Source organism: Apodemus sylvaticus, chromosome 11 (assembly GCF_947179515.1).
Source record: "Apodemus sylvaticus chromosome 11, mApoSyl1.1, whole genome shotgun sequence".
NCBI lineage: Eukaryota > Metazoa > Chordata > Mammalia > Rodentia > Muridae > Apodemus > Apodemus sylvaticus.
This window is the reverse complement of record NC_067482.1, coordinates 36,852,326-36,990,495: the sequence shown is the minus strand read 5'-3', so window position 1 is coordinate 36,990,495 and position 138,170 is coordinate 36,852,326. Positions and strand designations below refer to the sequence as shown.

General features: G+C 44.6%; 2 protein-coding genes and 1 pseudogene across 3 annotated transcripts; 1 reads left to right on the top strand and 2 right to left on the bottom strand.

Moving 5' to 3' along the window:
- Positions 1–5,117: 5,117 nt before the first annotated feature.
- Positions 5,118–17,824, bottom strand: Ociad2 (OCIA domain containing 2). Of its 2 annotated transcripts, none has more exons than XM_052198993.1 (7): positions 17,576–17,824; positions 15,637–15,751; positions 12,955–13,051; positions 10,683–10,736; positions 8,995–9,042; positions 7,600–7,717; positions 5,118–5,299 (listed from the first exon to the last, which is right to left on the bottom strand). In XM_052198993.1, exons 2-7 carry the CDS (start codon positions 15,700–15,702, stop codon positions 5,218–5,220), a joined length of 465 nt encoding a protein of 154 aa, XP_052054953.1. In that variant the 5' UTR covers positions 15,703–15,751; positions 17,576–17,824; the 3' UTR covers positions 5,118–5,217. The 2 variants fall into 2 exon arrangements, with proteins under 2 accessions (XP_052054953.1, XP_052054954.1); XM_052198994.1 differs by lacking the exon at positions 17,576–17,824 and adding an exon at positions 15,858–16,040.
- Positions 17,825–78,264: 60,440 nt separating this feature from the next.
- LOC127696743 (eukaryotic translation initiation factor 5-like) lies at positions 78,265–82,408 on the bottom strand (annotated as a pseudogene).
- Positions 82,409–86,816: 4,408 nt separating this feature from the next.
- On the top strand, positions 86,817–137,867 carry Cwh43 (cell wall biogenesis 43 C-terminal homolog). Its single transcript, XM_052199003.1, has 16 exons — positions 86,817–86,859; positions 88,369–88,560; positions 92,210–92,330; positions 93,169–93,323; positions 95,058–95,259; positions 96,595–96,683; positions 97,686–97,943; positions 101,242–101,367; positions 103,464–103,543; positions 108,518–108,623; positions 110,329–110,464; positions 111,693–111,842; positions 113,956–114,100; positions 118,351–118,412; positions 120,988–121,143; positions 137,531–137,867. The coding sequence occupies exons 1-16, from the start codon at positions 86,817–86,819 to the stop codon at positions 137,607–137,609; spliced, it is 2,100 nt and encodes a 699-aa protein (XP_052054963.1). The 3' UTR covers positions 137,610–137,867.
- The last annotated feature ends 303 nt before the right edge of the window (positions 137,868–138,170 follow it).

Here is a 138,170-nt window from a genome sequence, read left to right as displayed (position 1 = left end):
TTGGGAGGCAGAGGCAGATGGATTTCTGAGTTGTAGGCCAGCCTGGTCTATGGAGTGAGTTCCAGGACAGCCAGAGCTACACAGAGAAACCCTGTCACAAAAACAAAAAAAACAAAACAAACAAACAAACAAACAAAAAACAGTCTTTCTATGGAGGGAGAGAAGCAAAGACCACTCCTGTAGTTAACACACCCCTTGGCTCTCTTCACTCAGCTGTATAATCTCGCTGGTCCTGGACTTTGCAGCCTCTGGATCAGTCTTTGAAATCCCTGCCAATTCTAAATGTACAAAATTACATTTTCTGCTTGAAACTTGGAGAAGTTTTTGCTGATTAGTAGTTTGAACTGAGTATTAAAGGCAGGGCAGGACATTTGCTCTCCGGTAAGCCACTTCCTGTTGCTTTTGTAATGCTAATAGAAAATGGATAGGATCTACTGGGACAGCATGGGAACAGTATCCTTGTTTAAATGCATTACACACATACACGTCATGTATAAATAATGTGTATATAATGAATAGGTGTATATAAAATCCCTCAGAAGTTATGTTTGGAGGAAGGAAACATTTATACCATGTTGACCTCAAACTCACAGAGATCAATCACCTTGGCTCTGCCTCCCAAGTGCTGGGGTTAAAGGTGCACAACGACATGCCTGCTCCAAAAATGTAAATACCTTTTCTATTTCTAGCCATCTCCTTGTGTATAACCCAAGAAATAAATATACTTTACCCCCACATAGAACAAGTCTTTATTCTTACTACTTTAAAAAACTTTTTTTTTTTTTTTGGTTTTGTTTTTTTCAAGACAGGGTTTCTCTGTATAGCCCTAGCTGTCCTGGAACTCACTCTGTAGACCAGGCTGGCCTCGAACTCAAAAATCTGCCTGCCTCTGCCTCCCAAGTGCTGGGATTACAGGCGTGCGCCACCACTGCCTGGCTAAAAAACTTAATATTTACTCATGCTTTGGCTCTGTGATTCTCTTCAGTAAGGAAAACATGCTGGATCCTGGCACAAAGGTAAGCAAGCCTATTACCAGGGCTTCAAGAGAGCGTGGTTTTGTTAGAGCCTATGATGGTATATAAATGCTGGGCATCCTGGCTACCTCTAAGCTTGTTCCTGAAAGATATAAATGACTCTTAAGACATCCCTGGAGTGCTCCAAGGATGTGTCACGTTATTTTTGAGTTTTCTTCCTGAGTAAGGCTGTTCCCTCAGTCATTCTCTGCTAAGAACATTAAATTATGTTGTCTAGACAAAGTCCAAATCTGTGAGATAGGCCTGTCAATTCAGATGGCAAATTTGTCTCTTCCTTAGGTACATCCGGGGGTAACGTAAATTAATATCACAGTTTAATTTCCACTAATTCTCTTTAATATGCATGTGGTCTCCAAGCTGGGATGATTTGACCTATTTTCTATGAGAAGGGTAAGAATGTAAGGGTAACCCATACGGCGTGTTGTTTCTCAATCCATTATGGAGTTCAACAAATCTTACGAGAAAATCAACACTATTGTAAAACATTTAGGGTTGGCAAGGGTAAGGCACACTGCTATGCACGCTTGGTCTACTAAATGTAGTTTTGACTCAAGATAGTTTCATCATTCACTAGTTTAATCAGGACACTGACCTGAGCAGCATCAATAGTGGGTTACATCCTGGGCTCGCTCTCATAGGGAAAGGCTCTGGATGAGGCTGGCTAGGGACAACTTTTACCACTCTGTTCTGTTTGCTTTCTTGCAAGCGTATCTGCAGATTTAACCTGTGGTCCTTTGACAAGCTTTTTGTCATCCCTTCAGCCCACCCCCACTCCTGTCATGAAAGTTCTTTCACAGATTTATGGCCCACTTGATGGTGAGTGCTGGTGATCGCTAAGCTAATAGAGACACTCCACTGCTCCTGACATCAGGGCAGACTCCTCCAGAGATCTGCTTCCTAGCAGGTACTGAGGACCCACAGCCGAATGATCAAGACCTACTGAGGGACCTGCCAGGTTTCTCCCTGTGACTGCTTCACACACCAATGTAAATGTAGCTTTTATTTACCAGGTGTAATTGCAGACACTCACTGCTGAACAAGCTCTACTTTTCTAGTTCTTTCTGAACTCTGGCTGGCTGGTTCAACTTAGATGTTCTGGCTCAAACTCTTCTCTAAGCTGGCTGAATCAACCTGGCCTCTCTTGGCTTCTCACTGAATTGTCCTGCTTGTCCTCAAACTAACTCTGGCAATATGTTCTAATCTTCTGGCTCTTTGTGGCTTCAACTGCCTTTGCTGACCTGCACTGCCTTCAAATTCTCTCTCTCTCTCTCTCTCTCTCTCTCTCTCTCTCTCTCTCTCTCTCTCTCGCTCTCCCTCTCCCTCTCCCTCTCTCTCCCTCTCCCTCTCCCTCCCTCTCCTTCTCCTTCTCCCTCTCCCTCTTCCTCTCTCCCTCTCTCCCGCCTTAAGACACCTCTCTTTCCTGTCTTTATGAGAATTGGGCATTTCTCTAATGCATTTTGTGGAATATTTCTCTGATTTGTCACTTCATCTGCCTCTCAATTAGATGCCACTTTCAAGCATGGCTGTGTCTTTCTACCAACTAACTTTACCTTTATAGTTAGGGAATAAAAGTGTGTGCTAAGTATGTGTCTATATTCTAGCCAGAAGGATTAAAGGTGTGTTATTCCAGCCAGATCACACAGACCTAGAACATCTTTGGATATGATCCCCATCCCAGAGTAGTCATATTGCTGGATTAAAATTCCTCTACAAGACAGATCATTGTTAAGCATTTCAAAGAATAAATTATTACTTAACAAAAATTAGACAACCCAAACAATAAACTCAGTTTAAATGAGAAATATAAAGATGTCAGCAATTTTTAAAAGTTTCTATTTGATGGCGGTGACACATCTTTCCTCAGGAGTCAGAGACTGATTTGTAACTGACTTGCTGTTTCCTGAGAGATATCTTTTTGTCATGGAGGAAGTGATTGTGCTGAGTTCTAAATTGATATGAAGACCTAAGTGATCTTAATCACTTCTACTTGTCAAAGTCAAAAGTGAAACTACATTCAAGAGGCTAGAGTAGGGTCTGGGATGTAGTTCAGAGCACTTGTCTGCAGTGTGTGTGGGGAAGAGGTCTCTGTGACTACCACAGCAGTCAGAGTAACATTTACAGGAAGGAAGAAGGTAGTTTGGTTCAACACAACAAAGTTCAGTGTTGGGTCAAAATTTGGGAGTCTGGCCTTGCATAGTTTACCTTAGACATATTTAAGTACAGTGCAATTTGGTGAAAACTGTCCTGGTGATAGCTCAATCGCTTGTGCACATACATCTCCTTGAGGAACAAAAGAAGCCAAAGAAAGATCAGAAGTGACTACACTGAAGTTCTTTGTAAAGTACACATGACACCTTCCCTAAAGATGGGTTCTATGGATTGACTACATGTGACACCTTACATACAGATGGGTTCTATATATAGACTGCAAAAATAAATAACTTCATGATAAGGGTCTGGGGGAGGATCCATTGTGGTCTTGGCCTCATAGTGCAAATGTCACTAGACTATTATTAACCACGTCAATTCCCAGCCTTCTGGGTAAATAATGCTATTTGTTCTTCTGGTACCCCCCCCCTCCTTTGAAGGAACAGCCCTGTGTGTTTAACATTCCATGTTACCTGTGAGCACCAGAACCTCTGTGCCTTCTAAACTTGTCTAATATTTACCATGTCCTGAACTCCACTCCCAACACAACAAAAGAAGAAAAAGCTAGCATACTGGCTCTGCCTTTTGATTTTCAGAAATAGAATTTTATTGACTGTCAAACAGGGTATGTCATATAAAAATCAATGTAGGCAAATCCATTTCATTCATTCAATGTTCACACAAAAATAGTTTTGATGTTTAAAATGAAATGTTTCACATCAAACATTATCCTTTAATGAAATGTCCCTTTTTACCTCCATGATTTAGGATTGCAGATGTGCGTGTGTGCACACACACACACACACACACTCACACACTCACACACACACACACCCCACATACCCCATATTTAAATGGCGATGTGTAGACAAAGCATTTTCCTGAGAAGCTGCAGAGATGCAAGGACAGCTTTCACACAGTGCTCCGCTAATTTGAATTAAGCAAAAGGTTCCAAAAAGGAAGGACCAAACTTCCCCTGAACAGACTGGCTGGAGAAGGAGTTCAACTTACACCATTGTATCAGCTGCCTCAGAACCCAAAAGTTCCTAGAGTTTCTCTTTTTTATTTTTATTTTATTTTATTTTTAGATTTATTTATTTTATGTGAGTACACTGTAGTTGTCTTCAGACACACCAGAAGAGGGCATCGGATCCCATTACAGATGGTTATGAACCACCATGCGGTTGCTGGGATTTGAACTCAGAACTCAGAACCTTTGGAAGAGCAGTCAGTGCTCTTAACTGCTGAGCCATCTCTCCAAACCCAGAGTTTCTCATTTTCAGAATTAATTCAGTCCTCCAGTGGTCCTTCCAGGAAGCTGTTCCCTGGGACCAGGTTAAGAAGTTGTCTTTTTTATTTGAGGCCACTGATGATGGAAAAAGTACCCACTGTCAAGTGCTGAACATGAGAATGGACTCATCTACCTACGGGTAGATGACCTCCTTGGACCTCCTTACAGCTCCACCATTGGGATGAACCACCAAGTCACATTGATCATATTATTGATCACATTGATTTGAATGGTGACCCTTTCACAGGAAATGTTTTCCACTGAGTTACAGACCTCAGCTCTAGACCTCAGAATGGACTTCTAATACTAAAACACAACTTTTCTTGAATTTCTAGTTCCATATACGTGAGTTTTCTTTGGGTCTTGACTTCCTAACCAACTTCCACATCATTCGTTTCTGTTCTCTACCAGAAAACTAAAAGCACTGAAAATGAAAATTAAATCAGAGTGAGCAAACTCGGGGGAGGATGACCTAGAAGCTAATCAGAGATCTCTCAGGAAGCTCTAAGCAAGGCGGGGTGTAACCTCTTTCCTATGTAGTGTGTGATAGCTCCCAATGTGTTCTTAAAGAAGAGTATGGCACGCTCAGGTCAATCAAGAGCCTTCCACAGCAAGCATTTCAAAGGGGTGAGAGGATTACAAGGTTTCTGATTCAATAGAAGTATATTATTTTAAGGTACACTTGAAATTTTAAATGTGTACAAAGTCAGAGGTTTAAAAATGATTGGAAACCACAGACTCGGTTTAGGAAGCAGATGGCTGTGACCCTGCCTTCTCGCTTAATCCACGCCTGGTTTTACAATCCTCACAGGTGAGCAGGCAGTGCCTAAAAGAGAAGCAGAAACAGGTGGTGACTTTGAAGATAGGAACTCTTCCTGTGAGTGTGTGTGTGTGTGTGTGTGTCTTTCTGTGTGTGTGTCTTCCATCTCCCAACTTCCCAAGCACTCATCTTACCACAGTAAGCAATGCATAGAGACATGTTTGTTTTATAGTTCACTAGCTTACCTTTTTTTAAAAAATGGCATAATAGTTTCTTAGGTTACAATTATCCAAATATCATTCAATAATGATGTTTATGTTGAAACAGATGGTTGTATTTGTGTTCAGAGTCACACAAAAGCTAAACACCATGACTCTTTAACCTTGAATCACTGAAGCGATTTCTACCACCGCAACAGCAACAACAAAATAATCACAGTTTTCCAGGTGGAGTGGCTCACTCCTGTAGTCCTAGAGCTTGGGACCTAGGCTGTGGAGAGGCCTATGGGGTAATATAGTGATATTTTTGCCTAAAAAGTAACAATAAATACACATTGCCCCTTGGACTGCAACATTGTTAGGAGCTGGTTATACTTTTACTTCTTTATAAAAGCAAATGGCCTTGGGTATACTGAGGTGAGAGGGTAGTGGCCTTTCACACAGAGCTAAGCCTCCGGTTGCCTCCCATCAGTGCCAGCCCAGAGTGGGGCTTTTGATTCCAGAAGCGGGCAGGCAAAACAGCTACAGAATGCAAAGCAGAGACATGAAGTATAGCTGCTGGGAAAATGTAGATTTCATCTTTGTTCCAGAACCCAATGTTGTGCTAACAGCAAGAAAAATTCCCAAAATGGAAAAGGAAGAGACGAGATGACCACGCCTCCTTTATGACAATGCCTTTCTCTATTTTCCCCTACACACATCAAAATCCTGGGCCACCTGCCCTGGAAGGTGACTCCAAAACACAGCTTTGCCAGGATGGAGCCACACTGGTGTTGTCTGTAAACACAGAGCTAATGCTTCCCCACTGGCCTTGCAACCCGTAAAGGGAAATGTTAGGGTTTGCAAACAAATTGGATGTTGAAGTCTCTTCTTCCTAGAACCACAAATGTCTTCTCAGAGAGTCTCTGCCTAGCTCTGGACTGTGTGTAACTCAGGGTATAAATGATGGTTAAAGACCATCCACGTCTACCAGACCAGGGACTCTAGCATTCTAAAATCAGGCAACCGGGAGGCAACTTGACCTTGACATCTAGCCCTACGTTGTTTCTGCTGCTGTCCCTCAAGTAGAACATACTGGGACAGGCTCAGTAGGTGCTTTCTGGAGTACACAAGGCCCTATTGTCCATCCCCAGCACTACATATAATGTGCTGTGGTGGTGTATATCTGTCATGGTAGCACTCAGGAGAGAGGGAGAAGGATATGAAGATCGAGGTCATCATTGAGCTACAGAGCAAGTTTGGGGCCAGCCTGGGCTACATGAGATGGTCTCTAAAATAAGAGATGCAGCCCACTGTGACAAGTGAGAGGTCTTCAGAGGACTGTGTCCCCAACTAGTTCTGTGGCAGAACAATAGAAATAGTACTTGTTTGAATGTCATGAAAAATTATTTTCCTTCTTCACAACACCCCAGGGAAGTTATTCTGATCATCATTTTTAGACAGGCAAAGAACCTAGAGACGAGAGTCAGTTGGTAGAACTGACTTTCAACCCTAGTCCCCAGGAGCAGAGGCCCTGCTGTACACTCTAGCCTGACTGTGTATGTCTCCATAGAGAATATGTTTATCAGGACATGTAGTGTCATGTGTGTGTGTGTGTGTGTGTGTGTATGTATGTGTGTGTGGGGAGGAGTAGAGAGAGAAAGAGAAAGAGAGAGTCAGAGACAGAGAAATTACAGGCTCTGAAAAGCTCTGTAGTTAGGAAGACTGTTTAAATGTTGAGTAAGTATGCAATGAATTCCTCAAAGATTTATACAAGGCCTAGAATGTAGTAGGTATTCATTAATACATGTTAAGTAGCACAAGTAGTAGTAATTAAGTTAAATGATAAATAATTATTGAAGTTGAATAGTAATAAATTAAAGTTTGAGGGTTAAAGAGTTTTTTCTTAAGAAATAAAATTATTAACATGCTTCATAGTATAGTAAGTAAAGTCTCACTTCATTTTTTTTTTGTTTGTTTTTAAGACAAGGTCTCACTATGTAGCCCTAGCTCTCCTAGGACTCACTGTGTAGACCAGGATGGCCTTGAGCTCACAGAGATCCTCCTGCTTCTGCCTCCTGAGTGATGGGACTAAAGGCCTTTGACACTAAACTCAGCTATTTCACTTCTCCATTATCTTGATTATAATCCCTCCACCAGGTCACAAACCTGTTATGCTCAGGACCAAAGCCAGCACCACGGAGCTGATCTTCAAAGGAGTGGAATTTACTCTGGCAAACTCTTATATAGGAAGCCTTCCCAAGGCCAAACCCCAAGAGACCAGCCACTGTAAAACAGACAATTGAGATGCTCAGAATCCTGTCCATCAACCACTGCTATACCTTCTTAACACTGGTCCTTTTTATATTAAACCAAGCATCCAGTAAGGGCAGGTCTAATCTCTAGAGACTTTCTGATCTCTGCTTTGAACTGACATCCGGAGGGCTAGGACAGAGCACACACTGAGGCTGTCCCAGAGTGGGTGTCTAGGACATGACCGACCGAGCTAAGGTTGGAAGGGGAGGGAGGGCAGGTCTGGGTTGTGGCTACAGGGAGCCTCTATGTTACTGAGTAGTGAAACCTCTTGGAATTGTTGAGTTCCCCCCCCCAACACCCTTGCCTTTGGAGTCAATAGGGAGGGGGACCTCCTATAAAAGAAATCTTCTCTAGCTGGAAATGAGACTCAATTAACTGGAGAATTCTTCTACCACAAACCATATATGTGTATCAAGGAGATGAAACCCAGAATTTGCAGTAAATTTCATATTAAAACATCTCTGATTTAAAAAAAAATTACTCACTTTTTAATATGCACTCCAAATAATTGTAAAAGACTGGCCAGGCCAAGAGAACAAACCATAATTCCCTAGTGAATCCGCCACGAAAGGCTCTGCTGTCAACAGTTAACTAACTTACAGCCACCGGCTCCACTCTCACAGGTTCCATAGCTCTCACGGGTTCCATAGCTACGTGTTTAACCAACAGCAGGCAAAACAAGTATTCAAGAAAAAGAAATCCATTTCCAACATGTACAGGCTGTTTATCCATCAGTCCCCAAGCGTGTTGGACAACAGTCACACGCATGCTGTTGGCATTGCATCACATGCTAAAGGTAACAGGAGAGGCTTTAAAACAGACAGGAGGGTGGACACCATTAGAGGTAAGCGCCACATCACTTGTAAGAGGGACTGAAGCCCCTCGAGATCTGGGTACCCGAGGGTCCTGGAGCCTGTCTCTCACAGATACAGAGGAAGCTGTATATATGTTACCAGTCTCTGCTCATGCTTTAAAGAAGACAGAGGCCCAAGTCCCTGCTGTTGACCAGCAGATCAGAAAGTGTTGGGGTGAACCAGGAGGCTGTAGGCCATCGGTGAAACAAAGAAAATGCTTTGTAAGGATCTGTCCAGGCAACGCGCTCAAGCCAGGCAATCATAGCCTTGATCATAGAAACTTTATCAAAATGAATCTACATTTTCACTTGTTTTAATGCTGGAAATGAACTTGAGGCCTGGCGCTTCCGCCATTTATCAATGTCCCCATCCCAAATTTGCATTTATGACTTACATGCTACTTTAGGCAATGATCCAAATCTTGGATTAGCAGCTAAATAACCTGAAATGTAATATAGAAATGTATTATTTCATTTAGTAATTTATTTAATTGTGTAAGGAAAATATCAAGGCCAAAGAAGGATGATGGTTTTAGGAGAGATATGATTTGATCTGTGCTTGAAGTTAACTCTCAGGAGCTATCTTAGGCAAATGGTAAATACTGGCTTTAACATGTGGGAAACCCACAATTAATGGCTGATTTAAATTGATTCAAAAAGACTAGTCACCGTGCTCTGAGTTCAACAGGGAGGTTCATAGTATATACATTGCAATTTAATTCTTAATGATCTATCTATCTATCTATCTATCTATCTATCTATCTATCTATCTATCCATCTATCTATCTTCTACATATCATCATCATATCAATCTATCTTTTATCTATGTATCTATGTATCTATGTATTTATGTCTATCTATCTATCTATCTAAGTATCTAAGACAAGGTTTATCTATGTAGTCCTGGCTCACTTGGAACTTGCTATATAGACCAAACTGGTCTCCAATTAACAATCTACATGCCTCTGCTCCTGAGTGTTAGGACTGAAGGCAGGTGTCACCATGCCTAGCTCATTACAATTTTTAAATGAAAACATCACAGCTTATGCTAGGCACTAGGTAGAATAGTAGGCTTTTAAATATGTCTGCACCATAATCTTTGGCGAGTCTGGGCACATTATATACAACAGAAAGAGAAATTTAAGGTATAAAATGAATTAAGCTGCCTAGTCAGATCACCTTAAAACAGGGAGATGGTTCTGAATGGATTAAACATAATCACAATGATCGATGGATGGGACTGGAGAGATCAGAGGTAGGAAAGCTTAGCTCAGCCCGGCTGGTTTTAGAGACATAGGAAGAACCACCAGTCAAGAAGAGTAGGTGGCCTCTGGAAGTTGGACAGGGGAAATAAGATGAACTTCCAGGAGAAACACGACTGTCTTCATATGTTGATTTTAACCCAGTGAGAGCCAGCTGGGGGATGCTGCTTTGGAAGGTGGTAGAAACTTCAGGAGCCTCACTAAAGGAAATGGTCTCTGGGCGTGGGTGTTGAGGAGTCATTGCCTGGCTGCACTTCCTTTCCACTTCCTGCTTCCTGATTTTAGTTACAGTGTGACCAGCTGCCTCCTGAGCCTGCTACCTCCCTTCCCCCACCAGGGCAGACTACCTCCTTCCTTCAACAATGAGCCAAGAGGAACCCCTCCTTCCTTAAGCTGCCTTTGTTGTCATGGCAACAGGAACCCATAGCCTCTACTTTCATGGCCCTTTCTCTGGTCTATCAGTCCTGTGGCATCTAAACCTCACACTGCCCTCTGACGTCTCTCTAGTTACGCCCCCTGGTCTCCTTCTCCATCCAAAGTCCCTCTTTAGATGAGAAATAAACCAGTGATAATCTATATAAAGTCAGCCAGTGACCTTAATGACACCCATAACTCGAATTTTTCTTTATCAAGGAATTAAATACACTCAGTCTTTCCAAAGGCCAGGGGCTCTTTTGCAGAGAAGGCACTTCAGCTAAAACCAGGCAAAAACCTGCATGAAGCAAAAATCAATCAGTAAAAATAAACATCTAAAGGTTTCAGGGAAGGTTCCAGAAACGGGGCTCTCTGAAGTTCAAGCCCGAGTGAATGCCGACTCTTACCTTGGTGAACGAGTCCCTGGGTGACAAGCATGCTTATAAGAGAAAAAGGCAGGGCTGTAAAACAAACAAACAAACGGCCCTCAATATCAGTGTATTAACACATGGTCCCTCCGGGCAGGGGAGATTGCTCAGTGGGTACAAACTCATCTCCAAGCATGGGAACCCCCAGGGCACACAAGGTGAAAGGAGTGAATCTAAGCTGTCGTCTGACTATGTGTGCACATGTGCATGTGTGAGTGCACCGAATACAATTTTAAAAAATCAATTTAAAGACAAACGACTCAGTCTCTCCCCTAGATATTAGGGATAATTACTCTAAGCTTTCTTTTCTTACCTAACTCGGCAGAGAGTTTTATTCACTTTTATTTGTCAAGATAGGGTCTCACTATGTAGCCTTGGCTATTCTGGAACTCATTATGTAGACCAGGCTGACCTTGAGCCCAAAGGGATCCACCTGCCCCTGCTTCCAAGAGCTGGGATTAATGGCGTGGCCGCCGCTCTCAGTTTCATCCTAACGTATATGTTACTATTCAACAAGTATTTCTTTAAAACAACATGGAGAATTTTCTTGGGATTCATCCCAATAGCTCAGCCTGATGCACAGCATTAATCTAAACCCACAACTCATCCCCGACACCCATGTTTATTGAACACTCTATATGCATGTGACTCCAATGTAGAGCCTTCTTTTAGGTTCATTATAGATTCATCTCTGGATGCATCTCTCTATTTTGCTTTGTATCTCTGTTATTATTATTTTTTTCTGAGACATTTGGGATTTGCAAAGACCACGAGTCTTTATAACTGAATATTTTAAACAGGGAGTCTCTACAATCAAGTTGATTTCTTCTGAACAGATCACAATATCACTGGCATAGTCAAGGAATTTCTGTTGGAATTCTGAGGCTCAAGAGGAATGATATTTTCTAATACGAAATCTATGTTCAAATCTCTCCACCTACTCCAAGAATGTCCTTCACAGCTGCAGGTTTTTTCCCATTGTGGAAGATCAAGGATTGTGCATTGTGTTGACTGTCCAATCTGTTTCAATCTAGGGCAGTTTCCTGTTGTTTCTGTTCTGATTTTTGTCTTTCATAACATTTTGTCCCACTGTTGGATGTCTGCCTGAAGAGGCACATTGAAGGTTATAAACAGACTCCATCCCTGCTAAGCACACGCAGTGTTTAGTTAAGGTTTTTAGTATAAGCAATTGGGTCTGACGTAAAGGGTTTCTAGCTCTCCCGCAGATGGCCTCTTCAAAAACAAAGAGCTTCATTAAGCTTTTAACCTTTCCTAGCAACCAAGATGAGTCTGCTAGCCGCCAGCTTTCCCATCAAGGCCAGGAACCAGATGGCGGCCTAATGGGCCACACTGCAGTGGGAATCTACCAGGTCAGTTAATCTACTGGTTCAGAGGTTATCAGAAAAAGACATGGGATTCTAGGAAACCACTCAATAAGCATTGTGATGCAGGATGAATATCACCTTGTAAAATGGTCGATACAGACTCCGGATGGTTTATGATATCAAGAAGAATCAGTCAGGCCTCTATCAGCAATAAACACACAGCATGGGGATGGATGACTAGGTGCCACTTTCAAATGTCAAATTATGAGTTTTTTAAACCCGAAAGGATTTTAATACAGCCTGAACTCACAGCCTTGTCTTACGACGTAAGGCAATCCTGGGGTGAGGAAGCGAGCACCTCAGCAGAAAACACTAAGTAGAGAGAGACACTGACGGGGCGCTGCCAGCTCCGGACCCTCAGTGGTCCTTCCTGAACGATTCCCTAGGTGCGAGGCCGTGGGCTGAAGTCCAGATGAACCTGACACCACTTCTGAGCGGAGATGCCAGTGGAATTTACAAAGGTCTACTTTGTGGACGTAATACACGCTATATAATATTTCTGCCCTTGTTCTTGCTTGCGTGAAGAGTCACATGTGTATCTGTATTTACCGGGTGAGGTAAAGTGCTGGGTAAACTGTATATTATCTCTGCCTGAAGAGAAGAGCATAGATTCAAGCTCTAAATATCCTAAAATAAACACCCACATTCTTTAGACATACTCCTTGTGACTTACATAAAACTCCTGCTCAGAATTAATCAGTCATCATGGTTCTATTCTAAGGGGACACGAAGGCAGTCTATTGTTACAACATTAATTATTAAATTGATTAGTAACTTATTTATTTAGTAATTTTATTACATCAAACGATTCATTATTAAATTGATGATTATTAAACTATTAATCAAGATCCAGAATGCAGGAGTACCTCTCTTCCAGAAACTTTCTTCTTGACATTCTCGGATAATCTTGGCAATCTCTCCTCTGTGGATGTGCAGTTTTGATTTGGGGCAAAACAACATGCTCTGTAGAGAAAGACACTGTGGGTTAGTTGGACAGGTGCGTGCTGCACCTGGATTTGTATGTCAATGTTGAGGATCTAAACTCAGGGCTGCACGCCCGTATAGCAGACATTTTAAAAAACCTCTCTGGGCATTCTGCCATCTCCCCAGCCCAGTGGCCCAGAGTTTTATTCTATGTCAGCATGTTGACACCTGCTAAAGTCATCTGAGATGGGGAACCATTAAGAGAATGCCTCCAGCCAGGCAGGGGTGGCGCACACCTTTGATGTTCCCACTCGGAGGCAGAAGTGGGCAGATCTCTGTGAGTTCGAGGACAGCATGGTATGCAGAGCACGTTCCAGTACAGCCAGGACTACATAGAGGATCTCTGGAGAGGGGAGGTGGGAAGGGAGGGAGGGAGAGGGAGGGAGGGGGAGAGAAGGGAGAGAAAGGGGAGGGGAGGGAAGGAGAGGGGAGGGGAGGGGAGGGAAGAGGAGAGAGACCATGCCTCCGTAGGAGAAGAATCCAGCCCATTGTTGATGGTGACATCTCTTGATGGTGACATCCCTGGGCTGGTGGGTCTGGATTCTATAAGTAAACAGGCTAAACAAACCAGGGAGAGCAATCTGGTAAGCAGCACCCCTCCATGACTCCTGCCTCCGGGTTTCAGCCATGCCTGAGTTCCTGTCCTGACTCCCTTTGATGATGAACTGTGATGTAGAAGCATAAGCCAAATAAACCCCTCCCTCCCCAAGTTTCTTTTGGTCAGAAGTCCTAGCTAAGACACGTGTTCTCAAAGTGATACTAGTTCTGCGGATACTACTAAACACTTTGAAGCTTAACCTTGGCCTAGGCTAATGCTCTGCCGTGTGGTATTTACTCATGATGCTGGTCAGCAGCATGGAGGGCCAGCCTCAGGTTAGCTGCGAGATTACAAGGGACATCTGTACAAGGGGCACTGCCGCCTCCACCCGGCTGGAGGCTGTGGGCCATAGTGCTGAGCTAGGGTTCCCAGGAGCATTTTAAACCAATAACAGTTTTAACTTACCGCAGGTTTATTGAGACAAAATTCCATCATAAATTAAGCTGTATCTGTGTTTGTTTCTCGGACTGTCTGTAGCCATGGCAGAAATAAAGGAGACCTCTCAACATGTACAAGGTAACACACACACACACACACACACAAACATGGGGGAGAGAAGGGAGAGGGAGGGGGAGGAAAGGGGAGAGGGGGAAGGGGAGAGGAAAGGAAGGGGGAGGGGGATCTGACCACCATAACTTCTGAGAGTCCAGCCTTCACGATCAGAGAGCAGTCTCCATGTGGGGCTTGGGAGATCTTTTTCAGAAGCCATGAATGTTTTAGGATGTCTCTAGTTTATAGGGCAGCTCGAGTGTCCAAACCTAGCTGCTGTCACTTGTCTGTTTGTTTCTCCCATACTTTGTTGCCTAAATGCCCTCTCCACCCAGAAACTTGAAAAGCTGACTCCAGAGAGCTGCAGTGACCCATCAAACACTCGCTCTCCCTTTCATCCACACTCCTGAGCCATGACACCCCTTCCTAACAAGCCGACATTTGTGCTCTCGATCTGACCGCTGATTAGTAATTATGAACCCGGTTATACATGCAGCAGCCTGTGTTCAGGGTAATCACCCTGGGAGGCAAGAATGGGGCGACACGGCTCTGTGCCAGCCCGTTAGAGACAAACCACAGCTCCGCTCTGCCTCAGAACGCCTGCTCAGTCACTGACTGCCAGGCTGAGCGAGTTAGGCGGAGTTCTAAAGGGGAAAGAGTAAAGAAAAGAGTTTGCAAACAAAAGTTTTAACAGGCTTTTCAAGGCCGCCCAGACACATCTTCCTTCCTCCCTCCTGTGCCCAACTGACAAAGCGCCTGGCTGAGAAAGAGTCAGGAGATGTCTTAGCTGGTTAAGTGCCGGGTCACATGAGCATGATGACCAGAGTTTGGTGTGATCCCCAGGACCACTTGAAAAGCAGGATATGGTGGCGTGTGGCTGGAATTTTAGGACTGAAGACGCTGAGACAGAGGGGCACCTGTCACTTACTGGCCGGCTGGTCTGGCTGGACCACTGAGCTTCGGGTTCAGTGGAAGACCCTGCCTCAAAACATAAAGTGGAGAGCCTGCGAGTTGGCTGGGCAGGCTAAGGCCCTGGCGACCAAGCCGGGTGACCTGAGCTCAATCCATTGAGCCCACGTGGCACATGGACAGACATGACTCCTGAAAGTTGTCCCCTCACCTCACACACTTGCCATGGCATGTGTGGGTGTGACCCACACATACTAAATCAATAAATCAATTAACCAATCAATCAAATAAATAACAAATAAACAAACACAAATATTTTTGGAAATGATGTGGACCAAGGAAGATGATGAACCTCAATTCCCGACCTCCTCGTACAGGAACACACATACACACCTGCACACACACACACACACACACACACACACACACACACACAGAGAGAGAGAGAGAGAGAGAGAGAGAGAGAGAGAGAGAGACGTGGGCGATTGACCAAGGAAAGGCAAAGACTCTAGTGACAGTCTTGTGTGACAGTTTTCTTCAGACGGCAGAATCTCAAGCTAAAACCCACCTGCTTGCTCAATGGCGGCAAGTGGGGACTTTTCTCTTGGTTCCCGTGAGTAGACACTGAGGCCATGCTGGTGATCTTCTGTGGCTGTCGAATGCTCTGAATCCTCCCTGTCCCGCTGACGAGGAGAAGCAGGAGAGGCTCACTGTACACACAGGTCTGAATGTTTATGCTTCAGGCTTCAAATCACCCCCCACACCAGTGCCACAGACGGAAAAACTTACTGTTTTCAGTTTGTGATTGGCTTGAACCTGCTGCTATCTAGAAACTCAAGTTTTTAAACAACAGTTTATTATCGGGAGGCGTAGTGGGGGTGTGTTGCGTCATGTACACATGGAGGGCAGAGGAGACCTTGCAGGAGGCAGTCCTCTCCTGTCAGGGGGGGTCCCTGGAATCAAACTTAAGTTATCAGGCTCGGTGGCAAACTCCCTTCCCCACTGAGCTGTCCTACCAGCCACACAATCTCAGTTTCTTTCTCAAAAACAAAACAAAACAAAGAACCAAGACTTAAAATTTTTAATAATGGAAGTATCAGTGCTAATGGAGGCCAGAGTCAATCCCCCTGGGGCTGGGGTGACATACACATAGCTATAGACCACCTAACGTATAAACACACGAACCTATGTTTTCCCATAGTGACAGGTTTTATTACTCGCATGTTTTATTGCCTGTAAATTATGCCTATAAAATGTCTCAAAGTGTTATTAAAAGTTAATAAGTATTCAAATGTTTGCTGAGTGTATATGATAAGCCAAGGATGAGGCATTAGAGACTCCGTGGCAGGAAATACAAGCCCAGGCCCTTCCCTGTATATTTCATTAGGTGCCTAGTATTGCTGGGCAGTGACATGATGCCCGACAGTGTTCGATGCTGGAGGTGGTAACAGCCTGACTGTGTGCACCCCTACCCTTGAGACAGAGTCTCACGATGCCACCCTCGCTGTCCACAGAGACCTGTCTGCCACCCGAGTGCTTTGTTAAAAGTCTGGAACAATGTCCTGCAACACACCAGTTTTAATTCTGACTTTCTTCGAGGGTCCTGAGAATTGGAATAAGGGAAATAAAGTGGCTGGGCCTCACTTTGTCACCTGAGACTTGGGCACAGCAATCTTGAGCTCTGCCAGGATAGAGATGAGGGCAGGACCAGGGCACAGTGGTGGGTGTCTCAACAGCAGGGGAGCGATTGTCAGAGTGGCCCTGGGCATCTTATTTTCTAGGAATTAAAACCCTAGGAAATCTTTGCCACCTATAGTCAAATTAGATTTTGTTTTTTGTTTTTTGTTTTTTTCCACAGTCAGACCCAGAGCCATCTCAAGAATCAGGAAGCAAGTGACCACATACCTCAATGTTGGTGGGCTGGGCCTTCCGGAACCCAGATGCTTCCTTTGAGCAAGCTTTACCTTCTGGGCACACGCAAGTGCACACACACACACACACACACACACCCTCAGGTCTGGACTAGGGGTGCCTGACCCAATTTGTGGCGGAGGAGGGGAGTTTGGCCCAGAATCAGCTAGCTAGATTTCAAGGCTAGGCCCCTTCAAGAAGCCTGCCTGCAAAACTCCAAGCCAGCATCCCAGCTTGGGGTCGCTGGAGTTGGTGGCACCTGGAGAGGAGCCAGGCACGCAAGGGTTGGAGACCAGCTGCCGCAGAGCAGCGGCGCAGCCTGTGAAGGGCCTGCCCTGAGGCTACCCAAGTCCCCACGACCCCAGAAGGAAAGCCAGCAGGGAAAGACACTGTCCTAGGCCACCTCTCCGGCCCGCACCCCACCCTCTGTGTGCTCGCCCGTGCGGGTGGGTGAGCAGGTGGACGCTACCGCGGAGGTGCTGCCCCCCCCCGCCCCCTTCCGCCGCACACACTGCGACTGCTGACACCCCTCCTCCGCGTCGCACACGCCCACCACCCCAACCTGAGTCCCAGGGCCCCGGCTCCTCTCCCCTCACCTTTCTTCGCGATCTCTCCTTTCTTCCCTCCTTCCTCTTCCTTCCTGCGCTCGCTTGCTCCTCCCCACACCTCTGTGCGTCCTAGCTCAAGACTCAGCGAGTGCAGCCCGCCCCCACTTGCAATCTCGGTCTGTGTGGGTGACACTGGGAGAATCCAGCACTTTTCAGAAGCCCCCACTTCCCTGTCTCTTCCTGGTACCCGGAACAGTTTACGTCGTTGTCTTTCGCGTGACTCCGTCCTCCCGACAAAAACACAGGCGACTGCAACTGGCTGTAGTTCCCCCCTCCACCCCGCCTCTCCCAGACTCAAGCATTTGCCTAGGACCTTACTATGCTGTGGATGGCTTGGTAGGGTCTCCAACCCCGAGGGAGTCATTGCAGCTAACCTTTGTTCCTTAGCCTTATTTTGCGAAACTTTCCTCCTCCCAATGGCTAACCTGTGAGGGGAAGGCACTGAATGTAGTGTGTGTGTGTGTGTGTGTGTGTGTGTGTGTGTGTATCTGTGTGTATCCTAGTATGTGTGAATATAAATGAGTGTCTATGTATGTGAGACTGTGTAAGTATATATGTGAACACATATGAGTGTATATGTATGTCTCTGTGTGTGTATGTATGTAAGTGTATGCTAGTATGTGTTAGTATAAACCTGTGCCTATATATATGTGTGTGTGTGTAAGTGTATATATGAGCATGTATGTGTATGTGTGTCTACGTAATTGCGTATGGCTGAGTGTAAGTATATATGTGTGTTAATGTGTGTGATGTTGTATAGGAATAAGAGAGAGTGTATGCATGTGAGTGGTGGTGTGTGAATGTGTGTATACATGTGTAAAAGTGTATCTGTGTGTGTGTTGTGAACAAGAATTTCTGGAAAGATGCTGTGTCTGCAGAGCCTGACTGACTGACCCGTATTGCAGTGCTGAGGTCTGGGATTTGGATGTTGCAAGTCCAGAGGTGATTTACATTATCTAGTTTTAACCCCCAGAACAGGGGTGGGGATGGGGTTCCTTACCCACCTCCCAGTCAAAACTAACGTTTTTGTGACTAACATATTCTTGCCTGCTGCCCACAGAGATCCGAAGAGGCCATTGGATCCCCTGGAACTGAAGTTACAGATGCTTGCGAGCTGCCAAGTGGGTGCTTGGAACCTAACCCGGTCCTCTCAAGAGCAACAGGTGCTCTTAGCCACTGAGCCATCTCTCCAGCCCCTGCCTTAGCCTTTTCTACCCTGGCCTCCAGCCTGGCTGAAAAAGACCTTCTTCTTTTTCATGCTCAGGACAAAGCCGTTTCCTCTCAGGGTACTTGTCACAGTGACAATCCACTGGGAAAATGTATAGCAGAGAGGGCATCACCCCTGCTTGCTTTTAGTGACTTTAAAAAATACCCAGTTTGGGAGGTCACAACGCTTAGTAATGTGTCCTTTGGCCTTCCAGATAAGATTTCCTCTCAACTCTACACGCAGGCCTGTTAATCATTTATAGATTGTTTCTCTGAAATTGGCAATACAAAATTGATTACGCCTCCACCTTCCCTCCCCTGCTCTCCAGAGCTGGGTGCTTAAGAGTACTTCTGCTCTTCCAGAGGACCAGAGTTAGGCTTGAAAGAGTCTGCAACTCCACACCCAGAGATAAGACTCCTTCCTCTGGTCTCTGTGGGCGGATGTGTGCATTTGCAAACACATACACATGACTAAAAAAAAAAAAAAATATATATATATATATATATATATATATTTAAAGATACTGTTGTCTAAAATGACTCTCCTTCCCCAGTAGACAGTGGCAGACCTACCCTCTCAAAACCCACTGCATTCTCTCCCTGTGGTGCTTCATTTTCCCTTGACCCAATTTTCCTCTCAAAATAAAGGTAATAAAGGCCTGCTAATTTTATATTCTGTTACCAGAAGTCAGAAATTAGCCTCTGTGGTTCTGTGGTTTTCAGAGCTGAGCTCTGAGGTTTTCTAAGGGTTCTCGCGAAGTAGCCGAGCTGTCTCCCTTTACACCTCACACAAACCCTAAGTGGCATTTACCCGACACCATCTTGCCACAATGAAGGCTGGAGTATGTATGCCTCATTTGCATCGCTGCTTCCCACCAGAATGTTCCAGCAAAATGCTTTAAATAGCTAGAAATTACACTCTGTAACGCGCACAGCACGAACTCCTTAAATAATACTTGTTTGACTACTCTGGTACATCCGTGTGCAGGCATGCTCCGAGTGACAAGGCAGGAGGCAGTTCCACAAAGGAGTGACCTTTGACGAAAAGTTAGACTAAAACAACCCAGACTCGGCCTTTACGCATGGCGGAATGAAGTCTGTTTCAGTCCTTACTCCAGCGTCACGCAGGGCCTGAGGATCACGACTACCACACTGATTCTCACTGGTCAGTTTAGAGTGTGCCAAGCTGCTCACGGCAGGCTCCAGGGTGAACTGTTTCTGCAGTCCATGTTGTTCCCAGGCAACATCCAGAGTCATTAGCTGGGCTTAGGATTCAGCCCTCAGGCCCTCTGAGGGAGAGGCGGAAATGACTGATACTCCCGCCTTTCTGCGCTTTGCTCAGTCTGGTCCAACCTTCATCTGCTGCTTTTTTTTTTGGGGGGGGGGGGATTTGGTTTTTTTCGAGACAGGGTTTCTCTATATAGCCCTGGGTCCTGGAACTCACTCTGTAGACCAGGCTGGCCTCGAACTCAGAAATCCGCCTGCCTCTGCCTCCCAGAGTGCTGGGATTACAGGCGTGCGCCACCACCGCCCTGCTCATCTGCTGCTTTATTCTCCTTGCAACTCGTTAAAGACTCAGCCTTGAGGCCAGCTCTGGGAAACCTATCTACAGTTTAGGACGCATAGGGATGTGGTGACCAACATTCCTAACGTCAGCTCCTAAGATATTCTGTGCTACACTACCCTCAGTTGTACCTAGAGTTCTTCAGTCATCAGTCCCTTTAAACTACGCCCCCTCCCCACCCAAGCCCCTCTCCCCAACCTAAGCCCCGCTCCCCAGGACAAGTATTCTGCTGTGGATGCCTTCCAGGCCATTCCCCAAATGTACCATGTATGTCATTTCTAGTAGATATAACACACATCATATTTTCAAACACCACATGCCAAGTACTTGGATTCTTGTCTTTTATGTTTCTGTAACAAATTACCCAGAACTGAATACTTTATAAAGAAAAGAGCCAGGTGTGGTGGTGCACATCTTTAATTCCAGCACTCAGCAGGCAGAGGCAAGTGGATCTATGTGAGTTTGAGGCCAGCCTGGGTCTACACAGAGTTCTATGATAACCAGAGCTGCATAATAGACATTGCCTCAGAGAGAGAGAGAGAGAGAGAGAGAGAGAGAGAGAGAGAGAGAGAGAGAGAGAGAGAGAGAGAGAGAGTTGTTTTGGAAACATAAGTTTCCAAATAATGTTTGGAAATCAACATAATTTCACTTTGGAAAACTTAAGCCAGGGGAGCTCCACAGCTTCTGGAAGGATTTAATGGATGGTGGCGGGGGTGGGGGATGGGAGTGGGGGTAGGGGGCGGCATCATGATGGTAAGGCACAAAGCCAGAGATGAGCTTGGGAGCCAGGCTTGGTATTTTATGACAATTCACTCACAGGAACTAAACACGGTACCGTGAATACGACCTTAATGCTGTCTGAGAGTGGCCTGCACTGCCACTCTGAGGAAAGAAGCAACACACAAACCCTTGGCATGTGTGTGTGTGTGTGTGTGTGTGTGTGTATTTTCCTCAAGTCATTTCCAAGTCATGGCAGTATCTACAGGTCTCATGTTATCTTTCACAGAATCCCACTGCAGTCCAGTGGGAAGGGACGATGCCTCAGTTACACTGCCCGGAAGTGGCATTGCTGCAAACCCATAATCCCTTGCTTCTGCAAACCCATAATCCCTTGCTTCTGCAAACCCATAACCCCTTGCTTCTGCAAACCCATAATCCCTTGCTTCTTGCCACCACATGCTCTCCCTCTGCTGTCCTCACAGGCAGAATCAGCAATGTCACTCACTGTGACTCTCTCCCTCTTCTAAGCCCCTCGAGGGCTGATCTGTCAGGCCAACAGCCTATGCATGAGCTCATGGAAGATTCAGGCGACACAGAATTTAACGCCGAACATGTGCTTGGCTCTAGGGTGGCATGCGGGCATCCATGAAGTAGCAGAGGCAGTCTTTATCCTGCCATAGTTTTCCCTGTCCCAACTCGCCATCTGCCCAGCTATGCAAGAAGTTCTGTGAATCACAGGGTCTTATGAGTCACTCGTTGCTTCTCTGAGGAGTAAGTACTTAAGGTCAAGTTTCACACACTCAGATCAGCTCATGTCTGTGTGGTGTTGTCGCACGGAGATGGTCTCGGATTAGCTCTTCCCCAAAGGACTGAACCTGGCTGCCAGCCCAGGCTGGTTGCCAGCACCAAGCCTAGCTTTGGAGCCATCCACCCAGGCCTCTGGGTGTGTGGACAACATCTGGATTTGATGTGCTAACAACTTTCAGCAAGAGACAAAGCAGGCCCCCAGAGAGCATAGCTTCGGACCAAGTGGGGCGTATCTGCAATCCGAAGATGAGTGTCCACCTCCTTACTCGTGTGCCACGTCACCGGCTCCTTCTACTCACTTCCAAAAGCTGAAATGGACATCCTAACAGCAATCGGCTTTAATATTTCAAAGCTGATTTTCTTGGTCTGTGGTATGCATCAGCCAAAGTGGTCCTGGGATAGCAGCAGAGAGAGAACATTTCCAGCAGAGGAAATGCCTGGCAGGTTTCTACCTCAGCTTGCCTGTACACTGTCATCTTTGTGTCCTGCTGTCTGTCCCAAGTCTTGTCCTAGAGCTGACTCCCCCACCCCACCCTGCTCCCACCCCCCCTTAGGTTTGAACAGGAAGGAGGAATTTGATTTTCTGGTGATGATTTCTTACAGTAGAGTATAAAGGTGAGCCTGGGCCATAAGTCTGTTTTAAAAGACATCTTTAGTAACCTCACTAAGCAGAGGTTGGGGAGGAAGACTTGCCTTTTTTTTTTTTTTTTAAAGATTCATTTATTTATTATATGTAAGTACACTGTAGTTGTCTTCAGACACTCCAGAAGAGGGCATCAGATCTCATTACGGATGGTTGTGAGCCACCAGGTGGTTGCTGGGATTTGAACTCAGGACCTTCGGAAGAGCAGTCAATGCCCTTAACTGCTGAGCCATCTCTCCAGCCTGACTTGCCTTTATTTTAAAAGATTAAAAACAATTTTAGCCGGGCGGTGGTGGCGCACACCTGTAATCCCAGAACTCTGGGAGGCAAAGGCAGGCGGATTTCTGAGTTCGAGACCAGCCTGGTCTACAAAGTGAGTTCCAGGACAGCTAGGGCTATACAGAGAAACCCTGTCTCGAAAAAACCAAATCCAAAAGCCAAAAAAAAAAAAAAATAATAATAATAATAAAATAAAATAAAATAAAATAAAATAAAATTATCATTATTTTATTGTGGTGTGCCAAAGAATGGGTGAGGAGGTCAGAGGACTTTACAAGTTAGTTTTCCCCTCCCATCTGGTTTCCAGGTTGGTTGGCCATCAAAGCTTCTAGCAGACTGACCTCCCATATCCCTGTAGGAGTGAGGGGATCAGAAGCCCATCACCACACCCGGCCTTTTTACATGGGTTCAGGGGACTTAACTCAGGTAGTGACCCTTACCGCAGTGTCTTTTGTCTGCTGAGTCATGTGCCTGGTCCCAAAATTTGCTTTTAGAAATTCTAGAATTTTCTAGAATCCTTTGTCACCCTATTCAATCCCCTGTGACCCCATCATGACCCCCTCTCTCTAGGTACTATGGAAAATGTCCGTCATTCCTCCATCAAATGTTTGAGATTGAATTTCTGGGTGGGGCCTCTGAACATGATGTCTTCTTCAAAATCCCAGTGAACAGAAATTCCTCTGCCATAATGTGCCCACGGTCCTAGCAAAGTTGGAGATGGAGACTACTTAACACCTCGGGTACCAACAGGGCCTTTTGGTTATCGAGTCTACTTCAATAACGCTATCGGAACATTTTGTATTTGGTCCTGTTGAATAAGATGTTCTCTGCAGGACCGTCTCCCGAGCATCCGCAGCGAGCACGCTCAGGGTCATGGTCTTTGAAGATTCAAACATCTTTTATGACTGCAAGTTAGGAACAAGTTGGGCTGATGATTCAGGGATCTTTGTATTGCTGGTTGCCAGAGCAACTAAGCCCTGCTTTGATATGCCTCCTCTGTGGCCAGGCAGGGTTCTCCAATCAGAGCGCCCGCCATAAAGTCCCACCTTATGTCACAAAGCCTTGAAGACAAAAACAGAAATTCTGCTTTGCATGGTGGAGTCTGCTTCACAAAGCTGTCTCCCGCCGCGGCCCCCAGTTCTCCAGGCTGCGATTCATCGCAGCTGTTATTTTTGGTCTAGTCTCAGATACTTGTTATTCATAGAGGAGTTACTTACTCAGATGAATCGGCTCCAGAGATGATTGAGGAAGGTTCCTTAGTCATCAGCTGCTGCTCGTTCTCCTTTCTAACCTTCACGGTTTTTTTTTTTTTTCCTTCTAGGCTGCTTTTCTACTTTGCGGGTTTGACTGACCGATCTTTCCCAGAATCCCCCAGGAATTTATCCTTGATTTCTCTCATTCTTTGATCTGAATGCTAAAGGCAGATCGCTGACTGATGTCCATCACTAAATCTGGCCACTTTACACGGGTTCTGGCGACTGACAAATAGGTCGTTCACAGTAGACCTTCCATCTTTGTGTGTTTATGTATTCATGTGTATACATTCATGGGGGTGGGTGGGCACATGTATGCATGTACATGCGGAGGGGGTCAGAGATCAATGTCAAGTGTCTTACTAATAACTCACACAGGCACACAGATGACACACACACATACACACACACACACACACACACACACACACAGAGTCATCACTTATCTAGATGTCCCCAGTTTACCTATCTATCACCTGCCTGTTGAAAAACCTCGTAATTGCTTCTAACTTGGGGGTAATAGTAAGTAAAGTTGCTATGAACATCTGTGTAGTTCTGATATGGATATAAGTTTCCACTTTGGGTAAAGTCAAAGGAACAGAACTGCTGGGTCTGTTTGAGAGAAATCCAGAGCGGCTGAACTGGTGTTACATTTCCACTCAGGAGGCATGGAGTTCTTTTGGAGACATGTCTTTGGCAGAATTTGATGTTGTCAGTGCTTTGAGTTTTGGCTTTCCCACTGTGTTCATTAGCATCTCATTGTTTGGGTTTTTGACTCCCTGAGGCCCCAAGAGATGGAGTGCTGCTTCATATTTCTCATTTCCCATCTGTGTGTGTTGTGAGCTGTCTATTCAAGTCTGTGGTCCTTTGGACCTTTTTAAAGGATGTGAGAGATGAACCCCGGGGCCTCAGATGCGTTGACCAAGCACCTAACTACCAAGTAGTTAGGTGCTTGGTCAATTTGCTCCCTTTTGCCCCAATTTGCTCCCTTTTATTTTCTGATTGCTAAGGTTTTTTTTAAATTAATTAATTTGTTTAATGTATGTGAGTTCACTGTTGCTGTCTTCAGACACACCAAAAGAGGGCATCCAACAGTTGTGAGCCACCATGTGGTTGCTGGGAATTGAACTCAGGACCTCTGGGAGAGCAGTAGGTACTCTTAACCACTGAGCCATCTCTCCAGCCTGAGCTCTTAAAAACAATTTTTCTCTTGAGACATTGTCTCATTGTATAGCCCTGGCTGGCCTGGAACTCGCTGTAGTCCAGGCTTGTCCCAGATCACAGAGCTCTGTGATCTGAGTTTGCCTCCTGAGTACTAGAGTGAAAGCATACATCATCATGTCTGGCTCTTGGTAAACTTTTTAAAAATAATGTTCCTTTATCAGATTTGCCTTGAAAATATGTTACTTCCTTATTTATATCCCATCAGTTCATTCCCATGACAGTATCACTGTAGAGAAGGCATTTCTAGTTTTAACAAAGTCCACCCTACCAATTCTTTTATAGATTAGTTGTGCCCTGTAGATGTAGCGTTATCTTTTTCTATTAGGTATAAAAAGGCTACCTGCACGGTGGATAACAAAGTGCAGACCAGCTCATGGCGAAGCTGAAGAGGCAAGCTTTCCACGGGACAACTCTTGGACTCTCAGCAAATTAACATCGTAGAAACAGTGACCTTTTCATAGGAAAAGAATTAAGGAGTGGAGTTGGAGAGGTGGCTCAGTGGTTGAAAGCAATTCCTGCTTTCCCAGAAGATGTCCTGACTTCAGCATCCACAATGGTGGCTTACAACTCCCTGTAACTCCAGGTCCGGGGCATGAGGAGGCATCCCTGGAGACTTGCATGTGTATGCATGTGTGCACCCATGCCCAACACACACACACACACACATACACACAAACACACACACACACACACAAACAAACAAATCTTTAAAAAAGAATTAAAGATATTCAACTACCTGATGCAAGCCACTGCTTCCTTAGACCCAGATTTCTCTGGCTGAAGTAGCTGTGATGTGAAAGGCAGTGGGATACAAATGCCATAAAAGTCATTAAAATGATCATGGCTCCTTGGGCGTGGTAGGATTTCTTTTCATTATGTAGGCTGTGCCTTTTCTGCCTTTAATTGCATACTTAAGTATTTAGGAATGAATGTCATGACATTTGCAATTCCCAAGCACATCAGCATCGAAAACAAAGAGAATGTTAAAAGAATAAGGTCTGGCATCTCAGCACGCAAGAGACCATGGTGGAATTGTCATGGGCAGCTTTGACTACACACCGAGACTCTATCTCAAGAAAAAAAAATGGAAGATCTGAATTTCAGATCACATTAGATACTTATTGATTAGCCCAGTTAATTAACTCCAAAGAGTGCTTTTTTTAGAGGCTGAGAGATGGCTCGGAGGTTAAGAGCACATACTGTTCTTTCTGAAGATCTAAGTTCTGTTTCCGGCACACAGGTCAGGTAGCTCACAGCTACTTGTAATTCTAGCTCCAGGGGAATCTAGTGCCCTCTTCTGGACTCCAAGGACATCTGCTTTCATGTGCACACATACACTCACACAGAGTCACACGCACATACACATAACTAAAAGTAGAAGAAAATTCTGTCTCTATCTCTCTGTCTCTGTCTCTCTCCCTCTCTCTGCTGGGACTCATTTTCTACAAGTCAGAGGTGAAGACTGGGACATAGAAAGTGCATGAAATCTTGATTATGCCATTCATTTTCCCATGGCTCTTAGACTAAGTATTTGCCCTGGTTTCTTCATCGGTAAGACAGACATAATACCAGGGAGCCCATTGAATAGGATAATTGTTAGGATACAGGCATTAATACTATAAGGTCATTGAAACTATCCTAGGCAGGTTGTAATAACTGTCTCAGTTGGAATCATTGTTAAGGTTTTTGTTACTAAAATGTGTAATTCTAGGGTGTGCTCAGCTGACAGAAATAGATACAGAGTGGTCTCCTGGCTTTTCTTGTGAGTTGATAGTAGCCGTGGGAATGCCCTGTGCCCTGTGCCCTGTGCCTTTGGTTTTAGGTTTTTCATGCACCACGTTGAGACCTGACCCATAGGTTTTAGGGCTTGGTGAACATAGGTGAAGCCCAATAACATTTCTCTGATTGGTCTAGCTTTTGGGCTAGTGTCCCATTAAAAACCAAGTAATCAAAGATAATCCTAAATTTAGAATCCTCAGATGTAACTTCATTATTCTGACTACTGGGCTAGAACACTCCTCCTTAGAAGTTTTACACATAGACCCTTAAATCTGACAAATGGTGATTTTGGGCCAGGGTTTATCATTGTAACCAACAGAATAGAAAGTAGATACAATTTTGTGACTGCAGCTCTGGAGTTCAGTGGGAACATTGCAGTTCATGGTACAAATGGTGTTCTTTCATTTTGTATCAGATATAAGTGTGCATTGTCCTGTGCTGCATGTTCACACAGGTGGGGACACTTTACAAACTTAATCTACCCTTCATTCTCCTTCCTCCCTTTCATCAGTCTTCTTTGTTCTCTTAGATAGCTTTTCTTGTATTTTCATGGTGTGTGTGTGTGTGTGTGTGTGTGGTGCAAGTGTGTATGATTCCATGTGTCTATTAATACATATATAGAGAAAGCATAAACGAATGAAACCATATGTCTGTCTTTCTGACACTGGCTTTGTTCACATATCAGGTCCAGTTGTATTTATTGTTCTACAAATGACATAACTTTGTTCTTTATGTCCCCCCAAAAATCCATTGTACGTATATATACAACATCTGTTTTGTTGTGTTTTGGCAGGGTCTGTAGCTCAGGCTGGCCTTCAATTCACTTTAGCCAAGGATGACCCTGAACTCATGATCCCTCTACCTTATCTTCCTAAGTTCTGGGGCTACAGGCATGTACTGCCGTCCCCAGTATACATGTACCACATTTTCTCTGTTGGTTCCTTTGTTGATGGACACTTAGTTGTTCCATGAGTTAATTTATTGTGCATAGAGCTATAATAAGTACTGTAGGCTCTCTGGACTGTGTTGAAGTCCAAGTTTATATATCTTGGTTATGTGGTAAATATGTGTTTAATTTTTTTTGTTTGTTTTTTGCTTTTGTTTTTTTTTTGAGAAACTTCTGTACTGATTTCCATTAAGACTGGAGTAGCTTACATAGCGGGAGTAGCTTATATGGCTGGAGTAGCTTACATGGCTGGAATAGCCCCACCATGTACAAAGACTTGTCACTATCTCCACTAGTACTTTAGTTACTTGTTTACCTTACTGACCCAGATGGGTTTATTGTTAATGTTTCATAATGGGATAAGGTGGGATCAGAATGTGGATCTGTGATTGATTCTTTGGCCGCCAGCACTTCCTGGGCACATACAGGATGCTGGGCGCAGGTCTGGACATGGGGCTGGGAGAATAAGCAAAGCAGTGAACTGTGCTGTGGATTTCAGAACCAGCCAGAACACGAAGGTGAGCAGTCAGACTGAAGCCTTCCCCCAAGCTTAGCCACCGTGCAGCCCATTGGCTTAGAAGGTCACTCGACACAGACTGGTTTTCCTACAGAGAAAAAGGTTTCCAAACATCGTAAGATACCCCAGGAGTGGAAACTTCTGCTCTTAGTCTGGGATTTTCCAGGAAAAAGAAAAAGCACTGTCGCTGGGTGGTGGTGGCACATGCCTGTAATCCCAGCACTCTGGGAGGCAGAGGCAGGCGGATTTCTGAGTTCGAGGCCAGCCTGGTCTACAGAGTGAGTTCCAGGACAGCCAGGGCTACACAGAGAAACCCTGTCTCAAAAAAAAACCAAATTCAAAAACTCAAAAAAAAAAAAAAAGAAAGAAAGAAAGAAAGAAAAAAAGAAAAGAAAAAGAAAAAGCACTGTCTTTGAAGAAACTATTTACTTAAAACAAACAACAACACAGAGAGAGACAGAGAATCCTCCTGCCCCATATTTTCTTTTCTTTTTTTTCTTTTCTAAAAGATTTATTTATTGTTATATCTAAGTACACGGTAGCTGTCTTCATACACACCAGAAGAGGGTGTCAGATCTCATTACAGATGTTTGTAAACCACCATGTGGTTGCTGGGATTTGAACTCAGGACCTTCGGAAGAACAGTCAGTGCTGAGTCATCTCTCCAGCCCCCGCCCCATCTTTTCAAAGCTTCATCTGTTCTAGGTAAAAATTCACAAAGAGAGCATACCTTGTGAATGCATATTTCAGTTCAGCTTGTTCAGCCTGCTGAACTGAAATTCTTTTTGCTACTACAGATACTCTCAACAAACTTAATACATCCCTACGAAAAGAACACCTGGAACAACTTCATAATAAAATGAGCAGAACACTGCTGTTGCCCACAGTTTACAGGTTTGACTCTCGGGCCTTAGCAACCAATTTGCCCTTTTCTGCCCACTGCATCTCTACCATGGTCTGACCTACCTGGGGAGCCCGAGGGAGCACACAGAAGCATATTGGGTAATAATGCAGGATTTAAAAAAAAAGTCAGTGCTCAGGAGGTTTGAACTATGTACAAATAACAGGATGCTGTAGTTTGTATTTATATGGAAATTTAGAAGGCTGGCATTGTAGTATATGCCTCTAATCCTAGCATCCAGGAGACCAAGGCAGGAGGATCACAAGTTAATTATAGTTCAGGCTTCATAGGAATATCTTGTTGAAACAAAACAAGACAAGACAAGATGGGAGCCAACTCACAATTCATGGTTCAGGATTGTTTCTTGTTATTCACACAAGGAAGTAGTTCTCAATGAGGAATGTTGAGGGTTAACATTTTCCTATAGACAGTGTTCATACCCACCCAAACTTCCTGTAGTTTAAGATATAGTACTTGCTTTTCACAATTCAAAACCATCAAGATAAACACCAAATAGAATGCCTTCAGCAGTAATCATGGCCATGGAAAATAAAAATAATTTTCATGACTGTGCTATACATTTATACTGAGTAAAATCTTTATCTTAATTTCCAAATCAAATGATTCTGTGTGTGGAGTCCTATTTTTAAAACCTTTAGCCCACATCTTGCATGAGGGGAAGTGAAGCGAACTTGAAGTCAGATTTCTCTTCTCTGAGGTTCTGGGGTGCATTCATGACTTTAATCGTGAATTACAAAAAAAGGTTGTAATTTAGAGTCATGAAAAGTTAGTGCTAGGATGGTTAGCTATATATATATTATGTGAACATCATTAGGACACCACAGTTCCTATTTATATAGAAAACCGTCAAGTGGGATGTCGCAGTGGTTTGAATCAAAATGGCCTCCATAGGTTTGTAGGGAGTGGCTCTGCAAGGAGGTGTGGCCTTGTTGGAGGAAGTGGCCACTGGGAGCTGTCTGTGAGGTATCAGGTGCTCACATCACTTCCAGAGTGGCATTCTCTTCCTGTTCCCTGCTGATCTGGATGCAGAGCTCTCAATTCCTTCTCCAGCACCATGTCTGCGTGCACATATTCATGCTTCTTGACATGATGGTAATGGATTAAACCTCTGAAGCTGTAAGCTGGCCCCAATTATAAGACTTGCATGGTCTCGGTGTCTCTTCACAGCAATAAAACCCTAAGACAGAAGTGGTGGTTTGCATGTGTAATAAGTACTTGAGTGACAGGAGGAACCTGGGTTCAATGAGAGTTAGTCTGTGCTATATAAGGGAGAGCATGTCTTAAAGAATGTAGAAAAGAAATGGAAAAGAGGGAGAGTTATTGAGATTTACAAGAAAAAGAGCTAATTCTTCTTGACTAAGGTCAGCTAGCACAACACCATAGACTTGTGTGGGGGTCTCTGCAACCACTTTGGCCGACAGAGTAATGATTCCCATGAGGCAAGAAAGAAGTCTCATTTGGCGTGACTCAGTAGTCAGTGTTGGTTCACACTTCTAGAGTCTGACACTGGGCAGTTTATTTTAGGCATATTTAAGTGCAGTACAGCTTGGAAAAATGTCTTCTGGTACAACATAAGCTCTTGAGCACAAAGAGGCATAATTATACTGAAATTCTTCTCAAAGTGCCTGTCACTTCTTCCGTGAAGATGGCTACTGGAGGTAGGCCGCATGCCTTACTTTTAAGGCCTAGGGGAGGATCTGGTGTGATCTAGCATACAGACACCTCGTAGATCTTCTGGGTTATTAGCTACCTCTGGTCCTGGTTGTGGGAGGTTAGTGGAGCGCCAGGCTATACAGATAGTGCAAAGGTCACCTAGACTATCGGCTCTCTCCTGACCTGCTATGGGAACTTGATACGGCCTGGCCTACAGATAGCACAAGGATCATCTAGGCCCTGAGCTACCTCCATTTCCAGCCTTCTGGGTATAAAATAGGCTGTATACCTTTTCTTTTGAACAGACAACCTGGTGTGTTTAACACTCCTGGTTTCTGTAGTGCTGTTAGGGCAAGGACCTTTGTGCTCCCAAGAGACTTAACTGATAGGACATTCCTAAGGCAGCAAACTGTGAAGGGCATGCAATGGTGATGGAGCCTTCATTAGATGTCATCAAGAGACAGCTTGTTTTCTTCCTCCCCTTGCATCCTTGGCGTGCTTTTTACTTACTGTTGCTGTCAATGAGGGTTTAGTTGCCGTCCTGTCCTGTCCGGAAGCCAGAGGCAGCTTGACACAAGCTGGAAAAACAACAGGACTAGTGAAGGTCTGCGGTGAGAAAAGAATCAAATGTTTCCAAGTCTGGTGCTCGCCTGGGTCCTAGAAATAGCAGCAGAGCAGTGTAGCTGGAGAGGAGACTCCACAGTTGGTGGAGCCGGGTTTTAGACTTGGGCTTCCTTAGAGACAGTGTCCAAGGCGGGACTTGAGAGGCTCGAGGAGGCTCGTTGACGGTGTGCTCCCAAGTGAAAGGGTAACAAAGACAGAAGAGAGTCACAGGAGGGGCAAAATAAGGCCATGGCTTGAGTTGACACTGGCTGGTTCCCAGGGACCTCTGGAGACTTTTCCTGTAACCTACTCCTACATATACTAGCTGATGGTTTGCGGTGAGATACAGGAGAAGGTAGCACTCATTTGTTCACACAATTCCCAAGAAACAGGGCAGCTTAAGTTGCTGGCAAGAGCTGGAGCTGGCACACCAGAATCCAGGCAGGTCACAAGTGTCCACTACAGGAGAGGAACAGGGGATGGGTAGCTTCTTTTTAGGAACTCTTAGGTTTATTTCGTGTCATGGGTGCAGAAGATGGGAAGCTGAAGGCAGTAGGAGTGCATCTGCAGCACTCCAGGTCAGAATCCCAGCCATCTTCATCGACTCTCTTATACTTGTGAAAATGGGGCAGAAAAAATAACCCCATGGGCTGGCTTGGACATTGTTGTGCCTGGACAGATTCCCGGCATTATGTGATGGTCACGAGTCTAGGGACAAACTTGGTCTTTGAGCATGAAATGACACCCATAAGCTGATGTGTTTGAACACTTGCTCTCCAGCTGGGTGTACTGTTCTGGGAGGTTGTGGAGTCTTTAGGAAGCAGGGTCTACCTCAGATAGTGGACCCGGGAGTCAGCCTTGATGTTTACAGCCCTGGCCCATTTCTGTTTACTGATGTATCCAGATGTGGGCTGGCTCTGCTGCCACAGACCCCCTCCTGCTCTTCTGCCCTCCCACCATGGTGGACTGTAGCCCTTCAACTGGAAACCAAAAAGAGTTTACTCCTGTAAGTTATTTGAGTCAGAGGGATGAGAAGAATAGCTAATGCAGTCACTAATCTAATACTTCTCCAAATCTATCTTTTCTTCCTGCCGTCCTTCCTTCCATTCTTTATTGGTGTTAATGATGGTAGTGAGCGAAGGGTCTTTCGCCATGGCCCAGGCTGTCCTTGAACTCATAATTAAATTGCCTCAGCTTCATGGGTGCTAATATTATAGACACACACCACATCTGACCTCCTTTTCTTCATCTGCTTAAATGTAAGCAGAATTTGTTTTTTAAAAAATTAAATCTTCAGCTGGGCGGTGGTGGCACACGCCTGTAATCCCAGCACTCTGGGAGGCAGAGGCAGGCAGAATTCTGAGTTCGAGGCCAGCCTGGTCTACAGAGTGAGTTCCAGGACAGCTAGGGCTACACAGAGAAACTCTGTCTCGAAAGAATCAAATCCAAAAAAAAACCCCAACAACAACAACAACAAAAAACAAACAAAAAAATTAAATCTTCCCTTGATTGCATTTTACTTATTTCTTTGTATGTTTTTGTGTGTGCATTTGTGCATGTACACATATGTGCCATGGGGCACATGGAGAAGTCAGGGGACATCTACTAGGAGTTGGTTCTGTCCTTTACCATGGGAGTGCGGATACCATTCAGGCTGGCAGGCTTGGTGGTGTCTTCATCTAATAAGACATTTTTTTTTTCAGACCTAATTTTTTTTATTTATTTATTTTGGGAAGGTACTAGATTGATCTGGCATTGTCCATTCCCAATTTTACCCACCACATTTCTGTCAGTTTCCCCTATATCTTAGTTTCTGTTCTATTTCTGTGGAAAGACATCTTCCGCAACACATCTTCTAAAAGAAAACTTTTGATTGGGGGCTTGCTTACAGTGTCAGAGGGTGAGCCCACGGCTATCTCAGGGAGCACGGATGCAGGCAGAGAGGCACGGCACTGGAGCAGCAGCTGAGAGGTCACATCCTGACCCACAGAGAGAGAGGGGCCCAGCCCGATGCAGGCTTTGAATCCCAAGGCCCAAACCCAGGAACATGTCTCCTCCCATAAGGACATATCCTAATCCTTCCTTAACAGTCTACCACCTGGGGGCCAAACATTCATAGACAGGTGCATAAGGAGGTTTATTCAAACAACCAAACCCCATATTGTCTTCTTGTTTATGGTCAAAGTTTACTGTCATCTGAGAAAAATGAAAATATATGTAGTGATGTCCCTTCTTGTCTTGTATGAAGCCTAGCAAACTGTGACTACTGTTCTGCCTCCTTCTCTCCCTCCTTCCCTCCCTCCCTCCCTCTCTCCCTCCCTCTCTCTCCCTCCATCTCTCCCCTCCTTGCTCTTCTTCCCTTCCCTTTCTCTTTCCTTTCTTTCCTTCTTCTGCTCCTGCTTGTCTTAACTCTCCCCATGCCACCAACTTTCTCTCTTGTACAGCCAGGGGTACATTTCTGCTTCCCAATTCCACTGTTCTCTACAATGGAGAGACCTCTACAGGTCTAGTCAATGTAGCCACCTCTCCACACAGAGTGGATGTCCTGAAAAAAGCAGTCATATACCATGAGAAGAAGCACAGCTATCACCGACTGTACCTGGACCCCGAGCCTTGAGTGTCCACACTCTAGTCTACAGTTCCTAACAAAGAATAATATTCAGTTACACACTGTCTCTGTAGTACGCTTTGAGGACTCCATACAATGCCCACTCAGCTAATTTGGAAGTTGGCTGCAGTCACCAGCATAGAACATTTTCTGTCACTGAAACGAATGCCACACTCTGGGGAAATTGTAAAGAGTAGACGCTGATTAGACTCACAATTCTAGAGTCCAGGAGGTCTAAGAGCAAGGGCCTACATCATTCCAAGGGAATCCAGGCAAATTCACTTTTTATTTTAGAATATGGCTGATTCCTATAAACTGTGATAATGACCCCATTCTCACAATAACGGCCTTACCATTCATCATGTAGGTGCTATTCATGATCCAAATCTTCTTAAAATTCCCACCTTCAATATTGACATGAACACAATTTAATTTCAACATGGGTTTTAGAAGATTCATTTAAAGTATCAGGGAGGAACCATTTGATCTGGGATATGGTTACTGCAAGAACACCCTCAGGGGGCGGAGTGGTTGAGAGGCAGAATGAAGCAGTAGCCAGGACACACCAGCACTGGCTTGGGTGTCAGCGAAGGACTCTGGCAGCTCCACTTTGCTCTTCCCTGCCTCACAGATCACATGACCAAGCTGTCATGGGAGAGAGTACTTTATGGTGAGCTCATACAGGTGGATGCAACAAAAAGCTGTCAGCCTTCCAGAACGTTCGACACTACCCTCATTGTAGATCCCTTTTTCTTGTTTGTGACAGGGTCTTGGGAAGTCCTAGATGGCCTCAAACTCACTACGTAATGGAGGCTGTCTCTGAGCGTCTCATCCCCCTGCCTCCACCTCATCAAAATGGGAATTGCAGGCGATGTCACCATGTCCAGTTTCTACAGCGATGGAATTGAACCCGAGGCTTTGTCCATGCTTGACAAGCCTTCAACCACTCGAGCTGCTGTCTCAGTTGCTGTAGCTCCTCTTTCCCTAACATTCAACCGCAGCTCTGACAGCTTATGTCCATCAGGGAGGCCCAGGACTCTTCTCCAGTGCTTCTGGAACCTTTTCTGCAGCAACGCTAAGTCATCTAAAGCATAACTCCATGATTTATAAGTCTATAATACTCACAGTGTGCTCACTTTCCTGATTAAACTGTGCTGGTGCAGAAAGGAACTATAATTCCATTTATCTTATCACATTTCCAGAGACATTTTATCATTCCCAGCAGATTGTCCCACCAGACATCCTTCTGAATGGCTGTCCTTGAATATAATCTATGTGTATCAGCATAATTCTGTCACAATGAATAAAATACCCTTGGATGTCAGGCAGAGAAAGTCTAGAGGGATCCTTCTAGGGGACGCTCAATGAATCAACCTAACAACCCTTTCCATCAGGGTGGACTGCTAGAAGAAACGCTGTGGGAAGGCAGATTCCCATGGTGTGTGTAGAAACCTAGAAATCCTTTGCTGTGGTCAGGGTTGAGTCTGCCGCCTTCTAACTGATCTTGGATTGAGTCTTTCCCCGCATCACAGTGCTGCCCAGGAGGGAAGACATCAGGGCTCAATCCTGTCTTGAAATTGTCACATCTACTCATGGTGTCATGGAAGGCATGCTGTCCCTGATGCTCAGACTGTCTGGTTTCTGGTCCTCGTGACTGAGGATCTTCTGGGTGATTGGGGCAAGTCATTTGCTCTCTGTGCTGTGGATGCTTTGTGATTGTGTCACAGTTGTGATGTGATGGAGCAGATAGGTCGTTGACCCCACGCCTGAATTTGCTGTTCTCCTGAAAGCCTCTGAGACACGAGATGCTAGGGTGCAGCTCAGGGCTGCAGCCCCTGCTTCCCAAGCTCAAAGCTCTGGGTTCAGTCTTCAGCACTCAAACAGCAATACCAGGAAGGGCTTCATATTTCTAAATAAAAAGCGAACCTGCTTGGATTAGATGCAGGCGCCGCATAGTTTGTGCATGTCAGGAGAAACATGATGGCAAACACAGGACCAACACGGGAACCTCACTGGATCTTCAGCCTTTCTTACCACTGGGTGGAGTGTCCTGAGAATAGAGATGTTTCCAGAACACAGAAAGATTGGTGATGGCTTCTTTAGTCTTGTTTTGTGCTTTTTGCACAGTGCTCAGAGATATTAGCATAATTCTTTTTCCATAATATCCTCTGGTTTTAATTAATTTAATTCCCATAAAATAAACGACCTCAGAAGATTTCCTATAAAGAAACCATGAAGCAAAAATGATAACATGTGTGCGAACAGACAATAAAATCACAGAGTAGGCCGGGTATGCGTGATCCAGTTCCTTACTCACCACATTAAAAAGTAAAAATAGTAAGGATTAAATCAGATTTGATAAGAGGTCTGGCAAAATGTTTTAAATTATCCAGAAGACTCCTGCCTTGCAGCTGCCTTTGTATCCCCCACCCTTAGTGAAGAGAGTCCCCTTCAGGGTGAATTTTGCCTTGAATATAACCCAAGGTAGCTCTACACAATCGTGATTAGTATGGCAGTAAAGCTAGCAGTTATCTTAAAGTTGCTTTCTTGAGGTAGGGAGTAGTATCTTTTTTTTTTTTTTTTTAAACCAGGAAGCAGAAAGGGTGTGGAGAGGCTGGGTGGAGCCGGTACAGAGTACAGTTACACTGAAATAGGCCTTTGTTGTTGTTTAAATGCAATGCTGCAGATAGAACCCAGGGGCCGTGTGCGTGCATGTGTGTGTGTGTGTGTGTATGTGCATCTGTGTGTGTTTGTGTGTGTGCAAGTGCGAGAGCATGTGCATGTGTGTGTGTGGGGGCAAGCACTCCCCCAGGGAGTTACATCCAGTTGACTTCTAATGGTTACACAAATTTACTGTATTTTAAAATAAAACAAACAAAAAAAAATAGCTGGGCAGTAGTGGTGCATGCCTTTAATCCCAGCACTTGGGAGGGAGAGGCAGGCAGATTTCTGAGTTTGAGGCCAGCCTGGTCTACAGAGTGAGTTCCAGGACAGCCAGGGCTACACAGAGAAACCCTGTCTCGAAAACAAACAAACAGACAAACAAACAAACAATAAAAAAAGAAAAGGAAAAATAAACAAACAACAACAACAAAAACCCACCTCACGACTCTGAGAGAGGCTGATGAGAGGACCCAGCAGCTAAGAGCACTTTCCACACTTTCCTGATCCTCTGGAACCCCCATGAAAGTCTGGACCCAGCAGTCCATCTCCGAGCCCAGCATTCCTCCAGGGAGATAGGCAGCAGAGACGGATCTGCCGAAAGCTCTCAGGCCAACTGGCTTGGATATATATGCCTCCATATATGCCTCCTGGCACACAGGTACCTGCACTTCACACACACACACACACACACACCCCATATATACACATACCCACACAATAATGGTGAGTAAGTTTTAAATTTGAATAAAAGAGTATTAGAAGAGAAGAGTTTGGGGCTGGAGAGATGGCTCAGTGGTTAAGAGCACTGACTGCTCTTTCTGAGTTCAATTCCCAGCAACCATATGGTGGCTCACAGCCGTCTGTAATGGGATCCAATGCCCTCTTCTGGTATGTCTGAAGACAGCTACAGTGTGCTCATATAATTAAAATAAATAAAGTAGAGAGAGAGAGAGAGAGAGAGAGAGAGAGAGAGAGGGAGAGAGAGGAGTTTGAAACTTTCTAATACAAAGAAATGATAAATGTTTAAAGAGAGAAATGCTAATTTCCAATTTAAGCACTGGAGTCATACATTAAGGTATCACACCGTCCCCTCAAATATGCACAATTATTGTTTGTCAATACAAATGCAAAAATGTCATCTATCTCATCTTAATATCTTTTTAGTGTCTTCTTATGCCTGTGTCTTGAAGACTTAGAATACATTGGTAAATAAGAATTAGAAACTTTGGGTTGCTATCAAAAAGCAGGTGAGTACTGGTTTGGACTATCAAGGCCAGCGGTCCACTCCACCCATTGAAGAGAACATCTGTAGGGCTAGAGAGATGGCCCAACACTTAAAATCTCTGCTCTTGCAGGGGACGTGAGTTTGATTCTCAGAACCCATGTAGTGACTTAACTACTGTCTAGAACTCTGGGTTCAAGCCCACTTTGGGGACCTTTGAGGAAGCACACAAACATACATGGAGGCAAATCACCCATATACACAAAATAACATTAATAAATCTAAACGATGATGGGTAAGTGCGGGTGGCACAACATGGACTCTGGAATTCAAGGGTTCAAATGTTTATCATTAGTTTTTATGACCGGCGGCGTGAGCACACAAGGACAGGACTGTGCTTTGCAATCCTAGGTAGCCATTTTCCTTCCTACTGTCAGGAAAACTGCCCCACCCCTCATCCCCACAGTCTCCGGAAAAGCAAGTCCAGGTCAGCAACTGTGCATTGAGTTACTTTTAACACCAGCTAAGCAAGCCCAGTGGAAACTTACTAAATTTTTTGAAACAAAGGGAAGCTGAAAGATTTTTAGATTAAGGAAAAAAAAAAAAGAATTTGGCCAGGGGTTGAATATATAAAATATTTATATTTCAGATACCTTATAAATCTAAAATTACTTTTGTTCAGCAACAAAAATCACCTTCGGGCTGCTCAGAGCCAATCATTCCTTGGAATGTGTACTTTAAGTAGAAATGATCTACGTTTAATGCTTTAGTTCTTTGTGTTCCTGGTTGGACTCTGGCTGAAACACTGATAAACACAGAATCTGACCAGTTCTGCCCACAGAAACAACTCTGGACAAGGGCGTATCTATGTTTTAAGGACTCTATGGGAAAGAATTCTAGCAAAATTCAAACCATCAGAACTTAAGGCAGAGTAGACTCAGAGTTAGGAGTCAAAAGATAGAGCGTATCCCACAATATATGGCCTGTAGGATTTTGTTGTTGTTTTGTTGTTGTTGTTGTTTCTATGTGTGTCTTGTTGTTATTGAATGTTTAGAAACATTTTGGGCATGGTAAATGATATTTGTGTTTACTGGAAATTCAGATTTAGCTGAATTCCCATGTTTTTATTTGATAAATCTCTCGATCCAAAGAAGATGATCTCATTCTGAAAGCTTCGTTGCCGGACGGCAGACAGACATGGGAGCAGGCAAGACAGGTCTGGGGGAGAGATGGCCATTGGATCACATCTTGATTGATGCCTTTGTTCTATTGATTATGATTGAGGCAATTACAAAATGCAGAATAGTCTAATCAGACCCTCTTTCTCTGCATGTGTGTACAAAAATATAAATTATTAAAGCTTATCTAACATAGCACCTCAACTTCAGCGGTTATCAATTATAAATATGGAGAAATAGTAAGTGCTTTTTGAGGACACTGGGTAGAGCCCAAAGAAACCTCAACCTATTTTCAAGCTCAGTGATTGGTGTAGAATTGTGGATTTCCACAGAAGGCAATGTATCCTCTAGGGACCGTTTAGCAATGACAGGAAGCCTTTTGGATAGTCACCAACAAAGAGAGGTGCTACTGGCATGTAACAGGTGGAGGCCAACCAGCATAGCCTTACTAAAGCATGACGCCCACAGTACCATTCTGGAGGACTCTGTGTGAGCACCTCTGTAGAATAAGCACTCAGCTCATGTTCTATAAATGCAAGGGCAAATAGATGTTGTCGTTAATGAGACCAGGCAATGAGGTAAAACCCAGGGAGGATATTTCATAGGCTACCATTTAAATGTGGGATATACCTAGGCTAGAAGCTAGAACTTAGCACATGCTAGTCAAGCACCTAGGGCTTAGCACATGCTAGCCAAGCACTTCACTACTGGACTACATCCAAGACTGCCAGTGTATGTTTAATCACTATCTCTAAAAGTCTTTATCAGAACATTGTTCTCCAGGGTGCTTTATTTCTTTATGAATCAATAGATGGCTGATGGGTGGTAATATGGGTCAAGTTCAAGCAGCTCATTACGGGAAGCTGTAAACTAAATCAGGCAAGGAGTTACTGGAGACTCGGTTGAAACCTAAGGAATTCTCAGTTCCTGGCAGCCATAATCAACAATGCTTATCAAAGTCTTGTGGATGCCAAGAGATAGAAAGCCAAGTTGCTTAAAACCAAAGGCAAATGTTTAGGATCTTGCTCCTGAGACTTCCTAGGACAGCTCACAGGAGTGGGAGTGGGGCCCCTGATAGCCTGAGCCTGTGACTGGTACCAATGTCACCAGCTAGTTCTCCAGACCAATCTTCACTTCTGGCTTTATTTTGCAGACAGGCTTGTTCCAGAGAGATGGCAGCAGGCAACTTACACGACATATCCTCCCAACTTAGAATTTCTTCCATTAACCATGCATTAGGCTCTAGAATAGACTTCTGCTTGGCTCCAAGGATCATGCACTGTGGGGGGGGGGGAGGGGGAAGGTCCTATGGTTGACCACACCCCGTTGACCACACCCGTGTCACAGCTCCGTGCTTGTAATCAGTGAGTTATATTTTCAAACTGTACAAAGGGAATTGGAATCACTTGTATGGGAACACATCCCTGGGGGGGTGGGGGGTGGTGGTGGCATCTTGACACTTCCCGCGTGTCACACCTACACAGAGCTGTGCTCATGAGGGCTTTCACTCCTACTTAGGAGAGCTACAGTGCAGATGCCACTCCATGCTGCTCAGCCAATGAGCCAGACCCTCTTTAGGTTGAGGGACTGCCCTTTCCTTGAGAACTCCTCCCCTCAAACCCCAGCCCGCTGGAGAACCCCAGAAATAGAACAGCACACCAAGAACTCAGGATGTGTTGACTGCTCAGGGACACTTCGGCACTCCAGATGACGTGTGTGGGCAGCAGAGAAAGACGCTCTTCTGCAGCTCCATTCAGCTGGTGGTTTCGCAGTTGTCTAAATGACAGAAGACTGCCGTCTTTGGAGTCCGATAGGCTCCCACACTTGCTCTACCACTTCCCATTTGACTGACTTACCAGACTCCTCTTGGGCCCATTTTCCTCACCTGCAGGGAGTCAAGCATCCCCACCCATCAGGGACTCTGCAAAGATTAATGAGATGAGTTGCACCCAGGATCTGCGTACAGTAGACATGCTGAGGTGCTCATCCCCAGATTTCTCTAATGGATTCCATTAGAAACCCTGCACTGGGGAACACTTTTGGACACTGACAACACCCAGATGACATATTTGTAAATATGCAAATAATTTAAATTAGGAGATGTAAGATATCACATGTTAATTTGGTCAGCTAGTTAAGCCCCTGCCCCCCACCCCCCGAAAATGACTTTAGATCTGAAAGTGTGCTAAAAGTAAAGACTGGGTGTGTTTCCATCCACCCCAGCCTTCCAAAAGTCAAGCTCCATTTTGCCTGGAATCTTTCCTCTCTTTGGTGGTTCATACACTGCTGGTATAGAGGTCACATCAAATACTAACCTATGGGAACCCATTCCCCCCATGACGACAACATACTCTCTTAAAATTAAGACGTACAGATTGACGTCCGTGAAGCCCGGCTAAGCAGTGGTGTCCACAGCTGCAATCTGGGAACGGTGTGAAAAGGCTGAGAAGGAAGAGGGTTCCTGAAGATTTCCTCAGTCAGGACCACATCTCTCTCTGTAAGCAAGGATGAAGCTTTGTCCTTCAGAATAAATGCGCAGTATGTCCAAAAAGCCCAGATTTCGAAACATGCTAATTAAAAAAATTTTTAAGATAATATTTATTTTTATTTTTTGATGATGTAACGTGTGCACAGTGTGCTTTTTAAAAAATCATACACATTCCTCACCTCTAAATCCTTCTTATTATCTCTCCTTGATTTCCTGTCTCTCTCTCTCTCTCTCTCTCTCTCTCTCTCTCTCTCTCTCTCTCAAATAAAATAACCCACTGAATCCAGTCAGTGCTACTTACAAATGCATGAGTGTAAGGCCATTCACTGGAGCATAAACAACTTACTAGGGATCATGCCTCTAAAACAAACAAACAAACAAACAAACAAACAAACCCCTGCCTCTCTCTCATCTGGCCGTCATCAACTATTAATTCTTCAACTCGTGAGCACAGAGTCTCATGCCACCCTCCGCTATCCATGCTGGAATATTGACTAGCTTGATCTTGGGCAGGTCTTACGTAGTCAACCACAGCTGCTATTGAGCTCAAGATGTCTTTCCTTGGGGGCTGGAGAGATGACTTAGTGATCAAGAGTACTGAGCACTCTTCCAGAGGACCTGGGTTGGATCTAGCATCTTTATGGCGGCTCACAACATCTGAAACTCCAGTCCCAGAGGACCCAATGCCCTGAGGCATGCACACAATACATACATACACATGCACACAAAACACTCATACACAGAGACTAAAATAACAATTACAAATGTAAACAGAAAAAAATTTCCTTGCATTTGGCAAAGCAACAGTAGAAGACTGAAAACACCATTTAAGTAAGAGCTTATTTATAAAAGAAAGAGCTTCTAATTTCCTTTTGTATAGGTAGAGTCTCATTTGTCATGGTGGCTGACATGTATAAAGTAAAGTGTAGAATTAGGTCTGGATGCATTCTCATTTACTAATGGATAATACTAATTAACATTGATGTTTTTCGGGTTCTATTATCTTACATATATGTAGATGTATATGTAAGGTATATGTAAGGTATGTGTAGATGTACGTGTGGATGTATATGATGTATGTGTATGTTTATGCATATGTAATGTACATGATGTATATGTATCATGTATATGTATATGTGATGTATATGTGTATGTGTATATGTATACATATGCCTATATACTATGCTTACATAATTGAATTTATGGAATTTATTTATCCTTTTTTGTTGTTGTTGTTTTGTTTTTTCAAGACAGGGTCTCTCCGTGTAGCCCTGGCTGTACTGGAACTCACTCTGTAGACCAGGCTGGCCTCGAACTCAGAAATCCACCTGTCTCTGCCTCCCAAGTGCTGGGATTAAAGGCGTGAGCCACCACTGCCCTGCTTATTTATCCTTTTATCAATCACCCTACTTCAATAGTTTCCCCAATAAAGATATGATCATTTGCATGATAACTGTACTACAAGGACATCAGTTTAAAGCTAATGAATATTTCTTATGAGAACCACCCAAGAAGAAAATAATCTACAAAAACAATGGACACAATTATTTTTGGGGCACATGGACTGTGACATCAGAGCAACTGGTGAGGTGGAGCATGTTTAAACCCTGAAAAATCTCAAAACTTGAGATTTCGCAAATCTCAACCTGGGAACAGCAGGAGTGGAACTAGCTTCCTCCCCATCTCTGTGTCTGCTGTGGAGAACAGAAACCCCCTGCAGCCCAGCGCCTCGCCCACCTCCCCATGCAAGCAAGGCATCTCAGCTCCTTAGCTTCCAGCCAATGACCTTTTCCTTCCACAGATCTTCTCATGCCCTCTCCTCAAACGATATAAACCTTAGCTCACTCCAAATAAAGTGTATGTGCTCAACAACCCGTCCCCCCACCCAGGACCTTAACATTCCAGACTTTGCCCAGTCCTCTCTGAGCCCGTGTGCTGACCTTGAGAGGAGCATATACACTCCAAATAAAGTGTATATGCTCAACAACCCATCCCCCCACAGGACCTTACCATTCCAGACTTCGCCCAGTCCTCTCTAAGCCGGTGTGCTGATCCTGAGAGGAGAGGCAGAAGCCAGAACTACAATTATTTATTTTAGCTGGGTGAGAATCAGTGAAGGACATTAATTTACAAGACAATGCACAGATCTTTAAAGTTACACAATTTTTTTACACTTTATTTTGTGTGTGATGTGTGAGTTTGTGGGTGGGTATGTGAATGACGTGGCATGCATGTAAAATACAGAGGACTTGTGGGACTTGTCTCTCCTTCTATCCCGTGGGTTGTGGGGACCAAAATTAGGCCATCGTGCTTGTGTGACAAGTGTTTTTATTCACTGAACCATCTCTTGGGCTCTGCTGCTCTTTTCCATCCTTCCTAAAAGCTGGTCATCATTCCAGATGTCTGTGGTCCCTGTCAGAACAGAACTATAGCATCAGAATCAGTGGTCCTGAGGGAGGGACCTGTGCATCAGTAACAAGTTCTCATGCGTGTCACAAGCTTTGTTCAAGGCAAAGCCTATCATTTTGTTTGATTTTTGTTATTGTTGTTGTTCCCAAGAGGTGAGTAAATACTGCACCTGTTATAAGGAGAAGCTGGAGCTAGAAACTTAGGAAGTATCTATTCAGAATTCCAGAGAGGTGAGAGAACTTCATGGGTCCCGCTCAGGCGTTTCCTGGGAGCTACCCCCTCCCATTCCCCCATCCCCCCATTCCCCCCCCACACACACACACCAACCAGTGCTGGGTCTGAGCAAGCATTCTCCTGGACCTCCACTCTGGGAATAAATTTTCTCTCTCTGCTGCCTGCTCACGAGTGGCCTGAATATGTCACCCAGATCCTGTAGTTTGAGGTTACAGAAATAGCTTCCCGGGTCTAATGACTGGCTATTTCTTGCCTTTATTGCCAGATATAATTACCTGTCTCCCATTCTGCACAGACAGATGATTCGTGACCTGTTCTTAACAGTTGGCCAGAATCAGCCATGGAAGGAGTATTGTAAGCAAAGACCACTGATCAAGTCCAGACAGTGCCCTTGACTGTTGTCGTGTCTTGAGAACACAAGATGGCAGAGAGATTCTCGTGGAGAGGCTGTTTTCTATTTATAGCACTAGCTGTTGTGGGGATTGACTTACTCTACTTTTCAAATATGGGAGCAGAATTGTTAATCCTTGCCACACCTCCACATTTTAGAATCATACGAGCTGAGCCTTGCCTGGAAGATGGCCATGAGAGTGACAGTGGTGTTCTCCGAAGCTGAATTGTTGAAGTTAACTGAGTAGCTGAGACTGGAGATGCCTTCTTTCCATTGTCCCTGCCTGCCAACATTAGATGTAACTTGTCCCCCAAGGACACCTGGCTCCTAGCTGTCTCTGTCCTCAGAATAAATTAAGGTAGTTATCCTGGGACCCTTTGTGTTCCTGTGAGAGTGAGTTGTTAGACAAGAAGGCACTAGACTGGTACATTGCTCTCTGACTCCTTTTGCCATGTGACCTCCTCCTCCTTCTCCTCCTCCTCCTCCTCCTCCTCCTCCTCCTCCTCCTCCTCCTCCTCCTCCTCCTCCTCCTCCTCCTCCTCCTCCTCCTCTTCTTCTTCTTCTTCTTCTTCTTCTTCTTCTTCTTCTTCTTCTTCTTCTTCTTCTTCTTCTTCTTCTTCTTCTTCTTCTTCTTCTTCTTCTTTTAAAAAGATTTGTGTATTTATTTCATGTATGTGAGTACATTGTCTTCAGTCGCTGTCTTCAGAAACACCAGAAGAGGGCATCAGATCTCATTATGTATTGTTATGAGTTACCATGTGGCTGCTGGGATTTGAACTCGGGACTTTCAGAAGAGCAATCAGTGCTCTTAACTGCTGAGCCATCTAACCACCAAGCCATCTCTCCAGTCTATGACCTCTTCCTCTTACAGCGGCCCAAACCACGATGCCATCTACCACGAGAACCTCCACATAGGCTGAAAACCTAGGGTTGACTGACATTGGATTTCCTGCCTCAAATGCTGTGTGCTAAATAAACCTGTTTTCTTTATACAGTATCCAGCCTTGGTTTATTTAGTATAGCAACAGAAATGGACACATATGCAGTCGTTGACTGAAACTATCATTACTAGAAATTAATCTCTTTCAGAATGTTACTTAGTGGTTTCTAAATGATCCCCAGGTGCTTTGTGGGACTCTGACCTGGATCTCTGGCTATCTTGTCACTGACAAGCCCTTTGGAATCCTTCGCTGTTGTGTCCCCTATTGCTAATTGATCCCATTGCTTCCACTGTACTTGGATGGTAGAGTTGTAGCTTCAACTCTGGATTCTTAATCCACAATGCATGGGTATATACTTGTGTAACACTTGCCAAGGGTGGACATGGCAGCACTGCCACAATGGATCCATCCCAGGGCCCCTCTGTGACATGACTGATGTGTGGGCATTATCTGGCCTCCCATCCTCTGCATTCTTTCCAAAGCTGAAGACTTGCTTAGACAAGGGTGTGTCCTGGGGTGGTCCCCAGGGTCAGCTTCCTGGGACATAGAACAGAAGCAGAGTCAGAGTGGATTTGCTGGGATAAGAGGCAGCAGTATCTATGGAGTTGGTTCCAGTCTGGGAACCCGGGGAGAGCAGCATCTCTCAGCCAGAACCCGGATTTCCATGAGCACCGATTTCCTCCTTGACTCTGGGTGTTCTCTGCAGCTGGGGCCGTGGCAGAGATGGAGAACAGAAGGACCTTCAGGGGCTGAGGCATGAAAGTTCCCACATGATGGCTCTGAGTCCTTGACGTAGTGAAAACCCAAGCCTGTGCTTCCTGGGAATTTTATGTCATGAATGGCTTCTGGGGAAACAATCTTAGGGAAACGGATGACTTTCATTTTGATTACAGGAGGGCAGTTGGGGAATGGCACAATGGAAAGAATTGTTTTGTTTTTCCCCAGAATAACCATTAGCGCAGAGCTGCCCAGCGTGGAGGGCCACTCCAGACATAAATACAAATGGAAGGTCCACACATTTTATGTCTAAGACTGGGAATTATTATCAGCTATTGGTTAACAACGTCTGGGAAGAAGGAAACTCAACTGCAAAAATGTTTTCATTAGAATGGCCTGCCTGTAGGCAAGCCTGTAGGGTGGGGTTCTCAATATTTCAGCTTCCACAGGGGTCACCTAAGACCATCAGAAACCACAGGTATTTACATTACAATTCATAAGAGTAGCAAAATTGCAGCCATGAAGTAGGAGAGAAAATTATTTTATGGTTGGGGGTCACCACAACATGAGGAACTGTATTCAAGGATCACAACATTAGGAAGGCTGAGAATCATTGCTCTAGGCCATTTTCTTGATTAATGATTGATGTGGAAAGCCCAGCTCACTGTGGGCAGTGCCACCCCTGGGCAGGTCATCTTGGATTCTATAAGAAAGTAGGGCCAACAAGTCATGGGGAGCAAACCCAAAAGCAGCATTCCTCTATGGCGTCTGCTTAAGTTCCTGCCTTGAGGTTTCTGCCTTGCGTTTCTGGCCTGGGTTTCCTCAGTTGACTGTGACTTGGGATATGTTGTTTTGACGTGAACCCATGGGAATAAGGGTCCCACAGGGCATGCTGAGGTGGAGTACCTGGGATGAGAAAATAAGAAAGATGGAGAGCTGGGGCCAGGAGATCTTGCACAAGCTTCTGACTTATGCTAAGCAAGTTGGTCAAGACGTGCAGCGTCTTCTAGACCATTTGCAGGGGGCAAATGCCTAAGCTCAGCAGAAGTCTGAATCAGACGATGCTGACAATGAGATCACAAGATACCTCAGACCCAACTGCTGTAGGACTGGTAACCACAACCCTCCAGAGGAGAAAGCTGCATTCCTACGTCGCAAAAACTTAACTCCTTTGAGTCTCTGTCCCCAGTCCCAGACTGGACCTTGCCAAGTCTGCTTCTGGACAAGCACACACAACTCTAGTCATCTTTGTTCTTCCATGAGGGCCTCTGGAAAGTCTTGGGTTGGTCTGGCTCCCAACATCAGCCAAATACACAAGGGGATTTTCTTCCCCCATATCCTCTTGCTCATGGTGTTTTATCACCTCAATAAAAACCTAACTAAGACGGGGTCGTACAAAAAGTAACCCAATGTCTTTTAAGTCCTTAGTAAAAGTGTGCTTTCAGATTAAAGATGTTTACTCCATAAAATTAATATACTTAAATGTTTCAAGAATTTGTTTTTGTTATTGTCGTTGTTTTGAGGTAAGTTCATAGGTCGTTCACATTGGTTTGAACACTGTATGCAGCCAAGGATAACCCTGAACTGCTGATCTCCATGGTTCTCCTCGACAAGTACTGGGACCACTGGTGTTTCACACTGCTGTGAGTGTGCACCAGAGAGGACCACTAGGATATGGGTTCAAGCCGATAGAAAGTCGTTATTAGCTGGCCGGTGACTGCAACGGGTGTTCAGGACTCTAATACAGTCCGAGCCATTTTCGTGTTGGGCCTTTCAGGACAAAAGCCACACCCTGGGTTGACCCCCTCAGTTAGCAAAACCAGCAAGCCAGAGGCAGAACTATTGAAGCCAAAAAGCAAGTTGCCAGAGCTATGGCCTCTGATGGATCTTTGTTCTCATTCTGGCAAATGTTGCTGTGTGTTGCTATGTGCTGGGTTCCAAGGCTGGGAGGTCCTTCCATCAGGGTATCAGCTATGCAGAAGTCTGGGAAGCCTGCTAAGATCTGGGGGCCCATCCTACCACCACACCTGGCAAAGATGCTTTGCCATGATGAAAGGACCTACAAAAGCAAGGGTCCCGATGCTGCAGCTGTTGAAGTAATTTGTTTTCTTAGTCCTCTAGCCTACTCTCAGTGCTCTGTGGTGGCTTGAATAGGAATACACCTCCACCACCACCCCCTCAGTCCCCATAGACATATTCGAATGCTTAGCCATCAGGGAGTGACACTATTTGAGAAGAAGGTGTAGCTTGATTGGGGAAAGTGTGTCACTGGGGTTGGGCTTTGAGGTTTCAAAAGTCCGTCCTGGATTGAGGTCTCTGTTCTCCTGTGGTCTTTGGATCTGGATGTGTCTTTCAGCTACCGCTCCAGTGCCACGCATGCTCCCATGACCCCTGCCATGATGATAATGGACTACACCCCTTAAGCCATAAGCAAACCTTAGTTAAATAATTTCCTTTGTAACAGTTGCCTGGATCATGGTGTCTCTTTCCAGCAGTGGCACACTGACAAAGAAATGCTCCCAATCACAAACTTTTGTAACGTATGTGGTTATTGATATTTGTCTGTTTTTGAAAAATATAGCCTATTGGTTTGAGTAATGTATTATTTTTTTACTTAAGGGTACTGTGCTTCATGTTCATGTGTGTTAACTTTCCGTTACTGTAACACATGCCTGCGGTAATCACCTTACGAAGACAAGGAGTTAATCTAGGTTCCTCGCTTTGGAAGCTTCAGTCTCAAGCTTTTCTGGCTATGGGGCACATGATGGCAAGTGGAGTGAGTGGGTCACTTTATAGTTCAGATGCCAAAGCGAGGAGGAAGAAGGCACTGGGTTCCCACTCTCCCCTTCACGTCTGAGTCCCCTGTGACCTGAGTCCTTCCACATGTCCCTACCTCTTCAAGGTTGCTACCATCTTTCAACAGTGTCCAGCTGGGAGCCAACCTTTCAAAACAGAAGCCTCTGAAACCTCACTTCAGCTGAGCTAAATATAGTATAGCAATATTTATATATATATATTTCTTGTTTTCTTATTAAGAACACATTTGCGGGCTGGAGAGACAGCTCAGTGGTTAAGAGCACTGACTGCTCTTCCAGAGGTCCTGAGTTCAAGTCCCAGCAACCACATGATGGCTCACAACCATCTGTAATGGGATCTGATGCCCTCTTCTGGTGTGTCTGAAGACAGCTGCAATGTACTCATAAAATAAATAAACAATTTTTTTAAAAAAAAAGAAGCACTAGGCTTTAAAAAAGAGATATTTAAAAAAAAAACAAAAAGAACACATTTGAAAATATATGTTGTGTGTCCGACCTGTGACTTCTACCTGCTACAAAATGCTGTGTCTGGGCAAATGATAGGTGCTTGTACTTTCAGCTACAGAGGGCGTTCCCCTCCTGGGACTGTGTGGAAATGTCCCCAAGGGTTTGTGCTTCACACGGAAGAGCTGAGTCAGAGGGCACCTGCGTGTTTAATCTGGCTAAGTTGTGCCAAGACATTCTCCTGAGAAAACTCCCTATTCCTGTTCTCTCCTCTTGTTCTGGCTGTGTCAGGGTGAGCAATCAGTCACGTTAGTTCCATAAAGCAAACTGGAGAGTTCCTCTCTGCACGCTAGAACATTTTGTATTATACCGGAAATAGTTGCTCCCCGAAAGGCGGCAGCACTGGCTGCTTTGCGCCAAAGTCCATTTGCGGAAGCTGTTTCTCTCAGGCATTTCTTTCTAGGCTACTGTACCCAACGACTTCTATAGCTTTCAAACTGATATTGGCCCCCAGTGGGAAGAAGTGGGTTCTTCAGACAGAGATGTGAGCCTTTGTTGCTTGTTGCTTTGTGGTTTGCATCTGTATGGAAGACTGTATAGGAGGCTGTGTGTTCATGTGTGTTCATGCATGTTCTGTGTGTTCATGTGTGTTCTGTGTGTACATGCATGTTTTGTGTGTTCATGTGTGTTTTGTGTGTTCATGCATGTTCTGTAACACATGCTTGAGGTTGATATGTTCACATGCAGGCTGCAGGAGTTCCCTCTGGCCACCCCATTGGCCAAAAATAGTTATTTTCAATAATCTATCTCTCCCTCCCTCTCTCTCTTGTAAGCATACATTCTGGTCTACTTTAGTGGGTTCTTATATCTACCACCCTTCCAACCCTTATTCTACCCAAATCTCTCCCACCCTACAACACTAGGTAGGAGAGAAAGAAGGCTGGAGAGGAAAGGAGATATGATCTTTAGACTACTTTCTGCTGATTCCCTGGGGCCAATCTTTATTGTCAGAATATCTCCAACTAGCAATCCAGCAATCCAGCAATCCAGCAATCCGGCCATCCGGCAATCCAGCAATCCGGCTATCCGGCAATCCAGCAATCTAGCAATCCAGCAATCTAGCAATCCAGCAATAGCAAACGCAGCGCAGAAGTGAGCACCGGTAGCGGGAAACAGCAGTAGCCACAAGCCCTCTCTGCACTCTTCCATTTATACCCTCTCCAGAGTCCCCAGAATCCCAAACAGAAACTCTGCAGCTGGCAAAAATTATGCCCCTTCTAGAGCCTGAGACAATCATAGTTAGTGGCTGTGGACAAACTGAAGCAGCCCCATATCCCACACTGGGGATTAAAACAAAAACATAGTCACATACTATAACTGAGTTTTTAAGGGAACCAAAATTCTCACCCCTCCCTTTGTCCCTTTCCTTCTTCCTTCCCACACTTTTAAATTGATGGTGAATGTAGTCAGTTTACGTTAGGGGCAATCATCATGTGTGTATATATTATATCAATTCTGGTATTTTTTTTTCCATAAGAAGTTTACTGTGGCTGACAAATGACTGCTCTTGGAAATTATGTGATCTGGTTGGAGTCTGAAGCATTCTGACTACACAAGTAACAGGTTGGTTTTTTCAGTTTTGTTTTTTGTTTTGTTTTTCCTTCTTTATTGAGGTTTAATCCCAGCACTGGGGAGGCAAGAGTCAAGCTATCGGTGACTTCGTGGCCAGCCTCCTCTACACGGGAAGTTCCGTGCCAGTTGGAGCTACACAGCGAGACACTGTACATATTATAAAAAGTCACTCTAAAGTTGTATTCGTATCATGTCTTAGTTACTGTTCTATTGCTGTGAAGAGACACTTGCAACCAAAGCAACTCTTATAAAAGAAAGCATTTAACTGGGGGCTTGTTTATAGTTTCACAGAGTTAGTCTACTGTCATCACGGCAGAAAGCAGACGGCAGACAGGCATGGTGCTAGAACAGTAGCGGAGAGCTTTACATCCTGATCGAAAGGCAGTGGGAGGAGGGAGGGGGAGGGGATGAGCAGGGGGAGGAGAGAGAGGGGGGGGCACTAGGCCTGTCAAGGGTTTTTGAAGTCGCAAACCCTGCCCTCATGGACACACCTCCAACAAGGCCTTATCTCCTAGTCCTTCCAAACAGTTCATGAACCAGGAACTAAGCATGCAGATATATTAGCCTGTGTGGGCCGTTCTCATTCAAACCACCATCTATTGTAAAGCTCCTGTTCTTGGAATTCTGTTTCATTAGACAGAAGCTGGTGAGATATCTGGGGCTGGAGAGATGGCTGAGCTGATAAAGTCACCTGGTGGTCTCACAGGGGACCCAGGAATCAGTTTTCAGCATCCACACAATGTCCCAATCTCCGGTAACTCCAGCCCCCACCCCACCCAGGGATCTGATGCCCTTTCCTGGCCTCTGCAGGCACCAGACGCGCAACGTGGTGTACACACAATCATACAAGCTGCAGTGGTTTGAATGAGAACGGCCCACACAGGCTTATATACTTGAGTACTTGGGACTGTTTGGTAAGGACTAGGAGGTGTGCCCTTGTTGGAGGAGGTGTGTCACTGAGGACAGGGACTGAGGATTCAAAGGCCCATAACCTGTTCTATTTAGCTTTCCCTGCGAACATCTCAGGCCCTCAGCTGTAAGCACCTGCCTGCTGCCCCGCTCCTGCCCTGAGAGTCACAAACACTAACTGTCTGCAGCCATGAGCCCCAAATTAAAGGCTTTCGTATATAAGTTGCCTTGGTCACAGTGTTTTATTACTGCATTAGAAAAGTAACTGAGACACAGGCAAAACACCTCCATACGTAAAATAAAAATAGAATCTTAAGAAAGAAAATAACGTGAAGAGAGATTGGAAAGACGTCCAGCACTGACACCTGCCACACACACACACACACACACACACACACACACACACACACACACACACTCTGGGAAGCTTTCTTGTCACATGTTCTGTCACCAGACGCTTTGAAGCTTGAGGGGGGAGTCCTTTTCATTTGTAATTTGCCTACTTATTCTGCTGTATTTAAAGTTATGAATATTTGATTTTTGAATACAAGAACTGATTTTTCAGGCTGTTACTCTAAATTTAGAACTCTTGCTAGACTTTTTTATAAAGCAGAGGGGCTAAGAGCCTTCGTTCTCACGGTCTGTAGAGATGCGTTAAGTAATCCTGTCTGGACAGAGGATGTTCCCTTGAATATTGACCCCACTCACAAATTTAATTAAAGTCCCTTAACCATTTTCAACTTCATTTATGCATAAAATAGACTTAATTTTCTTAAGTGCTTCTAATGCTTGACAATCAACTTCGTGGCCTTTCTGAATGTTCAGACAGTGCTTGTAGACAAGCCAAGTTTATAAATGCAGCCACCTTTGTGTTCTCACAAAAATTTTTAGCAATGGTTAAATGTTTGTTCAATGTCTCTTATGCTTTGTACCTTAAAAATCACAGGTCAGGTGGCAATGACACCTTTCAAACTGAAGTGACAGGTTTAATCTGCCTGATTTTCTAAGCTGCCATCTTCTCTACATTGTCTATTAAATGCAGAGCTGGCCCTGGAGAGTCCATGCCTGGATGGAAAGACATTAGCTCTTGATCTTTGCTTTACCCCTTGGTCTCTGTTCACTTTGAATCTCTCAGACTTGGAGAGGCTCGGCCATCCCAGGGGGCCCTCCCATCATGCCTGGCGGCTTCCCAGGGCAGGGGCAAGCTCTTGTGACCACAGGGTCATCAGGATTTAGTGCTGAGCCCAGACTTGTGGGTCTCATGTGACTGTATCTCAGATGAGCATATTGCCCCACTCTTGTAGCTTTGGTGTGTGTGTGTGTGTGTGTGTGTGTGTCACGGTGCCCAACTTTGGAGGTCAAAGTTGGCCCTCTCACACCACGTGAGTCCTGGGAATGGAATGAAGATCATTGGACTTGGTGGCAATCGCCTTTTTCCTCTGAGCTGTCCCTTCTGCTTTCTACCTTTTTGAAACCTTGCTGGAACTTGACATTTGTAGCCAGCCAATGAACCCCTGGGAGCCTCCAGTTGCTGCCTCTCAGGGATGACAGGCCTGTGCCCTACCTTTCTGCATGGATTTGGGGCCTAAAATCCAGTTCCTTTCGCTTGTACAGCAAGCACTTAGCTGGCAGCCATCTTCTCGTCCTATTTTTGCAACATTCGTAAGTTTTTTTTTTTTTTTCTAATCTCTCCCGGGCTGCGTCTAGCATATATTTGATAGCAGATTCATTTCTATAGTCTGTCATTTCCTCCTCTGGTCTGGCATTTGAAATGCCTTCTGTTGTCTGTGACCCGGCTTAGTTTAGGGGCATTTACATCTTTATCTTCTAATCTCCCAGCCTCGTGTCACAGCCCTTTGCTGGCAGTCGGACAGCAGATGTGAGTCCACGTGGGGAGGAGGCCTCCCACTCCTCCCTGGAGATGTAATCTTGGATGCCTAAAGGAAGTCTGTACCCGTGCAGAAGAATGTCTGCCTTTGCTGGAGAAGCCCAGGGGGGCGTGAGTCAGCGTGCTCTCCCCTCCCTCTCCTTCCTGCCCTTGCCCTTGATGGAATGTGGGATTTGTGTTAGCCAGATGGGGGCAGAAGAGACACCGGGGTCTGAAGTTGAGAAACGCCTCTGGTCATTCCCAAGAGGGAAAGCCAGATTTAAATTTGAGTCTTGCCATTGCAACCTAAGGCAGCCATGGCAGTGGGAACATTTTCTGACATTGCTGTTCTTAGTTCCGCAATATTCAGCACTTAATTCTAAAAGCCATAGCAATTATAGTTCACTGTAACTGCTCTTTTGCCCCCTCCCTCCCCTTCTCCCTCCCCTCCCCCTCTCTGTGGTGTGTGTGTGTGTGTGTGTGTGTATTGTTCCTCTCTGCCTTTTTTCCAAGTGGTATCTCCTGCACAGAGTCAGACCTGGCTTCAGAATTTGCTGAAAGGTTTACTGTCCTTTATGGTGACAATCCTTGGGTCTGTTCCTCATCCGTTAGAATTATTGGTACAAGGTGCTCCTTGCAACTGAACGACTTTCTCGTGCAGTGTATGTTCTGGGGTGTAATAGAAGGAGTTTTGTATGAGGTACATTTATGCCATTGGAGACAAAAATAGAACCGCAGATCCATGCGTGACCTGGTCTTTCCAGAAGTATGGGAGACCATAGTATGCCAAAGATCCTGATTAGAATTTTGTGACTATAGACAGTCAAAATGATGCTTATCCACAGCCAAATTGTCTGGGCTGGCTCTGGACTTTGCACTGGCCGTCTGTGCATCAAACTCATTGTCCCTTTTATTTTTAGGTGAGGCCTATCAAGATGTATTAATTAGTCACTAACAGCCGCCAGGGGAAAAGTAAGACTGACATCAGACAACATCTAAAGACCACGGCAGAATCGCTCACTTTTATGTGTCCTGTAATCTGCCTCGCTGATGTCTTCCCCACATTTGAGAAGCGCCGTGATCGACGGTATCCTCCTGTTCTGAAACTATACAAGTTTCGCTACACAGTTCCCACGTGGGAACATCTTACTTGGAACTACCTGAATGTGTGTTCCTGGGCCACAGTCACTCATATTGGGCTGCAGAATAAACTTGATCTTATTCCCCATCGAGGTGAGGTGTGCTTTGTGTAGATACACCTGAGGAATGTGTCCCACATGGGGATGGTGACTTGTTTCTGCAACCAGGCAAAATATCCCTGTTTCTGCATCATGTAGAGAAAGGGTAGGTGTTGAGGTTTGGTCTGTGGCTAGGTATTGTAATGTTAAATTCTATACCTGAAGGTCTAGACCTATGGGTGACTTCTTATGGTTACAAGCTTTTGTTGTGCAAACCTTGTTCCTTGATTTAAAAGTATTGGTTAAATAAAATTGGCTACAGCCAATTACTGGAGGGATTAGAAGTAGATGAGTTTGGAGTGACCTGATTGGAGGAGAAGGAGGAAGGGCTGAAGAGAGGAGGAAGCTGCCCCGAAGGGAGATGGACCATGATCACGTAGCCAGGAGAATTAGTAAGTATCTGGGGGCACACTGCTGGAGGGGTAGCCAGGCCAACAATTAGAGTAATTAGGAGTTAGCCCCTAGTCATGGTCAAAGCCAAATAAAATAACCATAGTCGGAGTCTCATCTATTCGTAAGCTAGTCAGGAATAAGCTCAAAGTGGTTGTATTACAGGGAGGAGGCTACCATATTGGCCTTCCTTTCTCTTGGACTCCATCACAGAGGAGGGAGGTCTTCACACATCACTCTCCATGTGGGTACAGATTAAGGGTCAAGAAAGAGGATGTCCCACCTAACCCCTTGGAACCAGAGTGTAGTGATCTCAGCAATTAGAATAACCTAGGATTGGGACTCAGAGCAAGAAACCAAACAAACTGACCAGGGATTCCGAGTCCATCACCTTGTAATAATTGGTTAGTTAATAATACACAGTTCTTGCAGTAGGGGGCATTCAGGAGGCAGGAAGGCCAGTAGCCCAGGAGCCTCAGCAGAGGGAATAGGGTTCTCCACCCAATGCCTCTCCATAGCCCCCCACCCCCAGTGTGTCAGAGATGCCCCCGGACACTGCCAAATGCTTCCTAGAAGGGCCAGAGTAAAGGAATGCTGAGCAAAATTGGTTTTCTACTTGCTCTGTTTCCCATCCACTGTGTGTCCTTCCGTGTTTTATATTCTTTTAAAAAATCCTATTGTGTTTCACCCATGCCAAGAAGGAAGGAAAAGGTTCCTAGCTAGGCATGAACGGCATCTTGATGGAAGGAGTGCGCTTAGGTGGTGGGAGGAATTAGAGGCACAGAATCCTGAAGGAAAATGAGACTTGGTGGCTGGTCACCCAGGGTTTCCCTTTTAGGAGTTTGTCATTTAATAAGGATGAGGACATTGGTGGGCCACAGTGGCGCAAAACTGTGATCTCAACACTGGGGAGGATGATGCAGGGGGATTGTAACTATGAGGCTAGCCTGGGCTTCTAGAGAGTGGGTCCAAGCTATAGAGTACATAGTGAGAACTTTGTTCAAGAAAGAAGAAGGAGGAGACATTAAGATGAGAGGAGGGAGGAAATGAGGGAGGGAGAGAGGGAGGACTGGAAGAAGGGAAGAAGGGGAGAAGGATTGAGTGTATGACGTTGCTTTACCTTCTTCTATCCATGAGTTCTGGGATGTTTTCCCCAAGAGGCAGTTGCACATGTAGGAAGCACTGGGTAAATGTGATGTCCCTTTTCAGAGGGCCAGAGATGAGTTATAGTGACAGTGTCCTCCAAGATCAATTCTGATTGGTTTTCTTCATGTGTGTGTGTGATCAGACCATCAGAGATCAGAAGAGGGCATTGGGTTCCCTGGAACTAAAGCTGGAGCTCCAGGGTGGTTGTGAGCCACTAATGTGGCTACAGGGAACCCAACCAGCCCTCTGGGAGAGCGAGCAGGAAATGCTCTTCTGCTGAACCATCTCTCCTGGTAGAGTCTTTAAACTGAGTAGAAGAATAAAAGTCCAAGAAGTTAAGTACAAAAAGCTCACTGAGGCCTCTCTGTCACGGGCTAAGGATAGCGTCATCTGGCCAGGGGCATCTGAAAATGCTTCTCTTGTTCTCACCACCACTGTGTTAACTCACACGGGACACTCCCGCTTGGCATCGTTGACACCAAATGTGAGTTTTAACTAGTTGGCACAGATATATGCACTTTCAATTCTCCGTGTCTTTGGATACAATCCTCCCTGGTGCCCCATGTGACTGGACGGACTAACACAGCAGGGGGAGCGTGGAGGTGGACCAACGTGGGTGACTTCCCCTCACAGGTACTCCTGGCTGAGGGCCAGCCAGCCCAGCACACGCATGCTCCTGGAGCTAACTTGTGTTTTTAAAATACGAGCTCTTGGGAACCGGGTAGGCTGTTGCTAGGATACGTACCTAGTTTACTTACCAAGCTCAAGAAACATGAAATGATGGGAAAGATTGAGCTGGTCCTTGGGTGGGGTTGGGGAATCTGGTCAGGCAAGATCACTTTCAGGAGCACACTCATTCTGTAAACGTGCGGAGGCAGGCATGGGCATAACCGTTATACCCACTAATGCTCTGTTAGGTTTCCAAAGGCTACACGTGGGTCTAAGATGGGAACCTCTTGTCTGGTCCAAAGGATGTGGGATGGCTTTGTGGAAGGCAGGGTCTTTGAACTGAAGTACACGGAGCACGTTGACTGATTGGGTGACTGGAGAGGAACTGTGCTGTCGAAGGGAGGGGTAGAGGAGTGTGCTCAGAGGCACAGAGCTAGGAAGGTGGTCAGCTGTTTCTGGGGTCGAGGCTGGATGGGGATTAAGATGTGTTCCAGGCAAAGATTGAAAACCAACACATAATAGATGCTCGATAGATCCATAATTGATCAAGTAAAGACAGGATGAGGTCAGGTCACAAAAGCATGAGCGCCAAATTAAAGGTGTTTGGATGTCTTTCTGAGAGTAGATATGGGGCAGTACGCAGGGAGCAGGGGCGTTACCAGGAGAATAATAGACTAGATTTGTGTTTTAGGGGGATTCATTTAGCAATAAAAAGTTGGGTGGATTCCAGGAGACTCCTAGAAAATGGCAAGTGCACCAGCGGGCGGGCACACAGGGTGAGCGAGGTGGCAGTGTGTACTTGGTGCTTAGGGACGGAGTCAGTGGACTCAGCTGTCACTCGCCGCCCCACCGCCTTGTTTATTCAGTGTTGTTCAGTGTTTTAATCGGTCCCGAGGGACAAGGACATATCTTTAAACATTAAATGCTATATTCAAATCTTAAAAAAACAATGGCGACAACAACAACAACAACCCAAGGGCTGAGACTGTACATCAGTGGGAGAGTGCTCGCCTGGTGTTCACAAGGCTCTGGGCACCAGATTTGCTTTCCAGCATCACAAACACAATAACGACAAAGTGAAACAAAATTGCCAGGCAATAATCAGAGGCCCTTTCCTCTCAACATATATTTACCAAGACACAGGGTAGTTCATTGAGAGGGAGACCTCAACAGGTGGATAAGCACAGACCCCCAAGGTCAGCCTGGCAGTGGCAGTTCAGGGCCGGTTTTGCCTTAGTGTGCTAAATTTTCCATGTCCTGTTCCCCCGGCGCTGCCATCTGCAGCCCTTTATCTTCAGCGATGCATGAAAAGTTCCAGTTAAAGCGATTTTAGGATTAGGGAGAAAAGTGGAAGAAAAAAAAAACCCTTACAGGATCAAAGGAGCCCCAGCATACTGGGGTGGACCTCGTGCTAGGGAAGGCATGCTCTGTGATCCTTTAGGGTGAACTGCTTGGGAAAAGAGGTAACTAGAAACATCATCCCCCGCCCCCCTTCTGTCCTGGGATAGTTGCGCCCCCTAGAGGCCGTCCTACCCATTGGCTGCTGGAGGTCTCCTGTCCTGGCGTGCTTGTTCACCTGCCGGGCACATGCCTGGGTGCCTCTGGGACAGCAGAGCCAAGAACTAAAGGGCAATCACGGGGACAAGACTATTTTACCGTGTACCTTTTATTTATTTTAATTTTGAGACAGGGTCTCATGTCATCCAGACTGCCCTCTAACCCCCTCTATGGCCACGGATGACCGTGGCCTCGCCCTCCCCCTCCCCTCCCAAGACTGAGGCTCGAACCTAGGACTTCGAAGCACATAAGCCCACAAGCGCTCTACCACGGAGCTATCGTTCCAATCTGACCTTGAAGTTCTGATTCACTTGCATTCACTTCCTGAGTTCTGGGTTACAGACGGGTGTGACTGTGCTGGTGTGTTCACCGCTGGGGATGGAACCCAGGGCTGTGTTCCTGCGAGGCAAGCACTCCACACTCCACGCTCTGAACCACGTAGTCCTTAGCTGCCATTTCTACTTCTCAAAGACCTGCTCAGCCTGGAGTGCCACCTAACTCTAGTAATAGTCTGAGCATTCTGAGCTTGCGCATAGACATGCCTGATGATGTTGGGGCCAGACTAGGTAACCCCGTTTTCTCTCTTCTTGGACCATTTACAAAAAATTTACTATGATTTCCCCATGTTTCCCCATTCTCACCAACACCTTTCCACAGAGGGATTGTCATATTTAACCCCTTTTTATATTGGACTTTTAAGTTGCGCCTAGTGCTTTTATATGATATTAAAAATGTTAGGAATAGTTTCCTCATGGATGGAGATATTCTCTTGGTGTAATTTATCTTCTTGCACATGGGCTAACTTGCGTATTCTTTAGCATTGCATACAGATTATTCTTTATCTCATCAGTTCTGTGTCCCTTGAGAAAATAAGCCGTGCTTTTACAAATTCCTAGTTTTATAAAGATCCTTTCACTTTGTACCAATTCAGAATGGTAACACAAAAGAAACACAGCTCTATTGAGATGCAATTTACACAGTATAAAATGTACCTTAAAGTATACAACTCTGCTTTGTGTGTGTGTGTGTGTGTGTGTGTGTGTGAGAGAGAGAGAGAGAGAGAAGTTCTCTCTGTGTAGCCCAGACTGACCTCAGATTCATTAAGCAGCCCAGGCTAGCCTTGATCTCTTTGTGTTCATGTGCCTGCATGTGTGCATGTGTGTGTGTGTGTTCATGTTGTGAACTAATGCCCATTTTGCATGGCAATCCAAGTCTATTTTTTTCTCTCTATCTATTTCATTGACTGTAAATAGAATTTCAAGATAAAGGTAACTGTGACTGGCTTTTTTTGTGTAGTGAGAAGTTTAAAGGTGTGCCCACACTGAGGTCCAAGGGACTAGATAGATTAGAAAACAACTGCTCATTCCCTTCACTAAAAACTAAGATTGTTTTGTGGTGACTCTGGCAGGTGCAGTAACGACAGATTCTTTTGGAAGTCCCCTCCCTAGCCTTGAGGAAAATGACCACCACCCTGCTCTGCCTTCTCCAGGTTTCAGTACATTATAACTCTCTCAGCCTTCACCTCTTTCTCCCCGCTCCTGCGGGGCTAACTTAAAAAAAAAACAAAACTCTTTTTTTAGCACAGAGCTTTCATGTCTGCATCTGCTGACTGGTCACAGGGAAACTGACCTTTTTCTGGGAATGAAGGTGGAAGGCTTCCTTGGGGGAAATGCTTTGTGACAGAAAAGTAAGTGGTGTGTGTGTGTGTGTGTGTGTGTGTGCAAGCAAGTGCAGAAAAACAGAATATTCTTAAATAACCCTGAAACATAATTTTCTTGGCCACAGAACTGCAAGATGGCCCATGGGCTACAAAGGTGAGAAAGGCGGCTCCTTGAGCCGTTTATGGTCTGGGACAGGACGGTACCACTCTGAAGCAGCACTTCTTTACAATTGAGCAGACTGACATTCCTTCACGATAGCAAACTCACCATTAACCCTGTCCTTCATGCTTTGCACAGGGTCTGCTTTGTCTTAGGACCCCCTACAAAAAAAAAAGTGCATCTAAGAGGTCAAGGAAAGTCGTATGAGGGACAGAGTCAAGAAGGCTTCATGAGAAATGTTATCTGTGCCACGTCTCAGGCGCTGGCTGGAAGAGAATTCTAGAAAGGAGAGCGTGAGAGATGGGGTAGCAACTTTGAGAATAATGAACACGCAAACAGGAAAGGTGGCGTTGAGAAGGGCTGTGTCAGGTTCTTGCTTTTCCTCAGTAGGAAGTGGCGATGTCTTCCAGAGAGGTGGACTCTGGGTCCAGGAGGCTGCAGAAGTGTAGACTAAGACTCAGAGGCTGAAGCAGACATGTGACATGAGAACTTGGCTCATACGAGTGGGCTATGAGTAAGCGTTAGAACATCTAGTATTTCCAATAATTTCTTAAACATCTTGGTAAGCACAATGTTTTCGTGACTAACGGTCTACTAAACATTAGAAGACAGCATATATAAATCCATTTAGTCAACATATATTCACCATTACTATATTTCATGGGTTTGGGTGTTTTGTCCACATGTATGTTTGTGTACTGTGTGAGTGCATGGTGCCCACAGAGAAGAGGGCATTAGTTTCCCTGGAACTGGAATTATAGATAGTTGCAAGACACCATGTAGGTACTGGAAGTTAAACTCAGGTTATCTTGAAGAGTGACCACCGCTCTTAACCACTGGGCCATCTCTCCAAGCCCTAGTCAACAAGTATTAAATGTTGCTTTAGGTTTTGATAACACAGCAGTAAGTTAGGCATGATGTCAGACTTTTGGACATTCTCATTGTAGTAAAGGGAGACAGATAGGAAAAACACAGCAGGAATGAATGCTTCAGGAGAATCTAGCAGGACTAACCACCTTAGTTTGAAACTTTGTTAAAATAATGAACAAATGAACAAGCTAAGACAATGGTCACCTCCTAGTGGACTTCTTCACCAACTGGTCACATGTTACAAAATATAAGAATGGGCTTCAAAGCTATCTTCTCTACAAGAGAATGGGATTTAAAAGGTTTTATTGTATCAAGGTAAGCAATTATTTGGAACAATGTGAAAATGCCCAGGATACTTCAACACAATGCATAATAGCATAACACTTAATTTCCAGGGATCACACTCAAGAGTCAGAGCGTCTTGGTAACAGTAGGTAAACACAGCTGTTGTTTTTCTCTTCAATGGATTTATGCACAGAATGAGATGCCTATGATGCAAAAATACAAAAGACACGGTCATCCCGTCGTCCCGTTCTTTCTTCCTTTGCCAAAATCTCTCTGTGTGTAGCCCAGGCTAGCAGGAAGCTCATGCTCCCACTGCCTCAGTCTCCGAACTAGTCTACTTTGACAATGTTCCACTCCACACGAGGAAACAGATCCAGCGGGAAGGTAAGAAAATGATAGTTCTGGTTCTGGGTACCGAGTACCGAGTACCGAGTAGTGAGTACTGAGTACTGAGTACTGAGTGTGTTACTTTGCTAAAGATGAGGGGCCACATTTAAACAGCGAGGGGAAATAGCTGCGGAGAAGCCAGCACAGAAGGAACTGATATTTATTGAGTCCTGGGAGCAATGCTGCACGCGTTGGCAGACGCTCCGTAAATATCTGTTTGACAACTAACCATCCTTCAGGAAAGGACGCTGTAGCTAGTTCACAGGTCAAGGAAGCAAGGCACAAGGAGATTAAAGAATTTCTGGCAGAGTAAGATACAGATCACAGGGCCAGTCACTAAGAGGCTTAGGATCTCGCCACTGTCTAACTGGGAACAAAAGCGCCCCCGTGTGGACAAATTATTCAGAGTCCGAGCAAAGGGACAGAGAGTAGGCATGCTGGCAGAGCCGATCACTGGAGCAATAAGGGCTTGGCAGTCCTTAAATGACATCATTGCCAGAACATGCTACACACCCAGAGAAGCCGCCTAAGATCCTGGAGTCCGGACTGACAGCTCTGTCCTGGTTTTAAGAAGAAAAGTGTGATGGGGAGGAGGTTGGGGGTCGATGGGGTAGTGGGGAGGAAAGGCTAGACGACATGAAAAAGTATCGTGGTGCGCTAACGCTAACGTAGAGGAACGTGGGGCTGACCTAGGAGACTAGCGGTGAATCCAAGCTAACAGGGTGAGATTGGGGGCAGTGGAGGAAATGTCCCCACCCCTTGCTGATCACACGGTTTCCGGGGAAGGGACGGGTATAGGTGGTGCAGTGCTTTTCAGCTTTGGGGCATGACACTGCCACCACCGAAATAGGCAAATCCAAAAGGGAATGCGGTGAGTGGGTAGGAGGGACTTTGGACTGAGCAGGCGAGGACTTCCAAGAGAGCAAGGTGCATAACGAGGTGCAGGGAAGATGAGCCAGAGACTTGAACAACAGTGGTGCTGGAATTTCCAGACTCGGGGGACAGCTGAGGCTAAAATGATGAGAGAGAGAGAGAGAGAGAGAGAGAGAGAGAGAGAGAGAGAGAGAGAGAGAGAGAGAGAGGCGGGGGTGAGCCAGAGGAGGAGAGAGACAAGGGGAAGGGATGTCTGAAGAGGGAGGAGGAAGACTTGGGAGAGGGAAGCGTAGTTGGGAAGGAGAAGCGCTGTAAAACCCAGGTAAGACAGAGGAGGCCTAGAGGGGAGGTGGTTAGTGGGCAGTTCCAGGGAGCATCTCTGAGGCAGGCTTCCTAAAGGACTGAAGCTGCAGGAATATCCTGAGATGGGTGACTAGTGGGTGGGAATGAAGGCGTTCTCTGTCCTCAGAGAGCTGGACAAGTAGAGGCTAACACAAGAGAACCAAGGGGCAAGACGTCTCAGTGTTCCAACACCAGCTGCTGTCCTGATCGAGCTCTAGAACCAGGGAAACAGAGTTCTTTCGCTTTTCTCTGGGGCAGTGTAGCATTCTCAATGGGCGGGGACAGTGAAAACAGTCCCCTCTTCTCCCACTGCTTAAAGGCTAGACTGTTGCAAAGCTTGTATTCTTGGGGATGGCCTATGGATTGTTTTAGAGTGATGCCCTCTAAAACGGGAGCAAAGCAGACTGGGCTTGTAGCAGAAGGCAGAATAGCTCGGTGACAGACAGGCTGGCTATGTCACTGACACTGTGACTTCAGGTTTCCAGCCCTGTGACAGACATCTAAAGTAACCAACATGCAGAGAGAAAAGATCTGTTTTTGGCTCATAGGTTTGTTTTGTTTTGTTTTGTTTGTTTCAGTCCATGATTGGTTTGTTTAGTCTTGTGTATGTGTCTGTCTGTCTGACTGTGTCTGTGTGTCTGTACCTTCCTTAATTGCTTTCCACCTTATTTTTGGAGACAAGGTTTTTCGGTGCCTCAGAAGCCTCAGGATCTTTCCAGTACTAGGATTATAAGCATTCAGTATTCTGCCCAGCTTTCTTTTTGAAAGTGAATTCTGGTCCTCACACTTCCATCAATCCCTTTACTGACTGATCTCACCAGCCCAAGCCTGTTGATTCTGAGCTTCTGATGAGGCAGCAAACTCTGGCAGAAGAGATGGGAGCAGAGGGAAGGGGGACCAAAACTGCTTACCTCACTGTCAGGCCAGAGAGAGGAGGCTGGGGAAAGGAGGGAGGGAGGGAGAAAGGGAGGGAGGGAGAGAGAGAGACCCCCATCATGCCTTTAAAAGGCACACACCAATAACCTAATTTCCTCCCATCAGACTCCAATTTTCCATCTCCCAACAGTGCGGTGAGTGGCTTTTTCCCACGCTGACCTTTGAGGGACATTTAGGATCTAAACAATACCAGTAAGTTACATAAGAGCTGTGACCCAGTTTCTTTATCTGCACACAAGAAGAGAAATAGCATCATTTGACATCATAACTGGTGAGCATTATTCAAGTCAATAGAACTGCAAGGAATGGAGGAACCCAGGCCGGGCACAAAGTCAGCCCCGTGGACACATTGCCCCTCATTACTGATCCTGTGCTCTTTCTGTATCCTTGGGCGTTCAGGTTGGGGACCTGGGAGTGTTACCTTTGCATTGCCATCACACATGTTACACTTGTAGTGGCTTTGGGTGTTCATAAACAGGACATGCTTTTAGTTTTGTGTGTGTGTCAGAGCCTGCCAATGAGTGTTTGCTTTTGAGGTTTAGAAGCGATCCTTAGATGCAAGCACCATGACCTCTCTGGAAGAGTAACAGGGAAGAGAATTCACTTTAGAATCCTTTCTAATGCCATACAACTCCAAAGCAAAGCACACACGCTGGTGGCAGGTTGCTGCTTACACACGGGCGAGGATTGGAGTGCTATTTCTTGAACACAGAAACTTAACTGTACGAAATAGTTACAGACATGGTTGGCAGCTTTTCCAAAGCCAAAATGAAACATTTGGTACATGGCAGTATTAAAAATGACATTTCACTTGGCGTATGCCTTTCATCTTAGCACTTGGGAGGCACAGGCAGGAAGATCTTTGTGAATTCCAGACCAGCCTGCTCTACATAGTGAGTTCTACAACAGCTAGATTGACATAGAAGAAACCCTGTCTCAAAAATACACACACACACACACACACACACACACACACACATCTTTCATCCATCTTTCATCTTGATGTCTTCCATTACAAATGCTGTTTTTTGGAATTGCTATACAACACTGCCACCTGCTGGCAAGCATCCAGTACAGCTTAGACCCCAGAGACCACAGGAGTCTCATTAAGGAGGTACAAGGCTATTGACTGATATATGTCAGGGCAGGCTTTGTGGAACCTGTGGCTTACTCAGTTATAAGGACTCTCTTTAAAATTAAACACACGCATGCACACACACACACACTCACACACACACACACAATGCAGGCATTCACACACTTGAAAATACAAAACCGGTGTGGACAAAACATTTTAGCATAAGAAAAGGAACTCCTGTAAGTTCCGCATTTCCAAAGACTGATAAAAATAGCTCACAGCACAGAGACCATTTAACAAGTAGTTAGCTGCCTCGCCCACCTCTTCTAGCACCCCTCCATATTAAAAGTTCTTTCTCGCTATTTAAAAACTGCTATGGGAGATGGAGAGATGGCTCACTTCTCAGAATTCGAGTTGGGCAGCTTCTAATGCCTGTGACTGCAGCTCCAGGAGATCCGATGACGCCCTCTGCTGGCACTCACACATAGGCACATGATTAAAAATCAGGTAAACCTTCAAAAAATCGATTTGGCAGTATTTTTTTTTTATAGCAAGAACAAGAAGTCAGTCAATTTAGACTTTCTTCTGTCCTGGTTCATCAACACTTCTTTGCCATTTAGAGTTGAAAAGAATGTCTTCTCCCAGAGTAATAGTTCATTGACAGCATGTCTATTTGGAGGTTTGAGGTCACATGGCAATCATTTATGTAAGACCCCAGGATGTTACCTGGTCTCCTTGTGCAGTAACTAATCCAGAACACTGAGCGGCTGAACTTACCAGCCAGCCCATGCCAATGTGTATCTTGTGGTAAAAGTTATGTAGTATTATTTTTAAAAATAGATTTATTTATTTATTTTAACTCTGGGGTGGGGACATGTGTGTGTGTGTGTGTGTGTGTGTGTGTGTCTGTAGAGCCTGCAGAGGTCAAAGGACAGCTAGTGGGAGTCAACTCTCTCCTTCAACCCTGTTGGCCCTGGGTTGTCAGGCTGACGGCCCACTGAGTCATGTAAAATTAACATGAAATTTAAATATCCCCTCATTGTTCTGATGATTCATGATTCAGCACTAATGGGATTATCAACAGTCAAAAAAAAAATCTATGTGATACTTCTACTTGAAATTTATTTTCCTCTTGGTTAATTATTGCCTTTGGGCAATATCTGAAATCTTTCATTTACAATCTGCTCCTTAATGTCAGGCAAATTTCTCCTGACTCTCTTGCCTTAATTCATAGTAATCATTTGCCTCATGTCCCACTGTGTTTTTTGTTTTTTAAATCTTAATAAAAACCTCAGCTCTTAAAATGGAGAGAAGGAATGTTTGTGGCTTCTAACCTGACTTATGCCCCTCCTGCAAGATTTCCAAGTTGCAGTTAGAACATTCCTCAACCAATTTCTTCTTCTCAGAATCCCAGAACTGTCTGCAGTTCCTCCACGGACCTTGCCCTGAGAGCATGTAAAGAGCAGTTGCTGTCTGAACCATTTGTGGTTAAATGATCTCATTTTTGAAAACTCCGTGTGAATATGTGGCCATGTGAACACATTGCTGGGCCCCCTGGAAGGGTCTTTCACACCACAGGTGATCTGCCGCAGCTCACTACCATTTTTCTCTGTTCTCCAGGAGGTACAGCTAGTACCCTGTTCTTTCTGTCTGCATGGAAAACTCTTTAGTGGACACTCAGCAACGGGAAGGCAGCTTAACACACAGAGAGAACTCAGGATTAAAAACATTTTATTTTCTCTGAATGTACATTCCAAAGCGTGAACTAGAAAATAAGAAGCTGGTGCACTTTTGCTCCCATAATGATTTGTCCTTGGTGCATCAGGAAGCCTGGGGCATCTTATGGATGAAACAACTAGTGCATTTCTAAGATGTGATTTAAGCCCAACACTATGGACCTTCTATATGGTGCATTCTCTATACCAGCAGTTCTCAACCTGTGGGTAACAACCCTTTGGGGGGTTGAAGGACCCTTTCACAGTGGTCACCCAGGACTATCAAAAATATATTTACATTACGATTCATAACACTAGCAAAATCACCCTCACGAAGTGGCAACAAAAATAATTTTGTGGTTGAGGGTCACCCCAACAGGAGGAACTGTATTAAAGAGTCAAGCGTTAGGAAGGTTGAGAGCCAGTGCTCTAAATGGAAGCCGGGAGAGGTCACACCAGAGCTCTAAAATCCAAGCTTGTTATAATTATTTGTAACTGATGTGATCATTTCAATTATGTCTACTACTGCCTTGGGAAGTCTGGGAACTTTAGGTCTTAGCTGAATGGCGTAAGTGCTTGCTAGCCCCACCATGATCACTACTTTCATTCACATTTAGTTTAGTTTTGAGAGTGAGTCTTACTATGTAGCCCAGGCTAGCTTTGAACTTCCAGGCTTCCAGACGCTGGCTTACAGGAGCCCGCCGCTGCATCCAGTTTCTTGTATGGCACTAACTGACCTAGAACCTTACACACTTCGGTTTGGCTTACTGTGTCCTCACAGCCCGATCCGTGGCCACTATCACTGACTTAGGACTGTTAAATTAATATCGAGTGCATATCTTCGTGGACACAAATATCAGGGCATCCTGGGATTTATTGTCGAAAACTTGCCACCTTCTATTTATTTTTTTAAATAAGAAGGCTTTCTTCTGTTATGCTCTGCTCCGTATTCCCAAATGTCATCGTCTCGGAAAATACTACATTTCCACCAGCCAGTTGAGTCTCCAGCTCTCTAAAAACAGGCCTTGTTCTCCACCCTCCTCCTCTCAAAGAAAACCGTGGGCTCTTATGCAATTCCACTCCTGCCCCATGGAGCCTGCTTTGCATCTTAGAGCTTCCTGGAGAAAAGTGTGCCTGGATTCCCTCTGCCACTACCTTCTGTCTGCGTTCCTCCAGCATCTCCAGGATAACACACTTAGGACTGGGGGAGCAGAACGAAGGAGTTGGCTGGGATGAGAAGTCCCACCCCCCACACTGGACAAGTCGGGATAGTCAGAGCTCCTCCCTTTCAATCAGCCTCATGTCGCAGCTGGCCCTAGTACCCAGCCACGTGGTGCACGCCTAGTTTACTGATGTCACAGGACGCTCAGTACCCACTGACTGTCGAATGCTTCTGGCATTGACCTTGCTTAACTCTTCCCCAGGATGAGCTGATGGCTGGGGAAGGATTTGCTGCTCTGCTTTATCAAGAAGACACTTTCCCCTTCTAGTTCTGTCCACAGTATCCATGTGCAAGAGCTCTGTGGATGCAGACAGCAGCTGGGACCTGCGGTTTTCTAGGACCGGGAAGGGGGGAGGCTAATGGTGGTGTTGGCTTAGGGTTGCATTCAGACACCCTTAATTGTTTATCTAAGCCTACATGTCCCAGTCAATCTTTAGATGTCATTAAGGACCTAGTTTGTGTGCATGTGCATGCATGTGTATGTGTGTGCATTGTATGCGGTGTCCCTGCATGTGCATGTAGAGGTCAAAGGTCAATGACACATATCTTTTTTCACTTTTCCAAACTTTATTTTTATTATCTTATGTTTTTGTATGAATGCAGTGTGTGTGTGTGTGTGTGTGTGTGTGTGTGTGTGTGAGATGTCCCACGGAGCTTGTGTGGAGGATAGTTTTGTGGAGTTGGTTCTCCCCTGTTACCTTCATGTGGGTCCCAGGTATCAAACTGAGGTTGTCAGGTTTGCACAGTAAACACCTTCTTAGCGGATGAGTCATCTTGTCACCCCATCTCTCCCTCAACTCACTGAACCTGGAGTTCTCTTATTCAGCCAGCCTGCTCGGCCAGCAAACCATGGACTCTCTTGTCTCTGCCCCCCCAACACTTAGGATTTCGGTGCAGGGCAGCTGTATTTGGCTTTTTACTCGGGTGTTGGGCTTTATGATTTGGATGACTCCTGTCCATTCATTTGAATGTTTGGCCAGCAGCTGGTGGAACCATTTTGGGAGGAGGAATTTTGTGTCACGAGGAATGGGCCCAGTCCGGCCATGTCTCTCACTCTCTGCCTAGGGCTTGAGGAACAAAGGATCAGAAGCCCTCAGCTGCCCCTCCAGTGCCAGGCCTGCCTGTCTGCTGCTGCCTTCCTGACATAATGACATGGACTCGCCCTTTGAAACCGTAAGCCAGCTCCCAATTGAAATATTCATTCATTCATTCATTCATTCATTTTTATAATTTGCCTAGGTCATGGTGTCTCTTCACAGCAATAGAAACGTAACTCATACAGAGATCCAAACTCACTCACCTGTCCCTGGTGACCTTCCTCTTCATGATGTCACCAGCCACCTGGAAGAGCCTTCTGTCAGCCCCTCTCTAACCCTCCACATCCTCCGCCTCCATTACGAACTCTCTGAGCTTAAGAAGGATCCTACCTTTGATTCCTCCACTGTTTTAGATTTTGTTTCCTGGCCGATCAAGGAGATTTCATTTTCTTTCCCAGATGCCCTCTGCATGGTCTTTCCACGACTCTGTCACGGCAGGCACCTCATCCAAACCTCACAGGGTCACATTGTAACCTCACCCTCTCAAAAGACTCACTTAAGCATAGCTTTTCCTCACATTATCTGCTCGTGCTCAAAGGGCTGCGTGTTCTGTATCTCTTAAAAATGCTCACTGAACCCTGGAGCGTCAATTGTTGTAGAAAAGAATGAACTAGGTTTTTCCAACATCTGAGAGACCGGTGTCAGAGAAGAGCTGAGTTCAGACATCTTACCCTAAAATTTCACAAGCACTTTGTGCTCAGCCCATAGTAGGCTCACGATATCTTTTTTTAGATTCTGTTTTACATGTGAGTGTGTATATCTGTGTGTAGTTATTTGCATATGAGAGTGCAGGCACTCAGAGTCCAGAAGACGGTGTCAGATCCCTGCGAGCTGGAATTACACTTAGCCAAACCTGGCAATGAATAATTCTGATAAGGGCTTTCCTAGTCCACTAATTTATCAATCGGAATGGACTGTACTTAAAGCCATATGGCAAGATGCGACATTTGCAGACTCATAAAGTTAAAACAAGCCAGCAAGCACACTTGACCACATGCACCTTCTTTTTCAGAATATTGAGATAAGAGAGTCAAGACCCAAAATGTCAAGAACTATAATTCATCTCGGCATCACAGGGAGGTGTGTTTAATGCAATGACATACCACTGATTTTAATTTCAAGATGTCATAAGACATTTTTGTGCGGTAACTGAGCAACCTATACTAAATGTAAAAAGTAGATACTATGTATGCACATGTATGTAAGTAGAAACTGTATGCATGTGCATCTAGATACTGTGTATGCATATTATCTAAGAAGATACTGTGTATGTACATGTATATAAGTAGATAATATGTATGTGTGTGCATCTAAATAGATACTGTATATGCACATGTATCTAAGAAGATACTGTGTATGCACGTGTGTGTGTGTGTGTGTGTGTGTGAGTGTGTGTGTGTGTGTGTATAAGTAGATTCTGTGTATGCCAGTGTATCTAAGTAGATACTGTATATACATGTGTATATAAGTAGATACTGTATATGCACATGTATCTAAGTAGATATTGTATATGCATGTGTATATAAGCAGCTACTGTGTATGCATGTGGATATGAGGGCACCTAGGATGAGAGTGGGGATTTTAAATCTCATATCATAAAAAATTAATAATCTATAAAAATTTAAAAATAAATAAAAGGTTAGTATGGAATTAAACATTGCAGAAACAACCCGGGGCCTGGCTGTTTCTCAAGAGTGTGGGCAAAGATGAGAAAGGGCTGGCCAGGGAAAGGGGCTTCGTCCTCACTGGGTGACACCGGAACTGGACACGACAGGCAGGAACCAGTCCTGGGCAGGTCCTCAAAGGAAGGTTTGAAATCTGTTTAACTACAAATATATCTTAAGGATTTATTTTTAAAATTATGTTTGTATATGTGTGTCTATATATGGGTATGTGCATGCGTGAGTGCAGGTCCATCAGAATCCAGCAGAGGGCGTCAGATCACCTGAGCCTCTTGACATGGGTGCTGGAACTGAACTTGGGTTCTCTGCAACTGTTGCAAGAAAAAAAAATTAAATGATTTATTTATTTTATGAGTGTTGATGGTTTGCCTGCATGCTTATCTGATATATATATATATATACATACATACATATATATATATATATATATATATAGCCTGGCAGTGGAGGCACATGTCTTTAATCCCAGTACTTGGGAGGCAGAGGCAGGTGGATTTCTGAGTTCAAGGCCAGCCTGGTCTACAGAGTGAGTTCCAGAACAGTCAGGGCTACACAGAGAAACCCTGTCTCAAAAACTAAAAAAAAGTACACACACACACACACACACACATTTATTTTGGAGAAAAGTTCTTACTATGTAACCCAGGGAAGCCTGGAACTCACTATGCACGCCAGGCTGACTTTGAGCTCATCATCCTCCTGCCTCAGCATCTTGAATACTATGACTGAAGATGTGCATTATAAAGTTTCACCTCTTTCAGCTGATTTTCAGGAGGCACTCGTAATGAGTTTCACGACGAGTATAGGCTGCATATACAGTGCTGTTGTCTGTTAAATCTTGATGATCAAATAAAGCACATAACTCAGCACTAGAAAGATTACAGGCCGGCATTTGAAATGTCTTGTTTGTTCTTTTGCTTGCTTTTGTTTTTACGTAGATCTGTGATTAAAACTAGAAGAGGAAGTGAATGCTGATGGAAAACTTGACTCAGAGTTTCACTGAGCTGCTACGGTGAGTTCAGAGAGTAGATATTGTCTGCGCTCTGGCCATGTTTGTGCAGTCACTGTAGAATGACTGTACAACCTGAACAATGCTCACAGAGAAACAGTTCTGAGAGGTTTCTTTAGGAGTTCCTGAATCAGACATCTATATCCCAATAGCAGTCCTTTAGCCCCTGTGCCTTGGTGCTGGGGATGAAGAGAGCTGTTCATTTCAGGACCCCTGCTTTTGAACTGCATCACCCCCGGTCTGAAGATGAACTCAGAAGGTACTGCATTTGACATTAAATGGAGCCAAGAGTCTACTACTGCCTCTAAACTGTGGCTGGCTATACAAAATCTTTACTTCCATCTTAACTGCTCCAGTAATGTTCTCATGGTTCTAAGTCGCAGGATCTCCATTGTGTGAGATATCAGGTATTTCCTGATACTGACTTGACGATAAATGTGGCATTCACTGTAATGTTCTTTTAGTTGGATCTCCTCCAACTTAGTGCCAAAGAATATTTGAGAGTTGCTTGGCTGCATTTTTAAAGGTTTCGGCTGGGCCTGCGATTTGTATCAGAAATAATTTATATTGAAGACGGAAAAACACAGAAACTAAAGACACTTTTGATATGGATTCGAGAGAAAGGCGTTTTGCAATGCCCCATGTCCTGAATCTTCATTTAGTACACATACACTGTGCTGTGCCATGCAGCCGTGCACTAGGGAGGTCTCTGGGTATCCATCATCCATCACTCAGCATTGGACATCCCGCATCCAGCGAGGCCAGCATCACAGTGTACCCTGATGTGCCTTCAAGCCATGCACAGGACTCAGATTCACCCCAGCCTCTGGCTCCCACTTGAGGCTCACAATAGGGTCTCCCTTCTGCTTGGAAAGTGTCACTCTGAAAGGGCGGAAGGAGTTCTTCCTAGAGCGAAGTCACTCCTCTCTTGCTCTGCCTTGCAGAGAACGGTCAGAGGTCCTGACGGTCAGAGGCTCTTCCTTCCTTCAGTCTGTTCAGGTGTTCAGTGTTCTGGCTGAAGCGCCCAGCCCCCTCCTGCCCTCACCTTTGCCACACATCTCTCCTGGATATTTGCCTTAAAAATCTGGACCACTTCTTATTTTGTCTTGGGTTCTTTTTCCCAGGGGCCTGCATTTGACCGACCCTCTCTGGAGGAGATGGTAGAAATAGTTGCTGAAGTCAGATGTATGGTGTGGTGACATATGCCCATAATCCAGTGTTTGGTGGGGCGCTGAGGCAGGTGGATTGCAAGTTTAAGGCTAGCCAGGGTTACATGAGGAGTTCTAGGCCAGACAGTATGTACTGAGACCCTGTCTCACAACACAGGGAGAGGGGAGGGGGAGGAGAGGAAGGGGGGAAGGAGGAAGGGAGACTGCAAGGTGCCGGTAAGGGGCAGAGTGCAGGGACAATGGCTTTGGTGCTGGCACAGAAGTATGTCCCCAGCGGAGGCATGGCAACAGTGTGAACACGGCCTCTGGCGCCCCATGCAGAGAACATTTCTGCTCTGGTTGGTTACACACAGCTACGGCTTTCGGAAATGTGGCCCTAAGCCAATCGCTGGTCAAGCCAGGTTCCAAACACGGTTTGCTCTAAGGCTCCAACCTTAATAGCACATCACGTTCCCAGTGTTTCCAGAATGCAGTGATGTCACAAGCAATCTCAGGTGGAAATCTGGCAGCAGACTCTGAGAGGGGAGACTGGATCCTGCCTGGATGAATCTCCCTGGTCAGCTCTTGCGGAGCCAACACTGGGACCCTCCCAACTTCCAGGGAAGGGAGTAGCTCTGACACATGCTGGGGCCTGATGCCCTTTCTTTAAAAACACTCTTATACTTACATTTGTTTATTTATGTGATAAGGTCAGAGGGCAGCTTCTTTCTTCTGCCTAAAGGAACGCAAGAGAAAGGCTCATTGGCACTGTGTATGAGTGAGTGAATGTGTGAGTGCGTGTGAGTGCATGTGTGTGCACACTTGCACACACTCACACATGGTAGAGCCAGAGGTGGCTGTTGGATATAATCCTCAGTTCCCCACATTAACTGTTCTTTTGCTTTGTTTTGATTTTTTGTTTGTTTTTTGTTTGTTTGTTTTTTGTTTTTTCGAGATAGGGTTTCTCTGTGTAGCCCTGGCTGTCCTGGAACTCACTCTGTAGACCAGGCTAGCCTCGAACTCAGAAATCCACCTGCCTCTGCCTCCCGAGTGCTGGGATTAAAGGCGTGCATCACCACTGCCCGGCCGTTGATTTGATTTTCAAGACAGGCTTTCTCTGTGTAGTCCTGGCTATCCTGTAATTCCATCTGTAGATCAGGCTGGCCTCGAACTCACACATATCTGCCTGCCATTACCTCCCAAGTGCTGGGATTAAAGGTGTGCACTACCACCACCTGGCTACCCCATGTTAGTTTTTCCTACAGCCTTTCACTAGATCATTGAGTTCATGCGCAAGACCATGGGTGGCCACTGGACCCTGGGCTCCTGTCTCTGTACCTTCTTCTATTCAGTACCGGGATTACAGACACATGCTACTGCTCCCAGCTTTTAAATGGATACCAGGGATTCAAACTCCAGTCCTCGTGCTTTTGCCGCAAGCCCCTTACTGACTGTGTCCTATCCTCAGCACTGTCTTTGAACTTTTATGCCTTCCACCTCAGAAGAGAACCAGCTATGGTTGTATCAGGAAGGGCCTTGCTGGCGTGGAATGAATGAACCCGATTTTCTCAGTGGCTTCACTGCTGTCCATCCAGTCCTGGACCAGAGCCCTGAAGTAGGCTCACTTCCTTCCTGTGCTGGCTCAAGGATGTGCGCATCCTTCCCCTTGGGCCTCAGCCGCTCCCTGGCACCATCTCTTATCCGGAAGAGGAGCAGGAGGAGAAAAGCTGAGCTTCTGAAGCAGTAACAGGTCCACTCTGGTCCCTCCCGCTGGGAGAAGATCCCAGGGAGACACTGGGTGTGGTAATTACTTCCCAGTGATTAGGGGCCAAGATCTAACAGAAGCAACCTGAGGAAGGAAGGAAGGAAGGAAGGAAGGAAGGAAGGAAGGAAGGAAGGAAGGAAGGAAGGAAGAAGAGAAGAGAAGAGAAGGAAGGAAGGAAAGAAGGAAGGGAGAAGAGAAGAGAAGAGAAGAGAAGAGAAGAGAAGAGAAGAGAAGAGAAGAGAAGAGAAGGAAGAAAGGACAGAAGGATGAGTAGCTTGTTTTGGCTCACAGCTTAAGGGTGTAGTTCATCATGGCAGGAAAGGCACGGCCACAGGAGCCTTAGGTACCATTGCATCTGCAGTCACAGAAGAGGGAAAGATGAAAGCTATTAAGTTTCTCCATTTTATTCGGTCTAGCATCCCCACCCATAGGCTGTCACAGCCCCCAAGTCACCCCACCCTAGTGAACCCATTCAAAACTTACTCATTCAAGCTCACAGGAAATGCAGGGACAAAGAGTGGAGCAGAGTCTGAAGGAAAGGCCATCTAGAGACTGCCCCACCTAGGGATCCATCCCATCTACAGACACCAAGCCCAGACACTACTGCTGATGCCAAGACACACTTGCTGACAGGAGCCTGGTATGGCTGTCTGTGGAGGAAAAAAGGTGGCGCGGGGGTGGGGGGGAGAAAACTGGCGGGCAAGGCCCGCGTAGGGGAACACTGGCTAGGCCCACACACCACACGTGGATGGGGTCAGCAGGCGACCTGTGCAGCAAGACAGGCTGCCTGGCTAGCGGGGAGGCGGGTCCTAGCTCAGAAGGCGGTGCTGTTCTGGCATGGGCCTCCCTGGGTCCTGTTGAGGAAGCTTGACTGAGAAGAGGTTGGGTCCTTTCTTGGTGACTGGAAATGCTGAGGCCTGCTCCATGTTCTTACACGGCGTGTTTTGATAAGAAGAGACAGCTCATAGTTTCAATGCTTTATTATAGAAAAGTAGGAAGAGAGAAAGAGCTAGAGAAGAGAGAAAGAGAAGAGAGAGGGGTGGCTGTGACCACGTGAAAAGGGGAAAGAATGGAGAGAGTCAAGAGAGGGTCAAGAGAGAGCGGGGGGGGGGGGGGGGGCAAGAAGCCTCCTTTAATAGTGGGCTGGGTTACCTGGAAACAGCAAGGAAAGCCTGGCTGTAGCCAGGTGACTGTATGGGTGGAGTCCACCCAGGCTAGGGGCCTGGGGCGTGGCCATACGTGACTGATGGCCACAGGATTATGGAGTTGAGGAGTCAGCAGTCTGGGAGCATGGCTCACTCGTTCCATCCCTTGTAGAATGTTCTACTGGCTCAACCAGGCCAAAGACTGCCTTTCAAGGTCCCACAGCTGTCTCCTGAGAGACTCTGCCAGAGCCTGGCCAATACAGATGCTGCTGCTCTCAGCTACACCTCAGACTGAGCACAGGGACCCCAATGGAGGAGTTAGGGGAAGGACTGAAGGAGCTGAAGGGGTTTGCAACTCCATAGGAAGAGCAATAGTATCAACCAACCAGAGCTCCCAGGGACTAAACCACCAACCAAAGAGTACTCCAGCTGCATATGTAGCAGAGGATGGCCTTATCTGGCATCAATGGGAGGTGAGGTCCTTGGTCCTGTGGAGACTGAATGCCCCAACGTAGGGGAATGCTAGGGTGATGAGGCAGGGGTAGGTGGGTGGGTGGGGGAGCTCCTTCATAGAAGCTGGGGGGATAGGGCATGGGGTAGGGGGTCCGTGGAGGGGAAACTGGGAAGGGGGATAACATTTGAAATGTAAATAAATGAAATAAACAATAAAAAATTTAAAAAATTAAAACTTCCTCATAGATATGCCTCAAAGTTTGTCTCTGTGGTGATTTTAGATCTGGTCAAGTTGACTGTCAGCATTAACCTGGTCATCTAACAAGGGTAGTCCCCAGTCTGAAGCTTCTTTCTAGCAGCAACTCTATTCGATGGACAGAGGAGGACAATCTGGATGTTTGGTAACTAGGTAATTGTGATGGTTTGTATATGCTTGGCACATGAAGTGGCATTATTAGGGGGTGTGGCTTTGTTGAAGACCCTCACCCTACCTGCCTGGAAGTCAGTCTTCCACTAGCAGCCTTCAGATGAAGATGTAGAATTCTCAGCTCTGCCTGCACCATGCCTGCCTGGAGGCTGCCATGTTTCCCCCTTTATGATAATGGACTGAACCTCTGAACCTGTAAGTCAGCCCCAAATGAAATCTTGTCCATATAAGAGTTGCCTTGGTCATGGTGTCTGTTCCCAGCAGTAAAACTCTAACTAAGACAGTAACCTTGTCTTCCATGGCAAGTTTCTCCTGTCTTCCCATGGCAGGACCGAAACTGACCTAACAACACTGAAGGGTCTGCAAAAAGCACATCCCACTCTCTGGAGCCACGAACGGAAGGGAATCCTTTAAGCAGAACTAATGACACCATGGTGACTTTAGCTGAAAACCGAGTCAGGAACCATCCATCTTCTTTGAGAAGTTCCACATTCTTGTCTGAGATACATGGAAAAACATTTTGACCAAAATCAAATCCTTATTTTTTTTAATAACTGTATAAATGTGATCCAAATGTGTCCACCAAACTACAGCTGTTCACTGATATGTATGGACTCTCTAGATGTCTCATTGGGCTTAATTATAGGTCACTCACAGTAATGGCTTTTTAGTAGCAAGGGTGGCATCATGGTCAGTCATTTTCACCCTTGTGCATACACGTTGTATTTCTGGCCGAGAATGTAACTTTGTAACATTACGCTGTTAAAGCTACCTTGCATCCATCCTTTTAAACGGCATCAACAGCAATGCCATCGTCTGTGCTGGCAGACTTCTCAGTTTCCACTGTTGGCACACTGGCAGTCTTCAAATATACCACCGCAGTATTTTCATCTTCACCTTCTTCCTCACCACCCGAAGATTCTTCCTCTGCTTCCTCCGACCATTGAATAAGTGGCTCTGTGTTGACAGGAATCTCTGTGGGAACTTCCTTTGAGACATATCTCTTTAAGGTCTTTCCTGATGGGCTGATGATGACCACTCCTAAAAGGTGTGCCTCTCACATCTCCTTTAAGACACACGGAATCTTGGCCATGGGCTGAGCTTGACGCAACACTGCCACACATTCCAGACTACAAAGCGGCACCGCTGACCTTCCTGTTGTTATGACAACGTCTTAGGAAATGGTACCTTTGTTTCCTGCTTTGCTCTCTTATCTTCTCATTAAAGAGAACTTCAGTCAAAAGAGGATCCATAGTTTTTACATCTGGTCTTTCTGCCTCAGTGATGGCTTCTTTATCAGATGAATCAATGATGCCCGGTTTCATTCATTCACTCTTTCTTTCTTCTTTCCTTCTTTCCTTCTTTCTTTCTTTCTTTCTTTCTTTCTTTCTTTCTTTCTTTCTTTCTTTCTTTCTTTCTTTCTTTCTTTCTTTCTTTCTTCCTTCCTTCCTTCCTTCCTTCCTTCCTTCCTTCCTTCCTTCTTTCCTTCCTTCCTTCCTTTCTCTTTTTTTCTCTTTTCTTCTCTTTGTTAACAAAATCAAACAGGATATTGAAATGCTCTTCTACAGTCCTTTCCAAATCCTGGCTGAGTGTCAGAGCATCTGCATGAACACTGATTTCATCTATTCAGTGCCTCTGAGCTGGGTCACTTGTGTCCTCCCCCCACTCTCAGTCCTCCTCCTCTTCCATAGCATGAGGAGGAAGACTGCTTTCATTTGGTGGTGGAGGTGGGAGATGTGAATTTTAATTTGAGCAATCTGCACACTGACAAGAAGTTAGGAGGCCCGTTTATTTGAGAGTCACCATGAATAAAACCATGTAAACAGATTTCAAAGTGGATGGGTAACTGAGTAAATTATAAATTACTATGCCATGGCATCATTACACCATTAAAGATCATATGGAGGGCTGGAGAGAGGGCTCAGCGGTTAAGAGCACTGACTGTTCTTCGGAAGGTCCTGAGTTCAAATCCCAGCAACCACATGGTGGCTCACAACCATCTGTAACGAGATCTGATGCCCTTTTCTGGAGTGTCTGAAGACAGCTACAGTGTACTTACATATAATAAGTAAATAAATCTTAAAAAAAAAAAAAGAGGACACACTAGAACCACAAGGCTGCCTGGCTTGGGAAGACTAGAGTGTGGGTTTGCCTGCTTTCTTTTCTAGTCTTTTCTCTTCTTTTTTTCTCTTCTCCTCTTTTCTTTTTTTCTTTTTCCTTTCTTTCATCTTCTGCCTCTCCCAAATCTGTCCTCAGCAGGGATGAAGATAAAACCCAAGTCTTAATGTGTGCTGGATCAGTGAGTGCTGTGTACCGGTAACACCCCAAGCCCCTTGGTTTGCTGACTAGGAAGGAAAACCATGTGGTACCTCCATGAGACACACAGTAGGAGGCTGATTTCTCACCCAGGTCCCAGACTCACGGTGCTGACTATGGCTGCACCTGACTTGGGATGGTTGTGGGATAGCAGGATGATACAGATGTAAGTCACTGCAAACCAGGAGCTGATCCCTTTCTATGGCAGTGTGGACATTTTCATAAACGAAATGAGCCTGGGGTGCCATGGTGGAGGTGGTGGTGGTGGTGGAGGAGGAGGAGATGATTCTTCTAACCACACTTCCTTAAAGAAGAGTGTTTCTAATTCTCACCAGGAGATCAGATCTTTATCGCAACACTAACAGTGTTAGGTCATGCCAGAGATCCTTGTTTTCTGATAAAACAAAATACAGTCTCAGTGTGTTCTGACTAAACTCCATGCGGTCATGCTCTACAAACGAGGGGCGGAGGAAGCAGCTGGCTTGACTCTCAGGGACTTTATTCATTTCCAGGTAAATCCCATTGATAAGTGAGGTGCTAAGGCCTTTGAAATTTAAATGTAAACAAACCTATTATACATATGAAAATGGCGGAAGTAGCGGCAAGGGTAAGCTGACACCACTGCACACACACTGTGCAGGTCCGGCCGGACTCGGCTGTGATCAGTATCCAAATCACTCTTATCCCGTGTGATTCATGTAAACATTTTATAATCTCTATAGTTAAAAAGCAGTAAGATTGGTGGAGAGTCAGGTCATTAAAACTTCATACAAGCCCTCTATTGATCATATGATTTCCTAGCAAGGAAATTAGAAGCAGTTTCATAATTAACCCACTGTGGATACATTAACTCAACTACACCGTAAAGGGGCATAGGAGGGCCTCAGGAGCCACGCGGAACTTTCCCATGTGTGCCATGACGGACCGGACTGGAAAATCAGAAAGAGAACTGTCTAGAGTGGGGTACTGTTCTCTCTCTGGAGACTGATAGGGGCTGATGATGAAACTGTTCCCTGTTCCCTGAGTGCTGGTGTAGAATCTACAGTTGGGAGAATGCCAAGGAGATTACAGAAAGCCTCAAGAAGGCAATTAAAATACTCTCAGGACAGAGATGTCACTGTTAAGCTTGCCAGACTTGTCCCGAAGACCTCCCCTGCACTAGGCCAAACATCATGGCGACTTAACAAATGACACCCACCACCCCCACCCAGTATCCTGAGTTCTGTGAACACCACAGGTGCTACACTAAAGGCCTTAGCCTTTTTTTTTTTTTAAATCTATTTAAACCTCACAATAAGTCTCTATAAAGTCGCCTTTGTAGCAGAGATGGACAGCTGCTCACCAAGATTTTATGTTCTCGTTTCTGGGCTCACGGACAGACTGCATTTTCCAGACACACCTGTGGTGAGCTGCAATGGGAATGCTAAAGAGAATGAAGTACAACAGAAGGCCAATAGCAACAGTAGCAAGTTAGATGCTAAGAAAAGAACAAAGCCATGCACCGACCCACAGCGCTTAATTAGACGTGTGTGGGTTTTGTTTGGTTTAAGTGTTTGAAAACTGTTCTTCATTGTCAACCTCAAGTTTACCTTAAGGCGTGTCCACAAGGGAGCTTCCAAAGTTTAAATGGGGAGAGAAGACCCGCCCTAAATGTGGGCGGCACTGTCTCTTGGGCTCCACTCTTGAACTGAATAAAAAGGAGAAAGGGAGCCAGGGGCCAGCTTTAGTTTCTTTCTGCTTCCTGTCTGTGCAAGCAGTGTAGCAGCAAGGCATTGTAGTAGCCAGGCCTTCCCAGCAGCCTAGGGCTGTACCCTTAACTACAGATCACAAGCCCTAGTAAACCTTTCCTTTCTTTCTTCAGTTGCTTTTGCCAGATACAATGCAAGATGTAATCAATACAGGGAAAGACAGGGAGGCCACCCAGGCAGGATAGTGCAGTGTCTGATGTCTTTTCTTCATTTGCTGAGAACGCCTGGCCTTCAGACTGCAGCCCCACCCAAACGACTTGGAAGTGTTTTGGAGATGTAACTCTCACCAGGAGTGATTCATGAACTTAGCTTCACATGGGCAGAGAAGTGCTGTCAGCATACTGACAGTTGTGAAGTTACCAGTCACAAGCTAATTTTAGAAGTGTCATCTACTATACGAGAAACTAGATTCACCAACCCATTTCCTTCTCCATCTATGTGAAAATCCTCGAGGAACCCGGAAGCTACTCTTGGCCACTCTCAATTTGCCTATTCGGAATATTTCTCATAAACAGGATTGCACACTTTTTTTTGTTTTAAATGACTGGCTTCTTTCTCTTAACACAGTGTCCAGATTCAAGCATGCCATCGTATATAGCAACAGTTTCTCATTGCTGAATGCTGTTCTGCTGTATGTATATGACACTATAATCAGAACGTGTGTATTTGGACTGCTTCCCTTTGGAGCTATTAGAAGCATTGCTGCTGAAAACATCTGTGCAGGGGCTTCGTTCACTGCCCCTTTCCTCCCATACCTATACCTTGGAGTGCAGCGGCTGGCTCTTGTAGCACCTCTGTATGTAACTCTTTGAGGAACCGATAGGATGTTTTCCAACCAGGCTGCACCATTTCCTGACCCTCAAGCATAGTCTCCACACCCTTGTCAAAATGTTAGCATCTGATTTTTTTTTTAAATCAGAATTCCATAGTGAGTGCGAAGTGGATTTCTCCTATGTAATTATCTTTAACACTGATGCTCATTGAGTGCCTGTGGATGATGATGATTATTATTATTATTTGGAGAAATTTCTTTCATTTCTTTTGGTCATCTTAAACAATAGTTGTTGATTTAACTTTTGCTTTCTAAAGGCTCATGTTTCTCAGTTTGGCTTTGAACTCACTACATAGCTGAGAATGACCTTGAATTCCTTGTCCTTCTGCCTCTACCTCCCAAGTGCCGGGATTACAAATGTGTGTTGCCACAGCCTCTTAATACTTTTAAAATACAGGCAGTACACCAGGAGTCTCATCATCGTCAACTGAGGTAAAATTTGCCATTAAGTTTATCTTCTCAAAAGGTGAAGGTAAATGGCTTTGTGTATTGTTATACACAGCCAAACTCCAAAATATTTTCATCACTCCTGTCTTAGTTAGGGTTTCATTGCTGTGAAGAGACACCATAACCAAGGCAACTCTCATAAAGGACAACATTTAAATGGCGGCTTACAGGTTCAGAGGTTCAGTCCATTATCATCATGGCAGGAAGCACGGCAGTGTCCAGGCAGACATGGCGCTGGGGAAGGTGAGAGTTCTACATTTTGCTCCAAAGATAACCAGAAGACTGGCATCCTCGGCAGCTAGGAGGAAGATCTCTTCTGAAATGGGCACAGCTTGAATATAGTAGGAGACCTGCAAAGCCCACCCCCACAGTGTCACACATCCCCCAACAAAGACACGCCCACTAACAGTACCACTCCCTATGGGTCAAGTGTATTCAAACTACCACACCCCCTAAAAGAAAAGCCTGGCCTATTGAGCAGTTCCTTCCTAGTCTCCCCCCTTTCCCAGTTACCACCACAGTGATTCTTGCCTTCAAGGGCTTCCCTACTCTAGATAGTTCATATAAATGAATCCAGGCAATCACATGTGGCCTGTGGTGGGATACTTTGCAGATTCCTTGTTAGAGCATGCATCATTCACTGCTTCCTTCTTATGACTGAATAACACTCCACCACGCAGCTGTGAACCCAGCCAGTACTGAAGAGGACCTTGAGGCTAACGCTGAGAGCACTCTGGCAGTGAATGTCTGCAGAGCGGCAGGGAAGAGAGTTCAGCCTTTGCTTGCCTTGTGATGGAAATTCCCCATCCTGTAACAGAGAGTCGGTGCATTCAGAATCACTGCCCTGGGATTCAATACATTTACAGACCGACAAGATTACACACCTGGGGAGAACTTGCATTGAGTTGACAGCCAGTTTTCTACGAGATGCTATCTCGGAGTTGGATCATGAGGAATCAATGGAAGGGCAAAAAGAGATCATTCAATCCTCCCTGTTTGATTTCTAGTCAAAAAAGGCAACCAATACCACCAACACCTTTTCTAAAGCTGCATCATATTTTCACTACACTGCCCAAGGACTTCTGGCCAGAGGTGGAAGGTCACATGCTCATTGTCTACCTATGTAAAATATCCAGAATAGGAAAAATCACAAACAGCTTTCTGTAAGTCAGAAGGAGTAGGGGGGGCAAACAGCTCAGCTAGTGGAGATGGAGCCAGACAACTGAAACAAGTATACCTTAGAAACATTGTCTCCCTTCGTGGTTATCCCTCCCTTGCCCAGGTGTGTCTGTAAATACACACTAGGGTTTGAACTCGGGACCTGGGATGTGCCCCGGACATGTTTTATTATTAAACTACACTCAATTCTCTTTTCACTCTCTTCAAAGATATTTTATTATCTTTGTTTTTTATGTGGTGTGTGTGTGTGTGTGTGTGAGAGAGAGAGAGAGAGAGAGAGAGAGAAAGAGATAGACAGACAGAGAGACAGACAGAGACATAGAGAGAAACAGAGAGACAGAGAGATTGATTGATTGAGAAAGCACCAATGTCTCATCATCAGTGTGGAGGTTGGAAAGTGACTTGTTAAGAATCAGTTTCTCTATAGTTCTCTCTCCCTACTGTTGAGCATTTCATTTGAGGCCCCTCCCTTTGAGTCCTGAGAGTCTCTCACCTCCCAGGTCTCTGGTGCATTCTGGAGGGATCCCCCTCAACCTCCTATCTCCTGAGGTTGCCTGTTTCCATTCTTTCTGCTGGCCCTCAAGGCGTCAGTCCTTTTCCCTCACTCAATACCAGATCAGGTTCCCCTCTTCCCCCCACTCCCCAGGCCCCTCGTCCACTTTTCCTCCCAGGTCCCTCCCTCCCTCCCTTCCTCCCTTCGTCCTTCCCCCCCTTCCCCCTTGTGATTGCTTTTTTCTTCTACCTCCCAAGTGGGATTGAGGTGTCCTCACGTGGGCCCTTCAGCTTGTTGACCTTTTTTGAGTCCTGTATCTTGGGTATTCAGTACTTTTTTTTTTAAACCTAATATCCACTTATTAGTGAGTATCTACCATGCATGTCCTTTTGGGTCTGAGTTACCTCACTCAGGATGATATTTTCTAGTTCTATCCATTTGCCTGCAAAACTCAGGATGTCCTTATTCTTTTTATTTTCTCCCTGTTTTTTTCAAGGCAGGGTTTCTCTGTATAGCCCTGGCTGTCCTGGAACTGACTCTGTAGACCAGGCTGGCCTCGAACTTAGAAATCCATCTGCCTCTGCCTCTTGAGTGCTGGGATTAAAGGTGTGTTCCACCATTGCCTGTCGATGTCCTCATTCTTAATAGCCAATTAGTATTCCATTGTGTAAATGAACCACATTTTCTGTATCCATTCTTCTGTTGTGGGACATCTGGGTTGTTTTCAGCTTCTGGCTATCACAAATAAGGCCACTATGAACATAGTGGAACACGTGCCCTTGTGATATGGTGGGGCATCTTTTGGGTATATTCCCAAGAGTGGTATAACTGGGTCTTCAGGTAGATCTATTTCTAATTTTCTGAGGAACCTCCAGATTGGTTTCCAGAGTGGTTGTACCAGTTTGCAATCCCACCAGCAATGGAGGAGTGTTCCTCTTTCTCCACATCCTCTTTATGTGTTGTCACCTGAGGTTTTGATCTTAGCCTTTCTGATAGGTGTAAGGTGGAATCTCAGGATCATTTTGATTTGCATTTCTCTGATCACTAAGGACTTGAACATTTTTTTAGGTGCTTCTCAACCACTGGAGATTCCTCAGTTGTGAAATCCTTGGTTTAGTTTTTCAATGATGTGGATCTCAAAGATGGCCTTGGGTGGTCAAACCTAGTGGTAAGAACCTTTATCTACTGAGCCCTCTCACCAGCCCTCTTTTTCAGTCTTTTGAAGCAAAAATATTTCCATTTTTTTGTTGTTGTTGGTTTATTTTTATTTACTTTTGAGATGAAGGTTTGCTTTGTTGCAAAGGCAGCTCAAACCTCCTGGCCCAATAAATCTTCCCTTCAGCCTCCCTCGCTACCTCCTCCCCCACCACAGGGGCACACTGCTGCCCCTGGCTGAAAGCTTTTAATCTTAAAGGACACCCGTTTATAAATCTGTTTTATTCCGTAAATTTATCCCCCTATCTCTGTGTTCAAAAGTGGCGAGGCACTTGCAGTTCAAGGCTGCTGTAGAGTTCTAACAATGAGCATTTTGAGCTATTTCTTAAAATTTAGGCACCCCCCATCGTTCACTCTGTTATTTGCAAGTGCTCCCACTTGAGTTTGTTTCCAGGACGATGTTGACAGTTCCTGAGTTGTGTTAACTACCAAAAAGAAAAAAAAAAAAGAAAAAAAAGAATAAAAAAGAATAAGTGTCAGGCATGGAGTCACCTTAGACTGAAGAAGAAGATGGAGTCTTGCACTATTCCCTGCTTAGGAGCGAGTCTCCAGCTCTTCTCCAACTCAAGCCACAGCATCTGGAAATCCAACCTGCTCCCCCTGATTCACACGGTTTTTAAATGCTAAATTCTGGGGTTTTAGGTATTCACCAACACAGCCTGTCTATGCAGTATAGAAGATGAGCCCAAAGTTGGGTGCATTTGAGGCAAGCACTCTACAAACCGACGATGACATTACCTATTTGGGTTGTTCCCTTCCTCCGGGGGCGGGGAGTGGGGTGGGCTCCATCTTCCATGCGTTCTCTCTTAGTGGGTAGAGGGTGGGATGGGGACCAGCAGACTTCGTTCGGGCTGAGTGACAGGTCTGGAGAGCGCAGGCTGCACTATGGTGAAACGTCCCCAGGAGCGCTGAAGGCATGGGTGGCGTCGGGCGGTGGCGTCGGGAGGGGTGGCGCGCAGGTGTGCCAGGGAGGAGGTGTCAGGACTCCGGCGGCCGCCTCAAACCCGTAAGCCACTCGGGGGACACGGAGCGGGCAGACCGGACGGACCCCGCAGAGAGCGCGGGGCGCACTCGGGGCGGGGAGACGGTCCTCAACGGTTTTCGCAGTCATGCCAGGCCTGTGGAGAGCAATCGCCCTGGAGACCTTGCTGGGTAAATCGAGGCTGTCCAGGCGCACACTGGCTGGGCTTGTTCCCCGGAGGGTTAGAGAAGGGGGGTGGGGGTGGGGGTGGGGGAGACAGAGCCGGGAGAAGAGGCCCGGCGCCGGGAATAGAGATGTTTATCGCACCTTGGGTGGAAGCAAAGGAGACCGGACAGAGGTTCCCTGGCCCGGGTTCCGCAGCTCCCATGCCGCCCTGGGGTTGCATGGAGAGTTCTCCCTGCGTCTGCGTTGATCTCGTGCAGCCTCGGACCGTGACCTTCAAGTCTACCTCAGTACAGTTTAATTCTGAACTTACCTTCCCAAAGGAAAGGGCACCTGTGTTTCCCAGGGGCTGTAGGTGAGCACCTAGGATAACAGTCTTTGGCTCCCTGTTTGAAGGATCTTGATAACTGCGAGCAGACTAGTGTTTTTTGCCAAAAAACAAGGTAAACTTGGGAAATGGCTAAGTCGCGCGCGGTTCATTTGGAAGGAAGCATCCTTTTGGGCTGTGGAGGGCGCTCTCCTGAGAACGAGAGTTTCTGCGGGCAGCCTTGTCTCAGGAGGGATTGAGTCTCTCTCTCTCTCTCTCTCTCTCTCTCTCTCTCTCTCTCTCTCTCTCTCTCTCTCTCTCTCTCTCTCTCTCTCTCTCTCTCTCTCTCTCTTTCTTCTGCCCCGCTCGGTGCCTAGTAAATTGAGAGGTGTGACGTGAGTCACACTGAGTTCCTCCAGGAGGCTTGACCTCATTCTGAGAACGCCTGAGGTGTGACAAGGGACTTGGGAGAAAGTTATGTCCCCTGCTGAGGTGTATGCTCTGTGACATTTAGTACTGGGGAGATTTGCGTTGTTGGTTTGTCCCAACTGTTTCAGCTTTGGTAAGAGGGAGTCTAAGGTGTATACAGTTACCTCCCAGGATGTGGATTCCACGAGGAATAAGCTATCTGGTTAAAACCCAGCTCAGCCTGGCACAGGGCGAACGGCACTGCCTTAATTACCATTATTGTCTAAGATCACCACAGCCTGTGCCCACAGAGGTGCCTCTGACTTCAGATCTGGTTCACTCCCAGCCCTGGCCAGTAAAGGCAGGTTTATGATGTTCTACTCACAAGTAAAAGTCTGTTGCTTAAACTAAAGGGCTTGAGACTGTAAGTTAGGGTAGGGTGGAGGGAACAAACCCTACTTCTTTAGTTTTATGCTTTTTCTCATTAATTTTGTATGGGACACATTAGGTGAGAGTATTTCCTGACAGGAAGTGGGTTTAGTCTCTGATGGTCCAGCCTGTGCCATCTTACTAAAGGAATCATCTACCGGCCTAAACGTGGTTTTATGACTATGTGGGAACAAGGAGGTGGTGACAGACGCAGAACAGCCTGTATGTCCTCCACCCTGCCTGCCAGGGAGGGAACTGAATTTCTTACCACCACCTGGCTGATGCCAGAGGCAGGAAATTCAGAGCATAGCCGAGTGTTAGGCTGTATCAGGAACTATGCCTGACTCACAGTCTCCTTAAATGTTCTTCCCAGGCTACGTCTCCTGGTCTCTTTACCACGGACTGGGTCCCATGCTCTATTACTTTCCCCTACAAACGCTGGCGCTCACGGGGCTGGAATTGTTTGCCCTAGCCTTTCTCTCTCCGATCCTCTTAACAATTCCCCGAGTCTGGAAACTCGTCAATAAGAAGTGGACACTCTCTCTCCTGAGGATCGCCACTGTAGGTAAGGTCTCAGTGTCTGAGATTCTATTGTTAGTCAAAACCAAAATGGTGTAGGCTGCTGAGGAACTGTTAACTTTCAAAAGTCACCAGTTTCTTTTCCTTACTATTGCCTCAGAAACATTTTAGTGAAATTGGGAAATCATCCTGAGTCAATGCATTTTTTTTTGAACATCTATGCCTGAGGGGGAATCATCTGAAATGCACTGGAATAAGGAGGGAAAGGTGCCTTGGAGAACACGCCAATTATGAGAAGACTCAGAAGTGATGAGAAAGATAGCCCAATATTACTACATAAGAAATGAGAGTTCTGTATCAGAAACATCTTGGCAAGTGGACAAACAGCAGGTGAAATGTTATTTGAAATGCTGTTTCCCATACAATACCAATAAACCAATATTAAAAGACCAAAAAAAAAAAATAAATGCCCCAGAAAACCAGCAGAAGATGTATACAGTCCCTGGAAAGGAAATGCAGTTAGTTCTTAAAAATACAATAAAACTGGACCATCAAAATGATTCAGTAGGTAAGGCCATCTGCCTCCAGCCCAGCGATCAGAATTCTATCCCTGATTCCAATCAGAAGGGAACAGACAGCCACAAGTCAGTTCTTTCACCTCCACACGAGGCATTCACTTGTGGGAGCAGACACGCGTTCACACACTCACAGGTGCACACGCACAATAAACAGTTAAGAAAACTCAAAGAAAACTCAGCAATAATGACGCACGCATATTTATAGCCTCAAAAATGGATTGGCAAAGGGAAAAAAAATATGTAACTCTGGATGAGAAGGGTAGTAAACACTTCTGTAAACAAACTGCTGTAGCTGAAAGTTGGGGTTCTCACCCTCCTGCCCATCCCCCAGTGGGCTTCTCTGAGCCTTTCTTAGGGGTCTGTTGGTGAGCGGCACAGGGCGGATCCCTCTGGAATCTGACCTATCACGGTTCCAGGAGCAGTGTTTGGAGTCCCGAGGAAAGCAGAGGAGCCCTCTGCTCTCCCTGTCCTCCAAGGAGGCAGAGCGCGGTGCAGCGAGTTCGGAGATTCTCCATGACAGTGTCGAGCTTCCTGTTTTTAGAACCAGGGTTCAGAAGCGCTGCCTGGAAACTTCCCTTTGCAAAGATAGTGTCCATCAGAAGTGGTCAGCTGCAGGTGGCAGCAGTGAAGCTGCTTGCTTGGCTCTGACTGCAGTAACTGCTTGGTTGGGACAGCAGCAGGCTTACAGTATCTGCATCTGAGTCAGGTGGCCTTGGCTTTGCAAGGCTTGCTTCCTTATCATAGTCCAAGCTGGCTTCTACGGCAGGATTTTCTCTATGACACTATGCATGGTGTGGCAACACTGGGTATAGTTTTTTCCTTTCTTCCTATGGCCTTTCTTATTTAGATGTCATAGCACCTAGCAAAAACAGCTTAAGGGATGGAAGGTTTATTTTGGCTCATGGTGTGGGGATACAGCCCATCACAATAGGAATCACATGACTTTTTCCAACACAATCAATCTACCCTAGAAATTCCCTTGAAGCCACCTCTGGAGTTTGTCTCTTAGGTAATGGTATATCCTGATGTTGACAACCAGCGCTGCCCATTGCGACAGCTAGTAATGACACTCCTTGTGTTGCTTCATGAAAACCCAACTCGCTGAGTGGAAGGACTATAGAAATAGGTAGGCAGGGGGCTGGAGACATGGCTCAGCACTGAAGAGCTGCTCTTCCAGAGGACCCAAGTTCAAGTCCCAGGACCCACATAGTAGCCCACAACTGTTGGTAACACCAATTCCACAGGATCTGGCACCGTTGCACAGACATGTGGGCAGAACACCAATGCACATAAGTAAATCTTTAAAAAAGGAAGAAAGGAAGAAAGAAAGAAAGAAAGAGAAAGAAAGAAAGAAAAAGAAAGAAAGAAAGAAAGAAAGAAAGAAAGAAAGAAAGAAAGAAAGAAAGAAAGAAAGAAAGAAAGGCTGGAAAGATGGCTCAGCGATTAAGAGCATTGACTGCTCTTCTAAAGGTCCTGAGTTCAAATCCCAGCAATCACATGGTGGCCCACAACCATCTGTGATGAGTTCTGATGCCCTCTTCTGGTGTGTCTGAAGACTGCTACAGTGTACTTACATATAATAAATAATTAAATCTTAAAAAAAGAGAAAGAAATGAAATTAAATGGGTAGGTAGGGAAGTCACTTAGAGTTGAGGATGGAAGATGAAGAGGCCATCTCTGCCAAATGCTGACCCTGGTGACCACTGGGCACAGTTGACTCTCTACAGAGGCTGCATTGGGCCACAATTTCTTTGAAGCACCCTCGTATTCACCCCCTGACTGTTATATGCACTCTCACCTCTGACATCTCAGATATTTACATCAATCACCATGTGACTAACTATGAAGCTAATTTACACTCATTGACCTAGATTATTTTTGACCCATAAATATTTTGACTCATTTGGATGGATATAATAAAAAGGACAGAGAATACCAAGTGCTGGCAAAATGTGGAATGACTCAATTTTCATGTATTGTTAATGAAAATGCAAGAAGTGTCAAGTGGCGTAGCCTCTCTGGGAAGCTGTTTGGTGGAAGTATGGATGTTAAGCAGAGCTCTAAACCTTGTCATATAGTCTAGAAAAGAATGCAAGCATATGTGTGTACAGAAACTGTGTACACGTGTTCATAGCAGAGTTATTCATCAAAGTCTAGACACAGAAACAAGTGAGTAGTGCCTATCAACTGACAAGTGGGTGAACAAAATACAATTTATCTACACAATGGACTAATTGTGTAGAAGGACTAATCTAGACTGCAGTATGGATATTCCTTGAAAGCATTATGCTGAGGGTAAGAAGCCACCACAAAGGGCCCCATATGTAAGCATCTGCTTACGGAAAGATCTACGGAGACAGAAAGGTGAGTGTTGCTAGGATGTGAGAGTGGAGAGAAATGAGAAGAGGCATTTGGGGAGGGGGTGGAGAGAATGTTCTAAAATTAGTGGTGATAGTTGACAATTTTGAATGCGCCCAAAACCTCTTAAGTTGTATACTTTAATGTTGCATACCTTATGTGAGAATCCTACCTAAATGAATAAAGATTAAAGATACATAAAGATATCTTTATCTTCTATCTTCATTCTATCTTCATCAGAGTTAAGACTGTACTAGACACAGTTCTTTTTTTTTTTTAAGATTTATTTATTTTTATATGTAGGTACACTGTAGCTGTCTCCAGACATACCAGAAGAGGGGATCAGGTCTCATCACAGATGGTTGTGAGCCACCATGTGGTTATTGGGATTTTAACTCGGGACCTTTGGAAGAACAGTCAGTGCTCTTACCCACTGAGCCATCTCTCCAGCCCCTAAGATTCTTTTGTTATATTTTACTGTTGTTTTGTTTTGTTTTGTTTTGTTTTGTTTTGTTTTGTTTTGTTTTGGTTTGGTTTGGTTTGGTTTTTCCAGACAGGGTTTCTCTGTATAGCCCTGACTGTCTGGAACTCATTTTATAGACCAGGCTGGCCTCGAACTCAGAAATCTGCCTGCCTCTGCCTCCCAAGTGCTGGGATGAAAGGCGTGCACCACCCCTGCCCTAGACACAGTTCTTAGCAAATGCAGACTGTCGGGTGCCAGGGCACACTCGCCAGCTCACCCCCCTTCCCTGTCTGTAGGCAGCATCGCTTCCTTTGAGGCTCCAAATGCCATGCTTCGACTGATAGTCCTCGCCCTCGGTGTGTCTTCTTCCCTGATAGTGCAAACTGTGACCTGGTGGTCAGGAAGTGGATTGCAAAGGTATGACTCAGGTCTCCTGTACCTACAGACAGACAGGTGTGACCAGTTCCCCTGGGGAAGTTCTGACCATGGGTTTCAGGGCAGTTTCTCAGTCACTGGGCTTTGTAAAAGTCTCTCTTCCCTTTCAAAAAGCAAAGGTGGGTTCAAATACTCACCACCAATCTCAGTTTGCTTTGGTACTAGGGACCAAACTTAGGCGTTGCGTGTTTTCAGTTTCTCCCTGCTGTTCTGCTGTACTTCTGGCCCCAATATAGTATAAATATTTTAAAAATTAGATTTACTTATTTAAAAAAAATTATTTAGTGTGTGTGTATGTGTGTGTGTGTGTGTGTGTATACAGTGTACACACTGTGTGGAGCTCAAGGACAATATTCAATAATGAATTCTCTTCTTTAAAATTTTTTAAAAGATTTATTTATTTTATGTATGTGAATACACTGTTACTCTCTTCAGACACACCAGAAGAGAGCATTAGATTCCATTATAGGTGGTTGTGGGTGCTGGGAATTGAACTCGTGAGCAGTCAGTGCTGTTAGCCCCTGAGCCATCTCTCCAGCTCCGTGGATTCTCTTCTTTTACCTTGTGGGTCCCAGGGAATCAAACTCAGGTTTGGTATCAAAAGTGCCTTAACTAGCTAAAGCATCTTGCTGGTCTCGTGGCAACACAATTTGTCCTTGGTGGGATTTTTAAAAGTAGCCTAGACTTATACATAGGCTTGTACTAGACTCTAGAAAGGTTAAGTTGGGGATATCCCTGAAGATCGCTGGCAAAGGGATTATAGATCCATACTCTGTGGATGGAGCACACTTAGTCTTTCTTAAATGTCTTTCCCTTCCAGGTACCTCAAAATCTGGGGATTCATCCTGGGACACGTTCTTCTTCTTGTCCTCCGAATATGGTACACATCATTAAATCCAATTTGGAGCTATCAGATGTCCAATAGAGTGATTCTGACATTGAGTGCCATAGCTGTGTTCAGCCAAATCGGCACAGGTAAGGATGTACTCAGTTTGTTTGGGGATCTTCTGTCTCTTTTCCTGTGCAATAGCACATTTGAAAAAGAATTTTCCTCTGTGCTGGTGCTGGGAATCCAACCAGGACCTCAAGCATGCTATTAGAGCACCCTACCGACTAACTTGAGCTCCTAGCCTCAAGATAAGTTGTAAAAATAGCTTTCCTGCAATACAGCTCCATTTGAACTTTCCCTCCTATTAAGTAGTAACAGACAATGGACTGTTGTGCGGCAGAAGGGCCTGGCTCCTTTCCAGTGCATATGCGGCTGGAAGAAAGTGGCAGGGAGACCGTGGTTGGGCGTGCCCCTGTGTCCAGGCGGACTTGAGCAGATCCTGCCTACTTCAGGTCTGCTCCCTCCTACTTCTGTCCTCCTTCCACTTCTCAGCACAGGATGTGAGTCTCCATCCTCGCATCCATCTGCCCTGTGCCCTTATTTGAAAACCTCACACCCTTTGGGGGTGTGAGCACAGCGGGGTTCTTCGCCTTTCTGTTTGAAGATGTGTTGGGTTCTAGGGCCTGGAGACCCTTGCCACAGCTGACTGAATTTTCTTCAATGAATACAGCACAGATGGCCCCTTCTCTCTATACTCTTTCAGCTTGATCGTCGGATCCTTGAGCCCTCTCTGTCCTCACTACCCACTCCTGCGCCTCCCCATGCCCATAGCTTTTAGCCGGCTCCTTCCGCTGAGCCTGTTCTTGTCATAATAACGTTCTTCTTTCCTCGGGCCGCCAGTCCCACAGGCAGGTCCCTGGGCTGCCTTCTGTCCATAGAAGCCTTCGTGGAATTGCGAAGCATCTCTTCTGTAGGTTCTTATGTGGGTACAAAGAAATTCTCAGGCCAACATTGCCTCGCGTGGCCTTAATTTAGCGTGTGAAGCTGTGGCTTCGATGAGTGTTCGGGATCAGGTCAGCAGGACACTCAGTTAAGGAGGCACAGGGCCTTAGCCTCAATGTCAGTTTCTTTTCATTACCTGTATAATCTTGGACCAGATAGTTAATTTCTATGGGCGTGGATTCGAACCTGTAAACTGGGATTAGAAACAGAGCAGACCTCAGAAATCAGTAAAAGCGAATCGAATCTAGCAGGGACCAGGGGCTCACACAGCCGACGCACAGTTAGGATCCTGGGTACCCAGAGTGTTCCAGATCCTGCTCTTTCATGAGAAAGTGGGGTTTTGTGCGAGGATGTTGCACTCAAGTTGGATGCCGCTTGCTCTCTCAGGATGACACCCCCTTCTTCCTGCCCATACGTCTTTCACTCTCTTAGCTTCACATGAAGTTAGTAGCTGTCTGCAGTTTTATTTGCCAGGTTCGCCTGCTTTCCCTTACACCACCATCCTGGAGCTAGCCGGAAATGATCCCTCCATCCGATAGCTCGGGTGCATTCAGCTTCTTAGAGTGCAATCTCCTTTCTTTTCTTTTTTTTTTTTTGTTTTGTTTCTTGATTTTTTTTTTTTTTTTCGAGACAGTGTTTCTCTATGTAGCCCTGGCTGTCCTGGAACTCACTCGGTAGACCAGTCTGGCCTCGAACTCAGAAATCCACCTGCCTCTAACTCCCAGAGTGCTGGGATTACAGGCGTGTGCCACCACCGCCCCTGCTTGCAGTCTCCTTTCTGCAATAGACTTTTTGAGGTTGTGGGCCATTTCCTGATCACTGAGAGCCCTTCTTCTTTCTCTCTTTTCTATTTTGTTTGTTGGTTTTTTAAATTCTAGATGGTGACTACAGAAACCCTGAGGCAAAGAAGCCCAGTGAGGTCCCCACGGGCAGGACATCTCGATCTAGTTGGTTATTGCCAGGTGCCGCCTTTGGGAGCCTCGTGTTCCTCACTCACTGGATCTTTGGAGAGGTCTCCATTGTTTCCAGATGGGCAGTGAGTGGGCATCCCCACCCAGGGCCTGATCCTAATCCTTTTGGGTGAGTTCAGTTCTGTTAGCTAATGGGGAGGGGCGGGGCGGGGGCGGGGCAGGAGGGGAGGAGCCAGAAGCTTGTCTGCTGGGTACTGGAGGATTGTGGGAAAGCTGAAGGGAATTGAGAGCCGAATAGGTCCCCACAAGCTCTCCTGGGAGACTGAGGAATTCCTAACCTGTGGGGGGGAAGGCATGATGTCAGCTGGTCATTCTTTTCAGCCCCCCTGGGGCTAGCACTGGGTTACTGTTAGACAGATGACAGTGTTACTGGAAGCCAAGACTCTTCCCTGTGCTCTCCTCTGCAGATGGCAGAAAGGTCTTGTTTTCCTCATAGACTTAAGAGGATTAAGTGGATAACAACCAGGTGACAATCCTAAAACAGTGCCTGGTGTGGCATAAGAGCTGAGTTTGCGATTAGATTTCAGCTACTTAAGTAATGCTTTGTTGTAGCTCCCATTGGTACTGGATTTCCACTGAGGCTTACTTCAATTTACATACATATACACATACATGTGCATATGCACATGCATATACACATACAATGTGTGTGTGTGTTTTGCCTACGTGCCTATCCGTGCAATGTGTATGTATATGTCTGATGCTGGTGTAGGCCAGAAGAGGGTGTCCAATCCCCCGGAGCTGCTGTTCCAGATGTTTGTGAGCCACCATGTAGGTGCTGGGAACCAAACCCAGGTTCCCTGCAAAAGCAACAACTGTTGCTAACTGCTGAGCCATCTCTCCAGCCCATTTTAAATTCTCCTCCTGTTGAGTTTTTTTTTTTTTTAATAAAAATTGCAAAACACTGGACTAGCTTGTGGGCTTGTGGTAGTTAAAAATACATCAAACTGTCACTTATTTTAGCAATGCAGACACTAGACAAAGCAGTACCGGGTTAGAATGGAGACAGAGAAGGAGGAAAATGCCACAACAAACTCTGCTTTCCCTTTGGTGTTTGGCAGAGCCATTTGAAATGTCAGGGAGCTGCGATGAGCCGTAACTTAAGCGTTGTGAATTCAGTTGCTGTGTCTACATTGACCGAGAAAGACTGTAAGAGCCATGCGTTAGATGTTTGGCTACTTCAACATTCTATTCCGCTTTATTTCACTTCTGGTTCTGGATATTGACTCCAGAATCTCCTGCATGCTAGGCAAGTGCCCTTCTGCTGAGTGACGTCATCAGCTCTCCTGTGTGCTCTGTGGACTGGTTCTGACTGGCTCTCATTACCTCTACAGTTTCATATCCACGGTGTGATATGAATGGATGTAGCTAGAGTCAGTAGATAGATTTCTGATCTACGCTTGCTTGAGTGTTCGTTTTGATTTTTATTTTCATTTATTTACAGAGCTGCGGTTCTGCTGGGCTTCGCAAGTGGACTGATGCTATCAGGGTCCTCGTGGCTTCGTGATGCTGGGTTAGCCTGGTGGGTGACGGGTACGTGGAACTGACCTGCAAACGAATTGTCATTGCCCCAAACAGAGAGGATATCTTGAAGAACACTAATGAAAATGTATATATTGTTGCTGGGCAGATGGTAGTGGCACAAGCCTTTAATCCTAGTACCTGGGAGGCAGAGGCAGGTGGATCTCTATGAGTTTGAAGCCAGACTGGTCTACAGCATGAGTTCCAGAACAGTGAAGGCTACACAGAGAAACTCTGTCTCAAAAAACCATACATAATACATACATACATACATACATACATATGTGCATACGTGCATATATGCATACATACATACATTCTATGTAAGACTCAATATGGATGGATAAAAGCTGATTTCACAGGAATTGGGAGGAATGTTACATGACTTCAGTGTTGGCTCAACATTAGTTAAGTCACTGCCTGTCAGGGACCAAGGAGAATGCAGAGTCCTGACCTGTCAGGCTCTGGGAAAACAGTGGACAGAGTGTAGACTTGCTCCAGCAGTGAATGTCTCTAGAATCTTAATGGCCTCCTCTCTTGGGTTTGTGTGGGTGAAATACCATTGTGTGTACTGCCGGACAGCACACAAACAGGCAACAACTACTTACAAAATGCCTTAGCAGAAAAGTTCTAGAAACCACTCAGACCCTGTGTTTCCTGCTTTCTTGCATCTGGATGGTTGTACTTAATGAACTTATTTCTAATTTCTCAAATAATTTCAATTCCTATCACCACGAAGATTGTCAGGCTAGCTACTGCGATGCCCGCTCCTACCCCTTCCCTAAGAATGAACACTGGCCCGAGGTTTGCTGGACCGTGTGAATTTTTGGAGGGTGGTGCCAGGCTGTGACTTTGAGCAGACCACATTAAGCGTCTGCAGTTTGCTTTGCTGGGGAGCTCAGACTGAACCAGTGGCCTCCGCAGGGCAGGTCCTTTCCGGTTCTCGCCTGCCATGCCAGGAGGCATGTTCTCTTGCCTGATGCATCCTCTCCTGTTTTTGTTTCTTACAAACAGGAGCAGCCTCGGCCATGGGTCTCCTCTACCTGCCCACATGGGCAGCCGCAGTTTCTGGATGTGTCCTGGCAGTCTTCACAGGGTCTGTGTGGCCTCAAGTACTTGGACATCTTGTGAACTCAGGGGCAAACCCTGGAGGAGCCATGGCCACCGGCATGAGCCTTTATCTTTTAGAAATATTTTTCTGTGCCTGGTGCACAGCCTTTAAGTTTGTTCCCGGAGGCGTCTACGCTAGAGAAAGATCTGACGTGCTTTTGGGTGAGTACACGCTAACAAATCCAGGTAAAGAAACTGACCCAAGTTCTCTAAGACCGGCCAGGACTCAGTGTCTTCTATGATGGCTGGAAACAAGGACACTCTGTAGTCTCGGTAAGATAGACTCTATGGAAAGAAAACCCAGAAGGATGTCAAAACTGGAATGTTGCTCCAGTTAAGTGCACTTCTACAATGTTCATCACTTGGCTGGCCTTTAAATGAGGGGTGCAAGCACTTAATCCCATCCTTTTGGAGACAGAGGCAGGTGGATCTCTGTGAGTTTTAGTCTGGCTCAGTTTATATGCCGAGTTCCAGCTTGGGCTCCATAGTAAGACTGCGTCAAATAAACAAGTGAATAAAATGAACAAGTTGAGAAAAAAAAAATCTAAACCACAGTAAAGCCTGAGTGTTAGAAACTCACTACAATTCAACATTCATAAGCTTATTTCACATTGATTAATATGTTCTTTAATTATAACTAATTATAATTAATATGTTAAATGAGTAATTTAACTAAGTATTATTCTTATTTTATTATTTTGTTTTAATTTATTTTATATAAATATGTACATTTATTTTAATTATATGAGAATCTATTTTATTTTATATATAATTACATATTTATTATATAGTAAATATAATTTATTATATTATTCATTATATAATAAATGTTATGATAAGTTAAAAGTTATTTTTCTGAAAAAAATGGAAATACTGGTTTATGGCAAGTATTTAGAAAATCAACAATGTCTATCTCTCCCTCTCTTCTTTTCGTGACAGTCTTACTTTGTAGCCTAGGCTGGCCTGAAGTTTACTCTGTTGATCAGGCGCTCCTTGAACTTATGCAAATTCTTCTGCTTTGGCCTCCAAAGTGCAGGGTTTATAGATGTGAGCCTCTGGAACTGCCTGCTCTGTAATAAGGAAGAGAAGCGTGGCAAGTCCTTCCGCCGTGGAATCTTAGGGAGCGGGAGGCTTCGGCGCTGATTGGGATCCAGTTCAGGCTTGCCCACGCTTCCGGTTTAATACTCGTGCATTTATTTTCACAATATCGTGAGTGCCAGGTTGAAACTTTGCTGGAATGCGGGGAGGGACCACACATAGGTAAAACAGTAAACAAATCCTTAGGACATTCCCGGGGGATGGACACCTGACGGAGAGGCGTGGCTTCCACGCATACTCCACTACAGTTCTCCCAGTCGCTGCACCTCACATTAATCATCCTAGACGTCCGCCGGGACAGGCTGCTCTCACCGCTAAGTTGGGAGTCACACAGCTAAGTGAGGCAAGATCTTTGAGAAAAAGCCTTCGAGAATTCCCTATTTCCTTTCTCGGCTGGAGCTCCCCTCCTTATAGCCATGACCCCACCTTCCTACCCACCCAACTTCCCATTATTTCTCTTTATTAAAACAAACCAAAAAAAAAAAAAAACCCGAAAAACAAACCAACCATAAACAAACATGGGGTTTGATTTGTGTTGGCATGTGACCTACCTGAGTTCGGCTGATGTCACACTCTACTGAGGAGAATTGATTTCTCCCGCTCCCAGAAGACATCAGTTAAAATCAGCTTCCCAGTAAGGGGTGATACTTTATGCCCAGTTTCTCACAGTTTCTCTGCAGGTGCCTGGCTTTGCAAACTTTGTAATTCTTGTGGTTTCTTTCAGGTGGGTCTGCTCTGTCGGGCTCTGCTCTGTCAGGAGTCCTGCTTTTTTCTTACTCAGGGTGCAGTCAGGTGGAGGACAGGAGTAAGGAAGAGCTGTGCTGTGCCTGCCTTTGTTTCTCTGGAGCTCTGTGAACGCTGAGCCTTGCCAGTTCATTCTCCCTACCCATAGAATTGGGAAACCGCACTTTATTTCAGTTTCGTGCAAGTGAGAACCTTCTTTAGTGGGAGTGGTGTGGTTACAGGGGAAGGAAAGCTGGTAATGTTGAGTAGGTTTCTACAAAATATCTTTACTCCTTCTATTGAGAATTTCATACAATATATGTTGATTATATTCTTTCCCCTTCTCCAACTTCCCTGCCCCAGAGCTCCCCCACCTCTCTACCTACCCAATTCCACTTTTTTTCCTCTCTATGTAAACAAGCATAATAATAAAAAAAGACAGAGCTGGAGCAATGGCTCAGTGGTTAAGAGCACTGACTGCTCTTCTTGAGGTCCTGAGTTCAAATCCCAGCAACTACATGGTGGCTCACAACCATCTGTAATGGGATCTGATGCCCTCCTCTGGTGTGTCTGAAGGCAACTACAGTGTACTCACATACATAAAATAAATAAATAAATCTTTAAAAAAAAATAAAAAAGACAAAAAGTGCTCAAAAAGGCACAGACTCTGATTTATGTCAGCCAACCACTGCTAAGCATGTGTGTGGCCTGCCTTGGAGTGTGGTTGGTTAATACCCAGTATCAGTCCATCGAGAAAAACTGATTTGCCCTCTCCCTGCAGACATCCGTGACAAATGGCTTTTTGGTTAGTGGTGGGTCTTTGTAGCCACTTCCCTGTCTCTGTGCTGGCATTTCCTCTGGTTTGAACCTGTGTGGGTCTTGTGCATGCCGTCACATTCTCTGTATCAGTTCTACCAAGTCTGGGAAGGGCTGTTTCCTTGGAGTCATCCTGTTACAATGCTTCTGTCCTGTCTTCTGCATAGCTCCTGAGCTTTGGGCAGAGAGGAGTGTGGTAACGGGCATCCATCCCTTTTAGGGCTGAGCACTACGAAATCTCATTCTCCATACATTGTCCGGTTGTGGGTCTCTGTGTTCATTAATATCTTCTGCAAAAAGAAGCTGCTAAGATGAGGACTGAGTGAGGTACTCATCTATGTATGGACAGAGCAGTACATCACTAGAAATTGTTTTATTGCTATGACCATTTGGAAGAATAATAGAAGTAGGTTTTCTTCTAGGGCCCATGACCTGTCTAGTTTCACGTTCTTGGTCTCAGTGTCAGATATAGATTTCATGTTTGTGAGTGTCTCTAAATGAAAAACAAAACAAAAAACAAAAGAAGTGCTTGGTCACTCCTGTAACATGGCGCCACTGTAGACCAGTGGGCATGTCTTGCAGCACGCTGTTCTTGTACTCGGCTTCTACCTAAGTACTGGCTACATTCCCCATATTCTCCTCTGCAAAGCACTAAGTGCTCTTAGCCACTGGGTCTTTTCAGCCCCAAGCTCCCCATTCTTTTAAAGAATTAATTTTTATGATACTGTATATTGAACCTCAGGCCTCATGCATGCTAAGGAAATACCTTGCCACTGAGCTATGTCCAATGCTTGCTTTTTTTTCTTCCCTCTCTCTTTAACAGGGAGCATAATGGTAATTATTGGATTGAGTATGCTGTTTGGACCTAAGAAAAACCTTGATTTTCTTCTTCAAACAAAAAACAGTCCTAAAATGCTTTTGAGACGCAGTGAGAAATGCATGAAACTCAGTAAGTATAGTTTTACTTGCTTCTAAGAAAGTTTGGTATATATATTTTTACATTTTTTTCTCCCTCCCTCCCTTCTTCCCTCCCTTCCTTCATTCCTTCCTCCCTTCTTTTTTTCCTTCATTTCTCCCAGCCACCCTCCCTTTTTTTTTTTTTTTTTTTTTTGCTAGACAGGGTCTTTTTATATAGCCTTGTCTGAGCTGAAACTCACTATGTAGCCCAGGTTGGCCCTGAACTTACAGAGCTCCTTCTAGTTCTGACTCCCCAGTGTTGTGACTAAAGGTGTTTGTCGCCATGCCTGGCTCTCGTTGTATATATTTTCCAACATGGATTTAAGAGGACCACAAAGCCATATTTTCCTGTTGTCTTTGTTGTCTTCCTGCCATTTTCTGGTTTGTTGAAACACATTTAAGCAAATCCCCAATACTGTGGCATTTTAACCCTAAATAGCCTGTATGGTTTTATTTCATTTCTAATATAGAAAATTTAGCAGGTGGAATTTCTAAGATGCTTTCTTCGGATAGTCGATACCATGTATTCTAGCTCTTATTCTCTGGAGGATTAAACATGTTTACATTAGTATGTTGATAAGCTATAGACTCACACATGACATTAATTCATCACCTAATATCTAACAATTTTAAATGAGTGGATTACGCACAAAAGTTTAGTGAATGTGTACAGTGTGCTGATTAGGTAACTGTTATGTAGGACACAAGGACATGTGAACACTGGTTTCTACCTTTAGAAGTTTGAAACTTTACCAAAGGACACAAAATATTATTGTAAAAGGAGAGAGACAACACTGAAGATATATAGGTCTTCAAAATATTTTTAAATGAGGGCTCGCACCATTATGTAAAACCTGTCATATATGTCTCATCACAGCATGGGAAGATCATAATTAAAAATGAGATTTTTCTCTGTGTGTTTGGCAATCACTGCTTCACAGTGATACACCTGGGGGTGGAGTTTGTCCTCATCCTACTCGGGAGTCTGTGGATTTGCCCGCTCCGAAGATTCCTGAGTTTCTTAGATCTGGGAAATCCTCAGCATTATTTTCCTTGTTCTCTTTCCTCTGTCTTTTTTAACGCAACTGATTGGACTGGACCTTCTTCTGTTCTTTGCTTTTGCTTCTTCTGTTTTAAGTGCTTTCATTTTTCCTGCCTCTGTTTTTTTTTTTTTAATTGAAAAATACATACTTACTTATTTATTCAGTGAGGGGGCGAGGCATGTGAGCGGAGGTCAGAGGACAACTTAAGAGAGTCTTTCTCTCTTCCACCACGTGGGCCTTGGGGATGAAACTCAGGTCTTCAGGCCTGGCAACTTTACCTGCTGAGCCATCCTGCCAGCCCTGACCTCTATGTGCCTCCTAATTGTCCTGTAAGCTTTGTCTGATGTCGTCTGAATCTTGTCCATCGACCTTGTCTCACTCATTAAATTATATATATCATTTATTTGTATTTTAAAATTTGTTTTGTTATATGTGTATGCATGTTCACCAGCATGTATGTCTGTGTACCACAGACATGCCTGGTATCCACGGAGGCCAGAGAAGGCTGTCAGATCTCCCAGAGCTAGCATGATAGACACTTGTAAGCTGCCACAGGCTGTGAATTAAACTTGGGTCCAGTGCCCTTGACTAAGCCGTCGCTCTACTCTATACTTTTATCTCTAAAAGTCTGCTTTATTTCTTTACGGACTTCCATGATTCTTTTGTCTTTAGCCTTACATCACCCAGCCATTCCTTGGCGTGCCCTCTTCCTTTTAAACATGCTAGGCATGCTCGCCTTATATTCCAGTTCTTGATTTTCTGACATCTAAGGTCTTTGTGTGCCTGGTTGATTAGGACATCTTTTCCTGCTGCTTTGCACCCACAAACATATTTTTTTCTTGTGTATTCTGTAATTTATTTTTACTTTATGTTATTGCTCTTGGAACGTTCTCAGGGTATCATCTTTAAAGCCTGTTTTTTTTTTTTTTAAAGTATAGGTTATGCATATATGCCAAGCACAGACTCCTCTGTCAATAGATATAATTTTGAAAAAGTTATTTAAAATTTTTATTCTTTTTAATGATTCTTTCTTTGTTTTGTTTAGTTTTGTGGCTGCTTGTTGGTGTGGGGTTATTGGGATTAGGACTACGGCACAGAACCTATGAGAAAAGATTAGGCCAAGGGGTAAGTAATTAACATTTTTGAAATGAAGTTTTATTCTCTCTCTCTGTGTATATATATATATATATATATATATATATATATATATATATATATACATGTGTGTATAAATATATGATTTATATATGACAGTAAACTATTATTTGACATCATTTTGACACCTGACATTTTTCTCTATTTTTCTTTTTCCATTTTGTTAAATATTGTTGCTTAGCATATAAAATATTTTTTACTATGAAGTTTGCATACACATCTTATGCATATTCACTCCAATTATTTTGTCCCCTTGTCTTTTCTTTGGATAACTTTTTCTCCCCATAGTCCTCCCTTATACTTCCATAGCATATATGTATTTATTTCAATTATAAATATGAGGGAAAATATGTGCTAGTAAATTAAATTATTATTAATATAAAAGTATAGAGTAGAGTGACGGCTCAGTCAAGGGCACTGGACCCAAGTTTAATTCACAGCTTGTGGCAGCTTACAAGTGTCTATCATACTAGCTCTGGGGGATCTGACAGCCTTCTCTGGCCTCCGTGGATACCAGACATGCGTGTGGTACACAGACATACATGCTGGTGAACATGCATACACATATAACAAAACAAATTTTAAAATACAAATAAATATATATCATTTAATGAGCGAGACAAGGTTGATGGACAAGATTCAGACCACATCTGACAAATAAAATTATTATTAATATAAATTATTAATATAAATTAAATTATATTAATATAATAGAATTAATATAAACAATAAATTAATCTGGCGACTGTATTTCTTTACTTAAGCTTGTCCCCAATAACTACAAAGATAAACTGATATTGATTTAAGACTGCACCTCAGTAGCTGAGCAATCAAATGATCTACTGTTCCTTTCTAATCTGGCTGCCTCCCAGCCCCATCCCGTGATGCTTGCATGTTAGTATTGATCTGGCTCCACTTCCCCATCCTGCCAGCTGACCTGAACCTTCCTCTCTTCCTCTCTTCTTCTCCCCCTCTCTCCCTCTCTCCCTCTCCCCCCTCTCTCTGTCTGTTCTTCCTCTGGTTGGGACATGTCCCACCCTACTCTTTATTCTGTCCAGCCACTGGATGATCAACCTTTGTTGGCAGGGCAAAGAATAAATGGTAAGAAGTGTCTACACAAATGTGAGACAGGAGATTCTTGGTATAAGCATTGCAGTTCTGTGTCCAGATTGGAACAAGATATAAGGGCCGAGAAGCCATCAGTTGAATAGCACAAGGGTAAACTTTACACAGTGCACAAGCACACTGTCCAACAATATTTTTCTGAATCCAGCTTAGTTCGCTCAATATGATGGTCTCTAGTTGCATCTATTTTCATGCACATGACATGATTTCACTCTTCTTTTTGACTTAATAAAACTCCATTGTGTATTTGTGCTACATTTTCTTTACTTGTTAATCTATTGATGGGTATCTTGGTTTGTTCCAAGTATTGGCTATTGTGAATACTATAGCAATAAATGTGGATGTTCAAATACCTTTGTGCTTTGTTAACTTAGATCCCATGAGGTAGACATCCAGGAGTTGTTTAAGGTGACTATATGGTGCTTATGGTTTAGTTGTTGTTGTAGTTGTATTTACTCCTATTTTGTATATGTGGTTTGCTTGCATGCATGTCTGTACACCATGTGTGCGTGTACCTGGTGCCCACACAGATCCAGGGGGCTTCAGATCTATAAAAGCTGGAGTTACAGGTGGTTGTGAGCTACCATGTGGTTGCTGGAAGTTGAACTCAGAACCTCTGGAAGAGCAGTCAGTGCTCTTAACTACGGAACCATCTCTCCAGCCCTTTCCATTGCTATTTCTATATTACTATTTTGACTTAATGCTAGACCTGGGTACGATGACGTTAAGACCCTGGCTCCCAGTCTCTTTACTCTTAGGCTGGTCATAAGATGGAATGACCAAGGAAGTGATAACGGCAACTTGGTCTTGCTTTTCATATGCAGTTAGTTTCCCATTCATGATTTCATTAATATAAATTGTAAAAGAACAGAGAGTATTTTGCATTTGATTGCTGAAGATGTGGATGTGTCTCCTATTCAAGGAGAGTCTGAGGGAAAAAGCCTTGGTTTTGTGAATTATGTCTACCTTGTATGATTACACGGTGTGGACATCTTAGTGTTCTTCGCTTTTTGTGATTTTAAACATTTAGACGTTTGCCATTCCTCTGGAGACAAAAGCAAGACGAAGTCATTGTGAAGCTATGTTTTCCATCTGTTCTGGTAAAAAGATAATTGTATTTCACAGTGCAGCCAGACTTACAATTTGAGATAAAATAGAATTTGAGAGTTATTGCTGAATCTTAGTAATCTGTACTACCAGGAAAAAAAATGGTTTCATATTAAATAAAAAGCTCTCCTAAGGAAGGAGATTGCTTCCATGTTTCTCTGGATCCCCTCCCTCCTCCTTCTCTTCATCCCCGAGTTGTGCTCAGGACCGAACCCAGGCCTCACCCAGCAACTCTTTCTTAGTAAATAGATATTAATAAGCCATCAATACAGGCACTTTTGGATGTCTTTCCCGTGTTAGCTATTACTGTTACAATATATTCTCCATATGAAGAGGATTCCTGATGCCAGCCAGGAATTCTCTGAAAAGGAATTGTTCGAATTTGATTTATTGCTTGTTTATTCATCCTCTTACTCATCCGGCAGATGTTTGCCGACTGCCTTTTGCTCTGCCCAGCGCCTGAGGTACATAGGAGAAGCAGCGCATGATCTCTGCTCTCCCCAACTTTGCATTCAGTAGATAAAGATGGTACCCATGAGAAATGAAGACTGGCAGTAGGCTTTTTAGGAAGTAAGAATGTAGAATGCAAAGTTGGTGTCTGGGTGGTGAGGGGAAACATCTCTGACGTTTGAGATGAGACTCAAAATTGATTTTTTAAAAATCCAATTATTTAGGTGTAATTCAGCTGTGATTCAGCTAGGAAATTTGTATAAAGGATTGAGGGAGAGCCAGCTTAGAGTGTTTGAGATGCATTTGCGTGGCCTGCAGGGCTGGCATTATGGAGTGGAGGCTGATGCAGGTGCAGAGTCTATGAAGGGCCTCATCACACTGGGTTTCACCAACCACAGTGAGACCCCTGTGAAGGATGAAGAAATAATAGATTTGAACATGGTTGCTAAAGTCAAAGAAAAAAAATGTAGGAGGCTTTTCAGTGGTCCAAGACAGAGGTTTTCTAAGCAGAATAGTACAGAGAAGTGCAGGGATTTAGAATGCACACAAACACATACATACACACACACATGTACACACACATACACACATACACACATGCACTCACATACACACATGATCACACATGCACACAAATATCACACAAACATGCACACACATACACACATACTCTCATGCACTTACTTTTGCTCTCACACACATGCATGCACACATATACACACATGCACATGCACTCACATGCAGGCATGCATGCACACATACATACACTCATGCAAATACTTTCACTCACATGCATACACATATGCATACAAATATATACATGCATGCACACACACATACACATTTAAGACAGGATCTCTCTGTGTAGTCTTGGCTACTCTGTAACTCATAGAGATCCTCCTGCCTCTGCTAATTGCTGGAATTGAAGGCTCTTAACTCATTGTTGGGACAAATGTTACATCAGGCTGGGGGAAGGATTTGTTCCAGCTCACAGTTTCAGGGGAAGGGAGGTATAGTGGTTGGGACTCTCTGTGGTGGTGGGAGCTTGCTTGGTGACCTGTTACATCTGTGCACATCAGGGGACATAAACTCATAAGCCCTTACATCCCTTCACCTGTCAGTGTGGCTATGTGTCAACAATGTTCTGTAACTTCCCAAATGGGCTCTATGATCTCCCCAGACAGCAGTTTGAGCAGATGGCTATCGGGGAAACTTGACATTTAAGCCATAGCATTGAGGAAGGTGGTTTTTCCTTATTGCTTGTTTATTTGAGATTTATCTTATTCTTAATTGCATGATTGTGCATGTACCTGAATATGAATATGTGCAATTGAGTACAAGTGCCTTTACAGGCCAGAGGCATTGGAGCCCCTTGGAGTTGGAGTTCCGGGCAGTTGTGAACCAAAGACATGGGTGCTGGGACCCGGACTCAGATCCTCAGCAGTAGCAGTTCACACTTTGAACTATTAAGCCATTTCTTCATCCCGAAGCATTTTTAAAATGTCAATTCTCATTCTCATTCATTTTCACAGTGTTACTGCATAGAACCCCAAACAATATTGCTGTGTCTGTGTTTTTCATTCCAGGCAATTGCTTGCAACTTGCTTTAACACTTTTTTCTTTTTTGAGTTTTTGAAACAGGATTTTTTTTGATGTAACCTCGGAAGTCCTGGAGCTTTTACTGTAGACCAGGCTAGTCCCAAACTCACAGATCTGCCTGCCTCTGACTCCCAAGTGTTGGGATTAAAGGAGTGAGCCACCACTGCCCGACTTTTTACTTTTATTGTTTTACTTTAATACTTTTTTTTAACATAAAATCATCTTTATGAGTTCATCCCATGGAAATGTATAGCTCAACTTCATCTGTTAGCTGTATAGGGTTCTGTTACATGTGTATAACTTCATTTGTTTATGATTTTTCTGTGGTGGGATTAATTTACTGGGGATAGGTAGTGTTCTATTCTATGCATCAACACACACACACACACACACATACACACACACAGCTATTATAAACAATGGTTATTAGAAACTCTTTCCAAACATTTGTCTAAGTAGCCAAGTTTAAGCTAGAAGTACACAAATTTGCTTTGAGAGGACCGGTAGGGTAAGCTCCCTATTTTTATGAATTAAATATGGGTAAACACCTATGGGATTTTTTTTGCTGAAATGTAAATTTTAACAGGAGAGAGGTGAAGAAGGCTGGGACCCCAAACTTCCATTGCTCATAGTTACAAAATTATCACTTCAACAATTCCTTAGGCACCAGCAGAAGTGTTCTCGGCTGCCATCTGGCCTTTTAGGTTTGGATATGACAATGAAGGATGGTCCAGTCTAGAGAGGTCTGCTCAACTGCTCAAGCAGACGGGTGAGTCCTGCTGGAACTAGCTCCGGGTTCTGAGAAACCACAGTCCTTCCCTTTATCCTCGCCAAGTTCCCGAGTCTTAGGATGGCTGCGTGTGTGAGTTCCTAACGAAATTTCACGTTGCGGTCAGGTCTGTAATCCCACACCACAGCTGTCCTTTGGAGCAATCAACTCATTGATCCTGAACAAGTCTATCCTACTGGGTAGCTACAGGAGATTCATCTCATGCCTTTGTTCTTAGAGATGTCCCTGCTCCTGTCAGGGGACCAAGAACCTAATGGACTGAAAACAGAAAGAGTTGAGGGGACGGTGAAAATTGTTTTCAGGGTCTAGAGAGATGGCTCAGTGGTGAGGAGCACTGACTGTTCTTCCGGAGGACCTAGGTTCAACTCCCAGCACTCCCGTGACAGCTCACACCTCTTTTTAACTCCAGTACCAGGGGATCTGACATCCTCACACAGGGATACATGCAGGCAAAACACTAATGCACATAAAAAAGAAAAAATAAAGGAAAATATTTTTCCATAAAGCCCCATGGTCAGTCTTATTTGTCTCTGTGTCTTTGAGGAGTTTTATTTTTTATGAAGCATCCCTCGGCGTGCGGGGATCTAGGTCTGCACACTTCCTGGAGTGTGCAGCGTGACAGGGAAGGACTAAAGGTTCTGCCTGTCCCCTATATCAAGCACACCTCCTGAGAAGTGTCCCGGGGTCTTTCTGAGCACAGTGCTTTAGCCCTGATTAGAAGGCTCACAGACATACCAGCCCAGAGTCTAAGAAAAGCTGATAAATTCATTTTTATACCTACACCATGGAGCTTTCTGCTTTGGACTAAAATGTCATCGTGGGGTTGGAGATGTGGCTTTGAGGGGAGAGTGCTTGCCCACTAGAATCAAAGCCCTGGGTTCAGTCCCTACCACTGAATAAAGGAGACCTGGTGGTGCATGCCTGTAAACCCCCGCACTCTCGGGGCAGAGATAGGACAGAAGTTCAAGGTCATCCTTAGCTACATGAAGAGGCCAGCCTGGGATACATAAGACCCTGTCTCGGAAACATAAAAAGCCAGATGTACATTATTTTACTGTCTCTGAACATAAGCTGTGAATTTGTAAATGACACAAAGATTATTTGAACTTCTGGGAAAATTATTAAGACTATTTTTAAAACGAGCCAGGGAGTGGTGGCACATGCCTTTAATCCCAGTACTGGGGAGGCAGAGGTAGGGAGATCTCTGAGTTTGAAGCCGGCTTGGTCTACAATGGGAGTTTCAGGACAGCCAGGGCTACACAGAGAAACTGTCTTAAACAAACAAACAAACAAACAAAAGAAAACAAAACAAAAGCAAAAGAACACAAAAAGTTAAAAGTGTAGAAAATTCATACTTTTCTCCTTCCTTAAAATATCTTATACTTTAATTAAATTTTAAGCACACCGCACAGATTTGGGCCATATTTTTCTTGTGACGCTTAAGAATGATTTGGTTTGGAGTTTAGGAGTCAAGGCAAGGGAAAAGAGCAACATTCTTCCGGGCATGGTGATACACATCTGTAGCTCAGCACTTGGGAGGTAGAAGCAGGGAAGTCAGGAGTTCGAGGCCAGCCCTTGCCTCAACAAAACAAAACAATAATGAAATCCACAAAGATTTTGCAAATTGCTTTTTGTATTGTTTTTTCCTCACTGGCTGCTTTTTGGTCCCCTTTCCCCCAAACAGGTGCAGATTTTATTACCATTTTGGAGAGTGATGCTTCTAAGCCCTATATGGGGAACAACGACTTAACCATGTGGCTGGGGGAGAAGTTGGGTTTCTATACAGACTTCGGGCCAAGCACCAGGGATCACACCTGGGGGTGAGTGGAGCTTGGGAATTAGTTAATTAATCAATTAATTAATTAGAGACCTGAAGAATAAGCAGCTGTGGCTTGGGCTGGGACACTGTCCTGTGACTATGTCTCAGTGACTCAGTGACAGGGAATGAGAGAAATGCTAGCACTGGGCATAGCCACGGATTTTCACAGTGACTCCTGAGGGCTGGACATTACTGCTTCTTCACAGAGCTCAGCCCTTCAAGGCTGAGGTGAAGTCACAATGTTGGGCCTGTCTAATATTTTCAGGTAACTTACATTGTAGTGTAAAAGACAAGAACACAGTTGGCCTGGCCTTTCGTATCAGCTCTTTTACTCCTGGATTCAAACAATTTGCAATCTTGGCAGCTACAGGCACTTGCTCTGCGTTCATGAGGACCAGAGTTATGATCCTACCACACATAGCAAACCTGGCATCTCTGCAAATACCAAAGCTCCAGTTCTGAGAACCTGACTCCCTCTCTTGGCCTCTGTGAGCACAGACAGGGGCATGCCCAGCCCCTAGTAAATAAATAAATAAATAAGTCTTTAAAAAGTAGAAAGTTTCGAAAAAGGTAAGACTTGAATTCACCACTCATTATGTACTCTTTTGAATTCAAGTAAATGAACTAATGTATGGGCCTTAAATTAGATGCTATGAGATAGCCTGGAGATGAGTTAGCACACTCAGGAAGACATGTATAGATTGTATGTAAATGTGATATGATTTTACATAGGACAGTTATCTGAACTTGTGTGCTTTTATGGGTATCCTGGAACCAGTCCTCTGCAGAGACTGAAGGACAACTAAAAACACGTTCACAAAGAAATAAACCAGACAGTCTGAGACTGTGATACGAGCTATGCATGAAGAAAACAGCTGCAGAGAGAGGGTGGGGGAGAGGGAGAGGGAAAGGGAGAGAGAGAGGGAGAGAGTAGTGGCTGTGGGATATTGTTACAGTAACAACACAAGCCAGGTGGGCTTTTTATCAACACTGCTGTTTTCACATCTTTATGGCGTTTCCTCAACGTACCTGGAACTGTGATGAACGGGCTGAATTGGAAGAGGTAATGAACCAGCGAGCAGACTTCCATAGAAGTCTTCACCACAGCCCTGCTCTGAGTGCCCCTCAGTGGATACCTGTCATGTGACATGACTTTTTAATGCACTTCCTGCATCTCGTCTCCATGACAGGCTGAGAACCAGACTGCTCTGCCTTTTCTCATTCTACAGGATTATGGCGCTGTCTCGGTACCCGATTGTGAGATCAGAACATCACCTCCTTCCGTCACCAGAGGGCGAGATCGCACCAGCCATAACCTTGACAGTTAACATCTCCAACAGACTGGTGGATTTTGTGGTGACACACTTCGGGAATCATGAGTGGGTTTCTTTGGATTACTTAATAGTATACAAATGGTAGGAAGTTCTATTGACATATTACTTTGATTTAAAAAAAATGAAATAGCCTTTCTTACTTCCTAATCTTAAAAACAAACAAACAAAACCTAAAACCTTAGATTATTATTATTGTTCCGGTGTTGCTGGCCGGTTGTCGATTTGAGACGCAGACGGCCACGCGAGCCCATGACTGTTTCTTGTGGTAGCTCCCCATACATGTGTGTCGATGTTTAATCTTCATGTTGTATGGGCGAAGTGCCACATTGTTGTCCTTTTTATAGATAAAGACGCTAGGCGGAGATAAGTTAGATGATATGCACCGTCAGGGTCAGAGGTCAGAACCAAGCCGGAGCTCAGAAATGCTTGGATCTACACGTGAAACCAGACTACAGAAACAACAACAGCAACTACAGAAACAACAATACTACAGAAATAACAACAACAACAACTACAGAAACAGCACCACACTCTGTCCTTACAGGGTCTTTGGGGTCCGAGGGCACTAAGTGACATTCCCTTCTTTCCTCACATTTTCACAAACACCTGATAGCTAACACTGGTCGTCTGACTCAAAGACCCTCCGCTAGCTCCAGTCTTTGAGTCTTCTTCGAGATCTCTCTGGTCCTCTTGGTTCCCAGTGATCTTCCCCCATATCTCTCTTTTCCTGTAACACTCACCCATTTTTCTAGGAAAATGCCTCTGTTTGTCAACTACTCATGAATCTATCCCTTGCACCCACCTGTATCTTTACAGTGCAAGCAATGACATTTCCCAGAGTCCTTTGCCTTCTGTACTCTAAGTGGATTTAGTCAACAACAGGCACAAGGTTGAAGGCAACAAAAGGGAGAAGCCGGACCATGTCTCACCTCTTCTCTGGGCTTTTTCTGGTATCTCTGGCAGCACAGTCTCTTCTACGGCTGTAGTTCCTAGATCACCCCGCTGCCATCACGGAAGCCCTTACATTAGCCCTTCCCCCTCTAGCCAACGCTGGCTTCCTGCTGACTCTTGTAGTGTCAACTTCTGCCTGTCTGTCCTCTAGTGGTAGACAGTGCTAGGATCTCATTGCTGCCAACCTCTGATTGTATCTCTGCTCCCTGACTGGCTTCTCATCACTCATGTAACAATTCCCTATATTACATTTACTTTGTTTGAAGTCCCTGAGGTGCCTCTATTCTCCTGATAGGTCCTATCAAACATGATGTTTCTTCCAGAACTGTAAGTTACTTGAAAGCTTGTTTTCTGTTTCATACCTACAGTAATTAGAATATTAAAGGCAAGATACCCAGTCAGTATTTGGGCAAGAGAGCAGAGGAGAGACATTCAGAAAACATCCGGTTGAAGTAGCAGTGTAGGTGACACAGGCTGGGCTGTTCTATGAAGGTTGCAACCCTCCCTCTTATGAGTGCCCCTGGATCTTTTACTTTGATATTTTAGCTGTGATCCTGGTGACCAGGTCTCACGCCATTGCCACGCTTTCTTCTTTTACTTGTGAACGTAGAGCCTTTGTGTGTGTGAGGCAAACACCACACATTTCCACTGAGCCATATCTCCGTACCTGCCTCCGTATCTGAAAAAAGGTTGAACAGATTCTGGGTTTGGCATAGAAACTTACAGATTGGTGTTATTTTTTAACAGTGAGTGTGTGTGCCCCTATAATAGACTGGGGGTGTATATGTCAGGGTGGGCGCCTGGGGAGGTCAGGAGAGTGTAACAGATGCCTTGATGCTGACATCACAGGTGGTTGGAGCTGGCTGACATTGATGCTTGACATGACCAAATTCCATTCCTCTGCAAGAGCAGGAAGTACTCCTAAGTGCTAAGCTAGATAGATCTTCAGCCCTAGGAAAGATTTTTGAATGAACTTGACATGCACTGGTTTCTACAGGAAGGTTTTTCTTAGTCAAGCATTTGTCAAACCCACTTTGAAGTGTGGGTCTATGTCTTGTTCATTGTAAAAATTCAGACCTTTTCCCAACAGAAAAAGCTCTGGTTTTTGTACCCTGTTTGAGGATATTTTGAGGGAATTTGGTTACCTCTTTTTCTTTGAATTGTTTTACACATATAATGAAGAGACTCTTTTGCATTTTGTTTTTAGAGATGACCTTGACAGGAAGCTACAGGCTATTGCAGTTTCAAAATTGCTGAAAAATTGTTCAAATCAAGTGATATTTCTGGGCTATATCACTTCAGAGCCTGGTTCAAGAGATTACACACAACTCACAAAACATGGCAACATGAAGGTAACACAAGTTTAATATAACTTCTGATCTACTGAGTTAAGTGGTTCTTTATTGCTATACACTTTTAAAAAATCCAACCCAAAAAAGCTTGTATGTGTGTGTGTATGTGTGTGTGCGCGTGTTTGTGCATGTATGTATCTGTGTGTACTTGCCCACACACATGCACATGTATATGTGTTTGTGTGTGTGCATGTCTGTATGCAAGTGTGCGTGTGTGTTTGTGTGCACTTGCATGTGTGTATTTGTGCATGTGTGTATGTGTGCACATGTGTGTATGCATGTGTGTGTGTGTGTGTGTGTGTGTGTTTGTGTAGCTGGAGGTCACAGTTTGACATCATGTGACCTCCATTGTTTTTCACATTATTTCGAGACAGGGTTTCTCACTGAACCTGGAGCTTATGGAGTAGACCCTGGGATCTCTTGCATCTGCTTTCCCAGGGCTAGAGTCACAGGTGTGTACCAACTGTGCCCAGATTTTTATATGTGTGCTGGGGATCTGAACCCAGGTTTGTGTGGCAAGCCCCCTTTCCAGGGTGCGTCACCCTTTCAGCACCCTGACAACGTGATGTATTCTGTGCTTTGTGAGCACAAAAAGCATGACCTAGCCTACTGCTTCAATCAGCAGAGCACATACCTGAGCCTGCCCAGTAGTCTGTGCTGTGGACAGGGCTCGCGGGGACAGCTCGGTTGTGCTCCACACAGGGCCAGTGAGCTGTTTCTTGGGTACCACAGGATTTCCCGTGTGGTGGATTCACAAGCAATGCTTTTGGCTCAGGACCACCACTCTTACTCCTGGGCTAATTGGCTAGGCCCTGGAGTGAGTAAACAAGGGGAGGAGAGCCTGCACCGTCCTCTGGGACTTGCCCTTCTAAGTGGCACAGTGTCACCTCTGCTTTAATCATAATTCTTGTCACATTCACCTGAAGGATCGTCAACCCCACTCCTTGATGTGGGGAATGTCAAAGACATCTAGGAAGGGTACCACAGGCTGGTGAGATGTTAACGTAACTGTGCTTAGAAAATGAAATCCGCCACACTGTGAAAGTTAGTTATAAGACTTTGAGTAAAAGCTGAAATGGAGTATCAGAAAGAGGGGGGTCCAGTCACACAGGGTCTCCCCATTGATCCTGGAGCAGCACGTACCACTCCAGGTCTAAAACACGTCAATTATTCAGGATACCCTGATGTAATCAAGCTCTCAGGAACACACAAACCAAACCCCCCAAGAGACTGATTCACGCCCCAGAATATGGCACATATTAACTTATACTGAGAACACAGTTGCCGTGTTTGATTAGGCTCAGGAGAGAGATCTGTCCTTGAGCATAGCACCGGAAAGTTGACAGAGAGCGTGGGGTAATGAGGGTTTGGCAGGGAACAGAAACTCAGGTGATAGCAGTAAGAAAAATAGAGTAGCGTGGTTCTCGGAATCGAAGCCTTGGTGGAGAATCAGCCCTGATATGGCACTCGAGCTGTGTCGTCTGGAACTGTTTTTTTGTTTTGTTTTCTTGGGGTTTTTTGTTTGTTTGTTTGTTTTGTTTTGTTTTGTTTTGTTTTTTTTCCAAGACAGGGTTTCTCTGTGTAGCTCTGACTGTCCTGGAACTCACTCTGTAGACCAGGCTGGCCTTGAACTCAGAAATCTGCCTGCCTCTGCCTCCCAGAGTGCTGGGATTACAGGCGTGCGCCACCACCACCTGGCTGGAACTGTTATTTCTTTAATGTGACTCTAGTCAATCAGCCCTCGGCCACCATGGCCTCTGTTGCTGCCCCCTCCCCCCATCCTGCAACCCAGCCTGCTCTCCAGTCCCATGGTTCAATCACGTAAAATAGCATCCATGTTCTATTTGGGAAGACAGAGAAAGGGCTAAAGAGGAGGCCAAGGGTGAATGCAGATTACCTCTGCACACACGCTCCAGGAAGAGGGACCTTGTGCGTTTCATTTCTTTGACTGGAATTCAGCCGTGTGGTCATGCTTCACTCTACAGAAGCCTGGAGGTAGGACAATCCATCTTGATGTCTATATACAGAAGGAGGTGGATCTCTGGGAAACAGAAAACATTGGGAAGATGAGTTGGCCTCTGTATTCATGTACTAGGCAGAAGGATAGCCAATGTGCTGGGATGAGATGGTGATGTTTATTACAGAGAAGACAGGAAGGAAAACAGTATTGCAAAGAGGAGGAACTCAGCTGAGTTTAAGGCATGTGTGTGGCCCAGTGGAGAGATAAGAGGATATAGAGATGCAGAATCCAAGATCTCAATCAGGATTAGAGATAGGGACCAAGTATCCAGGCAGTCCTTCAAGCCACTGGTGTGGGCGACCTTCCTTGGGTCCTTTAAGAAGTCGAGAGGACTCCGGGTTGTGTCATCACAGAGTACCTGGTTCTGGGTAGTCTATGGAGAAGACGTTTGCCTGCCTTATTGTGTTGGAGGCTGGCATTATAAGATTAGGCATCCCTAATCTACTCAGACCACCCCACTGTATCAGATAAAGCTACTGGAAAAGGCCCCACAGAGAGAGGGAGCAGCTTCACTTTATGACACCTGGCTCTTCTAGCTAGATGTAACTGGCTCTGTGAGACCAGCATCAATCCCCTCTGAAGGAGGCACCCCCTTGACATAGCCAGTTCTGACAGGGCCCTGACCTACAGAATTTCCACACCTCAACGTGGCCAGCATGGAGTCCAGGATTCCATCCTGTGAAGCCCCGGGGGTGTGTTCAAATCACATTCAACTGATAGCTATTATGGGATGGTGTGTGTGTGTGTGTGTGTGTGTGACAGAGAGAGAGAGAGAGTTAGAGAGAGAGTTGAATGCACCAATTCTCAAGAAAGTCAGGAGAGTCAAAGGGAAACCCAGGGCTTGGGATTCTGGGATTGTCAGTTCTCTGTGAGAAGCAGCCTCTGACTTGGCTTTTCATTTGACCATCTGTTGGTTTCCCATATAATGGTTAAAAGCTATTTTGATTGGTAATGGTCTCTAACATTTGCTTTTCTACGAGGAATTTCATTGACATGGAGAGGAATTTTAATCATATATGCTTAGATGAACAGATTTTTTTCTCCTTAAGAAATGAGTAATTAAATTCTCTAGTCTTAAAATTTTACAACACCATATAAAATTCTAATGGAGTAAAATAACAGTTAAACAGATGTATAGATTGGCCATAGTATCTATAGCTTAAGGATTAAATTACTGTCTCTCTCCCAAGGCAAGCAGAACACTTTTTCTTTTATTTATTTGCTTTTATAATTATTAAACACTGAAGCTTAATTTCTAAGATTTATTTGCACTTTCTTTTATATACAAATGGAGTATATAACATAAATAATAACTAAGATTAACATCCAGGTACACGTCATGTAGCAAATATAAAATAAATTGTGTGGCACGTTTGTAGTAATATAAACTGTATTTTAAGTTAAATTTTAATAGTTGAAATTTAGAGGTGGGAAAAATTTAGAGGTGGTAAAAAGTCAAATATAAATATATTATTTATAGGCTATTTAAAAAGAAGGAAGTGGAGATTTCTTCTTTCACCCACAAATCTCCATATTTATAGGGTTTTTGTCTCAGTACAGTATAGAAAGAAAAACCTTCCTCCTTCTGTGATGAAAAATGAGTCTGGTTTCAAGCCTTCAACATCAAAAGACTCTTGATTGCTCCTGAATGCGGTTCTGTCCATGATCTGATTTAGTAAACACAGACCGAGCTTCCCCGAAACACCAGGCTTCAAGTTAAATACCAGGCAGCTGAAGAGCTATTGATGGGATCCCCTTTGCACAGAGAGGCAAGGAAGAGCAGAGGAAGAAGCCAGGCCATTTCTCATCCTTCCTTTGTGCTTTTTCCAAACAAGCCACTGAGGCACCGGGGTGCAGCTGCGGTGCAGGGCCTGGCTAAGAGGGCTGAGGACCGGTGTTGAGGCTCTCAGTTCTGCTGGGGCTGACAGATTTGTAGAGCTGCCGGAGGCAGGACCACAGTGCAGCTGCAGACTTACCCATCTTCCTGTGCTCCCAGCATCCAGAGCAGAGATAGGGAGGGGCACAGGAACTGCTCAAAAAACATCTCTAGAGTGAATGAATGAGTTCCTCATGCATGGAGGATCAGTGGGAGGGCAGTGAGGGAATAATCTGTGCTTCAGTTCACCTTTTTTCTTTATTTTCTTTTTTCCTCCTTTTTGTCTTTTTGAGCAATTCAGATTAGAGCATTGCTTTCTATCTTGTGAGCATTCTCCTCTCTGCTCTTGCGTAGGATATTGACAGCTCAGATCGAGACAGATGGTGTGAATACATCATGTATCGGGGCCTGATCAGGTAAGCACTGGCATTAAAAAAACAAATTCTGGGGGATGGAGAGATGGCTCAGTGGTTAAGATCACTGTCTGTTCTTCCAAAGGTCCTGAGTTCAAATCCCAGCAACCACATGGTGGTTTACAACCATCCATAACAAGATCTGACTCCTTGTTCTGGAGTGTCTGAAGATAGCCACAGTGTACTTACATATAACAATAAATAAATCTTTTCTTTAAGAAAAAAACAAATTCTGTGAATTCTAGAAGGCAAAGTATCATGGAAGCAATTAATGTTTTCTGTCTTTTATAAACGTTGATTGTGTTGGTTACATGATTCAACAGTTTTGACATTTAATAGTCTAAGAAGACAGAAGTAGCTAAATAAAGCTAGAGGTATCATAAGGGTCTTGTAAACTATTAAACACAATGGTGTGTAAATAATGCACAGTAATAAAGGTACCATTGGGAGATGGCCCTTGCAGATACAGAATCAGAGGCCCTAACACAAGAGCGTTCTGTTTGAAGGGGGTGAGACTGGGGACGCTGCAGTATGTCTTGGGGCTGAAAGGTAGATGGTGTAGCAGGTGAAGGCTGTCATGCTGGGGAGGGGAGTGGACCTTGTAAGGTTCTATGGACCCTTCTTAAGCACTTTGAATATAAGCACATGGAGACATCATTGGCCCTTGGACAGCTCACCGGGTTCACTCATGTACTTACTGAAGGATGCCCAGGAAATCACTTAGGGGCTATAAACGTCATTCTGGTTACAACACTGGTTGTAACTGGTTACAACTAAGAGGCCCAGCCATTGCTCTCAGATAACTGCCTGAGAAAGCTAGCCTAACGACTCCTTCATTGTTTCCAAAGAGCTATGGTAGAAGAGCATATATCACAAGTCATTTCACATCTAAGATCAAGAACACTGTTTCTATTTTGTTCTGCATTTGACTATTTGTCACAGGATGTCAGAATTCTAGAAGACAAGCTTTCGGGTAGACTGAAATAGGTGTAACAGTCCCAAGTTCCAGTTCTCTGTGTGTATGTGGGCATGTGTGTATGTGTGCACGCAGGCAGGCTTGCAGGCATGTTGCATGTGCTACAGCTTATCCATTGTTCTGCCCTGGTTACCCTGGCACCATAATACAGAAAGAGTGAGTGACTTAAATAGAAGCCAGCTATACTCTCAAAGGCCTAGAAACAGGTTAGCATTTCAATCTTAGCGACTCAAGAAAGAAACAGCCCAGATTTGCAAGAGTCAGTGCTTTAGAATGACCTGAAGCTATGGCGCATGAGCTTAACCCAAAGCCGTAACCTGGGACAGCTCAGATCCCCATCTGACAGGGCCACAGCTCTAGTCCCTCTCCTTGTCATGGGAAGGTGGGCTACCTCCACCCACCCTCAATCTTTGTTTCTGTGTCTCTCTTGCAGGTCCCCTCACTCTGGCTGAAGTCCCCTTTCTTTATCTTTCCCTAGTCTCAGCACTCCCACTTTCCCACGGTGTGTACTCCGCACAGCATCCGCCACAGATCTCTGCCTCGCCTCCTCTGGTGGGTTCCCACTCCCTCCTCTCCCTCTTGGATAGGAGTCTGAGCCCTTACAGCTGTGTTTGAGGAAGGGTTTCTTTCACCTGCTTCCCCTCTATCCCAAGTCCATTGCCGTTCTTCCTTCAGTCCTGGTTGATTCCCCAACCCCTCTGAGTCTTAGCCTTTCTTAGTCCATCCCGTACTTTGGACTCCTTCCTTCTTGTACTTTCCCACAGGACTTATCGACCACCGCCCAATAGATTTTCTGCATACACACTTGTTTAATTTGTCCTCCAACAAGAAAGAACGGTCACTGGGAGCAAAGACTTCATCTTCCCTCCTGGTCGCCCTTACAACCTAAAATACTGCCGTGGAAATTTCCTCAAATCCATAAGTGACTGAAAATGATGCAAATGCCCTTTTGGAAGAGGTGGGATCTAAATGACTGAAAAACGAAGTTCTTTCTCCTGTGGTTCATCCATTTCCCCATCTGAGAGCTTCCCTGAGAACTGTTTGGATAGTGTTCGTAAAGTGTTTTGACTTTTTCAGAGAGCTGAATGCTGGAAGCGAAACAGGATGTGGGCAGGTTTTTTTTTTTTCCCAGACATATAAAATCTTTGATTTTAGACTAGGAAATGTGCCTAGAAATATTGCATGAGGTATTTGGATTTTGAAAAGTAAAAGAAAAAAAATGTAAGCATGCACACTTGTCAGTCTGAAGAAATCCTGTTATTAACTCAAAGCATAATTATATGGGAAGTGGTTTGTATAGACGGAACATTCATCCGAATACAAAAGTAAGGCAAAGTTGCTAAGTGGAGTTAATTAATTCTGTGTCCATAGTCCTTCTTCATTTACCATGTTACGAAAACAGCATTTCTGTTAATATTTAGGGTAATAAATCAAGTTCATTCTGATCATGATACTCAGAGTCAAGTGAGAAATGGGCAACTAGCTTAATTCAGAAGGTGCTAGCCATGAGCGTTCGCTGGGCTCTGGTTGGGCGTTGGCTGTACTCATTAGAGTATTTTTTATAATGAGACATTTTAGAAACCATTTCTAATTCTACCGCAGGTTGGGCTACGCAAGAATCTCTCACGCTGAACTGAGTGACTCTGAGATTCAGATGGCCAAATTCAGGATCCCGGATGATCCCGCCCATTACAGAGACAACCAGAAAGTCGTCATAGACTGCCGACGAGTTCCCAAGAACATTCATTTCAACCCCAGGTGAGTGGGTGCCTGAGTGGGTGCTGTCTCCTGTAGACAGCAGACACGAGCTACCACATGTCCTCACGGAGCCCAGGTATCTCCTCAGATGAGCTCAAGATGGTGGTAGACTCTAGAGGCTCATTCCAAGCGAAGGAAGCCTTGGTAAAGATTATAACCCATGGGTTGAAGTTACGATTTTTGCTTTCTGTAATGAACTATGTTCTAGTCCTAGCCCCAGGGAAAACATCCCATTGTTTCATTTTTACAACTAACAACCACCACCATCATCATCATTGTCACCATCACCATGACTAAAATCATCATTGTCACTGCCGCCACCACCACCATCTTTTTTTTTTTTTTTTTTTTTTTTTTTTTTTTTTTTTTTTTTGAGACAGGGTTCTTTGTATAGCCCTGGCTGTCCTGGAACTCACTCTGTGGACCAGGCTGGCTTCAAACTCAGGAATCTGCCTACCTCTGCCTCCCAACACCACCATCATTAACACGACCATGACAGTGAATACCTTGAGTGCGCCCATATCCCAGTTCTGTTCTAGATTCTCTGTGTTACTTCAGTTTAATTCACTGGGTTGTTAACTGCAGTTACCAATATTTTATTGAGGAGAAAGTTCAGGCTGAGGAATACTATTGCATTAGGCTTAAGTGACTAGTCAAGCAGACTGAGCTGTAGAGTAGGCAGGAAGCCCATCAGCACCACAGGGTAGCTTCCATTTCTCCCTGGCTGAACCTCCCATTCAGCCTGAGAGCATTTGAAAACAACACTGCTGAGTCAATTCATAGGGACTCCCCACGATGATGCTTGGTTTAGGGACTTAAAAAATTCTTCCCAGGTTATTCGAATGGGCAACTCACACTGAGGCTGCGAAGTGTGGGCAGTTCTCTCACGTGGCAGGTGTCCTGCCAGGAAAGAGCTATGGAATTTCGTTTCGTTTAGCTTTTAATAGCGGTTATCTAAGGCATCTGTTTGCAGTCAGGCATATGATTTGAAGCACTCGCTCTTTTCTCTGCCGCAGTGGAGGGTGAGACAGGACTTCTGTGACAATCCGGATGCTGAGCCCTGGACATTATCATTGGACATTTCTGGCTGTGAGCTGCCATGTGGTTACTGGGATTTGAACTCAGGACCTTTAGAAGAGCAGTCAGTGCCATTAACTGCTGAGCCATCTCTCCAGCCCCCTCATGGGAACATTTCTACTTTAGTAGCTCATAGCTGCGGCAGGTTTCACTTTGTCAGGGACAAACTCCACTTCATTTGTTGACTTTCTTGTACCTCCTGGGGACAACTGTGCCAGAGTGAGGTGATAACAGAAGGAGGGCGAACCCAGCCCAGCCTTGCTCTGCTGCTGTGTTTCTCGTCTGCTGGGATACACGTGATGGTGAGGTGAGCCTTTGCATTCTCGCCAGAGAAAACACGGGATTGCATGTCATTAGCCTGACCATTCCCATGAACACGTATCGCTTTCAGAACACGCATCTAGTTCCTAGGATGAGACCCATGACCAAAAGCAAGTTGGGAAGGAACGGGTTTGTTTGACTCATGCTTCCGTGCCACAGTTCATCATCAGAGGAAATCAAGACAGAGCAGGAACTGGGAAGCAGGAGCTGATGCAGAGGCCAGGGAGGGGTGCTGCTTACTGGCTTGCTCTCCATGGCTTGTTAAGCTTCCTTCCTTCTGTTTTTCCTTCCTTCCTTCCTTCCTTCCTTCCTTCCTTCCTTCCTTCCTTCCTTCCTTCCTTCCTTCCTTCCTTTCCTTCTTTCCTTTTTTAATTTTTATTGATTCTTTGTGAATTTCATATTATGTATCCCAGTCCCACTCATCTCCCTGTCCTCTGGTATCCTCTCTTTATCTTTGCAATCTCCACATCAAAATAAAACACCCCTCCCCCCACCACCAACAACAGCAAAAACAATAAAACAAAGCATAGAAAACACCCAATCGTGGAAGCTGTAGCACGCTGCGGTGTGTCCCTCGGTCTGTCCCTCTGTCCACACATCTTCCCTTGCAAATGCCCATTGCAATCATTCATTAGTCTGGTTAGAGATTATCTGTCTTCTGTGACACCATCGATATAGGATCCTCCTACCAGGCTTCCTCCTGGTTATCCTGTTCTTACCCTGTGTCGTGGAGATCCTGCAGTTTTAGATTAGCAGGACCGGCCCTTTCATGCAGCCCGGCTGTTCAAAGATGACATAGATATTTGGGGTGGGCCCACGCAGAGCTCTGGATGGGGCCTGGGTGGTAGCTGAGCTGGTTAGCGTGCTGGCTCTCCCTCATCAGCACCACCAGGGGGAGCTGTTCAGCAGTGCTCCAGCTAGGCCACCCAGTGCTGCCATCAGCAGGAGGCGGGGTCAGCCCTCCTGCTCTCCTGCTCTCCGGCTCTCCTGCGCTCAGGGCCAGCTCACTAGCACTCGCACTCACACCTCCAGGGCCGGCCCCACTGTGCTGCCCAGCCAGGGCAAAGGACCCACTCTCCCAAGTACTGCAGCCTGGGATGGTCTGGACCAGCTCTTCCGCCCTCCTACAGTTCTCAGACTCTCGAGGCTTCCTCACCCTGGGCCTTTGGGCAACACATCCACTGTGTTGCCCAAGCAGGTGCAGGACCCTCACGCTCTCCAACTACAGCTAGTGAAGGGCAGGGCCAGCTCTTCTGCTCTCAAGCCCTCTGGGGGTCCCGCTCTCCCATGCTCTCACTCCCAGAGCAAGCTCACTTGTGCCCCCTCACTGTTGCGCTGCTCAGGAGAGGTGCAGGGTCCACTCCCCTGTGTGCTGCAGCCAGACAGGGGCAGGGCCAGTGCACCTGCTCTCATGACCCCAGGGCCAGCTCTCTTAACTGCTGCAGGTGACAAAAGGCAAGCCTGCTTTCTTCTAGAACCCAGGACCACCAGTCCAGCAGTGTCCCCCACTACAGTGGGCTGGGCCCTCCCACTTGAATCACTAATTAAGAAAATGTTCTAAAGGCTTGCTTGCAACCCAATCTTGTGGAGGCATTTTCTCAATTGAGGCTCCCCTTTCTCAAGTGACTCTAGTTCATACCAAATTGACATAAAACAAGCCTGCATAGAGACCATCTCTTTGCTGAATGAGATGACTTCTTAAAAGAAAAAGAAAACTTTTGGGCAGAAAAAAATTTTTTCTCCTTTCTTTATTCTTCATATTCCAAGAGTGTGGTAAGAACCCAAGAAAACTATTTTTAGTGAACCACAACTGCAGACTGAGCCAAGACAGCTGTGGCTGAGCTAGGTCTGTTTTCTTGTTCTGTTCCCAGGGTGATGAAGGTGTTAGGGGAGGCCTGCTCACGACAACTAAGACAGACTCTCTTGGCAATCTTAAATATTCTCTGCATCATCATTAAGTTTAGTCACAATGCCTAAGAGCAGATTACTCACCCTGTACAACTGAAATCATGTCCTTTGACCTGTGTATCCTGCCAGTGAGCCTTAGGCAAATGCTGTTACTCTGCTCCCTGCTTCTGCAAGTAGTATTAAAGAAGTATTAAAAAACAAACTACTTGAGAGAACACACTCTCTAGTGCTTGCAGGCTCTCCTTCCCCAACTTCTCTTGAGGATCAAACAGGGTTTGGCACAACCCAGACAAGCACTCAGCCACCGAGCCATATCTCAGGTCTTGGCTTTTTATTTTTTATTTTTCTTTGAAATAGGATCTCACACTGTGTAGCTCAGGATGACCTTGAACTTGCTATCTAATCTGGGCCGGTTTTAAACTGGCAAGTCTCCTGCCTCTGTTTCCCAGGTGGTGAGGTGATGCTGACTGCCTTTGGCTGATTACGTCACTGGTCCTAGTGCCTCTAGGTTTATCCACGGTGCAGCAGAAGACAGCATTTCCTTTGTTTCGAGGGCTGAAGTGTATGTGAACCCAGGGCAGCCTTGGGTGTGTCATTCCTAATTCCTTAGGGGCTGTCCTTGATTTTTTAAGTATTTTCTCACTAGCCTAGAGTTCACCAGTTAGGTTAAACTGGCTGGACCAGAGCTCTTTTTTCCATCTGTCTGTCTCTGTCTCTCCAGCACCCAGAAGGCAAGAGCATGCCACCACACCTGACTTTTAAAATGAGGGTTCTAGGAGTAAAACTCAGATCTCCATTTTATTGACTGAGCTATCTCCCCTTTCCCCTTATAAATACAATTTTTAAGTTAGCATACAAAGTGATAGGTTCCATATATACCGTTATATTCTTATTTGTGCTTTCCCCTACTGCCATCTTCCAACTCTCCCTCCCTCTGACTGAGTCACAAGTATTCATTACCATCGCTTCCTTATCTCTTCACCCTTCTTACATCATTTCCTCCCCTTTCATGTTCCCCTTTATAGCTTTCATCACACACAGGCACACACACACATGCACACATGCACACACGCATGCACGCACACACACATACAGATGCACACGACATGTGCATGCACAGGAACATGTGCACGCACACAGATGAATACATATACATACATACATAGACACATGCACACATACATGTATACATGCATACAGATATACAGGACACATGCACACTCATGAGCATGCACACACAAAAATGAACACACACACTCGCGCATGTGCACACACATTTCAATCTGTATTCCACACTTTAAACATGGGGTCTTTTCTGCATCTGGCTTATTGGATTTCCTGTTGCATCTTCTTTCTGGTTTTGGTTTTTCTCTATGACTGAATAAAATTCCATTGTGTATAGATACCACATTTTATGTTTCCTAGCTATCATGAATAGATAGGTAATATCCTTGTATTGCAGGGACCTCTGTGGAATGTCCATTTATAGTCTTTTGGTGTGTACCCAGGGGAGCTATGGATGGGTCACATGGGAGAAAAGTTTTAGCTTTTGAAAGCCTCCACACTGATTTCCACGGTGGCTATACATAGTTGCATTTTCTCCAGGAGAGCAGAAGCATCCTTCTTTCTCTGTGTCCTCACCAGCATTTACTGTCATTTATTTTCCTGACAATTGTCGTGATGCTTGGGGTAAGATGGAATCTCCAAGCAGTTTTAATTTTCATTTTCTGTGTGATTAAGGGTATTGAATACTTTTTCAAATATTTGATTGACTTTCTGTGTTCCTTCTTTTGAGAACTGTCTATTCATTTAATTAGCTCAATTTATTGGTTGGATGATTTTTGATATTTATTTTATGTAGTTCTTCCATGTATTCTGGACATTAATTACCTGATTGATGAATAGCTGGCAAAGCTTTTTTTCTTCAAATTCTGGAGACTTCCACTGTATCTCGGCAATGGTCCTGATTGTTGCTGCACAGAACTGTCAGGTTTATGCAATGCCGCTGGCTAGTTGTGGTTATTTTCTGTACTGTTGGAGTCTTATTAGGAAACCCCTCTCCCCACCATGTCAAGAGCATTATTCATGTTTTCCTCTAGAAGTTTCAAGGTTTCAGACTGGTCTCCAGTCGATTTGGAATTGCTTCTGGAGCAGAGGGAGGCCCTAGCTTCCTTCTTCCACATGTGGAAATTCAGTTTTTCTGCATCACTTGTTAAAGAGGCCATCTTTCAACAACCAGTGTGTGCTGTCCCTTGAATTTTTGATCTTAGTCACTCTGATGGGTGGGAAATGGAATCTCAGAGCTTTCTTGATTTGCATTTCCTGGATAACTAAGAACATTTGAACACTTCTTTAAGTGTTTCTTAGCCACTAGAAATTCTGCTCTTGGGAATTCTGTTTAGTTCTGTACTCCATTTTTTAAATTGGGTTACTTGGGTTGTTGGTGTTTAACTTCTTGAGTTCTTTGTAAATTATGGATATTAGCCCTCTGTAGGCTTGGTGAAGACCTTTTCTAGATCTGTGGGCTGTCATTTTGTCCTGTTGATGGTGTCCATTGCTTCTCAGTTTCCTGAGGTCTCATTTTTCAATTGTTTATCTTAAAGCCGGAGCCATTGGTGTTCTGCTCAGGAAGTTGGCTCCTGTACCAATGAGTTCAAGGCCATTTCCTACTTTCTTTTCTATCAGATTTTCACCCTCTTTGTCGAGGATCAAGTGGCCATAGGTGTGTGGGTTCATTTCTGGATCTTCAATCCTGTTCCATTGATCCTCCTGCCTGTCACTGTACCAATACCATGCAGTTTTTAATACTATTGCTCTGTAGTATTGCTTGAGGTCAGGGATACTGATTCCCCCAGATTTTCTTTTGTTGCTGAGAATAGTTTTAGCTATCCTGGGTTTTTTGTTGTTCCAGATGAATTTGATAATTGCTCTTTCTAACTCTGTGAAGAATTGAGTTGGGATTTTGATGGGTATTGCATTGAATCTGTATATTGCTTTTGGCAAAATGGCCATTTTAACTATATTGATTCTACCGATCCATGAGCATGGGAGGTTTTCCCATTTTTTGAGGTCTTCTTCCATTTCCTTCTTCAGAGTCTTGAAGTTCTTGTCATACAGATCTTTCACATGTTTGGTAAGAGTCACTCCAAGATACTTTATACTGTTTGTGGCTATTGTGAAGGGGGTCATTTCCCTAATTTCTTTCTCAGCCTGCTTATCCTTTGAGTATAGGAAGGCCACTGATTTGCTTGAGTTGATTTTATAACCTGCCACTTTGCTGAAGTTGTTTATCAGCTGTAGGAGCTCTCTAGTGGAGTTTTTTGGGTCACTTAGGTAGACTATCATGTCGTCTGCAAATAATGATAGTTTGACTTCTTCCTTTCCAATTTGTATCCCTTTGACCTCCTTATGTTGTCGAATTGCCTGAGCTAGTACCTCAAGTACAATATTGAAAAGATAAGGAGAAAGGGGGCAGCCTTGTCTGGTCCCTGATTTCAGTGGGATTGCTTCAAGTTTCTCTCCATTTAGTTTGATGCTGGCTACCGGTTTGCTGTATATTGCTTTTACTATGTTTAGGTATGGGCCTTGAATTCCTGTTCTCTCCAAGACTTTAAGCATGAAGGGATGCTGAATTTTGTCAAATGCTTTTTCAGCATCCAATGAAATGACCATGTGGTTTTGTTCTTTGAGTTTGTTTATGTAGTGGATTGTATTGATGGATTTCCGTGTATTGAACCAACCCTGCATTCCCGGGATAAAGCCTACTTGATCATGGTGGATGATCGTTTTGATGTGTTCTTGGATTCGGTTGGCAAGAATTTTATTGAGTATTTTTGCATCGATGTTCATAAGGGAAATTGGTCTGAAGTTCTCTTTCTTTGTTGGATCTTTGTGTGGCTTTGGTATCAGCGTAATTGTGGCTTCGTAGAAGGAATTGGGTAGTGTTCCTTCTGTTTCTATTTTGTGGAATAGTTTGAAGAGTGTTGGTGTTAACTCTTCTTTGAAGGTCTGGTAGAATTCTGCACTGAAACCATCTGGTCCTGTGCTTTTTTGGTTGGAAGACTTTCTATGACTCCTTCTATTTCTTTAGGCATTATGGGACTGTTTAGATGGTCTAGTTGGTCCTGTTTTAATTTTGGTATTTGGTATCTGTCAAGGAAATTGTCCATTTCCTCCAGATTCTCCAGTTGTGTTGAGTACAGGCTCTTGTAGTAGGATCTGATGATTTTTTGGATTTCCTCAGTTTCCGTTGTTATATCTCCCTTTTCATTTCTAAGTTTGTTAATTTGGATACTTTCTCTGTGCCCTTTGGTCAGTCTGGCTAAGGGTTTATCTATCTTGTTGATTTTCTCAAAGAACCAGCTCCTGGTTTTGTTGATTTTTTGTATGGTTCTCTTTGTTTCTACTTGATTGATTTCGGCCCTGAGTTTGATGATTTCCTGCCTTCTACTCCTCCTGGGTGAAATAGCTTCTTTTTGTTCTAGGGCTTTCAGGTGTGTCATTAAGCTGGTAATGTATGCTCTCTCCGTTTTCTTTTTGGAGGCACTCAGGGCTATGAGTTTTCCTCTTAGCACTGCTTTCATTGTGTCCCATAGATTTGGGTATGTTGTGTTTTCATTTTCATTGTGTTCTAAAAAGTCTTTAATTTCTTTCTTTATTTCTTCCTTGACCAAGGTATCATTGAGTAGAGTATTGTTCAATTTCCACGTGTATGTGGGTTTTCTGTTGTTTCTGTTGCTATTGAAGACCACTTTTACTCCATAGTGATTAGATAGGGGGCATGGGATTAGTTCGCTCTTCTTATATTTGTTGAGGTCTGTCTTGTGACCAATTATATGGTCGATTTTGGAGAAGGTACCATGAGGTGCTGAAAAAAAGGTATATTCTTTTGTTTTAGGATAGAATGTTCTATATATATCTGTTAAATCTAATTGGTCCAAAGCTTCAATTAGTTTCATTGTGTCCTTGTTTAGTTTCTGTTTTCCTGATCGGTCCATTGAGGAAAGTGCAGTGTTGAAGTCACCCACAATTATTGTGTTAGGTGCAATGTGTGCTTTGAGTTTTAATAAAGTTTCTTTTACGAAAGAGGGTGCCCTTGCATTTGGAGCATAGATGTTCAGGATTGAGAGTTCTTCTTGTTGTATTTTTCCTTTGACCAGCAAGAAGTGTCCCTCAGAGTCTCTTTTGATGACTTTGGGTTGAAAGTCAATTTTATCTGTTATTAAAATGGCTACTCCAGCTTGTTTCCTGAGACCATTTGCTTGTAAAATTGTCTTCCAGCCTTTTACTCTAAGGTAGTGTTTGTCTTTGACCCTGAGGTGTGTTTCTTGTAAGCAGCAAAATGTAGGGTCCTGTTTACGTATCCAGTCAGTTAGTCTGTGTCTTTTTATTGGGGCATTAAGTCCATTGATGTTAAGAGATATTAAGGAATAGTGATTGTTACTTCCTATCATTTTTGACGTTATTTTTTAAATTTGATTGCTTAACTTCTTTTGGGTTTGAGGAAAGGTTACTATCTTGCTTTTTCCAGGGTGAAGTTTCCCTCCTTGTATTGGTGTTGTCCTCCTATTATCCTTTTTAGGGCTGGGTTTGTGGATAGATATTGGGTAAACTTGGTTTTGTTGTGAAATATCTTAGTTTCTCCATCTATGATGATTGAGAGTTTTGCTGGATATAGTAGTTTTGGTTGGCATTTGTGTTCTCTTAGAGTCTGCATGAGATCTGTCCAGGACCTTCTAGCCTTCATAGTCTCAGGTGAAAAGTCTGCTGTGATTCTGATAGGTCTTCCTTTATATGTTACTTGGCCTTTTTCTCTTACTGCCTTTAATATTCTTTCTTTGTTTAGAACATTTGGTGTTTTGATTATTATGTGACGGGAAGTATTTCTGTTCTGGTCCAGTCTGTTTGGAGTTCTGTAGGCTTCTTGTATATTCATGGGCATCTCTCTCTTTAGGTTAGGGAAGTTTTCTTCCATAATTTTATTGAAGATGTTTGCTGGCCCTTTAAGTTGTAAATCTTCACTCTCATCTATGCCTATAATCCTTAGGTTTGGTCTTCTCATTGTGTCCTGGATTTCCTGGATATTTTGGGTTACAAGCTTTTTGCATTTTGCATTTTCTTTAACTGTTGAGTCCATGGTTTCTATGGAATCTTCAGCATCTGAGATTCTTTCTTCTATCTCTTGTATTCTGTTGTTGATATTTGCATCTCTGTCCCCTGATTTCTTCCCAAGGCTTTCTATCTCCAAAGTTGTCTCCCTTTGAGTTTTCTTAGTTGTTTCTACTTCTGATTTTAGATCCTGGATGGTTTTGCTTAGCTCCTTCACTTGCTTGTTTGTGCTTTCCTGTAATTCTTTAAGAGATTTTTGTGTTTCCTCTGTCATGACCTCAGCCTGTTGACCAAAGTTCTCCTGTATTTCTTTAAGTGATTTTTGCGTTTCCTCCTTGTTGGCTTTTATATTCTCTTGGATTTCTTTCAATGATTTTTGTGTTTCCCTAGTAAGGGCTTCTAACTTTTGATCCATTTTCTCCTGAATTTCTTTAAGTATGTCCTTCATGTGTTCCTGTACCAGCATCATGACCAGTGATTTTAAATCCAAATCTTGTTTTACTGGTGTGATGGGGTATCCAGGACATGCTGGTAGAGGAGAATTGGGTTCAGATGTTGCCATATTGCCTTGATTTCTGTTAGTGACGTTCCTGCGTTTGCCTTTTGCCATCTAGTTCTCACTGGTGTTACTTGGTCTTGTCAGTGCTGGACTCACCAGTGCAAGCTGCCCCTTCCCAGTTGGCCTCTGGTGCACAGCTTACACCCTGCACTGCCTGTAGACAGGGTGCTGCTGTCCAGGCTGTTCAGATCCCGAAGCAGGCACCTGAAGGCTCCCGCTGGGGCCCGCAGGATTTACCAGAGCACACTGACTTCTCCCAGCTGGCCGCCCGGAAGCCCCCGCTAGCCTCTTGAGGGACCTGGAGATGTGGTGTGGCCGCCCAGGCTGATCTGAAGCGGAGAGAGTTGAGCTGAGGGCTTCCGCCTGAGGCCTTGCCCCAGATTGTGTCCGTGGACCAGATGAAGCCCGTGTGCACCCCCAGGGAGTGCCAACGGTGTATGCTGCTGTGACCTCCCCTGTGTTCCGCTCACTCCGCTGGGCAGCCTATTCCCCAACTGGGCTGGCGCGCACAAGGTTAGCCTGGTCGCCCAGGCCCTGAGTCCAGGCAAAAGCCTGGGAGGCCAAGGTCCGAGCAAAGTTCCCCTAGGGCTATGACTGTTAATTGGGTCCGCCAGGTGACCCGGATGGCCGGCGTGCGTGTCCGCGCTCCCCGAAAGCACCGGGAGAGTCTGCTGTGCTAACAACCTCCTGGGCCGGTTGACTCACAGATGGCCCACCAAGCCGCCCAGTTCTTGGGGTCAGTCCTGTGCCTTTTGGGGCCTAGACCCCCGTTTTGTTATCCTCAGGCTACGCTTGTTAGCCGTCTCTGCCCTCCCGAGCACTCTGGGTCCTGTAGGCAAAATGGCGGCGCATGCGCAGGCCAGGGCAAAAAAACCTCCTGGCTGGGTTGGCACCCCATGGCCACCCGAATAGCCCAGGGCCTGGGTGCAGACCAACGCCCGTCGGGCTCAGACCCCTGCGGTGTTGGCCTCGGATTATGTTTGTGTACCTCAGTCTGTCCGATCTCTGGAGTCCGAAATCAAGATGGAGGTGAGTCTCTCCTGAGTGGGGGGAGGCCGCGTTCTGAAGTGGCTTCCGTGCAGCGAAAGGCGCCGCACAACTGCAGCTGCTTGCCACCCGGCTGGTCAGCGAAGGTCAGTGGTCATGGGCGCAGGGCCTAACTGGACCCTGTGTCGCCTTGGTTCCACTGCTGATGGCCCTTCAGCTGGACCAGCCACTGCTGCACTGCTGCTGCCGCCGCCGCCGCCGCCGCCCTATCATGCAGTTTTTAATCACTAATACTCTGTAGTACAGCTCGATCTGTGAAATGTGTTGAAAATTAAGCAGTTGTAGCTGTGTGGACTGATATCTGTATCCTGTCCCGAGGGTCCTAGTTATTCGGGGGGTCGAGGAGGACCAAGCCTGAAAGAGAAACGGATGAGAAAAGGGAGCGAGACCAAGCAAAAAGGTTGTCTTGTCAAGGTCTGTTTATTGAAAGGCTGAAGGCCTGGTTATAAGCCCACAGTGAAGGGAGATAAGGAGGGGCTAAGGGAGAATGATTAAAGGCACAGAAAGAGGGGAGGACATCTGGGTTGGATGCTGGCGGCAGGCTTGAAACATCTTACAGTTTTTTTTTTTTTCTGGAATGCTGGTTCCTCCTTAACAACCCCAGGTGTTTATCCAAGATAAGGACCAATTGGTTCCCACAATCAGCCTTGTGTAAAGGAGGGGGTGGTTCTGGTCCCAACAAAGGGTCAGTGGATTCTCAGGGTGGGAGCTGTTGAAAGTCTGGTTTCCCACAGTTTGGTCTCCCACATATCCAGATCTTCTATTCTATTCCACTAGTTTACTCGTCCGTTTCTGTGCCAATACTAAGTAGTTTCTGGGGACAGCAGAAAAGAGAAAAAGGTAAAAGATGCAGGGGTGGTAGGGGGACAAAGAATAAATGAGCACAAAAAGAAAAAGATTAAAGATCGCCTGATAATGAAAAAAATGCAAACAAAATTAATTGAATGTCTGCAAGGAACTAAAAATTAGAAACATTAAAGACTTTTTAAAAAAGAGGTATTGATTTTATTTTATGTGCAAGTGTTCTGCCTGCATAAACGAATGTGAATCATGCATGTGTTTGTTGCCTACAAAAAGTCACATGAGGGTGCAGGGTCCAGAACTGGAGTTAGGATAGCTGTGAGCATCACATGGGTACCAAAAATGGAACTCAGGTCCTCTGTAAGAACAAGTGCTATCAACTACATAACCATCTCTTCAGGCTCCAAAAAGGTGGTTTGTGTGTATGTGTGTGTGTGTGTGTGTGTGTGTGTGTGTGTGTGTGTGTATAACTAAGAGAAAATGAATATGCAGTAATGAGGAAGTAAAAGCACAAAAAAGGAGGCCTAGTTGACTCAGCTTCTTTGGAAATTCTCATCTTCTCTGTGTTTATGCAGATACTGAGCTCGTCTTAGACACCCATCTGATATCTACCAGAGCTGTTTCATTTAAGTAGCTTCTCTTGAGTACCAGGGGCACACTAAGCTTTGCTGTCTATAGGCCAGGCAGGCTTTCTGATATTCCCAAGACTTCCCAAGATTCCCCTCTCACACCTCCTGCCTCTGGTGGGGGAGTATTCTAATGGAGGACATCTTGCATGTATGTGAGAAAAAGGTGAAGCAACCACAGAACTTAGATCTCCATTCTTTCAAAACCCACAAGAACTGATCGCCCGGCCTAAGCAGTGCAGAGGAGACTGTCATTCTACTAGAGTGCCAGTGTCTCTGACTCTGCGGCAGTAAATAGCACACAGGGGCCCCCAGCGATCCATCTGCTGACCTCAGGCTCAGGGCCATGATGCCCAGAGTGATTCTCTGTTAAGAACATTGCTCCTGGCCTCTGGGTGTGGGACTTCCTTTCTTAGTGCACGAGCAGAGCTTCCTGTGATATGTACTCTTGGCTTGCTTCCTTCCCTGCTTTCCACAACTGCCCTCCTCCTCACTTTGAGACTCTGCCCAGTTAACTTCAAGCTTTCTGACTTCACAGGCCCATGCTAAGTACTGAACTCGAGGCTTCTTGTATGCACAGCAGGCACAGGCTTCTTGTATGCACAGCAGGCACTCTACCAATGGAGCCCAGCCTGAGTGTAGTCTTTCTTATGCTGACTCCTCCCTTTAACCAGGTCATAGAGAGGCAGCACTAGTCTGCAGTCTTACAGGACCATCTCCTTCCTTGTGATTCTACCTGAGTCTCCTTGGTTAATGATCAGTAGCATTTCCCCCACATAACTGTCAGTTGTTAGAATGAAAATTTTTTTCGTTCGTTTGTTTGTTTGTTTGTTTTTTGAGAAATGTCTATTCACCTCCTGAGTGGTTTTGTCAGGTTTTCTAACTACATAATTCTGATGTGATTCTTCTTCTTCTTCTTTCTTCTTCTTCTTCTTCTTCTTCTTCTTCTTCTTCTTCTTCTTCTTCTTCTTCTTCTTCTTCTTCTTCTTCTTCTTCTTCTTCTTCTTTTCTTCTTCTTCTTCTCCTTCTCCTTCTCCTTCTTCTTCTCCTTCTCCTTCTCCTTCTCCTTCTCCTTCTCCTTCTCCTTCTCCTTCTCCTTCTCCTTCTCCTTCTTCTCCTTCTCCTTCTCCTTCTCCTTCTCCTTCTCCTTCTCCTTCTCCTTCTCCTTCTTTCTCCTTCTTCTTCTTCTTCTTCTTCTTCTTCTTCTTCTTCTTCTTCTTCTTCTTCTTCTTCTTCTTCTTCTTCTTCTTCTTCTTCTTCTTCTTCTTCTTCTTTCTCCTTCTCCTCCTCCTCCTCTTCCTCCTCCTCCTTCTTTCTCCTCCTCCTTCTTCTTTCTCCTTCTCCTCCTTCTTCTTCCTCCTCTCTTTGTTAGAGTCTGAAGAGGGCTTGGCATTAACATTCCTTAAATGTTTCATAAAGGTCACAAAGACCACTAGGTCTTGAACTGATTTTGGGGGGGGCGGGGTTGATAACTGACTCAATCTTCTTACTCACTGTTAAGCTGTTTATATTTTACATTTCTTCAAAAATCTAGTCTTGATAGATCACGTGTTTCTGTGAATGAATCCATTTCTAGGTTATTGCTCATGGTAGATTCTGGTGACCTGCATTTCTGTGATATCTTTCACTCATGGTTTTATTGGGGATTCTCTTTATTGTTAGTAAGTGTGGCTGAAGGTTTACCAGTTTTAAAATCTTTTCAAGGGGCTGACCTGCAGTCTTTTTGATCTTCTGTTTTTCTATCTTGTCATTATTTTGCTCTGATCTTTTTTTTATTTCTCACATCAGCTCTGGTGTTTTTTTGTTTGTTTGGGTTTTTTTGTTTTGTTTTTGTTTTTCTCTAGCTTACTACAGCATAAAGTTTAGCTTCTTAAGTCTTTCTGCCTTAATTCAGACAGGTACCACAGACTTTTCTCTTAAAACCAGTCTCACTATACCTGTATTATTTTGGTATGTTATATATATTTTTAACTCACATCAATACTTAATTTTTTCTTTTCTTTTTTTTTACTACTTTTTTTGAGTCATTGGTCATTTGTGAGTATATTGTTTTAATTCCTATGTATTTGTGAATTATGTGATTTTTACCTCTGGATACTGAGTTCTGGTTTCACGCTTCTGTGTTTAGTTGATATGGCTCAAGTGTTCTTAAATTTATCTAGACTGCTTTGTGGCCTCACAAAGGATCCATTCTGGAGAATGTTCCATGTGTGGATGTGAAGAGAGTGTTTAACCCGCCCTTGTACTGGTCTGTATCTATCTGTTGGGTTCATTTTGCTCTAGTGCAGTGTCGCATATGCTCTGTTCAGCATCTGTTGTTGACTTTGTCTTCCTTTGGAATCTCTCCTTATATGCTTAGGTGGTTTGACGTTAACTGTGTGTGTACTCACAATTCTTATATTCCATTGATGAGATGACTCCTTTATTATTATTATTACTATATAATGACGTTCTTTATCTCCTGTGACAGTTTTTGAGTTATCTATTTTCTCTACAGTGAGCATAGCCATCCTGTTCTCTCTCAGTTGTTATTTGAATGGAGTATCTTTTCAGCCATTTGCTTCCACCCTGTCTAAGTTATTAAAGCTAAATTGAGTTGGTATGGGTAGCCTAAAGTTGGATCTAAAAAACAAACAAGCAAAATTTATTTGACTTTGATCCATTTCATGGGTGGAGAATTTGATCCATTACATTTAAAGGAGTTGATAGGGAAAAACTTACAGAATTTCCATTAAACAAACATTTTTGATGGCTTTAAAGTTTTTTTTATTATATTCTTCCTCTTCTGATGTCTTCCTTTTTGACTTGATATATCTACTGAGGATTTTCTTTGTAGTTACATGAGGCTTATACAAAACATCTCATAACTCTACTAAGACCCTATCTCCCCCTTTCCCCTCCTCTCCCTTTTATCCTTCTATCTTCCCATCACTTCCACTACCCAATTTCATGTGTTCTCTCTCTCTCTCTCTCTCTCTCTCTCTCTCTCTCTCTCTCTCTCTCTCTCTCTGTCTCTGTCTCTCTCTCTCTCCTCACTGAGCCCATGTGGTGTGTATATGTGTATGGGTAGAGGATCATCTACTGGAGGAAAGGTTACTTCTCAGGGATTGCAATCCTGAAGAAAACTTGTTCTCCCTCCCCTGGAAGCGAAGTCATCAACTAGCACTAAAGAAAATACTATGTGGAAACCTACTACTGTAGAAGCTTTCTAATATACAGAAGAAACAGAGTTACAGTATCACAATAGGATAATACCTCTCCCAGACACCATAGGTTATCAAATAAGAAGCCCAGTGCCAAGTATGGGTTATAGCCTTTTGAGTCATGAGTCAGTAGAGCCCATCGAGCACCTTACCCCAAACATTACAGGCTCTTGCCATTGCCTTCATAATCTGACGATAAGACACCACATACCTGAGTCATGGGACATGGTAGTGACTTGGGAGCTTCATTCCTACAGACAAGCTTTCACTGTGCCAGAGGTTTTATTTATATTACTAAAGAAGAAAAATACTCAGCACTCTTGCATGCCTGTGAACATGGTAAGCTAAGATAATGACTGGCCCGACAAGCTAAGGTTCAGGACTGTGTGAAATAATACGGAAGTAACCATTTTATTGGTGAAACAATCCATGTATGTTGCGTATACATACATCTGTTAATAAATGATTAGGTGATGTATACATTTTTCTAGTCCTTTTTTTTTTTTTGCAAGTGGATAGATGTTTAAACAGATATTTCTAGGAGGATATGAGCATTGGAAAGCCTCGCTTTGTCACCTTGCTGACCCCACACTTGTGTATATTTATATACCATTCAATAATACCAATCTAATAAATGTAAGAAAAAGTATAAAATGATCTATCTATTGTTACACACACACACACATTCAAACCTGTATCCTGTGACATTTTCCCATGTCAATGTTTTCTTTTTTTAGATTTGGTTCCTACAAAGAAGGGCACAATCATGAGAACAACCACCATTTTCACATGAATACACCGAAATACTTCATCTGAACCCTTTTAGACAGGAAGTCATCCCCAAATGAGGAAATATGTAACAGCCCAAGGAAGAGTTTAATGAAAACGGAAGAACACGTGAAGAACTTCAGGAGTTAAATTTTAAAAAAGGAAGAAAAAGGTGACATCACACGATGAGAATTCCACCAGTTCATAAGCTATGTTGCTTAATAAAGGCATCTCTCTAACTTACTTTTGTTTAAAAAAAATAGTGTGATAATATAAGAAAGTTAAGCTCAGGGCTGGAGCCGGAGCTCGGTGGTAAAGGGCTTGCCTTGTGTGCGTGGGGCCCTAGTTTCAATTCCCAGCACTGCCAGAAATAAAGTGAGCCGATGAAGGAAAAAAAGAAACCACTGACTTGTGATTATTTTAACAACACAGGCTGTGGGAGATAGCTCAGTGGGTAGGTAACTTGCTGCACAAGCATCACAACCTTGTCTTGAGTTTGAATCACCAGCACCACTGTAAAATGCCGGTTGTGGCAGCACTCCTCCATACCTCCAGTGTTAGAAGAGAGAGGCAGAGAGAGACAGACAGACAGACAGACAGAGACAGAGA

Coding starts and splice junctions, on each gene's coding strand:
- Ociad2 (XM_052198993.1), bottom strand. CDS start 15,702: ATGGCCTCAGTGTCTACTCACGGGAACCAAGAGAAAAGTCCCCACTTG. Junction 9,043..10,682: donor CCAGGGACTCGTTCACCAAG/GTAAGAGTCGGC, acceptor ATTACATTTCAG/GTTATTTAGCTGCTAATCCA. Junction 7,718..8,994: donor ATCATTGCCTAAAGTAGCAT/GTAAGTCATAAA, acceptor TCTGTTTTACAG/TGGCTGGTCTCTTGGGGTTT.
- Cwh43 (XM_052199003.1), top strand. CDS start 86,817: ATGCCAGGCCTGTGGAGAGCAATCGCCCTGGAGACCTTGCTGG. Junction 97,944..101,241: donor AAGATCTGACGTGCTTTTGG/GTGAGTACACGC, acceptor TCTCTTTAACAG/GGAGCATAATGGTAATTATT. Junction 118,413..120,987: donor ATGTATCGGGGCCTGATCAG/GTAAGCACTGGC, acceptor ATTCTACCGCAG/GTTGGGCTACGCAAGAATCT.